The sequence below is a fragment of the Theobroma cacao genome, chromosome 8, assembly GCF_000208745.1.
Source record: "Theobroma cacao cultivar B97-61/B2 chromosome 8, Criollo_cocoa_genome_V2, whole genome shotgun sequence".
Taxonomy (NCBI): domain Eukaryota; kingdom Viridiplantae; phylum Streptophyta; class Magnoliopsida; order Malvales; family Malvaceae; genus Theobroma; species Theobroma cacao.
In genome coordinates this window covers 7843228-7973594 of record NC_030857.1, presented here as the reverse complement: position 1 = coordinate 7973594, position 130367 = coordinate 7843228, and the positions used below count along the sequence as shown (strand labels likewise).

Below are 130367 nucleotides of genomic sequence, written 5' to 3'. Positions count from 1 at the left end.
TATATATATATATATATATATATATATATATATATATATATATATATATATATATATATATATATATATATTGACCAGTTGTTGTTGGAAGAAAGGAGAGTTAAATGCTCATCTGCTCATGTTATTTCATTTTCGCAATTGTCTTCTGTCATTTCCGAAGACTTGACTTTGTCTAATGAAGAATAAGAAGAAATAAAAATTATTAAAAAAATAATAATTTAATTATGATTAATTTTTATGACTTTTTTCTATTTTATAATTTAAACATCCAACTTGTTTTTCCTTTTTTTTCATATTTCCTAATTAATTTGTTTTTTGTAAGAGAATAAGAGAATGGAAGGAATTAAAAAAAAAACAACAGCAATAATTGTATTTGGGAATTTGCTCCATTTCACGCTCAGCAAATTTAAATAAATGCAAAGGAAGCCAAAATAAACATTCATTCAATTAAAATTATGTTATGAATAAATATGTGAATGTCTATTATATTATGACTTAAGAAGTGCATACTAAGTCAAATAACCTAAAAGGCAAGATACAAGAAATGTAATATGATTTGAACTCTTAGATAGAATTAGATTAAGACTATGATTCAAGGGGTTGTTAGCCTATAAATAGACCCCTTCACTTCATTTGTAAATATACACTTCATTAAGATATCTTTTCTCTCCCTAAATATTTTTTTTCTTCTCTTTAATTATTCTTTCAAGTTATTTTTATTTGTTCTTTTAAGATTTATTTCATAACACGTTATCAACACGATCCTCTCTGATCTCTCAAGTTTTGAAATTATTTTGTTTTCATCATCTTCAAGCTTCAAAAGGATTTCAACGATTCGGTTTTGATTTATAGTTTTAGCAAATCAGGTAAGTGTTGCTATTATTTTGTTTTCATCATCTCCAAGCTTTAAAAGAATTTCAATGGTTGATCTTTAATTGTTTTGGTTGTAATAAATCAAGTAAGTGACTTGATATCTCCTTAATATTTTCATTATCTAAAAATCAACTTCAATATGAATTTTACTATCATATAGTATATATTATATTCTATCCCTTGATTGGAAAGTGAATTTATTATTATATAACTATTAATAAAAAATCATAATGTCCATTCCCTGAAGTGAATGTGACAAATGAGCTAGTAATAACAAAAATTATAAATTTGTCCATTCCCTGAAGTGAATGCGACATCATTTAATAATTATGGTCATGGTCATAAATCTATCTTCATGAATCTATCTATTCTCTGAAGTGAATGCCACATCATTTAATAATTATGATAATGGATATAGAAAAAGTTGTTATAATAATTTACACTATCACTATTTTAATTCTAATTATAATTTTACCACCAGAAGTGGATAATAATTTTACCATCAGAATCTAAGAATAATTTTACCATCAGAAGTGGATGGATAATTTTACTATTAGAATCTAAGGATAATTTTGTCACCAGAAGTGAATGGATAATTTTGCCACCAAAAGTAGATGGATAATTTTACCACTAAAAGTGGATGAATATCGTAACCCACTACTCACCAGAAATGAATAACTCATCAAAAAGTAGATGAATACTTTCAACCCACCAAAAGTGGATGAATAATGAAAACACAAAAATGAAAAGAAAAAAAAAAGGAGGAATATAGAAAACATATTGTCATTGATGTGGCATAAAAGACCATTGGTTACGTACCTATTGTACATCTTGAATTGTATCAAGCATCACCGAAAACTACAACATCTTGTGATGATTCTAATCATGGCCAAGTTGATATAGCACATCAAGATATTCATCCACCCTGAAAGAGGAATTGATTATATGATTGGTAACGAAAATATTCATGGTTGATTTTCTTGTCCTGTAGAAGGAATTGATCATTTAATTAGTAATGAGAATATCCGAGAATGAACTTAATAGTAATTGGTATGTTTTAGTATAACTATATTATGAAGATGCTTTAATATGTTCTTATTATATTTAAAGGATATGTTCTTATTATGTGTTTTAATTATATATTTAATGTTATTTCATTTTAACTTGTAAATTTCTTATTGTATATATTTTATTTGAAAAAAAAAATATGGATATTCATATTGTTAGATCGAAGATCTATGATGTAAATATATGTCTAGTAGACATTGCTATAACACACACTATATTGAAAGACAATAAATATTTTTCTTACTTGACAACAAAAAAAAGCCAATGTCAATTCAATATCTGGTAGTATAAGATTAATTGAAGGCTCCAGAAGAGCTAATATTTTACTACCTTAAGGATGTATTATTTTCTATTAAGTCTCAAAGACATTTATTAAGGTTTAAAGATATTCGTCTGAATAGATATCATATTGAGACAACAAATGAAAGAGACACTTAATACCTCTATATTGGAATTATTTCAAGTAGAAAGTGTGTGCTGAAAAAAAATTACTTGCTTTGCTCTTAGAATTAAACTATACAAATATTAGAATAATTGAAACTCATAGTAAACCAGAAGTTTACTAATGATTTTAATGTTTGGCATAACCAGTTAGACCATCCCGGATCAACAATGATGCAAAAATGATTGAAAATTTATATGATCATTCATTGAAAAACCAGAAGATTTTTCAATCTAATGAATTTTATATGCTGCTTGCTTTGAAGGTAAATAAATTATAAGGCTACCACCAACTAAAGTTGGGACTGAATTCCCTACATTTTTGAATAATATTTAAGGTTATATGTGGATTCATACATCCATCTTGTGAACCATTTAGATATTTTATGGTTTTAATCGATGCATCAACTAGATGGTCACACGTGTGCTTATTATAGCTTATAATTTGGCATTTGCAACCATTCATTTGCAAGCACATTTTCTTGGTTATGTAATCAAGATTATTTGTCTTGATAATGTTGGTGGATATACATCTCAAGCCTTTAATATTGCATATTAATTGAAATAACTATTGAACAACTTGCTGCTTATGTTTATACACAAATGGTTTAGCAGAATTATTTAAACACTTTCAACTGATTGCAAGCTTATGAAATTCAAACTTTCAATGTTGACTTGGGGGCATGCCATTTTGGATACAGTAGCATTTGTATGCATCAGACTAAATGAGTTATTATAAATTTTCCCTATACAATTGGTTTATGGTTAGGAACCAATTATTTCCCATCTAAGAATTTTCGGATGTGCGGTATATGTTTCATTTGCTCCACCACAACGCATAAAGATGGGTCTTCAAAGGAGGTTAGGAATATATGTTGATACAAATCTCCATTTGTAATTAAATATTTAGAATTATCAATAGGAGATTTATTCATGACAAAGTTTGTCAATTGTTATTTTGATGAAACAATTTTTCCAACATTAAGGGAGAAAAATAAGCAGCTGAAAGAGGAAATTTCTTAAAGTAAATTATCATTATCTAGTTTGATCCTTACACAAAGCAATATGAACTTGAAGTTCAAAAGATAATTATTTCGTAAAATATTATAAATCAGTTGCCAGACGTATTTATTAACCTAAAGGGAATAACTAAATCTTATATACCAGCTGCAAATGCTCCTATTAGCATTGATGTCCCTGTAGGATAAGGCACGCCAGAAGCGTGGAAACCAATCGGCTCCAAAGATAAAATCCTCGAAAAGAAAAGGTGCAAATATTTAAGATGGTCAGAAAGAGGAAGTAGAATGTAAAACCCGACCCTATAAATACATGTCATGACATACATACACTGAGTAGTATGTTATTATGTTAGGAAAAGCACCTAAGAATAGACGAAACTCGGTATTGTACCTAATGGTACACTTGAGTTGATTTAACCTCGAACTAGTTCAAATAGGAATTGTAGGATGAAATTTAATATTTTATAGTCCAGGAATGACTAAAAATGATTGTTCGGAGTTCGAGGGTTCATTTGGGGTAAAATTAGAAATTTTGATATTCAAGGGCAAAATCGTCATTTTGCCACCTAAGATAATAATTTGATCATGGAGTGAAATTTTTGACCAAGATTAACTATTTGGAGTATAATTTAATGATAGGAAGTGAAAAAGTTTAATTCTGGTGATTTTTGGAGTGTAGGGGCAAAATCGTAATTTTGCCACCCACGGACAAAATTTGAGATTTTGAGAGAATTTAGATCAAATTTGACAAATTGGAGAATGGTATGAGTATAAGGGATGAAAAATATGTCTATGGGCAATTTTTCAATTTTTGGGGCAAAAATGTAATTTTTGACTTTTACGGGGGCAAAAGTGTAAATTTCAAAAATTACTCCACCGAGACTTTGGATGAGTCTGAGAATTTTATCTAAGCTATGAATATATGAGACAAGTGTATGGTGAAAATTTGGAAACAAATGGATGAAATTTTAAAAATGGGCCAATGGGAAAGTGACATGTGGCATTTTTTTAATGATATAATATTATTTTAATGAAAAGTCAGCCCATTTAAACCCAAATTTTAAGTGCTGGCCGGCCATAAGGAAGAACAAGAGAGGAAATAGAGAGGAAAGGAAGAAAAAAAGAAAAACCAAAGAGAAACAAGAAAATTCAAAGGGAAATTCGCGGTTTTCGACCGTTTACGCGTCTAACGGTAAGATTTTTCGATTTTAGCTTGATTTCTACCTTTCCTATGCCTTTATTTCCATTTAGCATGCTTGAGGAGAGAGATCAAAAAGTGATATCAAGGGCTGGACGAAATTCTAGGGGAGAGAAATTGAAATTTTTAGGTTTTGATTTTTAGTTAAATTGATAGTTTTAGTTAGTTAAATGTGTTTAGAAATTAAATTGGGCAAGAAATCATTAAATTTTCACAATACCCACTCTTGGCTGGATGCTCAATGCTGTACAATGATGATGAATTGATTTTATTCTAAGGAAAATGAAGAGAAAATGATGAAAAACGATTAAACGTGATAGAAAAACAAAGTAGAAAATTAACCGAGTTAATGTCCCATTTTTGGCCGAATTTTCCAAGGAAGGGAGTGAGCTGATTTTGTTGTTTTTAGAAGGTTATTGGCTGATATTTAATGGTTAGAAATGTTGGAGAGAGAATGGGATGATTTAGAGCTAAAATGGAGCGCGTTAGCAATTTATCGGGCAAAGTGCCAAAAATAGGTTAATACCGCGTTTAAGCCGTTTTAGGCTATTGCATTTCATACCATGCATTAGTATAGGATTTAAGTTAATTATATAGTGATTTAGCATCAATGTGATGAATTGTGTAAATTTTTGTAATGTGTCTAGGAGGAGAGCCTTCCGGAAAAGGCAAAGAAGTCGTACCCGACGAGTAGTGATCGGGGCGCTTAGAAAGCTTTTAGTTTGTACAAACGGTGAGTAAACTTATTATTATTGTAAATTATCTAGAGTTTATTTTTAAATGCCCTTTATGTATTTTATGAAATGAAAACGAGATTAAAACGGGATTTTTGATGTTTTAGGAATAAATGTGACAAATAAAAATATATTGTATTGATTATGAAATTGAGTAATTGGAGGCTGCAAATTGACTTGAAAAATATATATTTTCCTAGGAATGGCTTATGAGAAATGAGTATATGTGGCTATATTTTGTGAGTGCATTGGGAAATTTATGTAAGTTGTTTTTACTATGCAGGCTGGATAAATAAATAAAAGCCACGTTATACTGTCGAAATTTTATTAAAATTGGTGGGTTAGTCACTGCAGTGACGGGTTTCCGTGGACTGCCTATTAGAGGGGCACGGTAAACCCAGTTATATAGTTACTCCGGTTGTAGAGGCGAGGAGGGTAACTCCTGGGGTAGTATTAGAGCTCACTTCACGTCGAACCCCCACGTGAATGTGTAACTCGGCCAACGCCAAGGAACGGCTGGTTTTAAAAATAAAAATGTGTTTCACGTGTGAATATTTTAACACCCTTGGCGGACTCGGTTAGATGCCTCGGCCAAGGTATCCCCGAGGATTAGTTTTGGCTTGAGCCTTGTTTTAATAAAAGACATAAGCCTTAACAACTGTTTTGGTAAATTACAAATATTTTATGGTTTAAGAAATAAATTGAAAACATTATGAAATGGGTTGAAATTTGTTGTTTAAACTTGCCTCCATTTTACTCGCCTTTAGATATTTATGATAATGTCTGTTTACTCATTGGGATTGCAAAATCTCACCCAACTCCTTTCCACCCATTTCAGGTTCAGTATAGACTGTAGATAGCTGATCTCATCGAGGACTACCATTGGATCTGCATTTTCCAAACCGTAGGTTCACAGTCCTCTTTACTTTTGTTTATTCGGGGGCCCTCTTGTTATTGTAAATTAAATTAAATATTTTGGCTTACTGTATTTCAGTATGTATAAATTTATTTAGCTTTTACGCTATAAAAATTATTCACGTATAACTCTATAAATATTGTTTTATAAGAAAATAGAATATTTTCCTTAATATTTCTTTTATTTTCTTATTATATTCAAATAACCGTAATTTCGTTTTAAATGAAGATTTTAGACTTTTAAACTCATTTTGAATATGAATTATGTGTTTTGTACTTGTATATTACGTTTTAGCCAGTTTCGAAATTTTTGAGAAAAAAATGACCAAAATACCCCTGTGTGGCGAAAATTTTATTTTGATTGTTTTTGATCTAAAATAGTATATATTCTCTAAAAACTCGATATTTAACAATGATTGCTCACAGGAAAGGAAAGAAACTGATATGTAAGCTTTGCGGGGTTCCGGTTGGCATTTCGGATAATGAGTGTCAATCGGGACGTCGCGGCGATTGTCATGGGCCTGAGGGAGGTTCCGGGTCGTGACATAGAAACTCTAGAAGAGACCCCTGACATAATTGAGAAAAATCTCAAAAGAAATTCAGGTACTTGAAATCATTGAAAATGAAGAGATCTCAATCAATTATGTCATGATGGGAAAAGATGAACCTGGTAAATAAACGTCGATGATATTTTGTATATAATATAGAGCGCACTATTATAAAAGAAAAACGAGGATCTTGAACTTATATAAATGATTGGCCAATGTGGAAAGACGCAATCAAAGTGGAATTGAATTCAATTGTAAAACATGAAGTTTTTGGACCTGTAGTCCGTACGCCAAATGGTGTAAAACCAGTAGGATATAAATGAGTGTTTATGCGGAAACAAAATGAGAAAGATGAGATTATGAGATATAAAGCACGGCTTGTCGTACAAGGTTTTCTTTAAAGATCTAGTATTGAAGATGAAGAGATATTCTCTGTGGTGGATACAATTACAATTCTATATTAACTAGTCTGGCAATATATGAGAAAATTAAAATGCGTCTAATGAGTGTAGCTACAGCCTATTCATATGACTTATTTGATATCAATATCTATTTGAAAATCCTTGAAGGATTTAAGTTGTCTAAAACATAAAATTTGAATTATCGAGAAATTTACTCGATTAAATTAAATAAATATTTGTATGGATTAAAGCAATCCAGACACATGTGATATAATCGTTTTAGTGCATATTTATTTAGAGAAGGCTGTAGAAATAATCCCAAATGAAAAACCATAAGAATCCTCAACAATCGAACCAAGCCGACTCAAAACAAAATGGCAAAGCTAAAACTAAAATCTTGAAGCCAGACACGAGATGAAAAAAAAAATCTAGAAGTGATCGGGAACCTGAAGAAACGCAAGAAGACAATAAGCATATAAGTCGTAAGAATAAAAGAACAAAATTCTAATACACCCTAAACCAATAGCAAATAAAACCCAATCAAAAAAAAAAAAAAGAAAAGAAAATAGCAAACAAAAACCCAAGACTAAGCCCAGACAAGAGAAAACAAAACCCAACACAATAAAAGCTAAAGTTCCAAAACCAAACAAGAGCTTGAAAGTCCAAACCCCATCGACTCTAAGCTAAACAGTACATGGGTGAAGCATATACACTACGAAAATGTCACACACACAAATGGCTCGATGTCAAGCTAAGAGCCCTTTGGGGCTTTTTTTTAAATATAAATACAAATGGTCAGGTTTCAAGCTAGGAACCCTTTGAACTTTCTTTAAATATAGTTATAGATGGGCTTTTGCTTACAATTTGGTTGGGTCTGTCTTTCCATTCGCTATCCTACTTCTAATTTTTGTGTTATTGCAGACAGATTATGTGATATTTCTTTGAAGATTTATCATTGCGAAAAAAAGCAAGAAAAAACCAACACAAAAGCGTGTTGAATGAGTTCGATTCAAACGAGGACTTTCCTGTGGAATATTTGGGCTCGGCATGGACGAAACGATGACATAGACAAATACTTTGTCTATATTTTTCTTCATGTCCCAAACGTCTCTATCTTAAAATAAAAAAAAAATTGGGAAGTCAATGTCTATGAATTTATTTATTATACATATATACCCATTTAAAAATAATTTTACTAGTATAATTCAGATTAACAACATGACAAATCTTTTATTTAATTGATGAAGTATGTGGCAATGAAATTTTAAAGAAAAATAAAACACAGGAAGCAAAAAAGTAGAATATAATTTTTGCTCAAAAATTGTATGAGAAGAAATAATTATGAAATTGTACATCCTTTTAAAGGAAAAGTGTGTATTTGGTTTAAATATTAATATATTGAGAATTTCCAAACCAAAATGGACGGATTCAAAATGTGTACATTGACTCAGTTTAAATTACGAGGAAAGCTGGGGAAAAGTCCAATCCAATTTCCTATATCCTTCTCATCACCGGCCAATCTCTTCCATCTCTCTGTTTTCTCTTCTCCCTTCTTCATCCTGATCTCCCTCCCTGCAGCTCAAAAAAATCCATAGAAAAAGTAGTGGAAAACTTAAACATCATGGATCGAGAGCAAGAAGAGATGCAATTTCTTGGGTTCGTTGGCATCTGCAAGGAATCCTACAACGTCATCTTTGCCTGGAGAAAAGTCTTCAGCAAGATCGCTTTAGCTTTAATCCTTCCTCTAACTTTCATCTACCTAGCTCGTATTGAAGTATCGAACCTCTTCTTCAGGAAAATCATCCACAACGAAATAGAACTCGACCATACCCGATCAGGCACTCCCAAATACAAGAAACTATCTGACGTTATCTCCGACGAATGGGCATACTTTTGGCTTTTCAAGGCGGCCTACTTCACTTTGTTTTTCATCTTTTCCCTTCTTTCAACCGCTGCAGTTGTTTACACCATCGCTTGCATATATACAGGTCGGGAACTCACGTTTAGGAAAGTCATGAGCGTTGTCCCAAAGGTTTGGAAGAGGCTGATGGTTACTTTCTTGTCTATTTTTGTTGCCATGTTTTTCTATCACGTTGTGTTTGTGTTCATCGTTGTTGTTTGGGCACTTTCAATCGGAGCAAGCAACGTGGGTTTTGCGGTGTTTGTTATTTTAATAATCTTGTACTTGGGGGGTCTTTTGTATTTGACCATTATCTGGCACTTGGCTAGCGTTGTCTCTGTTTTGGAAGAGGCCTACGGGTTCCAGGCCATGGTCAAGGGCAAAAACCTGATCGAGGGAAAGCTATGGGTGGCGGTAGTCATTTTTTTCAAGCTCAGTGTCTCCCTCTTCATCATCCAGATTGCCTTCCAGAATCTGGTTGTGCATGGAAGCACGTTTGGCGTGGTTAGCAGGGTTGCCTATACAATCATTTGTTTCTTGTTGCTTTGCAAGTTGATTCTCTTCGGATTAGTCATCCAGACGGTGATCTACTTCGTCTGCAAATCTTACCACCATGAAAACATCGACAAATCTGCCCTGTCAGATCACCTGGAAGTTTACCTAGGAGAGTATGTTCCTTTGAAGGCCAAGGATGTTCAGCTAGAGCAGTACCATGTTTGATCGACTTGACTTGGAAGTCAATCAATAAATTAGAAATAATGGATGCATGTACTAGTTGTCTTTCAAATCCAGAGTTGTAATTGATCAAATGGTGTTTTTGTACCTAATCAACATGTAGTATGAAAGTAATTAATCAATTTCATGGGTGCTCATTACCTCCCATTCTTGTCTTATTTTTAATTAATTTTCATTGGACTTGAACCCTGTTAAAAGATACGGCAGTTTATTTATTATTTAGGTCACTGGAAAAGACATGTCCTTTTCTGGAATTTCTGGTCCAGTGAGAGGACTTTAAGAAGGTTACAACAACAGTATTCTGTCAAATACATTAACAAACATATAATGGGAGTTTTATTAAAAGGTGCTCGACTGCTCTTACCCCTGCCAATCAATATCAGGCTTTGCGCAAGAGCAACAAATTAATAATAATAATCATAATAATAAATGAATTACAATTTAATAGCTTGACATCCACATTGGATATTTAATAAAAACATCAAGCATGATGCTATCTGGTATGGTTGAACAAAAGTAGGTCGGACCAATTATATAATTGAATTGAATATAATTTGAGTAAAATAAATTGATCCGATTGATCTATTAAATTTATTGGTTTAAAAAGGTTTAGTTCAATTGATTTATTTAGTCATTTTTCGATTTTAAAATTTTTGAACCAAATCGATTAAAAAAATCAAATTAATATATACAATATTTTATTCATTTATCTTGAATGTTAAAACTTAAAAGTTAAAACTTTAAAATGTTAATTTGATAGCTCATGTGAAAGTACATAATTATGTGAGTGAAAGCACAAATATTATATTTTTTTTATATTTGAATTATTTGTATATATTATAATTATAGATAAATTTTATAAATTTTACTTTTGTAACCAGTTAAATTAATTTGATGGTTATAATTATGAATGGAGTTTATAATTATACATTATTTGATCTAAAATTGAATCGATTGAACCAATTTGATGTTTAATTGGTTCAATATAATCAATTTTAATTAATTTTTTAAAATATTTGATTTATTTAGTCCTTAGTTATAGCATAGGGCACTAATCCAACCAATCAATTATTCACCCTTATTACCTAGAAAGAACACCGTATTGTTGTCTTGAACCAAAAGATGTCTGAAACCAAACAGGTCGATTAATGTCTGGACCTTGAGAGATCAATCGAGTTACACGTGGCTATAACTATTACCAACCGAGGCAGCTTAAAAGACGGGAGTAAACAAAAAGAGTACTCCACAGTGCACCGAATCAAATCCGAAACTGCTGGAGCAAGTAATCGGTTCGGTTGGAAGAAAAAAGAAACGGCTTATGATATACTAGTTTCTTATTGACCGAAGAGGGAAGAAGACTTTAGACCTTACCTTCTTACACTTTCTCCGCTTTGCTTCTCTCAAAACAATCTCCAGATCCAAATTCAATCTTACTATTATCGTTGAAGAGATTTGAATAGATGGAGTCATCGTCGACGAGTCAACCTGAGTTTGACTACTTGTTTAAGTTGTTATTGATAGGGGATTCGGGTGTGGGGAAGAGCACCTTGCTCTTGAGTTTCACTTCCGATACCTTCGAGGACCTCTCTCCTACCATCGGTAGCCTTATCCATTTCCCTATCTCGTTTTGCCTACAATTTCATTAGAGCTTTTTTTGGGTTAACTTGTTTTGTACACTGAAAATTTCTTGGCAGGGGTGGATTTTAAGGTGAAACACGTCACTCTTGGAGGTAAAAAGCTGAAGCTCGCGATTTGGGACACTGGTAAATACTGTCTTTTTCCAGAATATTTTAACTTAAATCAATTCTAAAATGATGTTTTGGTTTCCTGTTCCATTGTCTGTTTTGGGTTGGTTATGTTAATATCTGAAGAAATGTGTTACTCAAACGTAGTATTGACATTGGAATTGGGTTTCTAGACATATTGTTTGGGACCAAAAAATGCAATACCAATATGAGTTTAGAGCTGTTAGCCCGTAAGTTTTTGATTTAAAACGTTTTAGTTTTTTGAAATTTCATGTTCCCGAAGCCCATTACAATGCCAAACTAAGCTTTAGATAATTACAGTGCAGATAGTAGTGGAAATGGAGTCGAAAAGGTAAAAATTTTCCTTTTATATTGAGTTTATAGAGTAAATTCAATGTTGTTAGATAGTGATATTGCTGGAACTTGCTAAAGTGAATATGGTTTCTGCATATTTACAATAACTCTCTGGTCACTGTCGGTTGCAAAATTTGAATCAAATGTACATTTTATGATGAATTATTCATAAAAGAACTCTCTCTCTCTCTCTCTTCTTGGTTAACACCCGCATTCAAGTGTGAGGATAGGATGTTTGCAAAATTTGGCCTTTTCATGAATGCTAAAAGTTGTTTTGCATAAAATGAGTTGAAAAAATAAATTATTTTATCGTTTCTTCACTTTTTGCAGCTGGACAGGAAAGATTTAGAACACTAACTAGTTCATATTACAGAGGAGCACAAGGGATAATAATGGGTATGACTTCATTCATTTCTTGCTACTTTTATCAACTTCTATGGTTCAGTTATTGTTATATTTTTACCTGTGATGTGAAAACGATAGTTATGTATACATGTTGATCCATCAGATCTTGCCGTAAGAATTTATATTATCCATGAATTTATTTCCTTATTTCTCTTCTTGTGTTTTTTTTTTTAATTTTTAATTTGTAATCATGCTTTTGATGTTTGTAGTTCTATTTTGTTTATTAAATCTCATAATAATGAGGCATTCTAGGGTCATACTTTCTGTATCTTACTTGAGAGGACTGATGGAATGAACCTCACAAGCTGTGATAGATTGGGTTACATTTGATGTCAGCCCAAGAGACATTCATTTTAAACAGTGTTCTCAACCTAGAATATTCTGGTCCAGTTCCAAATTTTATTTGCAGGGTTCATTTTTTGTGACATTAGGCTAGGTTGGACTAGATAGGGTTGAAAAGAATATGTTTGACGTTGTTGAGGAAGACATGGTAGATAATGGATGCTGCTTTGAAAAGTCTCAGAATTTGGTGTACATTGATTTTCTCTCCATTTTATTTTTTGCATTTTTCCTACTTTTAGTTCTGCAAAAGACATGTCTTCTTTTATAAATTTTTTGGCCTTTGAAGGATAGAAATAAAATGAAATAGAATTGAATATATAGTGTTAAGAGGTGTGTAGCATTTGGAGTAACAGCTGATAGGTTGTGCTAAAGGATTCCTTGTAGGAATAATCATGACATGCATTTCAATCAATATTATGCTCAAAATATTAGGTTGGTTTAGTTTGGCTTCCCAAAGCTTCCACCAAGTGTTAACTCTTTGCTTTGAAAATTTAGAGCAAGTGTTGCAATGTGCTAGATGGCCTCAGGTTGGGTAAGTTAGGCCTCAAACTTGAGAGGTGCTGGGTGTTCTGATATATTTGAAAAGCTGTGTCAATTTAGCCCAACATTGGCTAAACATTTTGGTAGCAAAGTGAGGGTTATATTGCTTGGTGCAATCAGAAACAGCATCAGTCCATCATTGGTATTTCACAATCGATGTGTAAGTGTAACTGCTGTCTTACATAATCAGAACATAGATGAATTTAACTCCTGAAGAAAATTTACATAAAGTTGTCCTTCTGTTGATTGATTAAGGGAGGGACTCCTTGTTTGGATATACTTGAATACTCATCTGGTTTATTTATCTCTTTTTCTGGGGTCTTAGAGATTCCTTATATGATGCTAGTTATTATGTTCGTATTTGTACAGTGTACGATGTGACACGGCGAGACACATTCACAAATCTTTCTGACATATGGGCTAAAGAAATTGATCTGTACTCAACAAATCAGGACTGCATCAAGATGCTTGTTGGCAATAAAGTTGATAAGGTATAATATGAAAAGTTGTTATGTCCTTCAATTTTATTAAGGTTGTTTGTTTTTTTGTTCAGTATTGCTCTGTCCAATGGGCCTATTGATATAACTGGTGCTGTTCTTGATTGTTTTCTTAATATTTATGCCATATGATCACTTGTCAAAAAATAAGTTTGTCCCCATTTATTTTTTAAACCCATATCTACACCATCATTTACAGGAAAGTGAAAGAGTTGTCAGCAAAAAAGAGGGCATTGACTTTGCTAGGGAATATGGATGCCTTTACATTGAGTGTAGTGCAAAAACGCAAGTCAACGTGGAACAATGCTTTGAGGAGCTTGTCTTAAAGGTGATTGAAATTTTAGTGTCTTACATCTTATTTTGATTGTTGTATTGAGGAAATTACTATGCTATCCAACTAAAATATAACTTTGAGGAAAAAGGCAAGAAGTTAACGCTGTGAAGTGTAATCGTTTAAATATTATTCCTCTACAATGTTCTAGTTTTGGTTCCTCAATACTAGTCATTGGTCTTCAGTCACAACTCACAAGCACTATCTCATTAAAATATTAAATATACTGGTATTTTTGAGTAGTTACAGTATTACAGTCGAGCTTTGTGTATTATCCTAGTATTGCTACATATGTAAGTAGCAATATTACTAGAACCTTTTTATCCTAACATGGATGGGAGAATGGTTATGATTTTAAGTGCATGGACAAGCTGGTTATTTATTTGCTTAATTAATTGGTTGTTGGGATGCATTGTCCAGCAGTATTTACAGCCATGGAATTCCATTTTTGTTTGATTTGCTGCAAAATACTATTGCCAACTTGATATTAAACATCAGAAGGCTTCCTTCTGCTTCATTCAGTGAATATATTTGCATGCTTCTGGTCCGATTGACAATTCTGCAATCATGAAGAATCTGCAAAAGTTTTACCATAATTTTGGTATATTATCATGTCCAAACTTGAAAGGCATAATTTCAGGCCTCTAAGTGGATCTTCTCCTCCCAAATATTTAGTTGGTGGCAGGCATTTAAGCATGCTGTTTCCAAATTACTTCAACATCAACTGGGCATTTACAAGCATGCAAATGCATGCTCATACATGTAGACATGCTTGCTTAGTTTGGTTAACATGGTAATTAATGTTGGATTTGCAGATATTGGAAACACCAAGTCTCTTGGCTGAGGGTTCATCTGGAGTGAAAAAGAACATCTTTAAACAGAATCCTCCTCAAAATGGTGCTTCAGCCAGTAGTTGTTGCTCATAGTGATCTATCATTAACATGATGCAACTCTCTTCAGGTTGCAGTTTGTTTCCTTTATAGCTTTACCATGTTAATTTTGGCTTGTTCATGTGGGGTCAGTCTTTGACCATGAACTGTGCATTAATCTTGAATATCTAGTATTGAAAGTGATGATGTTCCTGCTAATATCTTTTTCTCCTGTTTCTGCTTTGCATTTGTTGTGGTTCATATTATACCACCCCGACCCATGGATCTGAAATTTGTGAAAGAGAAAGCAATAAATAAAAGCAAAGAAATCACAGGGATGATAGATTACAAAGTTTCCTCAAAACCATTATTCAGATGTGGGGAAGCATGTTGGACAGTATTCAGGGAAAAGGTGTGTGTTGGACAGCCCTAATTGATTCTAAAGCATACATCAAAATGGGAGGGCTTTAATGAGATGCCAGGGAGAGCACATGCGTGTTGCATATAAAACAAAAGAATGTATGATGCAAGGAACTATATTCTGTAGAGAGGCAAGCAAGGACCCCTGTTTAATCTCCCATTTTACCAGGAAAGGTGGGTTCAAACTACATATGCACGTGTTGTTAAAAGTGAGAGTAAGAAGGGACATTTATTTTCATTTTTCAAAGCATTAAGTCAACAGCTGATAAGACAATTAAGTATGAATGCGCAAGGGGAGGCAATACCAATAGTAAGCAAAACTGCCAATCTCGGTTGTCGCTGCACATTAACTAAGGATCTGATGAAACACTTTGACTTTGTTTCCTCCTCTATTCTAATACCATTTTACAACTCTCCTCTCTAAAGGCCCTCAATAACATATCCAATTAGATCCTCATTCTCAAAATAATAAAATAATCCGTCCTATAAGATTGCATTTAAAACTCGCTCACCCCAAACTAAATTTCATGAATATACACGTCAAAAGAAATTACGAACCTTTGCACAAAAATCTATTTTTCATTATTTTACCGATTTGTAAGGAAATTGGAAAAGAGAAGGGAGAAGGCAACATCTGATCCAATTCCAACCCAAGGATGGAAATGCTATTATTGTTGTTGTATGGAAAGTTGGGCCTTAATAGATTCGTTTGTTTTGAAATAAAATATTTTTAAGATTTATACTTATTTAAAAAATAAAAATTTGATTTTAAATGTAAAATTTTTTTAAGGGTAAGAAGGCGTAAGATATTCTTCAAAGAACAACAAAAATATTTTTATATTCAGTTTATGGGTATAAATTTGATGAGTATTAATAGTTAAGTTAAAATATTAAAAAAATATTAATATTTAATTTTAAAAATTTAATTTAAAATATTAATTTTTAAATTATACAACACTATTAAAATTAAAAAAAATATTTTTTCAATGAAATCATTCAATGCAATTGAATTTCTTATTTATAAATGTAATAAATCTCACTAATAATAATAATAATAAAAATATTTCAATGATCATTTGATTAATATATATTTATTATAGGTTTAAATCTTACTAATAATTATAATAAAAAATATTTGTTTTAACACTTAAATAACCCCATCATAATAAAAAATATTTTTATACGAACAATAAAAAAATATTTTTGGTAATTTATTTAAATAATAAAAAAATTATTAAATTTTTCTATAAAATATTTTACATAAAAAAAATTTTTATCCTAAGAATTATTTTTCGGTTAATGTGGACCCCAGTATTGCTCACAAAACCAAACTCTTTTCTGTGGGTAAAGTAAAGGCTTAAGGCCATCATCCCCCACCTCTCTCTCTTGCTTTCCTCCCAATACGCGGCACCCTGAGTTTGAAGCTGAAACAGAAATCATAATAATAATAATAATAATAATAATAATAATAAAAGATCGTTTTTGAAAAGGTTGTAAGGAAATTTTGTTACGTGTCTTTTTATCCTAATAGCAACCTGACGGACCCATTCGCCGCCTCTACCTCCTCCTTTTCTCCGCCAGGTGGGGATGCCGAGGCTGAGGCTCTTCCTCTTTCTCCACCAGCTGACGCACCGCAACTCCTACCTTCTACCTTTGAACCACCACCACAGCAACCGCCTCAGTCAGACCTTATGATATCCTCTAGGAACCCCGACGCCCTCTTTAGCGGTGGCGGCATCAGGTTCTCCCATTTCCCTTTTCTTTTTCTTTCTAGTTTCTACTAAGTAATCTTTTAATGTTAGCAGATAGAGGAGTATCACTTACTAAAATAATATATATATATATATATATATTATTTTTTTTTTTCTTTTGTATTGGATGATCAATTTAGAAGAAAGAAAAAATATTAGACATAATTTGTCTGCAAAAGTGGTGAATTATTCTAATTTTCTTTTTGTTAATTCCAAGATATATACTTATCATATAATTATAATTTTAAGTAACTCATGTTTGGTATAGTCTTTCGTGCTAAGGGTTATAATATTTTTCAATTTGCAGAAATGACTTTTTATCAATTTCAATGTACAAGTACAGTTCAGGGACCTTTATTATTTCAAATGGGGAATTTCTGTTCATATGGCTCTGCAAATGATGCACTTGCTGGCAATAATTTTATGCTAGATACTACTCTCACTAAGCATTTTATCCGAGTTAATTGTGTTATGCACTTTGCCCTTTTAATTGTTAAGTAAAATAGTTATAACCTTTTTAATACATCAACTGGTTTTAGTTCAGTCAATCTAGCTGTGGTGGGATGTTTCTTAGTGTGTGGGACTTAAGATCCGGGAGGAGTGCATAATGATTTTGTATTTAATCTTGTATCCTAAGAAATAGGATTTAGCTGATTGGCTTTTAATGTGTATGAATATTTTGCAATGTTATTGTATTACTCTTCCAAATTTGATGGATACACCTGTTTCATGTTGATCGAAAATGGGTTTGTATAAGATCTCAAATTCCAAGCATAAATTAAAATAAAAGGAAGATCCAATTGAATTTGACACTTGGTCTCTGTTGTGGCAAGGTTCTTAAATGGTGAATTGTGTGAATGATCAGATTTAAACTTCTGAAATTTTAAGTGCCTGTTAGTTCTGTGAAATCATATAAGTTACATTTTTTTCTTTGAAATTTTGTGGACAAAACTGTATATGAGAGGCTATTTGATCCTTCAAATGGAATGTTACATGGCAACTAAAATGTTATGGATCTTTTGCCAGCTTTCTCACTGGAAGTCAAAGTGCTAAATTCAGCTATGGATATTCCAGTTTCAAGGGCAAAAGGGCTTCAATGGAGGATTTCTACGAAACAAGGATATCTGAAGTTGATGGTCAGATGGTTGCCTTTTTTGGTGTTTTTGATGGTATGTCCCCACTTCTATGCCATTATTGCTAATGCGTTACATTGTTGTCTTCACATTATTCTTGACAAGCTACTATATTTTATGGTTTCAAATGCTGGTACATGTGGTGGTTTATTATTGATTTGCTTTCATATTTTTCCTCTCTGATATAGGTCATGGAGGTTCAAGAACTGCCGAGTATCTTAAAAACAACCTTTTCAAGAATTTGAGCACACATCCTGATTTTATGAAGGACACAAAGACAGCTATATGTATGAAGTTGAAGTTTTCACTTTATTATATGCTGGGGAATTCCTTGATCTTGTTTGTTTAGACATGTGGAAACATATATGTATATTTTTGTGTTATGCCAATGGATGTATATTTCTTTGTGGATATTCAGTAGAACAAGCTTTTGATTGCAGTTGAAGCATTTAAACAAACTGATGAGGATTACCTCAATGAAGAGAAAGACCAGCAAAAAGATGCTGGTTCAACCGCGTCAACTGCTGTATTATTGGGTGACCGGCTGCTTGTTGCAAATGTTGGCGATTCTAGAGTGGTTGCCTGTATGGCTGGATCAGGTTGCTGTCTTTTCTGCTAAGGCTGGGACTTGTTAGGATCATTTAGTCTAAGAATTGTTATGGTTAAATATTCAGACTTAAAAGGAATGTAACAAATGAAATGAGAATAAAAATTAATTAGTTCTGTGGCTCATATACCATCAAGTAATAGCTTGATGGTTGTCACATGTTAGAGATGCTATTATCCTGTTAGCTACTGAGACGCTTTGAAGGCTTTGGCTTGAACTATTTCTCCACCATTTGAAAGTACAAATATATGACGTCTGGATTTTACCTTACTGTATAAGCTTGAGAATATATGACAAAAACTTGAATTCTGTGGTTTTTAAACATTGGTTGAGTATATTTGTGCTTTCTGCAGCTGTCCCTCTGTCTACTGATCACAAGCCTGATAGATCTGATGAACGCCAAAGGATTGAAGAGGCTGGAGGTTTCATCATTTGGGCAGGTAAATACGCCTTTTTGCAGTCATTCATTCCCACATCTTTTCTATCAGATTGCATTCTCTGTATGCTTGTACTGTCATGCTGATGCATTTTCTTGGTTTCAATGTAGTCCTCTATGGACTAAAGGTTTTCATTGTGTAACTTAAGAATTTTCTTGTTCGGGTTATGAATTTGTTTTGCACTTCATTGCATTAAACTAGTATAGATTTCAGTGAACTGCTTTAGTATTTTCTGCATAATTGGACTGAAATTTGTGTTGAAGATTTTCCTGATGTGATTCAAAACTATTTTAGGGACCTGGCGTGTTGGTGGCGTTCTTGCTGTTTCTCGTGCATTTGGCGATAAACTGCTTAAACCTTATGTAGTTGCTGAGCCTGAAATTCAGGTGGTGTTCAGGTTTACATAATCTGAAAGTTTGTATTTTTCTTTCAGTCAATTAAGTTTGGTGTGAAAAAATGTGGCAACAGGTGCAACTCGAGGCAACTGAACCAATTATTAGTTTTCAACTGCTAAAGTTTCCTTTGTCTGCTGAGAAAGCATTCTCTCTCTCTCTCTCTCTTTTAATTGGAATCATAGCAAACTTTTCATCTAAAAGTACTTAGTATTGTTTACCTTACCAATGCTCAGGAAGAAGAAATTGGTGGTGTAGATTTCATAATCATTGCAAGTGATGGGCTTTGGAATGTCATATCTAATAAGGTGAGCATTTTTACAACATTTATTTCTTTTTCTAAACAAAAGAAACATAGAGAAACTTTGTATTGATTTTTTTGGTTGTATTTAGCATTCCGTAGTGCAACATCCATAGAGAGGCCTTATTTCTCAGTAGTTGTAAATTGGTAATTAACTTTTATGGAATCTAATCACCTTGATGTGTTCTCTTACTTGCAGGATGCTGTGGCCTTAGTGCAGGACGTAACAGATGCAGAAGCTGCAGCTAGAAAACTTATAAAAGAAGCTTATGCACGAGGGAGCTCGGACAACATTACCTGTGTTGTTGTCCGGTTTGACAGCTCGTGAACTTATTGAGGTTGTAATTTATCTGTAAATGATCACATCTCTATCTTGCTCTCCAGACGAAGCACTTTTATTATCAGTATTCTTTGTGTCTCAGGCGTTGAAGACTATTGCATGCAACAGAAGCAAGAAAATAGGAGTTTCTATGGATGCAAAATTGAGCTCCCTTCGGACATTGTGGTAGTTGACTAGTGCAAGAGATTCCGAATCATTGGTTATTGAGTGTTGTATGTGTTTGACACTTGGTTTGTTATAATTACCTAGCAATCAGCTCATGTAAAATTACTGATGTAGCTTTGAGACATTTGGAGGCTTCGATACAAGCCCTAGATAATCAAATTGTTTTCTCCATATTTCAATCTTTGTTTCTTTAGCCCCCCCCCCCCCCCCCCTTTTTTTTTTTCTTCAAAGTGCCATATAAGCAACCACATCAAATTTAGGTATAACCATTTTCGCACTTTGCTTTGGTGAAATTGTTAGTGAGAATTTCCAACAGCTTAGTTGAGTTGGATTGGATTTTGAGCATATATAGTGGAATGGATTGTTTGAACAGAGTGAAATTTCTGGTTGTGGATCAAGAAGAAGAGGAAGGTTAGGCAGAAAAGTCATTGTTGAGGGAGATTTCTATCAACCTCTCATGAAATGATTATTGTTTGGAATGACCATTAGTTGAGACAGTGTCATATCGATGGAATAAGGGAAACGGGATTAGTTGATTCATTCCTTCGACTAAATATATCATTAATAGTTTTGAAAAAGTAGAGAAAAAACAGTTTTTTTACACAATTCTTGACACTGAAATCGCCTGTCTTACTTTTACTTTTTGCCAATACTTTTGTTTGTTCTTCAATTTAATAAATGTTATCAATGTACCAAAAAGACAAAGAATTAAATAAATACGACACCAGTGTTAAAATAAAAAATTGTATTGTAATGCTTTTAATCCATTTCTAAGGCCCATGAACCTTTCTGGGCCGACTTTAGACCCAAAATCTGGAGACAGAAAACCCCTCAGGGTTTTAGGCCATTGTTTGAAGCAAGTTTTAGTCGGAACTGCCAGCAGAACCAAGAAGCCGACTCTGCCCGTCCGCCGCTTCCTTCTCTTCCTCTCTGTTTGTTTCTCCACAAAACATTTTCCTGGCAAAGAAAAACGATAGCAGCAGGCATAGATGGCTGCGCAAAAGGAGCTTCTGGTAAGCTCCAAAGCGGAGCTTAAACGGAAACAAAAAGAAAAGAAAAAGGCCAAATCAGGCGGATTCGAGTCGCTGAACCTAAGCCCCAATGTCTACAGAGGAATCAAGCGGAAGGGGTACAAAGTCCCTACTCCAATTCAGCGCAAGACCATGCCGCTTATTCTCGCTGGAAACGATGTCGTTGCCATGGCACGGACAGGCTCGGGGAAAACGGCGGCTTTTTTGGTGCCGATGCTGGAGAAGCTGAAGCAGCACGTGCCTCAGGGCGGTGTCCGAGCCCTTATTTTGTCTCCAACTAGAGATTTGGCCTTGCAGACATTGAAGTTCACCAAGGAATTAGGAAAATTTACAGGTTTTTTTTTTTTAATTTAAAATTTTTCATGAAGTGATTTTTTAACGTTAGTTTTGCATTACTCATAATTTATTTGTTAAATTATTGAATAATTAAAAGGTTGGAAAATTTTGTGAATATCTAAATGCATGGTTTTTTTAGCTTTACAGTAGTAAGAGTAATAACCAGACAGAACCTTAGCTTCTTCCCGTTAAAATTGATTAGGTTGCTTTGTGTTGAGTTTGAGAGACTACTAAGGGTTGTAAAACGTAAAGAAAATTCAATAAAATAGCATTAATGATAGAAAAAAAAATCCTAAGATGACACCCACATTATCTTAAACTGATTGCAATATTGCTAAGTTTTTATAACTGACTAAGAATTTGTTTTTGATTGGCCTGCCATCGTTAATGCCAACTTATCAAAAGCTGTTGTCTTTGTTGTAGATCTTTGTATTAGTTTGCTTGTTGGCGGTGATAGCATGGAAAACCAGTTTGAAGAGTTAGCACAGAACCCTGATATTATTATTGCTACTCCTGGTAGACTGATGCACCATCTAACAGAAGTTGACGATATGTCACTTCGTACAGTGGAATATGTGGTCTTTGATGAAGCAGATTCTCTCTTTGGCATGGGTTTTGCTGAACAATTGAATAAAATCCTTACCCAGCTTAGTGAAAACCGTCAGACCTTGCTCTTTAGTGCAACATTACCGAGTGCCCTTGCTGAGTTTGCTAAGGCTGGTCTGCGAGACCCTCAGCTTGTGCGGCTTGATTTGGAAACCAAGATTAGCCCTGACCTAAAGCTTATGTTTTTCACCTTACGCCAGGAAGAAAAACATGCAGCATTGTTGTATTTGGTAAGGGACCATATCAGTTCTGATCAGCAAACTTTGATATTTGTTTCTACAAAACATCATGTGGAGTTCCTTAATATTTTGTTTAGAGAAGAGGGTATCGAGCCTTCTGTATGTTATGGTGATATGGATCAAGATGCTCGGAAAATTAATATATCAAAATTCAGATCTAGAAAAACTATGTTGCTTGTTGTGACAGATGTTGCAGCTAGGGGTATCGATATACCATTACTTGATAATGTCATCAACTGGGACTTCCCTCCAAAACCCAAAATTTTTGTTCATCGAGTGGGACGAGCAGCAAGGGCAGGTCGGACTGGTACTGCATTTTCCTTCGTGACATCTGAGGATTTTCCATACCTTCTAGATCTGCATCTATTTCTCTCAAGACCAATCAGGGCTGCACCTACTGAGGAGGAGGTTTTGCAGGGTATGGATGGAGTAATGAATAAAATTGATCAAGCAATTGCAAATGGAGAAACTGTTTATGGGCGTTTCCCTCAAAAAATTATTGATCTTGTTTCAGATAGGGTTAGGGAAATGATTGATTCATCTGCAGAACTGAATAATTTGCAAAAAACCTGTACAAATGCTTTTCGCTTGTATTCAAAGACTAAACCTTTACCTGCACGGGAGTCCATTAAAAGAGCAAAGGATTTGCCTCGTGAAGGGTTGCATCCAATCTTCAAAAACATTCTGGAAGGAGGTGAATTGGTGGCACTTGCATTTTCTGAACGCTTGAAGGCTTTCAGGTAATTGATATAACAGCCTTTCATCTGCAATATATTTGTGCTTAATGTTTAAGTTCTCTGTCACTTTGGGCTTTTGTGTGTTTTCCCTTTTCACTTTTAATTTGTAAGATTCTGAAGCTGCAAAATTTTAACTCTACAATTACTGATTTACACCAGACCCAAGCAGACCATTTTGGAAGCTGAAGGTGAAGCTGCTAAATCAAAGCATTCGCAGGTAACTCTGCAATTTTTATTTGTGGCGTTTTCTTTCTATTGTCATTGAGTACTTTCTTAGTACATTAGTTGCCTTTTTTGCTTTTGGCTCCTACCTAGTCTGAGTCCTCTGCCTTTTCTTTCTTTCTTGCATTAGTTCAAGCTAGTGTCCTAGACAATTATGCCGCACTCCTTGTCAATTTTTCACTGACCTGAATGTGCAATCTGTAGTCTGAGATGGGCACTTACATGAATGCATCAAGGCATATAATCAGAGCTTAAAAGATCTTTCCAACCTAAATATTATGAATTTTTGTCCATTCTGTATCTTTTATGCTTTAGTCTCTAAAATGTTGTATTAGATTAATACGCTGAGAATATGGTGAAGCATTCCTGTCCTCTATTTTCTGCACACTATCATGTTGAAAAACCACAATGGTTTGCATTGTGTTTGGTTTAAATTGGTCAAAGTTGACCAATAGCAGATGAGATATGCCAAAACCAGTGAAAAAGACCTGAGGATCATAATGATGAAAATGAAGTAGAATTTGGTGCAAAGTTTATTTGGAAAACTTATACAGGATATTAAGGAGCCAAGTAGCGACAATTGCTTGTTCTTAGTGATTAAAAGAACTTTTGCATGCCAAAAGAGAGGGATCCCTTCAAACCTAAACTGGAAACTTTCTCATTATGTTTAATTGAATTGTTTGCATTCCTATTATTGAATTTCTAGACATCCCCATGAAGGAAAGTCGTAGAATGTTGAGGCAATCCTTTCCCTCATTTGGGGACATGATTTCTTTCTGCCAAGTCTTACAACCTAATTGCACAATGAATCTCATAAGATTTGGAGTTGGTCATGGCATTGCCATATTTGCAATGTGGTTTTCTACTTGTTCCTCTCCCCGGGGCAAATGTTCTTTCCTCGCTGTTATAAAGCAATGCAATAATTTCTTGACGGTCACATGAACTATTTGTTCGATATGATGTGAATTTTTTTCCTTTACCTTTGTGTATATCTTCCAAATATCTTTTTTATTTTTATATGTTTTCTTCATAATATTCAAAATGCTGCTTCTTCCCTCATTTAATATATTACATTGGAATTACGGCTTAATTGTAGGGTTCCTCAAGTCAGTGGGTCGATGTGATGAAGAAGAAGAGAGCTATACATGAGAAGATAATTAATTTGGTTCATAAGCAGCGCTCTAGCAATCATGTGGACAAGGTTAGTTTGGTGTTTGCAAAATGATGGTTGCATAACATTATACTTATTGAGTATTTGCTACCCACCCCACACACAAACTACACTTCTGATATCTTTATAGAATTCGTATCTGGTGTATAATTTTTCTGGCTCATTGCTAGACCTTTTAGTCATTTTTGGAATTATTTCAATAGTATGATCATTTTTGTGATCTATTTTCAAATTTCATGGTTGTTTTGAGAGGTCCTGAATCATGGTTTTGGAGAAAAAGGTTGACTTAGACCTATTGTAGTTACAGACATGGTTGATTATAAATGGTTTGAGCTTTTCTTTCAATGTTTTTATTGGAAATTAATTTTTTCAGTTTTTATTATGTCTCATTTTGTCTGTTCCTTGCTATTTAAGTTCATATTTAATAGTTGCAGGAAGGTCAATCTGAAGTTACTGCTTCGAAGATAAAGGAGATAAAAGGTTTTTTTCCTTTCCAGTTTTTAATTTATTCCTTCTAATTAGAGCTCTCTTTCTCTTTCCAACTGAATACCATGTGTTCATAGAGTGTTTATTTTATTTATTATCTATTTATATGGAGTGGAAGGGTGAAGAGGGTAACAGGAACTACATCTTATGATTGGAATGGTTGAGCTCATAAGAAATATTCTATGATCTTATGAGCCAGGTTTGTTGGCCAAATGTGAGATCCCTTTTCAAGTGGGGTAAAAGGAAACCAACACTTAACCAATGAGTAAAAGTCAGTAACAAATAGTTAAACAAAAATACATGTAACTAACTGTGTTTGTCCTAACAATTATATTTATAAATTAATAAATGATAGGTCTTCTCAGAGAATTTACTCTTTTCTGTTTCGTTCGAGATAAAAAGTTTTTATTCTCTTTTGTATATTTTAGAAGCTCGCGGTTCTAAAAGAAAGGCAACAAACTTCAAGGATGAGGAGTATTATATAAGTTCTGTGCCAACAAATCATGTACGTTACATTCATATCTTCCAACAGAAATTCTTTTCAATTGTGGTCTCAGATTGCGAATAATATACTATTGCTGGTTGTATTTTCTAATGTGAACTTTGAGTTTTGTTTTAACATGTGAAATCTGCTAACTAGTTTGTGTGCATATTGCTATCACTTTCAGCATATGGAGGCTGGTCTCTCAGTAAGAAGTAATGAAGGGTTTGGATCAAATAGGTAAAGTTCATATCCTGATATTTTCTTAGCTCATTTTGCATGTTGGTTCTTCCCCCTATCCTTGTGAGGAGTTGGTGATGTACAAATTTAAATTTCCTGGAAGAGATTGGATGGATGCAAGTATTTTGATGCTAGAGAATGCTTCATTATAAGTCATTAAGTTTATCATGCCATCTAAATTCCTTGTATAGTTGATGTCTTTTTGAGTCTTATCTGACCTCATTCTGTGTCTCACTTTATATCTGGTAATCACATTTACATTTGCATATGTTGCAGTGGAAGAAGATTCTGCTTTAATCAAGATGTGCATCTATGCTCTTACGCAGTATGAGAAAACAAAAATTAATAAAAAATTACTGTTTAAATTTGAAACATTATGCATGTACTTTGGGACTTAATTCTCCTGTCTGCAATGGTTGCACATATACTAAAATAATTTTTGTATTTGCAGGTTGGATTCTGCTGTCCTGGATCTTGTTGCTGATGATGGTGAAGGTTTGCAGAAACAAAAATCCAGATTTCATTGGGATAAGGTGCTTGGAGCTATTTGAATACTGATCTTTTTTAAGCTATATAAACTACTTTTTTTGGTTTTTAATTCAAGTCATACGAACCTTTTATGTGCAGAGGAGTAAAAAGTATGTCAAATTGAATAACAGTGAACGTGTTACAGCTAGTGGGAAGGTAATTTTTATTGTTGATTCTATTTGTGCCTGTCTTTCTGGATGATCACTTCCCTTTAGTTTCAACTTTCAAGCTTGTTGCTTTAAGATACGTTGGATGCCATCTCAACCATAGCCAGTGAACAATTCTGTTGCTATATTGAGCTATATGGCAATGCTCATTCTGTCATTCAAATACATCCCTGGCATTTTGGCTTCAGTCTCTGATGACTTTATTGACTGCTTTTATACCCATTGGTCATTTTGGTGCATGTGGCAGCAAATTTTTTTCTACCTTTCAATTATAAATAAGTTATTCTTGATGCTATTGATATTGTGTCATATATGTTAAGCAAGGTCTTCCAGGTAGTAAACAATGCTACTTTGATGGCTTAGACCTATAGTTGTAACTGATCTTATCAACTAGCTTTCCAATGAATCTATGCCAGGTCTTTCTCGTCCTTCACAAAAGAACATTGAGAGTTGTGAGATAACTTTATTGGGATTGTCTATAATTATTGTCAGGATGAAGGTGTAGTTTATTGATGAGGGTTTTTAATGATTCATGCAAAGATGGTGGACTAGCTCAGTAACTAACCTGGTGGTTTGGGACCTCTCACATTACTTTCTGTTGTTTGCAGGTTAAGACGGAGAGTGGTGCAAAAGTAAAAGCTCAGAAAACAGGAATATACAAGAAGTGGAAAGAACGATCTCACAGAAAAGTATCTCTCAAAGGAACAAGTAATGGAGAGAATGCTGAGACAGCAAACTCAGCAGGTAGGGCCCTGATTCCCCTTTTTTTCCCCTGTTCTTTTTCTTGGATACTGATGTGCTCCAATTTATTACTACTATATGTCCCAGATTAGTTCCTTGTAGCCATATGCAACATACACTTGATAGTGGATTTGATTTTTTCTCTGGTTCTACATCTCTTCGGTTTTTAGCCACGTGCTTAAATCTTTCTATCTGCTCTTTGCAAACTAATTCAGCTTCTGCTCATTTTTAAATTGTTTCTGCATTGGCCATAATGTTTGTGGCACCTTATCCAAGTTTTCTTTTTTTAGCTGCTTAACTGGACTATTACATCATTCTCCCAACATGATACTAGCTGTTAATATGGGACTTTCTCAGTTATCAAATTTGCACTGTAGGTAGAAAAATAAACATGCACAGTGCTTTTACAAACAGTTGGATGGTTGAACAAGTAACATTGTACTTTCTATGGAATGATAATAGTGCCAAATCTGTCATTACATTTATCCGTTTCCATTTCTCAAAATTGAATGTTGCCTGTAATGGCAGTTAGCCATCCCTCTTTGTGTTGTCTGCAACTGTGATACTTGTTTATGATGCTGCTAGTCTTGTGATGATAGAATGAATCTATTATTTATTCGGGCGAACAATATCATGCAGGAGACTATCGATTAGGAGGTAATGCTAGAAAGTTTAGAGGGAACAAGAAATCACAGCACTCTGTGCCTAATGCTCATGTGCGTTCAGAAATTAAAGATCTTGAACAGGTGCGAAAGGAAAGGCAGAAAAAGGCAAGTAAGATATCATTAATGAAGGGCAAAGGCAACAAGAACAAAGGTAAAAAATCTGGTAGGAGTGGTAAAAGAGGAAAGTCCAAGTAGCAGAAGCTTGTGAGATTCAATTGCCAAGAGATCATTGCAGAGTCACTGAGAGCAGATGACATATGATATTGGTGGTCACTAGCAAAAAGTTTTGAGCTTCCAACAATTGTTTTAATGGCACAACGGATGCTCATTCTCTTTTATTATATCCAGTTATATGGGCTGTGTTTATATATATGCCACACAAGGCTTTTTCCCCTCTTCAAGTAAGGGCATGTTCATCCTCTGTACCTTCTTCTCACATAAATGGCATTGTTTGGTTCATTTGTAAGTGCTGGAATGACTATTTTTGGAGAAACTGGGAAATGGTTATTACCGACTATTTCACCAGAGCTCGAATAGCCAAAAGAATTTAGTAGACAAAATTACTTTTAATCATTTTGTAAAATTATTACTTTCATATAATTATTCAACTCTAGCATGTAAAACTCTTTGTTTTCCGCGTCTTATTCTCTCTCTAAGTGGTGTAGCTGCACAACTGAATTAACAAGTACTCCTTGTTTTTCGCTCAGAGTTCGTTCCTTCCTAGTAATCTAAGTGGCCAAAACTTGTGGAAAAGCTTTAGCATGATCCAGCAATATGATCTATCTTCGTTCATAAACTGAATCGCTGGCCAACTTCCACATCCTGAAAGAAAGGATGAAGAGATTGAAGTTGGAATTTTAAAATTGATAAATACTTGTATTTGTTTGCGTCTTGAGTAGCCAATCTTTTGTCATCTTAAATTGCCCTCTTTTCTATTTTTTTTTCTTGCTTTTAAAAATATATTGTTGATGGCATGCACATTTGACACAATTTACATTTTTCCTGCTAATAGCAATAGTTTAAGGTCTCTCTATTAAAAAAAAAAATTCTCTAAACTATTCAGGGAAATTCAAGTAAACTTTTATATTTTTTTTTTTGCGTTTAAATTTGTGTATTTTCATTTTGAATTAAATAAGTCTTTATATTTTTATTTTGAAATAAATAATTTTTTATGATTAATTATTGATTTAATTAAAATATCATTTGTCATCGTATACCATGTGACGCTGACATAACATATTAACATATAATAATTGATAATAATATGACATGTGGACTGATCATAATTGATAATGACGTGACATGGTAATTTGGCATGATAATATGATCATGTGACATTTTTCACATTACACATTAATGTCATGTTAGTGTTATGTGGATATAAANTGAAAGAAAGGATGAAGAGATTGAAGTTGGAATTTTAAAATTGATAAATACTTGTATTTGTTTGCGTCTTGAGTAGCCAATCTTTTGTCATCTTAAATTGCCCTCTTTTCTATTTTTTTTTCTTGCTTTTAAAAATATATTGTTGATGGCATGCACATTTGACACAATTTACATTTTTCCTGCTAATAGCAATAGTTTAAGGTCTCTCTATTAAAAAAAAAAATTCTCTAAACTATTCAGGGAAATTCAAGTAAACTTTTATATTTTTTTTTTTGCGTTTAAATTTGTGTATTTTCATTTTGAATTAAATAAGTCTTTATATTTTTATTTTGAGTTAAATAAGTCTTTATGATTAATTATTGATTTAATTAAAATATCATTTGTCATCGTATACCATGTGACGCTGACATAACATATTAACATATAATAATTGATAATAATATGACATGTGGACTGATCATAATTGATAATGACGTGACATGGTAATTTGGCATGATAATATGATCATGTGACATTTTTCACATTACACATTAATGTCATGTTAGTGTCATTTGAATATAAAATGTCATATAAATATAAAATGATAAGTGGTATTTTTACTAATAACAATTAGTCAATCATTAATTATAAAAACTTATATAATCTTAAATAAAAGTATAGGAGTTTGTTTGAACGCAATGAAAGAATAAAGATTTATTTGAATTTTCTTAAATAGTTTATGAGTTTTTTGAACATCATGCCTAAATTGGAAATGTTTAATATTTGAAATGCAAATTAGTAAAATTTAGTTTTCGCATAAGAATATTCTTAAAAGGATAAAAAAATCCCTATCATAGCCATTTGAATGCTTTTTTGATTCAAATTTCAATTGCTTGCGTGCAAAGTTGGCATGAAATGCTAGATGTAGGAATGCTAGGACAATGCCGAAAACACTTGATTCATCTAATGAACATGGTTTATATATGTAACAACCCAAACTCAACTATTGGCCCAACAACTTTTTGGACCTAAACCACGTGGTCCTCAAAAACCTTAACTTCAAGTTGCTAGTAGTGATGAATTTGGATTGTTATATAGATCTTAACAATTACATTTACATCAGATGTGGGATGTTGGGCATCACAATTTTAAAATACTTTTTTTTTATAATTGGGGGAGAGGGGATTTGAACGTTACTCTTTAAGTAAGGGGATCATGCACTAACCAATGAGCCAAATGCTCGGATTTGAATGGGTGAGATTGTGATACCCAAAATCTCACATCTGATGTGAATAAGATTGTTAAGACCTATATAACAATCCAAACCCACCATTACTAGTAACTTAAGCTTAAGCTTTGGAGGGCCACGTGGTTGGGTTTGGGTCGTTACAATATATATTCTTTTTGGATTCCAAATCCTCTGTCCACATTTTTTGTCCCAACCCTCACAAATTGTCCAATGTTTATATTTTAGGTTAAATTATGTAATTAGTCTCTATATTGCGCAAAAAGTATAAATTTAGTCTCTGTATAATAATTTGTATGAATTGGGACGTGACATTTTGATCAAGCTGACATGGCACTAATAGAGATGATGTGCCATAACGTTGACATGGCAAAATGTTTACCTGGTAAAAAAAATGCTAACTCTCCACATGAGTTTAACAAAGAAATTATAAAAAACACCCTACCCCTAAATTAAAAATTAAATGAGATTAACAAAAATACGATTAAGAACTTAAAAAATCGATTAAGAGAGAGAAAAAAAACTTCAATCGAAAAGGGAGAATCAACTAGTTTTGAATTTGGAATTGAAAGTAGGAAAATAATGGGTTTTCTTTCTTTGTTCTTCTTTGCACAACAGGCTTCATCTCTCCTTTCTTTCCATACCAACAGAATGAAAGATAAATAAGGTAGAAGTATGGAATGGAGAACTTATTCCACAAGGTAAACTGAAGGACAATGCCAGCAACAAATCTCCAAGGTAATTAAAGTGTCATGCAATTCCCTAATAACCACAAGCAAGTAGTTTTCCCCCAGTAACCTTTGGAGGCTTACACTATATAAGTGTAAAGTGTCGTGCAATTCCCTAATAACCACAAGCGAGTAGCTTTCCCCCAGTAACCTTTGGAGGCTTACACTATATAAGTGCTTCAAGATTCATTTTGAATATATCCTTTTGCTTATTGGCTCCTTTAAATACAAGATAATTGATCAGAAAAACAAAGTAATTTGCTATTACAGTAGCTATTGTTAGCTACACTTTGTTATTCAAAAGCTACCAACCTTGGATGCTAAATGTGAAAGGAATCCACACTAGATCTCTAAAGAGCAACATGAAGCCCACTCTTTCAGCAATTATGTCCCAAGTGGAGGTCATGTACTCCTTATGAACAAAATAGTCTAGGATGTATAACAAACAAAATTAAATTAAGCATGCCTAAAATTCTGCACCAAAAGAAAAAGAAAGAAAAAAAAGTAATCAAGAACACAAATCTGGATAAAAGAATCAATTAATACATTAAAAATTACGTTTTTGGATACTATAAGAGAGAAGCTTTTGAGGCATGGAGTTTTCCTTTGAATTGTTCTTTGCATAGCTTGAGCAAAAATGGCACCTATATACATGAAGCCCCAAGAACACAAATCCCATACACAAACGTAAACCTAGAGATAATCAGCCAATAGAATACCTTCCAAATTTGCTATAAATGCCAAGAACACATTTATAACCGCAATGCAAGTCTTTTGGGTTTCCTTTCTATCAGTATGGATTACTTAGGGAAGGAGTTTGAGATTTATGTTTGAATTACTCATAGAAAGGGGAAACCTGTATGAGATTTGTCCCCAAAAGATGAGCCACGTCAATATTGTGCCATCTCAATATTATGCCACGTCATCTCTATTAGTGTCATGTCAACTTGGTTAAAATGTCACGTTATACTTAATGGTCAAATTTAATGGTGTTAGAGTTAAGGATTGAAATTAACAAATTGATAAAGTATAAGGACTAAATTCACATAAATTATTATACAGGGACTAAATTTATACTTTTTGTATAATAGAGGGGCTAGTTGCATAATTTAATCCTATATTTTATTATTGAGTTTTATTTGAGTTTAATTTTTCCCATCCTTTTCTCTTTTACTCTAAATAATCACATAAGCTAATTGTCAAATATTGTTCTTGAAAACTTTCAAATGTTTAATAAGAAAATTTTTTTAACATGACTTAAACTCAAACTCTCAAAATTCCCAAAATTAATAGTCAATTCCAACATTGTTATGATATATAATTAGATTATCACCTACAATAAGTCAAACTACGTCAAATTAAATTTCATTCAACTTCATTTCTTACCCATAAAGGCAACTTTCAAACTCCATTCACAACCCAAAACATAAGTTTTAACAAACCATTTGATTAAAAAACTGAACCAAAGAACTTATACAATCTCAAAGTTAAAAGCTTAAATCATTCATAATTGTAATATCTCCTTTCTTTTCCCTTTTTTAGAAAACTTATCTAAGATTGATTATTCAAGGAATCCAAAATCATATAGAATAACATCTTTTATGGCGACTACGATGGTCCAAACACAACAAGAGCAGCAAAAGCAGTGCTAGCAATAGTGGTTGGGTTGTGGGCGTTAGAGAAAGTGGAAAGTTTAGTGGTTGGGAAGGAAGGGTTAGTAGTGGTGCTTGGGGTGGCACTGCCATTTGTGGCTACTATGGATGGTGGGTATTGGGTAAATCCTATTTGTCTTTGTGGGGAGAAAGAAAAGAATGGAGAGACTAGAGAGAAATAGGAAAAAAAATGATAAAAGAGAAAAAAATAGAAACCAATATTAACTTAATAATTGGAAAATAGACGTGGAAATTTGTGAGAATTGGGACTTGAAATGGAGTAGAAAATAGGGACAGAGGATTTGTGGAGAGGTGGAATGGAAATTTCCTGTCCCGTTTTTGTGCTCTTTATTTATGCCCTGTCGTTTTTGTCACATAGAAAAATACAAAAAAACCAAAAGAATCACATTTCCTTGATATCTTTATGGTTTGCCTTTTCTCATTTTACTATGTATTTAACAAAAAAAAAAAACACACAAGTAAAGTGCTTGGATTAAGTATAAAAAAATGAACCATTGAATTTTTTGAAAAGAAAAATAACAAAAAAGTAACATCAATTGATTAAATGTCAAATTCTCTCTTTCAAGCGACAACTTCCTCTCTCGTACATCTTCAACCCAAGTTTCGACCAATGGACAGTAGCTGGATCCTCCTGAAAAATCATCGGCAATGATGCCTCCACCTGTTTCCCTTAAGGTGATCAAAAAAATTCTTCTTAGCCACCATTACTAATGAAAAACTGCCAATCATCCCTATCAATTGGGAGCCTGAACGTTATAAAAATAAACCAATAGTTGTTTTCTTTTCTGGAGAAATCGAAGAGCTATCACAACCTTTCAAGTTTTCTATCATTGGGAAGTTTATAAGCATGCCAAAATGGGAGGTTATTCAACAAGTTTTCAGGGGCATTGGTCTTTTTGGTGCCTATAACATTCAGTGGTTTAACTACAAACATATACTCATTAACTTATTGAATGAGTATGAACATAATTTCAAGAGGATCTGGGGCTGCCAAGCATGGTTCATAGCCAATCAAAAGATGGAGGTTTTTAAATGGAGCCTTGATTTGAATCTAGAAAAAACGCCATCTATTGTGCCTGTGTGGATCTCTTTCCCAAACCTAAAACTGCATCTGTTTGAGAAGTCGATGCTTTTAGCAATTGCCAAATCAATTCAAAATCTCTTATATGTCAATGAATCTCCAGCCAATGGAACCAAACCGAGCATGGCAAGGGTTTATGTAGAGTATAATTGTTTTAATCCGCTTGTGGACTCCATTTGAATCGAGATTCGTGACAGACAATCGAGCCTTAATACTGGTGGTTATACGCAGAAGGTTGAGTTCTCCAAAATCCCAAAATACTGCACTCATTGCTCTTACATTGGTCATGATATTTCCACTTGTTTGGTTCTCGGCAAAAAGCCTAATAAATCTAGAAAATTGAAGGTTTCAGGACCTTCCACTGTGCCGCAACAGAATCTGGAATCAAGAGTAGTTTATTGAAAATCCTAGTGAGAAAAAAAGAAACTGCAACTCGACATGATGAGAAAAAAAAAAGAAACACAGGTGATTGTTGATCGAAAGATTGCCATGCAGTGGAAAAAAAATAGAAAAAAGCAGTAAAAGTGGGGGCAAAAAATTCTAAAGGTGTAGAAATTATTTATGATGATGCACCTAAAACTCCTTTGCTGAAAACAACTAATAAATTTCATGCTATTGCCATTGATGAAGGAGATGAGAAAATGAAGAATAAGTAAGTTAACATATAGAAATCACTGAAAGCCAAGAAAGAAAAAATTTAGGATTTTTTCGATGCATCGAGTGATACTAGAATGCATGAAGATGCTGTTAATACCTTCTCTAATATTGTTCATGATTTATCAGTTGAAGAAAAATTACAATGTGTAGAAAATAATGCACAAAACATGACTGTGGGGAAAATAAAGAAAGGGAAAAGAAAATATGTCGATTCCCAAGAGAAAGACAATATATTAAAATCTAGGATTATGGATTCATTCAACACTTCATCTGATACCAACTTGTCTAGTTATTTATTTTTCTTGGGTGGTTTTACTAACCTAGAATACAAAGCTATTAACAAATCTCCATCGAGTTGCTTGTATAAATACCTAACTTAATCAGTTCACTATATGTCTATAGCAATTAATTAAATTAAGTTCATTAAGTAAGTGTCATAATGTGGCTATGTATGAGAATTGGCGTACGTGTACTCAAATCACAAATAAGATCACCTAAGTAACGTGAACATACACTATTCAAACCTTAGTCCAATCTAAAATCTCTCTGTCGGTCTCAATTAGATTCATAAATCAGTTAATTGTTGGCCAAGCAATCAAAAGCATTAAGAACATATTTGAATAAGCAAAACTACACCCATTTATGATAAATAAATGAGAAACTAATACTCAAACTACATATTAAAATCCACCACAATCCTAAAAAGATAATTTAGCTCATAATAACTAATAAAAACAACATCTAAAGAAATTTAGCCATAAATCCAAGTCAAAGAAAATAAAAGAAACACAAAAGTAGAAAAAGAAACTAAGTGTTGAAGCTTTGCAATCTCAATTCTCTCTCAATTTCTCTTTGTTTTCTTGCTTTGTTCTTGGCTCCAAATCTCCATAATAGTTGATTGTTGCCTCTCCTTAAAACCTTTGAAAAAAGATCTTTTAAATAGGCTCCAAATAATCTAATTTCCAAAATCTCATCAACTTTTTTTTTGAGAAAATTGCCTAGCACTGTGGCACCACTTCTCCAGTGCTACAACTTTGAGCTCTCAGAAAAATTGTAGGGTGAGCTTCCTTCCACCAACGCTACAGCCTTGTTCTCCCAACACTATGGCAGTCTATCAATTTCAATCGTGATTTTCACCCTGATCTGCTCTGAACTAGGCAAAGTGATAAACATGAAAGTTTTATCGCTATCTTTAAGCTTTCCAATGGATCAAAATCACATCAATTGAACTTTGAAATTGAAAGATAAGCTCCAAATACTACATCATGTTCAGTCCATGCATACTACTGCAATGCTTCTAATTAGACAAATATTTTGACCATGATCCAATTTGAATTGGGAAAAGTGGTCAACATAAAACTTATAGTTCTTTCTCTTACAAGACTAGTGGTCTAAGAATCACTTCATTGGAGTTCTTTATACAAAGATATGGTCAAAATATCACAACATATACGAATAAAGTGATCACAATACTTGCATGGATTTTCATCAAATGAGCCTTTTTCATCAAATTTCCTACAAAAGCAATAATAGAAATTAACAATACTAGTCTTAAAGTAATTTAAAACAAAATAACATAAAATTTAACTAAAATAATTGAAATTAACTACTCAACATGTAATCAAACTTAAACTAGAAAAACACCTAAAATGTTACGATTCAAACCTAAAATCTCAAAGATCTAACTATTTAAGCCCCCAAAATGTGTCAAAATAACTCTATATAATAGAGTTATCACAATGTCCTCGACCAACGCCAACAGCCACAGTGTCACCCATCTTCTGTAGTCTTGTTCGAATAAATATTATTCGCGAGCAAGACAAGAGCCACCTTTGTTGTGTCTCTTGCTTGTTAAAGGTTGTTATCTTGAAACCTATTAAGCATTTGCTGCAGATTCAAATTATCTTCCCCTTTTCGATTTTTATCGTGAATTCCTTTTGGGATAGCCTCATAGGGACGTGAGAAAACATCAGTCATAAGGCCAAACTTCAATCTCGTCACAAGGCAGAACTCACGCTTGGAAAAGCACGCCTTGGATTTGCCTATGAAAAACCATAACTCATGCTCCATTGTGCCATGTTTAGTGATTCTATGCACCATGATGTTATGTAGAAGATCGATGTAGAAGAAGCCTTGTGGATATATGTTCAGCAGCATACCGAAGCATGTATCCTTCACTACATTGTACTCTATTGCTTGGTGGGTCGTGTCGATTTTGAACTATAGGTGTGACCACTATAAATGGGTGTTAACGGCATCGTTGAAGGCCCACTTGTCCCTCGAAACAACAAACGACGCTTTAAGGTTCTCGTACTCCATCTGCAACAAAAAACATTTATGCACATGTAAGCTACATGCCATGAACAATAAACCCAGAGAAGCAACATGCCATTTACAAAAAAAAATATGTTGTTACACATTATGTAGAACAACTTAAATGTTATTACATGCCATGCGTAATAATTAAGTAAGTTATTACATGCCAAGCCCAAAAAATCCTTGGTTGCTACAAGCCATGCTTAAAAATTATTAGTTGTTACATGTTATGCCTAGTAACTAAGTTCTTACATGCCATGACTAAAACCTTAACAGCACGTTTGGTTCGCGGAATAGGCAGGAATAAAATAGAATTGCTATTATGTGGGAATAGAATAAAGTGAGAATAGAATAGAATTGTGAATGGAATAGAGCAGGAATTGCTATTATGACTTATCACAGTGTTTGGTTGGTAGAAATAAGATTGGAATAAGAAAGGAATAGGTGATAAAAAAATACTCTTTGACCATATTAACAATTATTTTCATAAAAAAATAAAATTATCCTTATTATCATTTAAATACACATTTATCCCAAAAGATAATTATCCATCATAATTATATTTTATCCCAATTGTTAAAAATAATTATAATTTAATCACATATTTTTATAAATAATAATTATTTAAAAATATAATTTAATTATATTATATTTTATCTATCATAATCAATTAAATTTGTGTATAGATTTTTTTTTTAGCCAATTCTTCATATATTATGAATCATTTACACTTGTGTTTAAAAAAAATATTGGAGAAGAAATATTTGGAAAAAAATGAAAAAACTAGTAGAAATAGAAAATCATGTTTTTTTATATCAATAATTTATTATTAAATTAGTTTTATGATTTTTAATTTTAACAATTTGACCCATTTTTCTCTATTTGTATTTTTCATGTCTTAACCTTTTAATTTACATTTTCATTAAACATCAAAATTTATTATAAATTATAATAATACTTATATATAAATAGTTATATAATTTTTACTTTCATTATTTGAGTATTTTTCTCTATTTGTATTTTTTTATTTTTTAATCTTTTAATTTTTATTTTCATTAAAAATTAATAATTTATTAATTGATATAATTTTTTATTTTATTTTATTTTCACTTTTTATTTTTTTTCTCATCTTTCCTTTTTCTCTTCAAACGTTGGAGAGCTAATTTGGCGTTGGCCTTGGCTATATCTAGCCGTTTAAGCATCGATCTGGCCAATGGAGCCACCACAGCGGAGGACGACAGCGGCTGTGGAGGAGGACGGTTGCAAACTTGCTGAGAGAGAGGAGAAGACGGGTAAGAGAGAAGGGAAGACCCACAGTTGAGATAGTGGCTGAGAGAGAGGAAGAAGATCGATTGAGAGAGGACGAAAGATAGGGGAAGATCGGTTGAGAGAGTAGATGAAGACAGGGGAAGGTCGGCTGAGAGAGGAGATGTTTTTCGGGGGAAGGGCGGCTGAAAGTGCTAAGGAAGACGGAGGAAAGAGAAAGAGAGAGAAAACAAAGTAGGTTTTATATGGGACATAATCGTGATATTGTGAATCAATTGAAGGTATTTTAGTCAAATGATATTTCAAACTTATTCCCCATTCACGAAATAGATAATACCAAGGGAGGGACTGGTATTAGCCATTCCCACCCCAAAGACAAATCTGAGGAATTTCTATTCCTTAGAAATTCCTATTCCTCACCTTGTTTGATAACCAAACAAGGGATGAGGAATGGCAAGGGAATAGAGGGAGAATAGCATAGCTATTCCCCCTACTAAACGTGCTGTAAGTTGCTATACGACAAACAATTTAAACAAATAACGAGACGTAAAAAAAGGAATTCAAACAATGACCCCCTATTTAGCCAAGCAATCAGAAATGTTGTTTCCAGATCCATGATGAAGCAACAACATCAACAACAACCCATTAAAAAACACACAAAAAAAAAAAATTCACCATTGACTAACTTACCTTTTTACGTAGGTACAAACTTGTTACTGTGATTGATTACTTTGCTTTAAACTTGTTTGAACACTTTGCTAGCTTTGAGAATAAGGAATAAATCAAATGATCTTTGCTTGCGCTCTCAGTGTACCTGCGGTTTGGGAATGAGAAATGAATCAAATGACGAATAAAATTGATGCCTCCTCCTTAGCCAATTAATAAAAAATGATGTTTCCAGACCCATGATGAAGAAGCAAAATCAACAACAACCCACTAAAAAACATAAAAAAAAAATTCACCATTGACTGACTTACCTCTTTATGTAGGTACGAACTTGCTATTGTGATTGATTACTTTGCTTTGAACTTGTTTGAACACTCTGTTAGCTTTTGGAATGAGGAATGAATCAAACGATCTCAGCTTTCTACTCTCAGTTTACCTGGCATTTGGGAATGGGGAATAAATCAAATGACAAATAAAATCAACACTATTTAAAATACCTGGCATTGATATATTTGGCATGGAGTATGAAACGATTTCATTAAGGGCATTTTTGTCTCAAAATACATGGCGTGTCACATTTTCTTAACATGGCATGTAACAATATTTTTTTTTAACATAACGTGTAACAACAATTTATTCAAAATGGCATGTAGTAAAATTTTTTGAACATGGCGTGTAACAACAATATTTTTCTAGTATGGTATGTAACAACCTTTTTTAACATGACGTGTAATAATATTTTTTTTCCAAAATAGCATATAATAACATTTTTTGAGCATGACGTGTAATAACAACATTTTTCAACATGGCGTATAACAATATTTTTTCCAAAATGACGTGTAATAATATTTTTTTTAACATGGTATGTAAAAATAATATTTTTTTAACATGACGTGAAACAAATTGTTTTCAACATGGCATGTAGCAAAATATAAGTAGTATTAATTAATAGGATGTAGCTAACATAAGGATTTATTCACATTTACGATCAAACCAAGCTTTAAAATGTGAAAGATAAAGGATATCAGACCATTTCAATTTGGCATATCTTTAATTCCCTTGGCACCGTCAGTAATTTATTGTGAATCTCATATTTCTTTCCCACATTCATGGTTATATATATTCTAAGCTTTTACAAAACTCTTGCATTCTTTAGGCAATACTTATCCGTTTTCATTTGACTACCAAATGAATAAATTTCAATCACCTTGAGGTGAGACAAGAGACAAGAAAGTACCTTTTCAGGTTGATGCCAAAATAGATCTCCAAAATATTCTTGAATCCAAAAAGATAAAGGAAATCGTAAAAGCTTGGAACTTTACAAATGTGTAGAATAACTGTTAGATATATTTTAATTCATTCATTATGAATGATAAGAGTCTCCAAATTAATTGAACATTCAAACAACTCAATTAGTCCAATGTTATGCCACTAATTCCTCCTTTTAATATCTATATAAACCAAGTTGCGAAACACATGTACTTGCTTCTTGCATAAACCTAAAGCCTAAAAATACGATAATAATAATAAAAAGGCAATGCCAGATTATAAATTGCAACAAAATTACAAATTCAAGATATTATACTACTTAAAAACACAAATCCATCAAGCAAAAATTTACAAGCATCCTTTTCAGGTCTATTTTGAAACAATCAATTATGGGATATTTGTACCAACTATATTTTAAAATGTAGTATTAACAAGAAAAACTCAGTGAACTTACCCCCAGTAAACTATCATTGAAATGAAGTGATCAAACATTACCAATTCCATTAAATAAATTACTTGCAACATCAACATTGACCACATTTGGAAATCCATACCTTAGATCACTCATATTATCTTTGACAATAGAATGTAGGTTTACTAATGAATACTTGTTTAATAGGATACCATCATATTTGAAGTAGAGAAAACTTGGGGCATCAGTGACAACATGAAAAGGTTGATGTGAGATATCACCACAATGATGTAAATTCAATCATTTGAGAGAAGGTTTACAAATATTTAACTATATTAGACTTTTGTATTGACCATAAGAGCGCATCAATAACTCTTCAAGCACAAAGAAACTAAACAAAAGCCTTCGAATTGAATTATCATCAACAAAGTCTACATCACTAAGATGGAAAGTCTTCAGACTTAGAATGCAAACGTGAGTAAGAATGGTCATAACAATAGTAGTATAAACATGTAGTTTCAATTTCACAAGTGTCTTATTTATAATGAGACTTGGAGGCAGCATACCACTAAAATCATCTCCGATAGACATCAGTAAATAAAGTTCTTGAACATTTCACCGTAAGAAAAAATATATCCACCCAAAAAGTCTATAAGCATCAATATCTTCATATTATGTATGAAAATTGATATGAAATCTCTTAATACATTCCACATTATGGAACAACAACACTCTATCCACAAATTTTATGAACCTATTTAGAGGGTGTGCCTTCTTAGAAAAATCAAGAATAGAAACTGAGGAAGAAAGAAACCTCCACTTACTTGATAAAATGGAGGTGCATACTACATCTTTTGTGAAAAGCATGGACAAGATGTCAGATAGATTTGAATTCGGCAAACCATTGAGTTTGTCAATGTTGTTGTTGCCTTTAGGATGTTGAACAGTGGTTTGGGTGCACTTGAGGCTAGTGGCCATTTGAGGACTTCAATTTTTAGGTGTTTTAGATGAAACTCAAGTAGTAGAAATAATCACAGAGGTTTGAAATAGCTTTTAATCAAATCAATTCAGGCCCCCAACCCAAATAAACTCAAGAATTTGAAATTTCTAAACCTAAGGTTTCATAAGAGATTTTCTTCAATTTTTAAACGAAACAGGTGTTATGGATAGGGAAAATTGCATTTAGATTTATGTTGGATGACTTCTACACTTGCATGCCTACATTCATCATAGTTTGGTTTAATTTTTATTTTCAATATAGCTGTATGATTGGTCACTTGTTAATATAGCTATTTTTGAAATGGGCTTATGAGATTGACCATTTCTCACAATTTCCTCTTAATGTAGCTATAGGTTGAAAAAATAAATGTTATTGCTACACACAACGCCTACATTACTAAATGTAGCTACCACACATCATGCCAACAAATATAGTTTTTACACGCCATACTAAGTTATTGACACTATTATTACATACCGTGTGTAAATATAGATTGTTAACATGACGTGCCTACAAATTGAGTTGTTACGTGCTACGGCTACATTACCAAATGTTGCTACATGTCATGCCAACAAATAAAGTTGTTACACTCTATGCGTAACAACTAACAGATACGTCTGCATGTACATGAGGTTGATTGAAAGCATCATAGCAAGCAGCATTTGCGTTCATTCTTGTATAAATAGCTATGTAATTTAGCATGTAAATGAAGTAATTTGTAAGTCATTTTAAAAGTACAACACAATTATATGAATTCCGAAACACTCATATTTTAGTGAATTCTAGTTCTCCCGTATCATTTTTGACATAAAACCTAAACTCTGTTCTCACTTAGCCAATTCCATTAAGATAAAACTAGCAATAGGAGACATGAAGATAAATCATTAGACATGTGTCCATTTTTTGCTACATTGTACTAGTTACTATGTTAATGGCGATGTTGAAGGCTCACTTATCCCTCAGAACAACAAGTGAAGCTTTAAGGTTCTCGTACTATTTGAAATCCATCTACAACAGAAAATAGTAATGCAGAAGTAAGTTACACACAATGAACAGTTAACCAAGAAAAGCTACACGCCATTTATAAAAAATAAATATTGTTACATGTCAAGTCTATAAATTCTTAATTGCTACACGTAATGCCTAATGACTAAGTTGTTCCACGCCATGCTTATAATTCCTAAAATGATACATGAAAAGCCTAAAATTCATTGATTGCTACACGCCTTATTCATGAACTTAGGGACATCCCCTGAGTTGTTACATGCACCATGCCCATTTTCTCTCAATATGTTACAGGTCATGTTAACGACATTCGACCCAAATAGGCATGGCGTGTAACATTTATGGGGATTTTAACAACTTCAAATAGCACCATGCAACAACATAATCAACAAATATGACTACTATTATAAAAAAAACCCACTCCAAAAACACATAACACTATGGACAAGTTTGAATTAAAAGCAAGCATTGTAACCCCATTGACACAAAAATAGCATTCAAAAATCAAAACCCACTAAAACACAGAACAAAAAATTCAAGATTCACTGACTAATTACCTCTTTACGCAGTTATGAACTTGTTTGCTGTGAGTAATTACTTTGCTCGGAATTTATTTGAACACTTTGCTAGCTTTGAGAATGAGGAATAAATAAGATGATCATTAATATACTTGGCGTTTAGGGTTTAGAAAATAAAAGGGGAGAGGAAAAATCTTCTTGTGTAATATGATGAGGCTTTTTTCAAAATGTCGTGTAGCAAATTGTGGGAGAATTATTTTCAAAAGCAGGCACGTGAATGAGGAGTGATTTTGTCTCAAACTATTTTCTTTTAACTAAAAACAGTTAAAATTATGGGGATGGTTATTTTAAAAAATTTATTCTCTCTTTCCCACTTTCTCTTCTAGAATCTCCATAAGTTTGGCCAAGTTTACCTGCTTTTCCCAAATAATTTTAAGCCGTTATATGTTGAAAAAGAAAGAAGGGCATAAAGGTTGAGGCATGCGGGTAGAATTTGCTACAAAGAATCTTCGGATGTCAAAAGAGTTGAACACATACATGGATATACTTTTCCCCATCACCCCACATAAGGGCAAATGACACTGCAGCACTGCCCCATGAGTTCGTAATCAACAATGCCTACAAGTTGTTACCTAAAGGTTATTCAGGTTAATCTTGTTTCAAATGTCAAAAGAATTTTAATTCTCGTACTGTACCTATTTATGCTGGTGTATGACAACAGCATGAAAATTCAGAATCTGCAACAATGATGAATCACCATGTTGTGGAAATCAATCAACATAGACCTTTTAATCCTAATATTTCCTGCTCATGGTAGTATTCTAATACAGTTGTCATACTCAAGGTCCATCCCGTATACAGTTTCTGAGTCCAATAGCAGATCATCAGAACTCTGATATGTGAGGGGAGATTCACTCATTGGTGGTCCAAGAGAAGCGCAGCACCCTGGGCAGACAAACAATGGCGGCACAGCCTCGGAATCCTCTATACCACAGCAGCGAGTGTGCTGCCACACCTCACAAATGTCACATGATACCATCCTCTCCCCATCATCATCCTGAGCCCCGCATTCACATCTCACTATCCAATTATCGGCACCACCTTCATGCCTAAGATTACTGTCTAAATCTATTCCACTCCCACTGACCAGAATTTTTGCACCTGACTCAAGTGCTCCAAACAGCACATCTTTATCGTCCATTTCGCCCAGGTCCACAATATCTGTCACCACAAGTTTATCCATAATACAATAAGTATCCCTCAGTGCCTTCTCAACTGCTTGTTTTAGGTCTAAGACCGTGGCATGGAGTGGAACCGTGACAAGTTCACCAGCTGGTGATTTCTTTGTTAATATATTCTCTGCACCAAACAAATTGGGCATGACTTGGCAAAAGAATCTCAACAACTGGTCATCTTCATCCCTAAATGGCCGTTCCTTCACAAAATGTTTGCTATCTAGAACTGCCTGAGTTGCTAGTTCCAGAAATTCTGATTCTGGATAATCCAACAGTACATTATTATACAAATACACCACATCATCATAAACATCAGTTCCCGGCACTAGAGCAGGCAACGCATCCGGTAGAGGTTTATGATGTATTTCCAATTCTGCTTCTGGTGCCTTAAACCCATTGTCTATATCGTCAATCGTGTATTCTAATATCCGAGATGTGTTAATTGCACGGCGGACAATGTGACATCCAACAATTACATTGTTCATTGATTTCAAAACATAATCCAGCAAACCTGTGTCACCAATATGCATCCGAGCTGCATCTCTAAGATCTTGCCTTGTCATCCCACCATGACAGAACTCAGATTTATGTTCCTTCAAAGCATCTACAATGACCTCTGCTGCATATTCTAGCCTTTTTGCAGGCCATCTGCTATCCATATGAGCTATGACACTAGTAAATCTTTTGCACTTCGAGGATTTTTCCTTCGAGGTGGCCTTCTTGGGGAGGGATATTCTGATGAAATTTCTCTGTGAAGAAGCTGAAGGAGCAGTTATAGCTGTAACGGATTTCTTCTGCACAGCACTACGGGATTTGATAGTAAGCATAAACTTGAAAAGATCCCTTATTGTAACCAACTGGCTCTCACTTAGAACTCTATAATGCTGAATTATGCACTTGATTTGTCTGCACTGCTCTCTGTCACTGAAATCTTGATTGATTTTGTCTAGTTCTGAGGAGCTGAGAATTTCAATTGCTCTACCATAGTTTTTCTCTGAAACGCCATAGCTTCCCCGGCAAAACTTGTAACCCCATCTACCAAACCATGTATGTCCATAGGCAACCCCATGGAGCAAACGTAGATCCATACCATGCTTCTTTGACACATCCTCCACTGAGATTTTCCTGAAAAATGAAAGAACGGTGAAGAATTAAAATTTACTAAATGTTTACTGGCTAACTTGAATTAATGAGTTAGGGAGGTTTACCGTGCTCTGAGAATTTCACAAATACGATCCCAAAGATCCATGATTTCTCTGCCACAGAGATACTTAGAACCACCTTCGATTCCATTGATGCACAGCAGATGACCAAATCCATTACAGTGAATCAACCCATGCAAGAGATGGGAATGGATGTTTAATACACCATCCTCTAGAGGCTTATTCCAGTCTCGATCATTTGGTATTACTACGTGATACTTCCTTTTTGAAACAAAATGATTGCTCCAACCTAAAAGAACACGATATCATGAAAAAAATCAGTTTTATTAATAGGAGGATTAATAATTGGGCAGACAAAAAATTATCATATGCAGGAAGACTGCAACTGATTGAATCAGTAATATTTAGCATCCAAAATTTCTGCTGCAACAACTTCAGCTTCAAGCAAAGCTTGCACTTTGAGCAGTTCTGGCCTATTTACTGTTAAGCAGAGTCTTTTGGTTGGAGGAAAATTTAAGAGGCTTATAGATATTGCCAGAACTCTTATTTAGCATTCCACCGGAGATGGTAAGGATACTTTCTTATGGCATGACAACTGGCGTCCACATGGTCCCTTGAATTTATAACACTCTAAAGTTGCAGAAGCAATACAAAATGGAGATTGGCATTGGCCCCAAACAAGATACAATGAATTAGTTGAATTCAAAGTTAAAAATTATAACATTATTGATTACTACCTATGCCAGAGGAAAAATATTCAGAAATTTGGCTGCCATCAAATTTTTGGAAATACAAAAATGCAGACAATAGGAAGTAGGAACTTCCCAAGGAAAAACTCCAAAGCAGGTGTAGGTTGATTGGCATAAGTTGGAGTGGGTTCAATTGTATATTCTCAGACATGCCCTTGTAGCCTGCATGTCAATTTTATATAGACTAACTACATTCAATGATCAGAAAACTGAGGGATTTCATGTTACTAGCACTTGTTTGCTCTCCAATAATTCTGAGGAAACAAGAGATTATCTTTTCTTCCATTGTTCTTATGCAAAGCTAGTGTAGAATTTCCAGTAAAAAAGGCAGTTGATGGTTTGGATTCTGAAAGTTTTTCGAATGATGGAAGTTTTGCTTCTATGGAAGGAAAGAAATTACAAGACACATGGGAAAACTCCTCAAATTATTGATGCTAAATTGGCATACTCATAAGTCTAAGAAGTTATCATTAGCAGTCTGCAAAAAATGTTACCAACAAGCCCCTGTACGGGTAATGCTCCTCTGACAGCAATGAGAACAGGAATCATCTTAGCAAAGCTAGTCTTTGTTATTTTTCATAATTAATTAATTTCTTTTATATAGTTGCTCTATTCTTGGTAAACGGTTCTTGTTTACTACAAAATTCCAGCTTTCTTGGAATAAATCGAAATTGCAACTATCCTAAAGAAAGATAAACAAGAAAGAAAGTCCGGGAAAACCCCAACTACCAGAATCCCATGACAGACACAAGGAAAGCCCCACTTGGGAAAAGAAAACTTGAAAAAGAAAAACAAATGAGAGAGGCAAACCTGTACATCTGCAGTGATCACAAAAAGGGTTTGAAGAGAGCTTAACGTCCTCTTTAATGGTGTAAAGAGGGACAACACTGCTCTTATTCTCGTGAACCAGAAGGGTACACCAAATGGGCATTCCATTGACGCAGTAATCTTCAGGCTCAGCACATTGTTTAAGGAAAAAGCGAATGTTATCTCGGAATGGACCGGTGGGGTTTATGGGGCAACCAGGTTCAGCAAATGAGCGTAATCCGAATAGCTTTGGCCTCCTCTTTCTTTTCCTGCAGGTTTCTATGATTGGGATCGACATTGTTGAAGCAAAGGCTTTGGGGTTTTCTGTCTCTTCTTCTTCTTTTGACTAAGATTTTGATTATAAGAAGCAGGGAGAAAACAGAGAGTTTTCCAGTTCTTGGGGGGTTTTTGCTAGTAACTGACCGAAGTTTACAGTTAGTTCGTTAAGACGGGGCTTTTCCGCGCTCAAATTTTGAGTTGAGTTCGATTTTAGCTTGAGAAAGGAGGATTGGGATGGGGAAGCAAATTTACTTGGATATTTTAGGCCCAATTGGCCTGTGAGTTGGACTACACTTCAAGCTCACTCCAAGTACCCAAACCCCACCTTCTGTTTTGTTTATTTTTTCCAATGAAAAGAAGTGTCATTTATTTTATTAAAATATAAAAAATTTTAAATAATAATAATATTAATTAAAGAGTGTGAAAAATAAAGGTTGTCTTATTTGTACATATCATTATTTTTGTCTCTCTTTCTTTTTCGGATTTTCAACAATTTAACCAAGTTTAATCTCCATTTTGTCTACAAATTATCGTGAATAAGTCCATAAAAATAACGTTTCAATTGTTTATTATTTCTTATCTCTTCATCCCAAAAGAAAATTACCAAAAAAAAAAAAAGAAAAGATTGTTACGCAAAAGAAAAAATTTGAAAATTAACAGATTAATTTTCATAAAGAAAAAGAACCGAAAGTATTATTTTTTACTGTGAAAAGAAAATAGAATTATTTAAATAAATAAATAAAAGAACCAAAAGATATAAAAAATTGTATTCACCAATTTTGCCTTAGAGTTGAGCAGCGTGTGCAAAGCTCTGTTCTTGTGTTTTTTTTTCTTCTCTGAGACAAGTCCGAATCTTTAAAATGGGAAGACCTTTTTACGCCAAAACTCCATTTCAAAACTGGTCGGTTCCAGCCCTCTTAGCTCAAATTTTCGCCGCAGCCAAACAGAAAATTAGCACAGCCAGAGTTTCCACTCTTCGGGTTAATATATTGAATATGCCTTAATCTTCCATTTTGCGCCTTCGTGATTTCTTAAATTTAATGTTGGATGCGTTTTTTTTTTCTGTTGTTGTTTGTTGATTGATTCCAATCTTTACTTTGTGTAAACTTCTTGTTCACTACTATTTTGGAACTTTGTTGAATGTAGAGAAGGATTTCTTTGAGCAATTATTCACTATTATGTTTTCACCGCATTTGATCATAATACTTTTACGAAAGAAGTAAGTTTCAAGTTTGTTATTATATATTCCCTTGATTTCAAATTGGACCATCACCAGGAGACAAAAATATGAATTGATTATACGTTGTAATGTGTGAATATAGGAATTCTACTTGATTATGTTGGAGAAATCTGTTTAAATTTAGTAATAATATATTTGGTTATTTCCTTTATTTTTCTCTTACTAACTGTAGATTTTGTTAAATGTCAAAACAAGTTATTCGTGTATATTCTGGAATATTTCTTGTTTCTGTCAATTTAAACCTTCAGCACATTGGGTTTAATATTGTGCAACTGGCAGTCATAACATCCTGCTGCTAACTGACCCTTCTGTACTGTACAGTGAGGAAATGCACAGGCCGATACGTAAAACTAATATTCTACATTATGATAGTAATTCCAATGGTTCTGGTATACGGAACTTTCATTATGCAAATTGTGAAAATTTTTCTGCCCGTGCTTTATTCCTTACTAGGAGCAACTTGTCCATATGATTTTTCCAATTTTTTTTTCATCTTGCCATATGGTATAGGGCCATGGGCCAAACTCAATGACAGGATATATCGTTTTATGTTTTTATGCCATGACAAATTGATGAGCTGGTGAAACAATTTAGTGGCTGAAAAATAATGCGTGGTCATGATTTTTTGCCAGCTAACATTCTACTTTACATTACATGCGAAAGATGTTTTGCACTTGGTTCTATTGTTAGTTTTAATCGTATTAATTTTCTCTTTCAGTCTCTTTGAAGACAGATAAATTTCAGCCTGCATAAAACTCTATTCACTGTATTTGCTTAGCTATCTAATTATTTTACACCATGTTAGCACCCTCTTAGTATACAAATGAGAGCCACCTTAAGAAGCAAATTAAACTGGCGTCAGGCTATTATTATCAGTTTGTCTTAAAGCATATCATTGGTATTCATTCTTTATCTATGAAGCTATTGGTTATGCATTGTATGTGCATTTGTGGTGTGACTAAGTGCTAATGTATCTAGTATGAAGCTCAAACATAGTATTCCTTGCATTAGAATATAATTAATATAATTATTCTTCTTTTGGTAAATATGAATATAATTATTCATATAAAGAAAGAGATACACTTAGATTATTTGAGCAATGGGTAAGAGTGAATGCACTGCTAGATTTCCCTTGGTTTTGTAAGAGCCAATGCATTGTTAGCACTTTACTTTTCTGTTATTTAACCTCGAATATGTCACCAACATTCAGTATAAAATGTCCATTGAGTAGCACATTACCTTTCAGTCTCGATGTGCAGCTCTCATTTAGTAGTAGTATTTAAATGTGCTTCATATTCTCAAGCCATTATCAAGCGTCAAGGTTTCTTCAATTCTGATATTGTTCTCTGCTGATGTATGTTCACTTAGCGTTCATATTTGAATCTCTTTGTTTCTCCTGTTAGTTTTTTAGTAGTTTTATACATGTTCTATTTTGTTTGAAAAAATTTTAGTTCTGAACAGTAGTTTCTTAGTTTTAGGTCAGGCTCATCTTGATATAAACACAGAGAGAAAGTATAAGTTAGATGAGGTAATGGGTGATTTAAATTTCAAATCATTTCTTCTGGTTACATATGATACAGTCTGATGCTTTTGATATTTCTAATTTAATTTTTTTTCTATCTTCTTTATTGTTTTATTAATATTCTTTTTCTTAGACATTGATATAAACACTGAAGTGCCTACCTTAGAATTTTTATGTTCTCTTTCTTTCAGAATCACCCTATGAACCGTGACCCATTTCATATAAGGCTGCTGAATTTGGATAAACACCTTACATCTCCCACCCCAGCAATTGTGCTTATGTACCCAGGAAATGTCAATTATGATTATCTGGCGGGACAAAGGAGAAGATGAGGAGGAAGAGGAAGATGACACGGACAAAGATGCTAATGAGTATTGATCAAATCAGTTATCTACCAACATAGTTTTGCTTGGTATGCAATGACCCTTGACTACCCCACCAACATAGCTTGAATTATATGCATTTTCTTGTTAAAGTTTTATGACAAATTTCCTTCTGTGACAGCTATCTGGAAGTTCAGTGTTGATATACCATCCATTTCTTTTGCTCTGTTTTTTCTTGATCATTTAACACACATACTCAAATAAATATGTATGCATAAGTTCACATGAGTCATCGGGATTATATTTGCCAAATACTGCTGTGCATGCTTTAAATGTTGAAAGCCCACGAATCAGTCCCCTTCATGCTCTTGTTCCACCCATTAGCCCATCTCTGATAAGAAAACAGGGGATACCTGATTGACTAGTGTATCAAAATCACCCATCTGAGCCATTACTGGTCTGTACAATCCGTTGTCATTCCTATTCAATCAAAGATTTTAAACCATACCCAAGAGCGAAGGCCTGGCATTAAAATGCAAGCCCTGCTAGTGACTTAGCAATGTAATATACTCATAAGACTGAAAGAAAGCATGCAATTTTGCAGTTTTCCCCCTCTTTTAAAGTTTAATTTTCATGGTACTGGCTTTGGCATTTCATTCTTCCAGTATTGCCCCTGAGAATGAACTCTTATGTTAGGATAATTTGTTAAAGTAAAAGTTAGTTGATCTAGTAGTTTAAGAGTGGTGTGGAAAGTTTTGCTTTTACTCATTTATTTTGGAATAAATAAAGATTTTGAAAGAGAATAGCATTTTTGGGGTGGAGTGCGCATAATGTTTTTGAAAAACTACTTTCATAGTTAACTTTCCTGGCCAAGCTGTATAACCTGGCACTGTTTTTAAAAGCTTTGATAGCTGAAACCTATTTTAAAAGTTGCTAGTTGGTAATCCAGTGAATAAAGTCGAAGTTTCAGTCTGAAGATCATCTTTCCATCTTTCAAGTAGAAAGAACAAAAATATGTAGAGTAGAGTTAAGACCCAGGAATATGATACAAAGTTATGAATACTACTTGATTTTTCTAGCAGTCCTAACTCCATGTAAAAATTTTGTTTTCACCTGAAATATCTTGATTACCCTCTGGCTAATCAGCTAACAAACTGGATGGAATCTTGAACATCATGCTGTGATGGTAGCACATATGATATTGCTGAAGTCAAAATCAATTTAGTGGTTATTAAAGAAGCTATGTATAGTACTAAAGAACAGGCTGGTTATGGCAGCCCTGTGTACTTGGTAATTTGTCAGCATTCAACTTTTTGCAGATAAAATAGTTCTTTCAAATCCTTAGGTTTAATGCTACTCTTTCTTCTTTCTTTCTTTTTTCTGCCCCTACTTCTGTATGGAAATTTATTAGTGTTCTCTTTGCAGTTGTTTTTGTCTTTGATTAGTTGTGGAAGTCACAAATCGACATATCTTTTCTGAATTTCAACAGAGTAAAGGCTTGGCACAGCCATAAATTTGGCTTAGGTGAGAAGGAAAATCAACAGGGCTTCAGAGATTGTGGTGGGGGTACAAAGTATGAAATGATGCCGGAATGGGGTTAAGCTTTGCTGCCCATTGATTTATCAAACCAATTCTACAACAACATCAATAAGCATGGGATTGAAATGACTATCTTCTACCTGCATGCTACATGAGAAACTCAACAATATTAACACCGTAATCCCTGATGTTCCTGGAAGGTTGCCCCATAATTCACAACTTTGACAATTGGTTGATTCCTTCAATTTCTTCTTATGGATATGAACCTTGTGCTGATATTGACATCACATCCATTGGCAGAGTTTATGCTGGTTGGTGATGAAAGTAGATTCTGTCTTGATGCGACTGGGGTTGGAAATTTCAATTTATTTTAGCAGAACAAAGAAGGAATGAATGGATCATATGGAGTTTCAAGATTTCATATCAATTTGAGTCAATATGTCCTGGATACACATGTACGAGCTAGAAGTTTAGAATCATGACATTAGTGTAGTTTTAACTCTTGGTTAACATCTAGTGCAACATGCTTCTTGCAGAATTTAATTCATATACCTCTTATTCTTATCCCTCTTAAACTTTGATCAAGTTGACCTATCTGTTCTTAAAGTATTCATTTTGGTGCTTGCAATTAAGTTATGATGCCTTGTCATCACACAAATCCTTTTATTTTATTTTGAAGAACTTGGGATCCACATTGTTTGGATTATTCTTAAAAGTGGAAGCAGCAAAGATATACTAAATCTTGTCATTTCCTTTTGATTTTTTCAGGTATAGGCTTGGAAAACTACAAAGTAAATGCAGCGGTACATAGCAACTGTAAGAAGGCTTGCAATAATCATCATTACATTTGGTGAAAGAACATAGCTCAGTGTCATAGTTTCTAATGGGATATAATCAGGAGAATTGTTGAATTTGATGAGGATCGTTACTTGATCCTGTTTACATTTCTCCAAAGCCAGTGACTATTGAAATTTATATGGAGGTTCAAGGACAGATAATACTGCTATAACTTGTAGGTTGTCCTTACAATACTATCAAGAACTTTTCTTTGTAATTAGCATGCAAGAGACAATGGAGGACAAGCACCATCCTCAATGATTATAGGAGAAACCTGTGGTGCCGAAATACGGTGTGAATTTGAGTTCAAGAGCAGCAATGCTACCTGTGGTACCAAAAAGAAAGCAATGCCTGACTAAAGAAATGAAACCAATAAAGAGAATCTGGGAAAAAGTTTGATCAAATTAAATGTCACAAGATTCAACATGGGCAACTAAATTGAAGTCAGAGAGGATGATGACAAAGTTGAGGATGACAAACAGGAAAAGAAGAAAAGGATTCTGAAGAGGTTGAAAAGGAGAAAATGCAAGGATATTTAAAAAACAAAAAAAAACTGAAATGAGAAAATTCCTCAGTTATATGTAGAATCAACAAAATAATGTTCTAATGGTTACGTCAGATGGGGCAAGGGGTAAAGAATTAGTTTATAAAACGTCTTGGGGCAGCTTTTAACGGATTTTGAAGATCCAGTTTGTGTGGGTGGTTTTGCTGATCAAAATAGTGGACTGGAATAGGTTTTGATGAGAATATGCATGAACTTTGAGATGCGAGAAAATGTTCTGAATGGACTGATGCTGTGAGGTTTTTCAGGCTGTTTTAGGCATCACTTCGTGTGAAAGGGAGGATTCTTTTATTGAAAGACGCCTGGTGTTTTGTGCATGATGTTGAAGACATTGTGGTTGCTGAAATCTGATTGTGGGTATATCACCATGGACAGCTAATTCTCTCAAGGATAAGATCAACAGGGAAAGAGCAGTTGAGAGAAAACCTAAAGGATTATTGTAAAAGCTTGCAGAGATTACAGACTGTGAAGCAGAGATACTATAATGAAAACAGGTATGATACAATATGAATATTAATTATCAAATGATGTTCTAATTTTATTTATTATCTATGTTCTATTTGGTTCTGGCCAGGTCAAGCCTAATACTGAGTCCTGAATGACTTAAAAAAAATTAAATGCAACTCAAAAGCAGCATGATGATTAGCACAACTCTGTCAAAATCCCAACATGTGGAACCATGTCTAAATCCCAACATGCCATTAAGACTAAACCGATATGTAGGTAATACATTGTCACATAAAAATGTAAGTAATACACTTATAAATTTGTAGGTACATATATACATTTTTTTTTTTTGAAAAGCACATATATGCATATGTGCAACCAAATATATTTTTTCTTATATTGTTTTTAACTCAGTTTGCTCGCAAATATAGCAAACTCTTGTGAGGGAAGTGTGCTGCATGTATTTTCTATAGATCCAAGACATTTTAGGCAATATCTGGCTGCAACTGCTTTGAGAAGCACACTTCATCATCTAACTTGTTGCAGGAAGACCATTATTAAGGCTGATATCCTGATTTGCAGGCATTACATTACTCAATGGGTGTGGATGTAGCACCAAACTGCTGATGTTAAGAGTAGTCATTATGTGCCACACCAACAGAAACCTATCGAATGCAATTGGTGCAGAAAGCAAAGCTGATCAAGTTTATCATTCAATTCTCAACTGCCTGAAGGGTTTCAAGCTTGATGCAATAAGCAGGTTCTCATGATGTTTTCTATTCAGATCAACATGATGGAGCAAGTTTCTTTGACTTTTATGTTAGAAAGTATCATTACCATGTTCTTTTGTGGTCTCCCACAATCAAAAGCGAATGAGTATGGATGATGGGGGAATCTGTACTATTTTGGTTTCTCCAATTATTTCTGAATGGTAGACAATTAAGAAGGATCCTATTAACTTTCAACATTGACAGAAGTAAACTGATGTAAGCATTAGTTTCATTTAGGGTCAATTACAGGCAAGTATATGTGATGATACTAGGGAAGGCGATTGAGAAATTATACTCAATTTGATGCAGAAATTCAAAACAGTACACCCAACTATGCCAGGTCCTTTAAGAACAGAACAACCTAGAAAACAAGTAGCCATGGCAGCCCTGAAGGGTATCAAGTAAAGGGGCTGTTTGGCACGCATCCTCAACGGGACGGTCCATCCATTTCTTGGACATAGCTTCAGCAACAGAAGCAATCTGATGCTGCAACACAGAAGCACCCAAAGGTCCGACTAAATTCAACCTTGTTGCAGCTGAAATAACATCTCGCATAGTCACATACATGTAAGCTCTTTGACTGGTTCCACTGTCCATCCCCACAAGTCCACAAATAAGCCCAAACACGGGAGCATGGTGGAAAGGAACAACCCCAGAACCAACAGAAACATCTCTCATCGATTTAAGTGATGGAACGTCAGTAAAGGCAGCAGCGGCCACTCTCATGAGGGCGGATCCTTGTGAAACTGATGCCTTTCGACCAACTTCATTTGTTAAAGTTGCATCTAAGATTCTGTTAAGATTCTGCCAGTTATCTAAAGTTGGATTCAGAGTTGTGGAGTAAACAAAGGGGAGGAGTAAACTCCCAGTGTTGTCTAACAATTGAATAATGAAAGTTTTGAGATCATCAGGGCCTGAGACCAAACGTGCCTGAATGGCTGCCTCAAGACCAAAAGAATGAGCAAACCCACCTGTTGGGAGAATAGAATCCAGGAGCTGCCATTGGCTCCACTGCAGAGTAGAGCCTATAGAAACATTTCTCTTTCTTTTTTTGTCCGTTTCAACCAAATCCGGCTCCATAGCGAATCAATCTTGATTGCTTTCTCTTTCTGGACTTGTGGGAATCTTTATTCTGAAGGAAAGAGAGGATGAATTGAGGGGCACGCTTGGTCACTCATTTCGTAATTTATTTATTTTCTCTGCAATGTTCCCTTCACCCAAGTGATTAAACACGTAAAAAAAACAAAAACAAAAAAAAAGGGCCATCCATGCCTTTGATGGGGAAAAGCCGTTGCCCTTTATTCGTTGAACATGTCGACAACACAATCGTAGCAGCCTCTCTTTTTCCTGCTCCGTCCAGCAAAGCAAAGACTGTTTTTTTAATGGGCTAAAAACGTGGGTTCCAAATCAAGCCCAACCAGAACCCCACATGGGCCCACCAAGAAGAGAGGCCCACTGAAAGCTCAGACTCAGCCCACCGACAGCTCTGATAACTTCAAAGCAATCCAAAAATATATTTAAAAAGCCTTTTCATATGATAAGCGCCACTACATTGGCAGTTAAAATACTGCTTTGCTCCCGGGAAAAAGCAGTTCCCATGTATTAGTTTAATACTGTGAAAGAACTGGAAAGGCAAGAGAAGCTCGTGGCCCTTAGAAACTTGGCCACCCTCTTTCACACGCACTTTTTTTTTTTTTGCCATCTTCTCTCTTTTTCTCTTCTCTTAACAGTTAATTTCCCAAGCTTTTGCAGCTCTGTCCTCCAAGTAGCTGGGGCTCCCTACTCTCCATTGAGACAAAGATCAACAAAAATGGTGAAGGAAACTGAGTATTATGATGTTCTTGGTGTTAGTCCATCAGCTTCCGAGGAGGAGATTCGGAAAGCTTATTATCTTAAGGTTTGGAACTTTTGGATACTTTGTTTTTGGTTGGTTGGTTTATGTTTTCAATGGTTCTAAGGTTGTTATTTAGTAGATAGTTACAGTTTCAACAAGGATATTCTCATGTTCTTAATCATTATGTTATTCCATAATTTATATTCTATAGTATTTCTCACTAGAACAAGCATTAGCGTCTTTAGGATGATCAGATAGAAGAATCAAGGAATAAATTGCTTTCTAATGTATTTATTGAATCTTGATCCTTGATGATCATATGCACTCTCTTCTCTCTTTTTCTCCTTTCTTCCTTTTTCTTTTTCCTTTTTTTTTAAACATATTTTGAAGCTAGATCGTGATGGGCTAGTAGAATAAGTTGCTTGTTAATCTAAGGGCCTATGTGGGAGACGAAGAGGGGTAGTTAATGGAGGATTCAATATTGAAGGTCATTGAAATTCTGGTTGTTAGATGTCGATAGGACCTCATAGGTTTTAAGGGTGCAGCTGCTCTTTCACGTCCTTTTAATTTCTTTTTCCTCCCTAAACACAGAATTGACATTACTATTTAGTAGCCAAGAATATTAAAGCAAGATGCCATTATTGGTACAGGCAAGGCAAGTTCATCCAGACAAAAATCCAAATGATCCTCACGCTGCTGAGAGATTTCAGGTAAGGTTGCTTATCTTAGTTTCTTTTCCACAAAAGGAGTTTTACACTATACATCCACTTGACGAAAGGGTGGGTTAATGCATTGATAATCTTCATTTCTCTAGGTATTAGGTGAAGCTTATCAGGTTCTGAGTGATCCCGTCCAAAGAGACACATATGATCGAAATGGGAAATACAGCATATCTAGGTATGCAATCACATTTGCGGTTGATCATGCATGTTTTTAGGCTTTGTTACCTTCTGGTTCATTGTGTGACAGTTAGGATCATCTGAAAATTAATAATAAGTTTTCAGTTTCTGATTCTTAACGACGAAGCTATCATGCCAACTGGCTCAATATGCAACCTGGAATTTGCACAGTTGCTCACTATGGGCATTTAGAAATTCGTTACTTTTACTTAAGTCTAGGCATACAGTTTCAGCCCATGGTTATGGTTGCATGCACTTGAAGAAATTGAATGCTACCCTATCTTAAAATTTTATTTGTTCACTTATTTGAGCTTTATTAGGCAGGTGTATGCATTCTTCAAATTAATATGTTAGCAAGTAAGAGCAGTCATGACCAGCTTCTTACATCATTTTGTCTGATGGTAACTTTACTTTTAGTTGACAGTTGTGATAAGAGATTGGTTACCAAATTATATTAGAGCAGTGCTAGAAGTAAAAATTAGTTTAACTTGATATAAATTGTTTTTTTTTCTTTTCTCTTTTTTTGGCTACAGAAAGCACTGAAAAGATAATCAAAATGGAACACTCTGCAATGTTATAAACCAAAATTTCTTTTCTCAGAAGGCCTGCGTTCTATCTTGATGGCTGACTAATAGTAACAGTCAACAGATTGAGTTCTGGACAGCAAAAATAATGCTTACTCTATGACTAAGTTTACTATTTTTAGCTTTACTTTCAATGGTTGCATAATCATATTTAGAACTTCATTTTTCTTGTCTTTAACTTTATCTACTCCTTGGTTCTTAATAGCAAGAAGTTAGCCTTGTGACTATTTTAACTTGAGCATCGAAGTAACTTCTATTATTTCTGAAGGATGTTCAAGCCTCCTAATAATTTAAGCCTTTTGATTGTCAGGGAAACCATGCTTGACCCAACAGCGGTCTTTGCTCTTCTCTTTGGAAGTGAATTATTTGAGGACTACATAGGACATCTTGCTGTTGCATCAATGGCTTCTTCGGAACTAGCCAGTGAAACAGACAATTCTGAAAAACTGCATGATAAGTTGACGGCAAGTACACTCCCAAGTTAATTAATTCCTGAACTGTTGTTCGGGGGAAATGGATGGTCAGTTCCTATCATACATCGAATCAGATGAATGTGTGGCAACTGGCAACATCAATTTTAATTCTTCCTTGACATGTTTATATCTTTATATTGATAAGTTGCTTGCATAGTAGCAGTTCTAGTCTATAATAAGAGTAGTACTCAGCTCTTAAACAATGGACTTATTCTGTCCTTCGGAAAGGAAAGGGCTTACCTGATTTTCGAACCAGGAAATGGTTAGAACTCCTTTGAGATAAGTTTTGATTTATTGAAGCAACATATTTGCAAATGATGTCCTGTTTTTGATCAAGGTCTTGCCCCAACTTCTGAATCTTTAACTCAAGGAACAGAAATGTTTACACTGATATGGTCACTTGTAGATTCTGAAACATAAATTTAATGTCACAAACAGAAACATTTTTATGATAACGAGGCTAACTGTTTCCTGTAGTACATCTGAACAGAGATTTTGTGAATCCTGCCTGATGGTTGACATGATCAAAACTGATTCCACTTCTTAGTCTTTTGGAATAATCAGGTCTTGGTTAGTTTCTTATAACACATTTTGTCCTATCTATAACAGCACTTTTGTGTGCAACATTTCATGCAGGCTGTCCAGAAAGAGAGAGAAGAAAAGCTAGCAAGATCACTGAAAGATTTTCTTAACCAATATGTCCGAGGTGACAAAGATGGATTCTTACAGCGTGCAGAATCTGAAGCCAGACGGCTGTCTGACACTGGTAAAATACTGAGTTAATTATGGCAAATTTAGGTTCCTTTATATATAATATTTGGCATGTACCGTTGATGAAAGGCATATGTCGTACCAAGTAAGTGTTAAAATGCTGATTTGTGTGTCTACTATTCTTTTCCACAGCAAAATTTGATGTTTGTTGAATTTACAGCTATTGGAGTTGATATCTTACACACTATTGGCTACATATACTCAAGACAAGCTGCCCAAGAGCTTGGAAAGAAAGCAATTTATCTAGGTGTGCCTTTCTTGGCCGAGTGGGTTCGCCACAAGGGACATTTCTGGAAGTCACAGATTACTGCGGCAAAAGGCAAGTTTAAATCTATAAATTAACACCCACTCCAATTTTCCTACAACTATTCAAACTCAGTGACACTGATATGTGTAGAAATGAACTCCAGGTGCTTTTCAGCTACTGCAACTTCAAGAAGATATGCGCCAGCAATTTAAAAAGGATGGTAGTGGACCTGAAAATGATGTCGAATCACACGTACGGTTAAACAAAGAAACTTTGGTGAGCTCATTATGGAAATTGAATGTGGTGGATATTGAAGTAACCCTCGTTCATGTGTGCCAAATGGTGAGTTTCTCAAGTGATTCCTGTTTCGTAGGATAGTCATTCATATCATAGAGCAGGTGTCTTTTCTATCTCTAGTTCGTTTAGAGGCTGGGAATTTGGTTAAGGCTTTTGTTGAAGTTGCCTGTCTTATTATTATAAATTATGGGTTCTCTTATATTTCTAAAAATCGGTTTACAGGTGTTGCGGGAAAATAATGTCAAGAAGGAGGAACTCAAAGCTAGAGCTCTGGCTCTGAAAGTTCTTGGGAAGATATTCCAGGTGCAAAATTCATTAAATTGGCTAAAGAGACCAAGTCTGAATTTTTATCTAACATGACTCTAATTTGATATTCCATTATTTTATTTGTATGCTTATCGAAGCTAAATGTCTAGATATTAAACATTTACTGTACTGACTAATTTGGTTGAGCTCAAACTGAAGAAGAAGAAGAAGAAGAAAGTGGAAAGGGAGGCAAAGCCTAGATGTTTATGGGGTTTCAATTGTCATATGCCTGTTTTCTTTCCTTTTTTTGGGTTCTCTTCCTGGCAGGAGAAACGTTTCATTTGTTTATATAACAGATTAGTAGCTTGGGACGATGGTTGGAAGCCTAACATATGTGCCAAGAATGCACAACATGAAAGTAGTCAGTCATGATCTATCATTTGGAACAAGTCAAAGGAGATTTATGCATTGGAATGTTATTTCATCAGGAACAACGAGCTCAAAATGGTGGAACATCAAGGAGGAAAAATGTGGCTGAAATAGATGCTTATGATGATGATGATGATGGAAGCAGTTCCGACAGCAGCAGTGAAGAGGAGTCGCCCAGAGCGCTTTCATACCGAACTCCTTTTCTCACCCAGGCATGTTCCAAACTCTTCACAAGAAAATATTATATAAAATGAATATGAAAGCTTATTCTTTTTTTAAGTTTGACACATGCATGCTGAATTATATTTATGGATGATTATCATTGGTGTAAAATTTTAGGTAATAATCTTTCTTAATAGGAATTTTACAGATCCATTTAATTGACACTTTTGATACCCATTTTGATATTTATGGGTGATCACTTATCTGGCAGGGTATTGGGAGACTCTTCAGATGCCTCTGTAACCCAGCATTTGATGTGGATGATGATGAAATTGTATTCAAAAGCAAATGATTGGACGAATGTAAATTTGCAGACACTTTGTTGCAATACTATAACCCTTGCTGATGCCTCTCAACTTTGTTCTTCATTTCCCCCGGAAATTTATCCTCAAAAAAACAAAAAAAGAAGACGACGAAGAAGAAACTAAGAAAAAGAATACACTCTGGCTCTGCCAGCACCTTTCAATAGTTTGGGATTTCTTTTTTATAGACTACAAAAGGTATGTATGTATGCTTGTGTTGTTATGCATGTCAGAGGCTTTGGACTCAAAGAGATGATGGGGAAAAAGAATTGTAGGGCCCTCGGGTTTTGTCCTCCCTTGAATATTCGATAAGGCTAGGCTAATGGTAGGAGGAATCAAGATCTAACATTCACCCAAAAATAAAAAGCATACCTTACCAAGTATGTTAGTGCTGGGAATCAAAGTCCACAAAAAGTTGCTCTCCACAACCTGTCACAAACCTAATCATGCTTACTTTGTTGCACTGCCGTCTGCCGTGCAGCTGAAGCTGAACCCACCTTGGACGATGCTATGAAACAGTGCTTCCAATTGAATTCAATTTTCTCAGCTGTCTAAATTAAAACCCACTCTTGCTGTAGGAAATCCATCCAATCATTTTCTGTGGCACAAGCCGCACTGCTCTTGCTGATTCATGGCCCACGCGTTAAGACCCAGAAAGAAAGAAAAAAAAATTGTTGGCATGGAGCTGCCAAGGTAGTCCTGACTTGATGCCTCTGCATCCGAGATTCTGATGATGCCTCTTTGACTGTGTTATGGGCAGTGGCGCCTTTTCCTGCTCTGCTTTCTGCACAGATTCCAACGTCAACCAAGCAAATCCTAGTAGATGGGGAGGTTACACTGTATTTCGTTCCTAGTTACAGCAAAAATGCGATATGCAAATTAAATGAATGGTTCTGAAATAATTAGTAGTACTGGTACTAAAACTAATATTCATAATATATATTCCCTGTATTGGATACAGAAGGGAGGCATCCCATTGCATCATATCTCTAGGTTCAAAAAGATAGATCCAGGACAGAAATGGACACTGTCAGGTTTGATGGTTTATGAATCATATTATGATTAAGGCTTAGGGAACACAAAACCAACCTAAATAGTTCACCCAGTAGCAAAATGAAAATTTGTTTATCTTCTGCAGTGTTGAACTTGGGAGGCAGCTAAGTCCATGGGTTTTAATGTCCATCCAGCATGTTATAACACCCATTAATAATACGCTGTACTTATGACAATACATGCATAGAAAACGCTTTAGGGTTTCTTTTTTCTTTTATAGAGAGTACACATGCATGAGTTGGAACAAGATTCTAACAGAATTTATTGTTGTTCTCAATTTCAATTAAAGTTCAACTTCCCTCGTTAAACCAGAAGCAATGTAAACAGAAACTTTAACCAGCAAAGTTCGGCTTCCAAAAGCCAAATGCCGCATAATTCACAATTCATAAGTGCAGATATTACAAGTCCAAAGTGTACTCAGTCCATGATGTCCGACGAGATAACAAACATATACTTCTCAACACAATCCTATACACAGAGAAATCTCGTGTCTCTAAGCCCTTACATAAGTACATTTACTTACAATATCAACATTAACATCCCCTTCAATGAGCTGTATGGGGAATACTGTTCATGTGCAATGTGCTTGGACAGCACAAACACAATGCACAGACGTTAAATTCCAGCAGCCACTCATAACAAGGGAATGCCTTCCAGAGCAGGTGTGAAGAGCAGGGAATGTATCGCATAATGCCTGAACAGCTGAAGGAGTAAGTGCAGTACACTGGCTTATATTGAGACTTCTAAGACCTTCTTCATCATATCTACCCTTCATGGATTGCCACATTGAAGGCTTGTTCTTCACTCGGCTGTGAGCCAGTGAGTACATTGCCCTGTCTGTGATGTTACGACAGTAGTAGAGACCGAGTGACCTCAAATGGAGACACTCATTTGCCAAAGCAATCACACTATCATCTGCAATAAAATTGTAAAAGGCATCAGTCTGCATCTTCAAAACGTGCCATAGTTTCCTTCCATTCTGAATTTTGAAAATAGTAAACACGCTTAGTTATTGAATCAACAAATAATGCATCTGATACTGTCATAAGCCATGAATAATTATTCACAAGTAAGGTCCTCTCTTTCAGATGTCCGTAAAACTTAGTCAAGCGATTAGTTTCTAATTTTACAAATTTTAGAAAAATAATTGTTCCATATCTACCAAGATATCAAATTTTTTAAAAACATATAAGTGAAGTGTTCTTGGAAGACAGAACATCAACCTGCTTCATACGCTAGAAGTAATGATAAAAGTTTCTTAATAGGTAGCCCACTCTGCTAACAACTTTTGCCTATTTTCCAAATTGGACCATCTTAAGAAAAAGTATAGAGAAGGCGACTTAAAGTCAATAAATTGATGGTACGCATACTTAAATTTGATTGCATAATTTTATAGATGGGTTATAGGCTACTGTTGGTACTAGATGCTGCCCATTCACTAGATTGCATCATTGCAGCTATATCCCCTCTCAAGGCATAGAAGGCTATACACAGAAGCAAACTTGGGATATCAAGAAATATATTTTCAAAAGGGAGATGAATTTGGCTAGAGTGTTAGAACTTAGAACCAAAAATAATATCTTGAATTTCAAGGTTATAGCAATAACTTACACTACCTTATGAAATACCAAATAATCACTCAATGCAAGGAATACCTGTTATGAGGACACATCCACACAAATCCAAGCATCTGAGATCAGGGCATCCATATGCAAGACTCATCACTCCTAGATCACCAACATTCTCACACCATCCCAGATTTAAAGATTGCAACATGTTGCAGTTTCGTCCAATAGCCTGCACATATAATTTACACAAATAGATTCAAGCACTTCATTTTTAATCAGCAAGTAAACAATAACTGGTCATAATACTGTTCATACCTGCAATGCACGGTCAGTTGCAGCCTTAACACATCCACAAAGATTTAATATTTTCAGTTTTCGACAAAAATTAGTCAAATATTCAACAGCTTCATCACTGAAAGACAGGCAGCCGCTAATGTTAAGTTTTGTAAGGTTAGGACAACCATGGGCCAATGCATACAATGAGCGATCACTAAGCTTGAAACTTTTGCTGAGGTCCAAGTCCTGCAGATCGTGACAAAAATTTGCAATAGTCTCAACAGCATTGTCTTCAAGCTGTGGGTTCTCTTGGCGCAGTATCAGAGTTTGCAATTTGGTGAATTTAGGAGCAAGAGATAGAACCAAATTGTTCATGTTCTTTCTGCACCTGAAGCAATATTTAATACAACCAAGTTATTAGCAAGTACGATATTGAGGAACAAAGACACAAAGAACAAGTTTACTACCAAAGATAAAGGCCAAAATCAAGGAATTAATGGATAAGATATGAAAGCAAATGGGGCATATGCCATTAGCTAAAAGACTTCAAATTGGAAAATAGTTGACCAAAAAAGATGGAAAAGAAGTTTATTAAGATGCATCCAGTAGAGGGAAAAAAGTAAAACTACTTCAATCACAACAACAAACCTGAGCGCAGTTAAGCATAATATAAAGTTTTTTCTGCGCAATAAGTTAGATTTCAGATTTGCAAGATCTCTCCATCTGAAACAAGTTTTACCTATCAATATTAAGATTACATGTTTTTAATGTACCGTAATATATAAGTATCAGACGGGGCAAAAATCAAAAGAACAAAAATACTACTATAAGCATGAATATACACAAATGGATATAACAAGGGAACTGATCAACCCAAGTGGAGACATGCTTCTGCTTCAATGTATCATTTATTTATCCTACCTACTCAGAAACAAAAATACTAGGCATAGGTATTACAACATCAGAGAAAGCTGCAAGTATCTTTCAAAATCAACCATACACGATACTCAACATTCATAAAATATATGGAATGGCCAATACGTTGCTTGTAAACTTGTACCCTTTATGAAGGTTCCACAAAATCAAAAGCATAAGCAAATTAAATAACCAAGGGTATGTGACTTCATGCTATGAAGGTTAAATTTGACCAGGATAGACCACTCTGGAGGTCCACTTTTACAGTGTTTCAAATTATGCAAGTTTGATAGTCAATCACAATTCCCACAAAGTGATGAGTGCAAGAATCACAGGCTAACTGAACATGGAACTGTACCAGATTAACCAACCAAACTTGTGACAAAGAATGGAAACCTTAAGAGTACTTAAAAATAGAGACTGAAGCAACAGTTGATTCAATTTGAATGACTCTAGCAGTGTGGATCAATTCAGTATCTTGAGCACTTAAAAGGAGAATGGTTTAGGCCCTATCAGTTGGAGAGACTAGCAATTAAAAAAATTCACACTTCCTTAAGTTTGGACTGATGTATATGAACTGTATCTAGAATTGATATTATGGATAGAGAGCACCAATGCAGTCATCAAAGATATAGCTTCACGAAGAAGGTGTGGATTAAAGCCACAGTACTAAGAAGAGTCTACCCCCTTAAAGCTATAATCGAACTGCAAATGACAAATCAATTATCTCAGAAGGTCAGACAAACGAATCCATAGGCCGGCTGAAACATATCCAAAACTAGGAAAAGGATTTACCTTAGAGCAAGAGATAAACACAGAACCAGAAATGACTTGCTTTATGTGATCTTAACTTAGCTCCCTGTTATATTCAAAACTCTTGTTCACACAAACAAGAAAAAGCATATTCATTATCCTAAGTCTTAGCAGTAAAAAGGTTTTAAGAGAAACATAATATTGTTTGCTTCTGCCAGTATTAATTAGATATATCAGAAAGAAAGGACTTTACAGACAGTAAAATTAGTCAGTCGTTCTAATCTTATAACTATTGGAGAGGTGATAACAATTAACCTGCACATCAAACAAAACATACACATGAAAAAATTATTGGCAAGAACAAAGAAAAGCACAAGTATTGATACTTTTACAAGAGTAAATGGTGGAGAGGGTATATACCATGAGAGACAGAGTTGGGTGAGGCCCAAGCAAATGGCATCCCTCCACCCACTACAAACACCAGATGCAACAATCGCAGTCCGATCATCGACTAGAGAAACAATTCTCAACAGCAGCTCCATGGGAATATCTTTCCACTCTGTGATCACCATACCCTCCATCTTAACTCCCTCACCACTATTTCCAGCAGCAACCATCATCAGCTTCTCAAAACACAAGTTCAAGTCTTCACTACCCACCTTCGCTTCAGCTATCATCTCACTCTCTCTTTTTTCCCACCACCGCCTTTACACAAATGTATATGTATTTGTTTTGGGATAGATAATATTTCCCTTGGTCCTATAATCCAAAATAAAGAAGAAAAAAGTTAGAATGGATTAAAAACCAACAAAAAAAGAAGACCTTGAATTTAGTGAACAGAGCCTAGTAAAAGGGCAAGTGTCTAAAAGCAACAAAACCCATGCGTCAAAACCTGAAGAAACTTGCAGACATGAAACAGGGGACCCCAAAAAACAAAACACAAAGTCCTGAAATTTTTGGACATTTTAAATACCCCAAATTAAAGTTTTACCTTCCTTTCGAGCAGAGAAACAAAAAGATACCCTTTTTTGGGGTTTAATTGATATCCTTTTTTTATTTAAAAAAAATGGGATATCAGCTTGCAATCCATAAAAAGAAATTGCAGAAGAAATGATCAGTAACAAGGAAACTATAACAATCCCATTTATTCGATTGTAAACTTAACATTCCTATCTAAAAATAACAACTTCATGACTTCAAAAAACACGATTTTTATTGTTAAAGATTAAAGTTTAACCCACCTCAAAATTAGCAGCTCAATTCATCCAACAAAAAAGAAAAGGATAAAACAACATTAACCAAGAGATAATTCCCAATAAAATAATTTTAATAAAAAAAAAGAAAGAAATAAATGAAGACTAAGATTATCATCATACCTCTACGGGGGTTTCCTTGCTCTTCTGCTATGGTTTGCTCCAAATTTATCTGGTGCTTGTCTCTGAAAGACCAAGAGGCAAAGACGAGTTTATTAAGACAGGGAAAAGAGAGGGAGAAACGTACGGGGAAGAGATTTGGAGACGTTTAACGTGCCACGTGTCAGAAATCGACAAGTGATGTGACATAAAAAGGAGTGGGACCTATGCATGACCCAATAGATTTCCGATGATCGAACACTGATCATCTCTATTCATAACGAAAGGAATCAAGTCAAAAAGAGGGTTTTTTTTTTTTTTTCAAGAAAACAAATTAGTAGAACTTTGATTAATGAAATTAAAAAAAGAATTTTGATAAATAAAAAAAGGTTGGGAGAGTTTGAGGTTAATGTAGAAAGTTCGTTTTTTTGTTTAAAACCAAAGCCGCACCGAACAGCAATCAACAATAACAAGTGTACTACTTTGCTTTTTTTATCCCTAATTTCAAGGTTCAATTTCACGTAATTCTATAAGAATTAAAAATAATTTTTTAAAAAAAATATAAAAAAATTAAATATTTTTTCCTTTTATTAATTTTAAAATTATTATTATATAATTTTTTAAAAAATAAAAAAAATTAAGAGGAGGTACCACCAGAGCTGGTGCTATGTCCCTCTATTGATACGGTGCTCCCTTAATTTCTTTTATAAAAAATATATAATAATAATTTTTAAAATTATTAAAAGATAAAATTATCTTTTTAATATTATTATATCATTAAATTAATAAAAACATTAATAATTGATTAACTACTAGACTTATATATTTAGTGAAAAATATTTTTTTAAGATAAAGTGTCAATTTTAAAAATTAATGAATTTATCTGAAATTTCGATTAAAATTTAGGAGATCTTTTCTTTATTTATGGAGTGTGGCATTAGCAAAATTAAATAAAGGCATATTATAGTGGGACATATTTATACAACATTTTGAAATTTTCTAATGAATATTGAAAATTTCTAAAGTTGAACTTAGATGCATGGGTGATGGTGGGGTCCCATTAATTGGTGCAAGTCCACATGTGTGGAATTTATGGGCATGTGAATGTGAAATATATTAATGATTAAATAAATTGTTGTTGTGATGTTTTTTGTTTTTAAAATGAGTTTCTATCGAAATTATTGTGTTGGAAATGATCAAATTTGAAACCAAACAAGTGTTAGTTAGAAAAAAAATTTTATTTATGTTGTAATATATCAATTTTATATATAAGTGCTTTTTTCGTTTAATATTGTTTAAGATCCTTAAGTTAAAAATATTCTTCAAAGTCATTATGTCTCTTTATTTTTTTTTCAATTTTCTAAACAAGAAATAAAAATATATGGAATTATTTTATTGGTATAATAAAATGTATTTCATTAAAAAAAAGTAACAATCCCATTGTAATCTCGCTAATATAACTTTTTTTTTTAGCATTTTAGCCCTTTGTTTTTAATTTTTTAACAATTAAGGAGTAAAAAATTTAATACTGTTGTGAAATATAACCTAAAATAATATATATGATTTTTCATTAATAGTACGTTATTTTTTACTTATTATAAAAATAGATATCATACAAAATCAATATCATATGTTCAATTCAAAATATCTTATACAAAATATCATAGAATCAAAGATAGATTTACATATGTTGAGCAAAATCATAGTTGAAATTCAACAAAAAAAATTATATATTGAGAAAATCATATTCCAAATTAGAACAAAGATATAATATATAATTATATATGTTTTCACGCTCAACCTGATTTAATAAATTAAGGGATAAAATATGATAAATATTATATGATAGCAAAATTCTTATTAAGGTTGATTTTTACGAAATGAAAACATAAAAAAAAAAAAAATCAAGCCAGTTCCTTAATTTGCTAAAACAAAAAAACAAAGACTAACTATTTAAATCCTTTTAAAACTTGAAGAAATTGAACTTCGACTTTAAGATAATGATGAAAACTAAATGATACTAAAATTTGAAAGATAAAGAATTGTGCTGATAACATATTGTGGGAGAATTGTATTGATAACGTGTTTTGAAATATAACCTAAAAAAACATCTATGAGAGAAAAGTATTAATAAACTAAGAATATCTCATTTAAGATTATATATTTACAAATGAAGTAAGCGGTCTATTTATAAGTTAATAACTTTTATCTAGATAGAATTTACAAGATAAGGATAATGTTAAGAGATTTGATTTGGATGTATTAAATTCAAATTTTAATTCAATCTAATTTACAACCAAATTTAAATATATATAATTAAATATAAGAGTTCAAATCAAATTAAACTCTTATGTCTGACCTATTGGGCTAATTGGGTCTGTTTCGACTGTTTGACCTAGTTTGAACTCTTGAATTGTGACATAATAAACATTCACACATATATTATTAATTATATTAATTTAAAAGAAATAACAAAAAAATAAAAAAACTCTCCATTACAAAGAAATAACAAAATTTATGATAAGTGAATAATAATTTAAAAGAAACACTTTTCCATTATTTGATTCTATTATAATAAAATTATAAATAACAAAAAAACTCGAGAAAAAAAAATAAAATAATTAATGAAAAAATTTATTAACATTTTATTAATAGTCGGTCATTGACAATAAATTCGAATTGCAATTATCCTTATTCTTATTGTGATTAAGTAATTTATCTAAAAATAATAAGACAAAGATTAGTTTAGCAAAATATTAATGTGGGTAATTTGTTAAAAGGCAAGAATGATTGAGTCAAAGTATATGCCTGACTATTGAGTTTGGACAATGAATTTTACTTTAGCAATATATGGTGGGGCCCTAATCTAAATCATGCTCTCTTGCTGGATATGCATTTCGGATCTTTGTTAAAACTTGACTCACTCTTTTTTATTTGTTTTTCTTTGCTTATATTTTCTTTTATATATATTTATATATCAAATAATCATGCAATCTTCCACCACAACCTGTGCCTTTTCAATCCAACATTGAACCATATCCATATCCAAACACCCCACGAGAGCTGCTTATGAATTTGACACTCAATTTTGTCTAGGTGCATTATCTCCATGCATGGGGTTTGATGTGGAACATCAAATGGGAGGGAGCATGATTGATTCTACACTATCGCATTACTCACTCTCCGTCCTAGTGTTTCAATTTGCTAAAATTGTGGACAGAATTGCAACTTTTCAAAACTAGTGTGGACTAATTTATGCTTGAATTTAATTCAATTAATTTTTATATTTTTTGGTTTTATCAAAGTTAAATAACTTTATGTCGATGAACCGATCATTGCTTAATTGTGTGTTATTGGTTTCATTGAATATGATTATAAATTTCTTTAAACACCAATCCCGAGATAAAACGAGAGAGACATGATTGACATTTGACACCATTGCATTGCATTGCATTGCGTTGCATTGCTTTTCGATCTGAGGTTGTATTAAGAAATGACAAAACGGCAAACATCCAAAACGAATTGATCCTTTCATACCGACCAAATTTCTTTTTCTCTTTTCTCATTATAGATTCATTACTGCTCCAATTAGTTTCCTTCTTGATTTCATATAAATGGTTCAGTTTTATTCTACGGGGGTTTCTTGAACATTTTAAAAAGATTATTGAAGAAAGGGCAAGTTGATCAAATAACCAATCAAGTCTTAATTGTTTCATAAATTTGATTATAAATGTGGACAAAATCCAGAAACTTTTTCTATTTTACAACCCAAGGATCGGTCTACATATATATATATATATATTATAATCGTGATTAAATNCATAAATTTGATTATAAATGTGGACAAAATCCAGAAACTTTTTCTATTTTACAACCCAAGGATCGGTCTACATATATATATATATATATTATAATCAGTGATCAAATTAGGATTTCATGTTTAGAAGGTAAAGAAAATGTCTATAAAATAATCATACTAGAAATTCAATATTTGATAAAAACATGTAGTAATTTAGATGGAAAAAATTCATATGAGAATTACACAAATAACTCTAACTACGTAATAAGTACAAAATAAAAATATTTTTTAACAAATATTACATACTGAGATTGGGCATCTTTAATTAAGCTTGGTTGTCATTCATAGAGTTGAAGGCATCTATCATTAAATCAATGTCAAAGACTCGAATGATTTCCTTTTCAATGAAAATGATCAACAGATTTTTAAAAAAGTCATCTCAAAATTCCATCATAAGTTTCATTCTTAACGAGTTTCATAGCAGAAAATGCACGCTCTGATGTTACAATGGAAACTAGAAGAGTCAAAACAAGCTAGATTAATTTGTCAATAAGGATGTAAACTTTTGATATTCTTTTTTTTTTTAATACTTGATATAGCTTAAAAAGTGTAAATACAATTTTCAAAGCCTAATTTTGAAGAATGTCAACCTTGAATAGATCCAATTGATAGCTATATGCATTTTATGATGCTCAGTAAAGTCATTAGGATAATATTTATTTGCAAGGTTGCAAATACTTTCAACATCAAACAATTTGAAATTATTCTGAGCGCCAAAAGTGAGTAACTCCACAACATTCTTATTAAATCTAGAATCCAATTCTTGCAATAGTGAGTCAATAGTAGCCAAAAACAAGTTAACTCGACAATGGTGCTAAATTGTGGCATGATCTTTTTGAAGACGGTTTTTACCTAATTTATATATAGCTCTCATGTCAGGAATCTCAATTTCATATTTCTCACAAAACTTCTTCACTAGCATGAGCAAAGGTTCCCATCCATTTTCTCTCAATTGTTGGAGACGCTTTTTAGTGATAAAAATTGAATTACATTTAGTATGTCTTGAAACTTAAGCTGTAAAGGTTTTGAAAGGTCATTTATATCTCTAATAACTCCCATGCAAGATAAACACAAATTCAAATTACATGTTGGCATGTTATAAAAATTGTAAAATAAGAGACAAAATTATAAAATTATTGTAAGGATAAAATTATAAATTTTGAAAAAATAAGGATATGTTTTTAAATTAATATAAGGGAAAAATTATAAAATTTCAAAAAATTAAAGTATGTTATAAATTTTTTTGGGAGCGAGGGCCCCTTATCACTATCCACGATCCTATAACTAGTCTAGCTCGATAGAGGGCTCAGACTAACAACACACACTTGTGTCACATAGTGCCTAGGAGCACAAATTGAGACTAAGGTGACATCACTTGGGGGCCATCGACAACTAGTATCGGACCACCATTGATTGGGGGTTTCCTAACGCCTTACACACCTGCAGACCTGAAGGCCATGAGCCATTAGATCGCACTTCATTAGGCCATAGATACAATGTGCCACCCAATCTCGCAGGATTTTATGGGTTGAACACAAGGAAGATTTACACAGAGAGCTCGCATAAAAAGAGTTTGATTAAGGTTAAAAGTGTATAGATATCTCTATATTATTTTATATTACTTGCATTATGACTTTAGGCTAATGGTGTTTTGCTTAGGGTAGAGCATTTATTTTATTTAAATCTCTTATTAACTATTTTAATTCTACTAAACAACTAAGAGTAGAGTTGTTTTAGGATTGAGAAAAGTTTTATTGTAAATAGCACCTTTAGGCATTAGGGAAAGGTAATAGAGTAAAATTGTCAAGTAGTCATATTCAAGTATTCTAGCAATTTAGGTTATTTGCTTAGAATTTTAGATATTTGTTTTTCTTTTAGGTATAACATAATTATTTTCCCTCAAACTCTTTTCTTCAAGTTTAGTTATTTTTGCTTCCGCATTATTCACAAATATATAAGGTTAGTCTTGCTTAGTCTTTTTATACACAAATCTAAGCATTACATAGATCTTGGCTAAAAATTCCAAACTTGTAACAAGTAGTATCAGATTTAAGAAAAATGTGATATTAGAGCTAGGTTAGGCAAGACGAGTCCCACATTTTCAAGAAAAAGATGGTATCAAAGCTAGGAAAAAATTCAGGTAGAGTGATACGTTTGACAAACCTAACTGTGTTTGGGAAAGCTATGGTTGACAAAGCTAAGAATATTTGAAAAAGTCCTAAGTTTTAGAGAAAATCGATTTAAGGTAAAATTCTAAACCCTAAGCGCGAATAGGGAAATAGAAATTTATTTTGAATCGAAGTCATTGAAAAATTAGTAAAAGAGGGAAGAGTTTTGAAAAGGAGATGACATCAATTAGTGACCAAACCACATCACGCTTGAGTGCCTTGGTTCAAGATAGTATGAGCATTGCAAACATGGAAACTGTGCACACACATGCTACACAATGTTACGAGTCTGAAGACATTTTGCAAGCACTGGATAATCATGTATCTCGCCATGAGACGATTATCAACTAGGAGTTGTGGAGCAACTTCAAATATTTCGAAGATAGCATTGCTTAGCTAAAGTCCAATAACGATAAGCTTCACAAGGAATGGCATAACACGATGAACAACTTAAATCACCACGATGTGAGGCTAGATGAATTGCTAGTAGCTATGTCACAGTAACAATGACAATTAACAGAAATTGTTAGAGGTCTTGATTAAAGAGTTGCACATGTAGTTGACAAATACTAAAACGTTGTACAACGTGACTTCCAAACTAAGTAATTTGAATAAAGAAGCTTTAACACTAGATTAACAGTCCAAGTCTCAAGTTCAAACCCCTTATGTCCTATGTGTGCCACAATTAGAGGCACTATACAAATAGGAGCTGTGTACTTGGACATTACAAGCTAGTCGCGACCTAGATATCCACATAGTAGAACACATCTCGACTTGGAAGTTTTTTCAAGACAACCAATTAAGGGTTGCCTCAAATGAACCCATGACACTTGTAGAGAACTCGTTGAAAACTTGTGGTGGAGAAAGACAACAAGGCAATGAAGGCGTTGGTTAGACCGAGTGTGAGAGAATGTCACTGTTTGCAATCTTATAACTAGTCTAGCTCGATGAAGGGCTTGGATCAGCAACACACATTTGTGCCATACAATGCCTCGGGGCATAAATTAGGCTTGAGGCGACATCACTTGGGAGCTTATCAATAATCGACATCGAGCCACCATCGATTGAGGGTCTCCAAACACCCCCCACACGTGCAGACCCGAGGAACATAAGCCATTGGACCGTACTTCATTAGGCCATAAATACGCCATGCCACTTAATCTCGTAGGATTGTGGATCAAGCACAAGAAGGTCGCACGCAAAGAAAATTTACACAGAAAGCCCAACTACAAGAGGACTCCCCGGATAACAAAAGTTTGATTAAGGATAAAATTCTTATGTATAGATATCTACATATTATTTTAGGTCATAATACCTGAAAGGTCCCTAAACTCATACATTTGTTCAATTTAGTCTATGTACTCCAATTTGAAGCAATGTAGTCCTTCGATTTTGAGAATTACTCTAATTTAATCTTTTTTTTAACGACATCTAATTTAATCGTTAAATAAGATGATGTTAGTACTGACGTGGCACATTTTCGCTGACGTGGTAGCGTGGGTAGATGGCATGCTAATGTGGTACTGCCATGTCACCTTAACATGGCAGTGCCATGTCACTTTTTGAGTTCGAGTTATTGATGTTGCATTACCACGTCAGCATGTCAAAGTGACATGGTAGTGTCACGTCATTTTTTTATCCAAAATATTATGGGCTTTTGTTGAGATTTGAACTTTAGAATTGCCACGTCAGCATATTAAAGTGACATGGTAGTGTCATGTCATTATCTTCTTTTCCAAAATAATGTGTTTTTATTAAGGTTTGAACCTTGGACCTCTAACAAATACATCAAAGTACTTATCATGATGTATAAGCCCTTGCTTCTAATAATTTATTACTTTTGTTTTTTTTTCTTATTTTTTTATTTTTTCCTAAAACTACATCATTTTGGAACCTTCTTATATTATCAAAAACCCTAGTTATAAAAGCATTTTTTTTTCATTTTTTCGTTTTTTTCTCTCTCTATCTTTTTTTTTCTCTCTCTCTTATAGCTAGGGTTTTTGAGGGTGTAAGATGGCTCTAAAACAACATAAGTATAAGAAAGAAATAAAAAAAAAAGTAATAAATTATTAGAAGTAATGGTTTAGGTATAATAGTAAGCACTTTGGTGTATTTGCTAGATGTCTTGGGTTCGAATCCCAACAAAAACACATAATTTTTTGAAGAAAAAGAAAGTGACGTGACAACATTCTAACATGCCACATGGTAGTCTATCGGTATGCCATATGGCAACTTCTTAACATGCCACATCACTCTGACATGCTGATGTGGTAGTGCCACGTTAACAATCCAAACTTGAAAAGTGATGTGGCACTATCACGTCAACACGTTAGGGTGACGTGACACTAATACTTCAGCATGTTATGGTGACATGGCAGTATGTCATTTACCCACATTACCACGTTAGTGAAAATATGTTATGTCAACATTGACTCATCTTATTTAACAACTAAATTGGATGTCATTAGGGAGATGCACAAAATTGGAGCAATTCCAAAATCGAGAGATTAAATTGTTTCAAATTAGAGTATGGGACTAAATTGAACAAAATGCATGAGTACAAGGACCTCTTAGGTATTTTGACTTATTTTATTTTACTTGCAATAAGACTTTAAGCTAGTGGTGTTATACTTAGAATAGAACATTTATTTTATTTAAATCTCTTGTTAACTAATCTAGTTCTACTAGACAACCAGAAGTAGAATTGTTTTAGGATTAAGAAAAACTATATTATAAATAACACTCTTAAGCATTAGGTAAAGGTAATAGATTCAAATTGCTAAGTAGTCATATTTAAGTATTTTAGCAATTTAGGTTATTTGCTTAGAATATTAAGTATTTGTTTTTCTCTTAAGAATAATATAATTATTTTTTCTAAAGTATTTTCTTCAAGTTTAATTATTTTCACTTCCACATTATTCGTAAATATTTAAGATTAGGCTTGCTTAGTTTTTCTATACACAAATCTAAGCGCTGCATGGATCTTGGCTAAAGATTTTAAGCTTGTGACAAGTCATATTAGAGCTAGGTTAAGTAAGAAGAGCCTCGTCTTTCCAAGAAAAAAGTGATATCAGAGCTAGGTTTGACAAGATGAGCGTCATCTTTTCAAGGGAAAGGTGGTTTTAAAGCTGTGAAAGATTCAAGTGGAGTGATAGATTAGTCAAACCCAAGTGTGTTTAGGAAAGTTAGGGTTGGCAAAACCAAGAATATTTAGGGAAACCTTAGGTTTCAAAGAAAGTCGATTTAAGGTAAAATTCCAAACCTTAAAGTGCCAATAAGGAAATGGAAATTTATTTTGAATCAAAGTCATCAGGAAAGTTAGTACAAGAAAGAAGAGTTTTGAAAAAGAGACGACATCAATTGGTAACCAGACCATGTCACGCTTGAACACCTTAGTTCAAGATAGTATGAGCATTGGAATCATGGAAACTAGACACATACATATCGCCTAGAGTTACGAATCTAAAGACATTTTGCAAGCACTGGATAATTGTGTATCTCGCCTTGAGATGATTATCAACCACAAGGTGTGGAGCAACTTCGAATATGTTGAAGACAACATCGATAAGCTGGAGTCCAATAATGATTAGCTTCGCAAGGAATGGCACAACACAGTGAATAACTTAATTCGCCGTAATATGAGGCTAGATGAACTGATGGTAGCAATGTAGTAGCAGCAATGGCAATTAACAAAGGTTGTTAAAAGTCTCAAACAGAAAGTTGCACATGTAGCTGACAAATACCAAGAAACCACACAACGTGACTTCCAGACTAGACAATTTGAACAACAGAGCCTTGACACTGGATTAATGGCTCAAGTCTCAAGTTCAAACCCCTTGTGTCTTATGTGTGCTATAAATGGAGGCATTGTGCACATGAGAGCTGTGTATTTGGACGTCACAGGCCAACCGCATAAGGCAATAAGGACACATAATAGAACACATCCCAACTTGGAAGTGTTCTCGAGACAACCAATGGGAAGTTGCCTCAAACAAACCCATGACACTTGTGGGGAGCCCATTGAAGACTTGTGGTAGAGAAAGTCGACAAGGCAATAAGGGCGTTGCCTAGATCGAGTGTGGGAGAATGTCATGGTTTGTAATCTCGTGATAGTCCAGCTCAATGGAAGGCTTTAACCAGTAGCACACATTTGTGCTGCACAATGCCCATGGGCACATATTGGGCGTAGGGTGACATCACTTAGGGACCCATTGACAACAAGAATTGGGCCACCATCGATTAAAGGTTTCCAAATGCCCTACCAACGTGTAGACCTGAGGATTACACTTCATTAGGCCATAGATACGTTGTGTCACCTAATCTCACAGGATTGTGAGCTGAACATAAGAAGGTCGTACGCAAGGAAGATTTACATAAAGAGCCTAACTATAAGAAGACTAGTCACATAGAAGGAGTGTGATTAAGGCTAGAATTATTGTGTATAGATATCTACATATTGTTTTATTCTACTTGCACTAAGACTTTAGATTAGAGGTGTTTTTTCTAGGGATATAACATTTATTTTATTTAATTATAAAATAGGAATGTGTATATTCTTTTATTAATAAATGTAATTATAGGAATTAGAAATCACTATGATTATAAGGATTGAGAATCATCATGATTATAGGATTTTATTTTCTTTATTTTCTTTATTCTTTTCCTATTTTAGAGATGTTTAGGCTGTATATATAAATGATGTATTATGAATGAAAAGTGTGGAGTTTTTTCTTCCTAAATAACATGGTATCAAAGTTGTTTTGGCATATCTGTTTCCTTTGAAACAGAGTTCTTAGTTTCTCTTTTACACACCGCTTTTAGTTTTTGGTTCTGTTCCACACACCGGCCATCTGTCAAAGATTCAATCCAGTCTTTTCTTTTGGTCTTCACGTCGGAAGGTTTCAACAAGATAGTTTGGTATTTTTGTTGGGTTTTGTTATTGGGTTTTCAAAATGATAGAGTCTATGCCAGAGGAAAAATCAATGATAGTGGCTGATGTGATTCTTGTGATGACAAAGATCATAGAGCATAAACTTAATGGTTTCAATTATTTATATTGGAGCAAGACAGTTTAGGTCTATTTAAGAAGTATTGATAAAGATGATCATATTACTAATAATCCTCCCATTGACAATACAAGGCAAACCTGGATGAGGGAAGACGCACGATTGTTTCTACAGATTCAGAATTCTATTAATGGTGAAATTATTAACCTGACTAATCATTGTGAGTTTGTTAAAGAGTTGATGGATTATTTAGATTTTTTATATTTTGGTAAAGGGAATATCTCTCGTATTTGTGAGGTATGTAAAGCATTTTATCATGCAGAGAAATAAGATAGATATCTCATAGCCTATTTTATGATTTTTAAAAGAATTTATGAAGAGCTTAATGTTCTATTGCCTTTTAGTCCTGATGTGAAAGTTTAGTAGGCTCAACGGGAGCAAATGGCGGTTATGAGTTTTATTGTAGGTTTCCCTTTAGAGCTCGAGACTGTCAAATCTCATATTTTTTCTGGTTTCGAGATTTTCTCTTTGCATGACACCTTTACGAGAGTACTTCATACAAAAAACTCTAGCTTCACATTGGCTCAGGCTAATAACAGTGCTTTTATAAGTCATCAGAATAATAGAAGTGGCAACCGAGGAAGGGGAACGGGCAATCGTAACTGAGATATTGATAGTCATAGTCAAGAGTCAAGAGAAATTGTGTGCTATTATTATCATGAGTCAAGCCATACAAAGTGTTTTTGTAAGAAACTCCAAAATAAGTCTCAGCGAGCTCAATCAGCAAATGTTGCAGCTTTTAATACTTCATTTTCTGATAAGACTATTTTAGTTTCTGCAGATGAGTTTGCTCAATTCTTTCAGTACCAGGAATCATTAAATTCCACAACTTCTCATATCACAGCTGTCGTTGAGTCAGGTAACTCCACTACATGTCTTATTTCCTCATCATCCAAATGGGTCATTGATTCGGTGCCTCAGATTATATGACAGGTAATTCGAATCTATTTTCCACTTTCCAATCACATACAACCTCCTCTAATGTTACTTTAGCAGATGGATCAACCTATTGTATTATTGGTTCTTGAACTATTAATCCGACCTCATCAATTTCATTGTCCAATGTCTTAAATTGACCTAAGTTTTCTTTTAATCTAATCTTTGTTGGTAAACTCACTCGTGCCTTGAATTGTTGTATCTCATTCTTTCTCGATTTTTGTCTATTTCAAGATCTTACGACGAAACGGATTATTGGTAGAGGTCATGAGTCTGGAGGTCTCTACTACCTTGACACATAGGTGTCGAGATCCATTGCTTGTTCAAGTGTATTGACCCCTTTTGAGGTGCGTTGTCAGTTGGGACATCATTTTCTATCTTCCTTAAAAAAATTATGTCCTTAATTTCAAAATGTATCTTCGTTGGATTATGAGTCATGTCAGTTTGCCAAACATCATCGTCTCCCTTCAGTGTCTAGAGTCAATAAATGGGTTATGTCCCCTTTTAAGTTAGTCCATTATGATGTTTGGGGTCCTTGTCCTATTGTGTCTAAATCTGGTTTCAAATATTTTGTTACTTTTATTGATGACTATTCTCATGTCACTTGGCTATACTTAATGAAAAATCATTCTGAGTTATTCTCTATTTTTTGTGCATTTTGTGCTAAAATAAAAACACAATTTAATGTTTCTATGTGCACATTGCGAAGTGATAATGCCAAAGAATATTTTTTGATAAATTTTAGTCCTATATGATTCAAAATGGCATTCTCCATCAATCTTCTTGTATTGATACACCCTCTCAAAATGGAGTTGCCAAGAGAAAAAATAGACATCTCCTTGAGGTAGCCTGAGCACTTCTTTTTCAAATGAAAGTTCCTAAATAGTTTTGGGCTGATGTTGTCTCCACAACTTGTTTTTTGATTAATCGGATGCCTTCCTCTATCCTTCATGGTGATATTCCCTATGCTGTCCTCTTTCCTTCCAAGTCTTTATTTCCTATTGAACTTTGGATATTTGGTAATACATGTTTTGTTCATGATGTTTGTCCCTAGGTCACCAAATTAGATCTAAAATCTTTCAAGTATGTTTTCCTTAGGTATTCTTGTCTTTAGAAAGGTTACAGATGTTATTCTCTTACTCTGAACTGATATCTTATCTCCGCAGATGTCACTTTCCTTGAAAATACTCCGTTCTTTTCTTCATTTTCTAGTTATGATAGTCAGGGGGAAGAAGATGATCTACTAGTTTATATTGTAACCCATCCTGTCAGTACCATAGATATTTTTACACCTGATCCTGCACTTGCTTGGCCACTTATTATCCATGTCTATTCTAGATTACTAGAGGCTCAGACCACATGCCCTTTACCAGTACCTTTTTCGTCAGATCCAGTCTCCAATGATCATGATCTTAGTCTCCATCTCCCCAATACTTTTCGCAAAGGTAAACATCAATGTACTTACCTTATTTCATCTTTTGTTTCTTGATCACTTGTCTTCTTCTTCTAGTTCGTTTGTTGCATCCTTGGATTCTGTTTCAATTCTTAAAACTGTTCATGAAGCCTTGTCCCATCCTGGCTGGCGTGCTGCTATGGTAGAGGAGATGGTGGCTTTAGATGGTAATGGTACTTGGGATTTGGTAGATTTGCCAGTTGGGAAGAAAGCTATTGGGTGCAAATGGGTGTTTGCTGTAAAGGTAAATCTTGATGGATCAATGGCTTGCCTTAAAGCCCGTCTTGTTGCTAAAGGATATGCCCAGACTTGTGGTGTTGATTATTCTAATACTTTCTCTCCAATAGCTAAACTTACCTATATTCGTTTATTCATCTCTATGGTGGCTACTTATGATTGACCTTTACATCAATTAGATATCAAGAATGCTTTTTTACATGGTGACCTCCAAGAGGAAGTGTATATGGAGCAACCACCTGGGTTTGTTGCTCAGGGGGAGTATAGGAAAGTCTGTCATCTTCGAAAATCCTTGTATGGCCTGAAACAAAGCCTTCATGCTTGGTTTGGCAAATTCAGTGAGGCAGTTCAGGAGTTTGGGATGAAGAAGAGTAAGTGTGATCACTCAGTGTTTTATAAACAGTGTGAGGTAGGCATAATCTTACTAGTAGTGTATGTTGATGATATTGTCATTATTAGGAGTGACATTGCAAATATTTCATCTCTCAAATCCTTTCTTCATGCCCAGTTTCAGATAAAAGATTTGGGGTTGTTGAAGTATTTTTTGGGTGTTGAGGTGACAAGGAGTAAGAAAAAAATATTCTTGTCTCAAAGAAAATGTGTTCTTGACTTGTTGACTGAGATAGGAAAATTGGGTGCTAAGCCATGTAATGCGCCAATGACTTTTAATTTGTAACTCACAAAAGAAGATGGTGAATTGTTTGAAGACCCTGAAAAGTATAGAAAGCTGGTTGGAAAATTGAATTATCTTATAGTGACCCTTCTTGATATTGCATACTCTGTTAGTGTTGTAAGTCAATTTATGTCTGCTCCAACAATCAACCATTGGGCAGCTTTGGAACAAATCTTATGTTATTTGAAGGAGGCTTCAAGATGTGGTCTATTTTATGAAAATCATGGACACACTAATATTGAATGTTTTTCAGATGCACATTGGGCAAGTTCCAAGAGTGATAAGAGATCCACTACGGGATATTGTGTTTTTGTTAGAGGAAATCTGCTCTCATGGAAAAGTAAGAAGCAAAATGTAGTATCTCGATCTAGTGCAGAATCGAAATACAGAGCTATGGCGCAAACTGTGTGTGAGGTAGTATGGATGTATCAACTATTAAGTGAAGCTGGTCTTAAGTCTTTTTTGCTGGCAAAGCTGTGGTGTGATAATCAAGTTGCTCTCCATATTGCCTTAAATCTTGTGTTTCATGAACGAACTAAGCGTATTAAAATTGATTGCCATTTTGTTCGTGAAAAGATTCAACAGAAGTTCATCTCTACAAGATATGTTAAAACTGAAGACCAACTAGGAGATATCTTCACAAAAGCGTTGAATGGACCTCGAGTTGTTTATATTCGTAGCAAGCTGGGCATTATTAACATCTATGCTCTAGCTTGAGGGGAGTGTTATAGAATAGGAATGTGTATATATTTTTATTAATAAACATAATTATAGGAATTAGAAATCACCACGATTATAGGGATTGAGAATCATCATAATTATAGGGATTTTATGTTCTTTATTTTCTTTATTCTTTTCCTATTTTAGAGATGTTTAGGTTGTATATATAGATGATGTATTATGAATGAAATGTGTGGAGTTTTCTCTTCCTAAATAACATATTTAAAAGACAATAAAAAATATGATTTTTTTTATGATTGGGAAAAGTGATATTATAAATAGCACCCTTATGCATTAGGAAAAGCCAATAGAGTCAAATTGCCAAATAGTCATATTCAACTATTCTAACAATTTTGGTCATTTACTTAGAATCTTAGGTATTTATTTTTCTCTTGAAAATAATATAATTATTTTTCTACTAAAATCTTTTCTTCAAAATTAGTTATTTTCACTTCTACATTATTGGTAAATATTTAAGGTTAAACTTGCTTGGTTTTTCTATACACAAGTCTAAACGCCGCGTAGATCTTAATTAAAGATTTCAAATCTGCTTCCCTTTCGCCTCTGATTATAATGAATCTCCACAAATTCTGAATGTGAACTTCGAACATATTACAATAAATTCCCTTAAAAATAAAATAAGATTATAGACCTGAGCTTGCAGGCCTTAACTTCAAGCATTGATGAATTTTTGGTATTTTGAGCAGACTTGGTCCATTATTGAGTAAGTTTAATAATGCCAATAGGTGTGCATATAATAGATGCCTATGCTATGATAATGTAGGTTCTACTCCTCCCTATCTTGTCGCCTATAGCTATCTTTTTTATTATTATCTGTCACACCAACGTTGCTTTCAAATGTTGATAATTAGTCTAATGAGAGGAACCTTGCTTTTCCGGTTGTATATGATTATGCGTGCTTTTAATGATAATTGAATTAATCGTTAGGAAATTGTTTCAATCTTTAAATTAAAATATAAGAGATTACTAGCTTTTGTTTGTTTGTTTGTATTTATTTATTTATTGATACAAGGAATGAATTCTTTCATTTGTATGCTTAGTTTATTCAACAGACTGAATCTTTGCTCAAAAGAAAGCCAGAATTATGACAGCTAATACATTTATCATGTGGATTATTCTATGTTGTCTTTTAACTGAAAATAATTAATTGTGGGAACAGTTTGGAAAGTTTGATGATATTATTGACAAGACCAGACCACTTCCGATAAACCGGACAACAGGAAAACGATGCTGTGAACATTCCTTTAGATGTTGTAATTACCAAGGTCTCCCCAATTTCTAATAAGAATATTAATATAGTAGTTAACTTCTTTAATGGGACGTTATTTCCATTCATGGCCACATAGACTGGGATTTTCTTCAATTCGATTAAATTCAACAGCTGTTCCTCACCCGATTTTAACACAAAATAATATATGGAATAAATTCAATTGCAAGTAAACTTTTCTCTTATTATTTGTTTCTTGTGCCTTGCAAATTCCATTCCAAGTCAAATGTATGATAAAGCCATCAAACCAAGCAAGGAAGCATTCAAAGTCAATTTCTTGGTGTGTCCATGGTAAATAAACTATGCGTATAGGAAAATTAAGCTGCCAAAAGACGCAAAATAAGATAAAAAGAAAAGCAAAGAGGCACTTAATTTCCAAAGTCCAATCTTCACAATTTGCAAGCTTTTATTTTTAAACAAAGCAGGGATAACAAGTCCTTCCCATAGTTGGTATGCAACAGCTTGCATTATCCTATACGGTACAGAGTTTGTGTTACAGCCATACATGAACATAAATAACTACTTCCTTTGTTTTTTTCTCAAGCCAAGAACTTTTCCAGCAAGTTCCCAAAAAAGAAGCTTGTTTTGGCCCATCCACTGGTCTCAGCCTCAGGTGCTTTGGCACTGGCTGGATCCTTCTTTACATTAAGCATCATTGTGTGTCCGATTTCTTTGCGAAGCGCTTCAATCGTCTTTGTATCTACTGGATTCCCATAAGCATCCCTCACATAGAAAACGTTCACTGCTTGCTCCCCAACTGTTGACACCCCTGCTCTTCTAACCGACAATCCATTCTCTCGGAGAATCCTCGTTACTTCAGACAACAAACCAACTCTATCCTTTGCACAGAGCTCCAGACTCAAACCCTGCATTTATTATACGCATCTTAGATGACAAGAAAGTGGATGTTTCTCATCAGAAACAGAATAGTTTTTGTTTGTTGTCCTAAGGACTTGTCAATGCAAAAAGCAGACATTGTTATTCATCAATCTCATGACTTCTTCTCGTTTCATCAATATGAAGAAATACAACCAACAGTAAATAAAAAGAAAATAGCTTGTTATTTAAAATTAAAAAAGGAGAGTTATTTTCCTCGTATCATTGATCAACTTGTTATGTTTGTTGAATTTTCAAGGCAAACAAAAGAAAATTGAAGTTCATATAAGCTGACTTCTTCAATTAGAGACTTGCATATTCCATGTAAAATTTGGGCACCGCTAAATTTGTAAGCAAAGTGTCAAGGCACACAAATTGCCAGATATGCATTAAAGGGAGAGTAGGAACTAAGGATTACAGTTTATTAAATGGAAGGTTTTATTGGTTAAGCATGAACTAAGGATTATAGTTTATTAAATGGAAGATTTTATTGGTTATGCACCTTTGCCACATCAATTTGCCATCTTCTTTTTCTGATTAATTTTAAAGTTTCTAAAAAGTTTGGTTTTACCCTTCTTGCATCGAACATGCATCTTGCTTGTCCTGACAATCAGTTCCTTTGCAGCAGTTTAATGCTTTAGTTTGCTTCCTGTTCAAACAAACTTTTTTGGTGTTCTATGTATTTCAGTCATTTTTCATTGGTGTAACATCCAAGCAGAAAATAAACTCATGAATTCATAGTTAAAGTTTGACTATCCTTAAAGAATAAGCAGATCATGTTTTTCTCCTTATTATGTATGAAGGAAAAGAACATTCAGCATAACATCTTATGGAAAAAGTTGTGCCTCATACTCTTTATAATGGGAAACAGTTTCAGATAAGCACATACGCAATCATCAATAGCAAAGAAGAGAGTAGTTCCAGGAATTCATCTTGAATACTGACTGTAAAATCTTAAGATGTCACGACCCTAGTTTTTTCATGTTCTAGTAGCAATTCTTGTGATATGCAGCAGCTCCACAGCGGATATGGATGAAACTTAAACTAACCATACGCTAGCAAAATTTTTTTGTAAGCAATGAAAAACCTTTGTTTTCATGAATCATCTCATTTAGCATGGAATTTCTGACTACTAAAAAACATTCTACACACTTGCATTAGAGGAACATCAACAGCTATTTAACAGTTCACATTGAGAATTCAGTGCAGCAGAACCATTTAGAAACAAAAATTTTTAGCTAGAAACCAGAACATGGTCTCTATTTATGCAATAATACTGGATAAACATTAACAGAACATTTCAGCTAGTCACACTACTTACCTCACTTACTCTTCTGTGAATTGCAGCTTCTAGACATTTAATAACCCTTTCTTTCTCACCTTCAGTATCAAGTGTGCAGCCATCCATGTGGCGAATAAAATATTCCTACAATTTGAAAGGCACTATGATCATTTATGCATATTTTAGTCCGTCTTATACAATTTTGAGTTAACAGAGTGATAAAAGGATGGATGTGACTACAGAAAGTTTATAGTGAATGGCTGAGTGCTATGGAAGCATAAGTGGTAACCATTTTAAATGCCATGTCAAGATGGCTGTTTACTTTGATACTCTTTCGATAACCCCAACTTTTCAAAATTTTACTGTCCCAAAACAAATGAATAGCGGATTACAGTTAGGCATTTAACAGACTCCTTATTGCACCCTGCTTTTATAAAGGTCATTAATCTTTTAAATCAGACTGGTGCCTTATCAAATGCATATAACTGATTGATAAGTTGTATAAAAATGGAATAAAGGATTTTTTACTCATAAATGTGATGCATATTACAATTTGGCCTTATACACCATCTTTGTTTCCTTCTTTCTTTCTTTTCTTTTTTATGGCAACTTAGAAACAGTGCAAAATGATTTTTCTGAAGGCAGTGCTTGGTTCTTTCCTTTTGAAAGGCTATGACAAATGACTTGCATACCTGTAAAGCATAGGGACCATTCGATGAGATGTTGGCATGAAAAACTACATATTGCATGTCTGTAAGTGTGCAGACAATGTCAAACATCAGCTTAGCTCGATCTTTGCACTGGACACTAACGACTGAGTACCCTTTCTCCTCACAACGCTCAACTGTGATCTTTGGTTTGAAGGAAGGAGGATAGTCAACCTCAGTTGTCACTCCACCACCTTCATAATCCCTATCAGCAAACAGCATTTGGTGAAGCCGCCGATCAATATGTGTGAATCCCATGGAGAAGCTGGTACAAGCCACTTTGTCATCATCCTCACAACCACGCAGGATGTGCTTAAGCTGCTCCTCCATGATAGACAGTCTGTTTGGATCATCCACAGCACGGCTGGTGGGATCGTCATTGACGTACAGCACACATGCTATTCGTCTATTATGTGTCCATACTTCTGCAGCAGCCACATTAAAGTGAAGATTGGCAAGGACAGCAGAGATCTCTGATAAGAGACCAGGCCTGTCCCTCCCAATGAGTTCAATTGCTGTGTGATTACCAACAGAATGCACCCCAACACGTTTGCCAGGGCAATTTTTCATCCCATCTGTGGTGTGGCCCTTAGGTCCTAGAGCCTATTGAAAGAAAAAGTATACATAAGATGTAATACAAGTACAAAAAAAGTGCACTCAACATGACACATGGAGAATAATGACAGGAAACAGTTGCTGAGGTCGTTATTCTTCTTTTTTTTTTTAAAAGTTAGATGAATTATTATAATCCCTTTTCTGTTTTTATTCGTCTCTAGTAGGAATGATAACAGGTAAGAGACAACTATTTATGAGGAAAGGAGGTGTTATCTAAACACTTCCTTTGTCTTTGAATAAAATGGCGAATGCTGCTCTTCATACTTCAATCCATAATGTTATGAGGGGAAATAAGAGGAAACGCCCACATAGAGCATTTTGGGCAATCCTTACCACTTATTCGTGTACCTGCGAGTTCTGCATTAATCATTACCAAATTCCCAGTACATATAAGTTGGACAAATAAATATATAGAACATGAGAGTGGCAACACGAAGGGGCTATGGATGACTAACGCAGCAGTGGGCCTCATGAAGAGGGGAAAGAGAGGGAGAATTCATCATCCAGAAATAGAATGGGTAAGCAAAAGCTTCTGTCACTTGGTTTCCTTATGTATCTGTATGATTGCTGCCCAAATGGAAATTTCAAACTCGACTAGCTAAGCCTTTTTGGGGCAATTTTGGTACAGAAAAGGAGACGTGTTCGAGAAGAAAAGATAGGGCATACCCGCTCTATGTAATCGATGGTTTTTCCATCAGTAATCTGTTTCCCTTGTTGATCAGTGACGTGAAACACTGTTTGCAAAGAACAAAAATGTCAAAACTCACTTAGTATTAGTGAGGGAGAAGGGGAGTGGGGTGGCAGATTATTAGGAGAGGGACATAATTATATTGTCCTGCTATAACCGTATAAATTAATGCTTATCCATAACTGATGTGTTTAGAAGTAAAAACAAGAGTGGAACTGCACTCTGTTCTACTGTTGAGTAAGGATCTTTTGTGGGAAACTTTATTGCAAGCATAATATAGGCACTGAGCTATAAAGCCTAACATAAAAAATCGATAAATAGTAGTATATCGATACCATCCATGAACCATCCGCCATCAGAGGAGACGTAAGCTTTGGTAATAATGAAGTCGAGGTCTGTTAGTATTTGCACAACTTCCAGAAGTATTCCAGGTTTATTCACGCTGTCAACCTAAATGTACATAATGAATTAGCTGTTGGCACTAAGAATGTTAGATAGCTCCCATGTGAATTCAACAGCCAGCGAGGCATAAACTTTATTTGCATTGAATTTTACCTTTACAACAGTACAGTCTCTGCAACTAGTGTTGTCCACAGACACCCTGCTGGAAAAAGTATGAGAATCAAAGAGTTATAAACTATAGAAAGATGTGACCTGCAAAAATGTGCCTCAGTCTCCGATACAATGGCCTGCCCTCTTGTTAAAGAAAAAAGAGAAAAAACAACTTATACAACCAAAATACATTTCGGTTGCATAAAATTGTCAATGTACATATTTTAACAAACTGTAAATCCCAGGAACTACAATGACTCAACCATCAAGGTAGTTGAATGTAGTTGCTTGTTTTGGAACAAAAATTGATAACTAATATTTAACAAAAGCATATAGAGAAAAAAACGGAACCTTGGAGGATTGATTCTGACACTCAGGTTCTCATACTCAGGATCAAAGTATGGCCAACAAACTTTAGCCATTTAAACCACAGCTTCACAAAAAACCAGATGCGTTTCTTTTTCTGTGTCACAGCAGACAAGCTCAGTACCAGGTGATATACATTAATTATTTAAGGAAAATTCTATCATGCCACCTCCTCCAAAACTAGTATTCAATGTTAAACATGTTGATACAAGATATTATGATTAGTCTATCAGCTAGCAACCTGTGAAAATATTCCATATCCCAGTCAAAGAACATTTAGTATATGTTGAAATTTAAGAACAAAGGTGCATTTATTGCCAGCCATTCAACAATGATGGAGGTGAACATCCTGCATGAATTAGCTGATTTTTGGCCAGAAGGATGGATAAGTGACCCTCAAAATCGCAGTTATCTGTCGGCACTTGATATCAAACTAAAAGTTAAGAACAAATTGTAATGTCTCAAAACTCTTTTTGAATATGAGAAAAGAAATTGAGAAAGCTTAAGAAGTTCTACATATATCAAACAGAGTGTGTTGTAGGTGCAACTAAAGGAGGTGTAGGCTACAATCATAGACAATATTTTTGATCTTTATCTAAGAGAGGGAGAGAACTACCGTTTCTGAGGAAGACAAGAAAGGCTTCTTGATGATTTAGCTTGCAGTTAAGGTTGCCCAACGTGGAATTCCTTATTGATTGATATCAGGTTCACATTATGGCAGCAAATATCTGTAAGTAAAGGGCGGGAAAAATAAATAAATAAAGCCAATACATTGTTATGCCAAACCTAGCGATACAAACGAATTAAAATCTTTATATATTATCATTATAAGGGCCTCTATCTATGTATAGATCATGAAAGATGGCTTAGGACAATGCCTTTTTTCGCCAATTTTTTGCGATATGTTACAAAGACTGAAGCTTTACAAACCTTTATGACTGATAAGAAGTTCAAAATAACAAAGGTGCTTTTTCCATGATTATCCTCCATTGTTTTTTATGTGTCAAAACTTGGCATTCCTAATAATTTTTCATTCCAAGCAAAGGAGATATGTAAAAAATTTAATCCAAGCTATGTAACAAAGTAGCTAATACAGAGGAAAGCTCACTATATGTTTAACTTGAATTGTTACATCAACTCCTACATACAGTAAGGAAATTCTCAAGCTCTGGCTTAGTACGTTCAACTTGATCGATGGTAACACAGGTTGTAACAGTTATCTGAACGTTTATAACTAAGGGTACCTGTAAGATTCAAAACTTGGAATAAGTAACAAGCAAGGGGAATACCGCACTGAATTGGCCTTTATGGTAAGGAATGGAAAAGACAAAGGGATTCAAAGCATCCAACTGCTCTACAAACTACATAACATGATGTAAACCAAAATATCTTTTTCCTTGAAAGAAGCCAAGCCCACAAAGAGTGCATTTTGAATCCCTGTGAAAAAGTAGAATAGTAGGGCCTTTCAATTTTCATTTTTCCCAAAATAATGCACAGCTTTAACATGGTTGCTTTGGTGACACATTTTACGGGGCCCCACAACCACGAGACACTCTATGATCAGAATTAATACTAGCAAGGAAAGGCTAGGAACAAAAGTAGACCAAAACGACTTTGAATTGACACAGGGATTTGATTCTTAATATTTACTTTTTCCCTATCACCCATATCACGACAGTCCATTCTACTGAAACATGACCTCACAATCAGCATCTCGGCCTCCTGATCTAATTCTGTTGTTCCGTTATTGTCATTTACACGTAAGAAATCTTTAGAAACCTCAACTTTAATGGTAAATATTTATCACTCGTCAGTCACCAGTCACCGCCATTGACCAAAAGAGAGAAAAAGAGAAATCAACAATTAATCAGTCAAAGCTTGAAAACTGAAACTGCTGCAAAACCCAACCTACAACATACCAACGAGAGCTGATTTCTATCCAAGTTCTATCAAAAGAAGAAGAAGAAGCCATTAAGTCTCGAAAGAATTCTGCGAATTCTCGGGCGTAATACCACGGGGAAACAAATAATCCAACTTCCAAGTTCCAACAAAGAGAATTGTGTAGAATTTCTTAATTTCAAAAGAAACATGAAAGAATAAATGGAAACCCCAACTAAAAAACCCAACTGTTAAGTAAGATGACTTAACTGGAAAACAGGCAAATATACAATTTTATATATATATATATATGGTAATTAAAATAAGAAGTTCATCATGCAGAAAAACCAAAAGAAAATACATATTACACGTAGAGAAGAGCTGTCAGGAGACATGTTTATAAGCAAAGATGTAAATTACCTCTGAAAGTCCCTTCAAACGTTTATACAGCTTCTCTGCTTCTTCTTCTTCACATTCTCTCTTGGAAACAGGAGCAAAGAAAGAGGAAGGCTTTGTTCTTTTCTGTGAATGAATGAATGAATCGTTTAAAAGGAGATTTAGTTTTGTATACTATGCTTTTCTACGTCGGAATACCACTTTCACAACACCATGCTTTGATTTGCTTTCTCTTTCTCTGTCTCCGAAAGTTCGATCTTTATTTTCCTGAGGAATGAGAGCAGCTGAGGGGAAAATGGGAGATGGAGTGGCGTTGAGATTTAAATATGGGTTATTGCAACCAATGATTAACATTTAATTGTTTCATTAATTACTTAGAAATGACGCGGCGACCAAACTTCCTTCTTCTTCTATTTTGTGTCAGGATAGTTTTAAACCCATTCTCAGTTTGTGCGCGTAACCCCTGACTGCTGCTTGTTTTTTTTTTTTTTTGCCCTGTAGTAAGAAAAAACAAAAAAAATGTTACAGTCTAATCATTGTTGAAAGCCTTGCTGCTTGCTCATATGTGTATATTACTTCTTTTTATTTTTTTAAAATTTTTTTAATATATTGAATTAGTTTTTTAACAATTATTTTTTAAAATCAACAATAAAGAGAAACTTTCAAATTAGCTATAGGAATAAATGTGTTTTCTTCAAAATTTAAGCAGTACACAATAATTTTCTTTTATCTTATTTATATAGTTAAATTTAAAATTAAATAGATTGATATCAAGTTCAAATTTTTTTAAGTATAAGAGTTGGTTTTGGACACTCAAATATATTATTCTATTCAAATTTATGAGTTATAATCGTATATTTATCACTTAGTTTAAATTTAAGTAATCTACTTATATCAAACATCGTACATCTTAATATATCTAATTATTTATATTTATTTGTGTTTAAGTAAAATTGATTATTAAAAGATTCTAAAATTTGTAATAGTTCTAATTTTTATTTTAAATTTTTTAAATGATACTAACCAACAAAAAACAAATTTCAAAATGAAATCCAAAACCTAATTGAATAGAATTTATTTTTGTAATCATTTAATTAAAAAATCACTTCTCATACAAATATAGATTTAACCTAAATCAAATCCATCATCTCTCTTCAATTTAAATTTCTTAAATTATCTTGCACAACTATAGAAAAAGTGAGATGTGAAGGAAAAAAAATAACTTGTCAAAATTGTGTAGGATTGCTTATTCTAAAATTCTCTAAGCACCACTAATAATTGATGATGAATATTTGAAGAGTGATAAAAATTTATATTCTTAAGAATTTGATTTAATGATAAGTAAATGTATTTTGAATTTAAAAGAATTTATCTAGAATGTTTTATTTTTTCAAAAAATATAAATGTTTAAAAAGAAGAAGAAATGATAAAAAAAAACCAAAAATAGGCGCGTTGTAAAAAAGGAGCGTGAAGTGCATCTTGGGGCAATGGGTTGTAGTGCTGCTCTGGGGCTGGCTATTGTCTCTTTGCGTCGGGAAATTACAAAAAAGGACCCTATGCATAAAGAAACTGCCTAAAAGTTTCTTTTCGGCTTTGGACATAAACCGTAAAGTTAGGTAGGATAAATTGGGGACCGTTGATTCGCCATTTGGTGCTGCAAAAGAAGGTGATGATGGGATGGTTAGGGTGAATTTAGTTATCGATGAGAATGTCTGTACAAACGGGGCATAAAAACTTGGCGACAATTTTCATTGTTGATTAAAGAATGGTTTACACACAGATGGGATGTAGGGCCCTTCTCCGACTTTAAAGATGACACTATCAAAATGTGGCAAAATGCTCATCCTAAATTAAATCTTTAAACCAAACATATTTACTCTCTCTTATTTTGTTTTAACCTTAGCTACTGTCACATGTTATTTTTTCCTTTTTAAATTTTAAAAAAAATTTAAATCTTACTTTTTTTTAAATAAAAAAGCATACATTTACTGATAAATCAAATGTTTAAATACATTTTACTTATACAATATATGCTTCACTTTTACTGTATATCTTAAACCCATTGTTAAATCCTTGGATGGCCTTGATTACACACTATTTTCGACAGGATCAAAGTCATTCAAACAAGTTAGCAGAAAGGGGTTTTGGGTAGTTGAATTACAGTTATGGTGCAAAGAAATGGATAAGCAATGAGAGGTGCAGGCGTGCGCTAATGAATCGTGCTTTTCCATTTAATTGGAACCAAGAGAAACCGAATCCAATTCCGACTTTTTAAATTCATTGAGAACCTAAACGTCACTGCATTTTCACAATTTCATAGGTTTCTAAAACTACACCTTTTGTCTTTGTGAAGGAATCGGGATCACATGCTCCCCCCCCCCCACCCCCCCCCCCTTTTTCATTTTGTGTTTTTTAATCAGAACTTGATGCTTTTATTTTCTCAGTTCAAATTGAAAACCCACACTTGTTGTGTTTTGGTTGAAATTAATTAGCTTTTGGGCATCATTCCCCACTCTCAAATTTGCTAACCCCTTTTCTTAATTAGTGATTAATGATTTCCGGAGAATCATCCCCAAGGAGGTAGTAGGGAATAGTTTGGAATCATTTGGTAATAGCAATCAAATATTGAAACCTAATCAAGCATTTGTGTGCAGTAGCAGCGGGAAGGGGTCTAGTACTTCTTGACACATGGGTGCAATCTCTGTGTCATGCTCCTACATTTTAATACAACCAAGTTGATGCAATAAAATAGGAGAAATATGTTTCTACAAGGATGCATATGCAAATGCAAATGCATGATGCCCACATTTCTTGCAACTTGGAACTATTTTGGAAGGAATATTTTTCCACAAGTTTGACCCTTGTAATTAACCATCAAATCATAATGGAATTCAATTAACCTCACTTTTTTTTTATTTTCTTGGGGGGTAAAGTGTAAAACCAAAAAAGAGGCAGTAACAAAAGACAAGTCGTTATCAAGAGAAAGAAAAACAAAGAAAAAGTTGCAATTGTTGATGAGGATTCTAGCTAGGATCCTGCTTTTGCCGGCGAATCTGAGCCATCCACCACATATTTTAAGGACCCCAAGCAACCAATAGATGCGTTGACGCATCTCAGCCCAGCTCTGTTGTCTGTTGCATGCCCAGTCGCTCTCTTCTTAATTTCTCCCTAAAAAGGACAGAAACATATGATATATGCCATTGACATATCGTTGTCAATGAAATTTCATCGAGATTCAATCCATCTCAGAATATAAAACAACGTGCAAAGATCGAATGCAGACGAATTTAACTAGATGCCTACTCTAAAGAGGATCATGTTCATTTAATCTAATGTATTTTTTATCTTAGGTTAAACTTGATTTCGATTAAACTTGAACTATAATCAAACAACATATAGAAGGTTTCATAGCACGTAGAGTCATTCCCACAACCTTATGCATCGGTTTCAATTTTGGACAGGTGGCATGCCCTTTAATCTCACAATCTTCCTTAATTTATTTACTCTCCTCCAAAGCTTTTCCAATGTCTAGGATACATTTTTTTTTCTGCGAGCTAGTGCATATATAATCATGACGGGTCACTGTCCACCATTGTTGGGGCACTTTGCTTTACTTTATAGTCCACTAGGAAGGGCCCTGCCTGTTTCGAAAGCTATTACTAAAATGCAAACAAATTAAGAGTAGGGAAATGAATAATCCGTGACAAAAGAAAACAAAGATGCATAAAGCCTAGACAGTTCAATTGACCTAATGAAAAGAAATCGTACTTCATATTGATGTGACCATCGGTGATGGTGAATGTTGACTTGTGCTTGATTGATTATTAGCAAGAGACTTTGATTAAAACCAACATTCTTGGTTTTTTTTTTCAAAATTTTGTTTTTATTTCTTGGTTGAATGACCGCACTTCCTTTGTCAAATGGGTCAAGAAAACACCCTTTTAGGGAAAGAAAATTTGTGTAGTCATCAAATATAACGATAAAGAATAATTACTTGATCAAGTATTTACAGAAGTAAGAAAATCATATTTGAGAGTATATTTATAATAAAGTCAAAAGCTTATTTATTGGTCAATAATTTTTTAAATTTAATGTCAATTTAATTTATATCTCAATCTAAATATACATACTCAAATATAAAAGTTCAAATCAAATTATACTTATATTTGACTTTTTGTGCTGTTAAACTTGATCTAAATTTTTTGAATTATAACATAATACACATTCACATATATATTTGTAACATGTATTTAAATTTTAAAAGAAATATTTTTTATACATTATTTGAAGAATTGTCAAATGTACAACACGTGTCACTCAAAAATTCTATTAATTGAATTTGAAACTTCTGCTTGAACTCTCATATTTGTTCCTTTACTAAATGAATTAAGCGCTGGTAGGACATTGTTCATTTGTTCTTATTCTTTTTCTTGCTCCCTTCTCTTCTAGTTTGAAACGATGCAGTTTGCAATTCCTCCACTTGAAAGGCTAGTGACTAGCAAATTTGTTGTTAAATATAATTTTAATTTATATTGTAAAAGAAAAATGTAATAATATTTCCTGCCTCCTCTCTTCCTATCAATGATGCGCCAGCATTATCAACATCTATCACAGTAGGCAGCATCAATCAAACAAGGTACTAATTACTTGAAATTTGATATGAAGGACTGATTGGAGACCATAGCATATCATATCTACAAGCAGAGAGGGACCAAAGCAAGTGCTTAGCAGACACTTCCAATGGCTACCGCCTGGGGTCCTTGCACTACTGAAGTCTAGTCTAGTACCAGAGTCACGGGCTTAGTATATATGGAGCAAGCCAAAATGCTAATGATTCCCAGCAAGGCCCACCTTGTGGGAAGCACTGTAGTTTGGTCTAACTTGATGGAGCTACATAGAACACATGTTCGTATCAGCCCTTCAGCCTTATCTTATTATTTCATGTTGGAAATCGCCACAGAGATCATGATAGCCGGCCATGCCATGGTATTAGCCACACAACAAGTTTATTATGCATGAAATGACCCAAGACTTTAAAACCTAGTTGCATGGCAACATGTGATAATCCATTGCCCGGAGTGTCAGATCTGTCACTGTTGATTGTTGCGTTTTTAAACATATCCAGAGGGAAACTTTTCAGAAGAAGAAAGAGAGAATTAGAACTAGAAATTTCAAATTTAAGAAAAAATCTCACACTTTCTGTCGTAACGTGCGGGTCTGAAAATTTTACCGTTAGACGAGAGTAAAAACTCTAAAAATTAGAAATCATCATCAATCTTTTTTACTAGATGCGGTTGACTACCTATTGACTCGATTCTAATCGATGAAGCCTTAAATTAATTTTAAACTCACCGAAAAGAACCTTAAACTGGTCTATATTTTTCTATATCTAAGTTCGAAAGTACGGTTATGCCCGAGAAAAGATTAGCACCCTCGGAACCCCCGTTCCATGAACGGTATCATTTTTAAATTATTCTATTAGGCTTTAATTTTTTAAGTTCACTATATTTTCTTAGTTATTATTCCCTTATTTTATCTCCTATTCAACCTAAAATGGAATGCAAATGTGAGGCAAGATGAAATGCATGGTATGAGATGAAAAATGTAAGACGAATAACTTTTTATTGATGACGTTCTCTCGGATCCGTCCATCATACTGGTGGGATCCGGGGCATTCTCTCACCTAAAGAATTATCCGAGAAATTCGCCTTCGCAAATTTCACGAATAAATCCCATCATCGGGGCTTAAACTCGAAAACAAAAATATTTATATGTAATGATATGCATGATGCAATATATATATATATGCTATGCTAATGTAATTGTCTATTTTTTTGTTTTATTATTATTTAATTATTATTTTCATTTTATTTTATTTTTATTATTATCATATTTTCTATTTTATTTCTAATTANTTTATTATTATTTAATTATTATTTTCATTTTATTTTATTTTTTATTATCATATTTTCTATTTTATTTCTAATTATTATTTTTTCGTACTTTACATTTTTTATTCTAAGTTACTCTTATATTTTCCTTTTATAATTAGATAAATTGTTTATGATCCCATGTTATTTTAGTGAACAAAAATTTTATTATTATTTTTTATTTTATCTATTTTTATATTTTTATTATTATTATATTATTTTTTGTAAGCAATCTTTTATTCAAACCTAATGCCTAAAATCTTATTTTATATATCTATATTTAATTCCTTTTTTTCTCTTTCTTATCTTTGTCTTCACATTTTTTTTATAATATTTATTAATTCACAGTTTGTGCCACTTGATATTTAATGCTTAATTTTAAATTAGTTGTTATTTTAGATTTATTTATTTATTTATTGTTTATTTAATATCATGTATATTGCATTTTTACAAATTTATTATTTATTATATATTTGAATTATCTTTATTTATTATTTTTATCCCTCTCTTTTTTTTATCTATTGTTATTTATTTATTATTTTTATTGAATAACTTTTGTATAGTCGAATTCTTTATTTATTAAAAATTTCGAGATCTTGAAATCGAGACCCTCCCATCGTATTGGTGGAGTCTTGATTCCGATTCCGAACCTAGGGAATATGGGCTCGGGATTGCGACTTCTCGCGTCCCGACCGATCATCTCGTCATCAGTATTAAATTCATTTTTTAGTATTCTTTTCTTAATTAAATATATCCTCACCATAATATCTTATTTATAGATTCTCTTTTTATTTATGTGCATACTTTATTTAGCCTAAAACTTTTACTTATAAACTAATAATCACCCAAGCTTATATTTATTTTATGTATCCATATATATTTTTCTTTACTTGGATCTAATTTTACTATAAAACATTTAATAGATTTATATGAATAACTTAAACATATTCCTATCATTTTCTAACCATTTACTACATTTATTATTTATTTCATATACGTATATTTAAACTCCCTAAGATCTATTATTTATTATGCTAAAGACTTTCACATTTTTTTTCATATATTACATTTTTTCATATATTTCATTTTTCCTATGTATATAATTCAGAAAATAATAACACTATCATGACTAATAAATAAAAAAAACATCATATCTCAACATCAACAGTCCAAGCCCAAATCACTACTTAGTAAGCAGACCCATTACCTATTGGTTTGAGATTAGCCCACTGCTCCAAGTGGATTTAAGATCTGTTGGGCTTTGGTCACCTCCGGTCCAACCTAAGCCCGAATGGCCTGCACCAACCGGCTTCTTTACTTTCTTCCCCTCATTCTCTCTTTAATTTCTCTCTCTAATGGCACCGGTACTCTCCTATCTCTTTAGAACCATCAGCTTTTAGACACCTCCCAAACCGGACCCTTATTGTCACCGAAACTAGTGTCGCGGTGCCACCCTTCCCTTTCTTTCTATCACCGACAGTGACCCAACCCTCTCTCTCTCATTCTCCTTTGTCGGCCACCACTCCAAACCGGCGATGTCGGCTACCTCCACCCTCTCACTCTCACCGAAATTAGCTTCCTCCTTTCTTTCCTGTCACCGTTGATCAGTGACCCAATGCCACTCCAACCCAACCGACGATACCCCCCAACGGTCTGCTCTCCCTCGATCGGCTGCGGCTCCCATGCTTCATCTAAAGCAGTCGCACACCAAACCTTAAAATCCCTCTAAAAATTATCTAAAAAAATCCCCCCAAAAACCTTTACTCTCCCCTTTCCAATATGTATTTGCGATTGATTTTTGATATATTTTTTTGTATTTTACTTGGGTATATTTTTTGATTTCTCGATTGTGGTTTCTGGCTGCTAAAGATTAAGGGTTTTTGGAGTTTTAGGTGGCTAGGATTTTCTAAGGTTTTTTGTTTGCCCTCTTTTTTCTTGTTTAAGTGCTACAGTGGGGTTTTATACCCAATTGTCCAGCTTAGTCCTGGCTTCTGCAGGGACCTTGCTCCACTACCTTACTAGACACGAGTTTTTCGCATCTGGCATTGTTGTGGTGCTTGGCTGATACTGGCAGGGTGCGTCTGCGCCCTACCAGTACTCTCTTCTCTTTTTTTTTTTAACTCATTTTATCATTTTTTAATTAATTAATAATAATAATAATTTTTGTTTATGATTTTTTCATAGTGTCTACAACTGCCCCTCTTTGTGCATTTTGGGAATCCGAAATAGTGCAAAGATGTAGACACTGTATTTGACTTAATTCTTAACTCTCTTACCAAAGTGTTTTTTTTTAATCTTTTTTTAAATGAGGCTCTTCAAAGTTGAGGCAACGTAACTTAAAAAAATGAATTCCTCAAAGCTGAGGCAACGAAACTTTTAAAAATGAACTCCTCAAAGCTGAGGCAACGAGACTTTTAAAAATGAACTTCTCAAAATTGAGGCAACGAAACTTTTTAAAAAATGAACTCCTCAAAGCTGAGGTAACGAAACTTTTAAAAATGAACTCCTCAAAATTGAGGCAACGTAACATAAAAAAATGAACTCCTCAAAGTTGAGGCAACGTAACATAAAAAAATGAACTCCTCAAAGCTGAGGCAACGAGACTTTTTTTTTTTAAAAATGAACTCCTCAAAGTTGAGGCGATGAAACTTTTAAAATGAACTCCTCAAAGTTGAGGAACGAAACTTTTAAAATGAACTCCTCAAAGCTGAAGCAACGAAACTTTTAAAAATGAACTCCTCAAAACTGAGGACACAAAAATTTTAAAAATGAACTCCTCAAAACTGAGGTAATGAAACCTTTTTTCTTTTGTGGTGAAAAATAAATGAATTCCTCATTGAGGCTCTACGACTTTAAAGATGAATTTTCCTCTTTTTCAGTTATTTTAAAACTTTGAACATGACAATTTTAAATATCATAATCATCTTCATCAGTTTTTTTTTGGGTGTTTTTAGAGCTTTCTCTTTGATTAATGGGGGATGAACCGATCATGCTTTCGATCTCTTGTCTTCCCCAATTCATTGCTCACAACTGTTTTCTTCCTCTGTCATATGCATGGTCCAATCATTCTTCACATTTTTACTGTTCTCCATTCTGTTGCTATTTCCATTTCTTTCTCTCTTTTCTTAGTCTTTTTCTTTTTCTTTTTTATATTACCAGACTCCATTTCATTCCCAGTCAATTATAATCTTTTTTCAAAATAATGCAAACATTTCTTTATTTTATCATGCTCTTGATTAAATATCATTTCAATTTTATGACAAATGCAATGCAATGTACTTATATATCCTCTTTTGGCAGAATGGAAATGATGACAATATTGGGAGCAGAAAGACTATTTTTCATTAGAAAAAAGGAAGTGTCTACAATCAAGCATAATGACAAGGAACAAGGGAAAACCAATTAATACAAAAGGGATACAGTTCTTTTTTAATGACTGTTCCGATAGATATTGACAGTAGTCTCGAAATTTTATCCCGAAACAAGCACAATTATTAGCTCCCTTGTCTTTTGTCTGAACATCTCAGATCATGATTTTAACCTTTTATGTGTTAAGCCCTTGTAGTACTTGGACCTCTTTCGTGTCTAGATCGCCCTTTCAGATTTTCACCCTAAACACATCTCCTATACTCAAGTCGCCTTTTCAGGTTTTCAACTTGAATTTTTTTTTACGCAAAATATTTCTTGACAGCATCGGCATTCATCGAGTTGAAAAACTCCCTCCCATCCATCTTTGCCAAAATTAGTGCTCTTCCTGAAAAAGCTTTCTTCACCACAAATGGTCCTTCCCAATTCGATGTCCATTTCCCGTGAGGATCTTGCTGGTTCGGAAGAGTTCTTTTCAATACTAACTCTCCCTCTTGGAATTGACGAGGATGTCCCTTCTTGCCATATGCCCTCATCATTCTCTTTTGATATAACTGCCCATGGCAAAGTGCCGTCAACCTTTTTTTTTCTATGAGATTCAATTGCTCATAACGAGTGTTAACCCATTCGACTTTTTCCAATTGTACTTCTTTAAGGACCCTTAAGGAAGGGATTTCTACTTCAATTGGCAAAACTACTTCCATCCCGTATACTAAAGAGAATGGCGTAGCTCCTGTGGAAGTTCGGACTGTTGTGCGATAAGCATGCAAAGCAAAGGGTAATTTCTCATGCCAATCTTTGTATACATCTGTCATCTTATCAATTATCTTTTTGATATTCTTGTTGGCTGCTTCTACCGCTCCATTCATCTTTGGGTGATAAGGCGTTGAATTGTGATGTTTGATCTTGAACTTGGCACAAACCTCTTTCATCATTGCACCATTGAGGTTACTAGCGTTATTTGTGATGATCTTTTTCGGGAGACCATAGCGGCATATTATTTCTTTTTGGATGAACTTACATACCACTTTCTAGGTCACATTGGCATAAGATGCTGCTTCTACCCACTTAGTGAAGTAGTCAATCGCCACCAGAATAAACCGATGCCCATTTGATGCCTTCGGGGTTATTAACCCAATCACATCCATGCCTCACATTGAGATTGGCCACGGTGATGTCAATACATTCAATGAATTTGCAGGAGTGTGGATTCTGTCTGCGTATATCTGACACTTGTGACACTTTCGAGCAAAATCTATACAATCCGTTTCCAACGTGAGCTAGTAATACCCTGCTCTCATGACCTGTCTTGCCAACATATGCCCACTTGCATGTGCCCCACAAATTCCTTCGTGGACTTCCTCAACTATTCTCCGAGCTTCGGCTGAATCCACACATCTCAAAAGCACTTGATCCCTACTTCTCTTGTATAAGATGTCCCCATCCAAGAAGAAATTCATTGCCAACCTTCTAATGGTTTTCTTATCATTTTTTGAGCTTTGTTCCGGATACTGTTAAAACTTGAGATAATGCACAATATCCTGGTACCATGGTTTCCCGTCTACTTCTTCCTCTACATTGGAGCAGTGTGCAGGGCACTCTCGAAGATTAATCATAATGGGTTGAATCTTGACATCGGTACCAACTTTGAACATTGCTACTAGTGTGGCTAATACATAAGCCATTTGGTTCTCTTCTCAAGGCAAATGGGTGAAGCAAATCTTATCAAAATTTTCAACCAGCTTTGAAATAAACTTAGGATACCGGACTAACTTCGAGTCGCGTGACTCCTATTCTCCTCGTAACTGATAAATAACCAAAGCAAAATCCCCATACACTTTCAAAACATGAATTTTCCTCTCGATTGTTGCTTGAAGACCCATGACACAAGTTTCATATTCAGCCACATTATTGGTGCAATAGAAATTGAGCTTGGCTATGATGGGATAATGACCTCCTTCTGGTGATACTAACACAACCCCTATGCCATGCCTCAAGGCATTCGAAGCTCCATCAAAAAACATCTTCCAATTTTCTTTCTCCGATTTCTTTTTACTTGTTTGGCATATTGACAACAAGTCCTCATTCGAAAACTCAAACTCCATGGGTTCATAATCCTCTTCCACCCTTTTCGCCAGAAAATCTGCAATTGCACTTCCTTTGATAGCTTTTTGGGACACATATACGATATCATATTCAGACAACAACACTTGCCATCTTGCCACTCTACTTGATATGGATGGTTTCTCGAAGATGTATTTAATAGGATCCAACTTTGCAATGAGCCAAGTGGTTGATATAGCATGTACTGCCTGAGTCGATGCGTCGTCCATGCTAAAGCACAACACATTTTTTCCAACAAGGAATACTTGGACTCGTACTTAGTGAACTTTTTACTCAAGTAGTAAACTGCCCTTTCTTTTTTACCAGTTTCATCATGCTATCCCAACACACATCCCATGGATCCATCATTTACTGTCAAGTACAAGAGGAGGGGTCTCCCGACCATAGGTGGTACCAATATTGGCAGACTCAACAGATATTCTTTAACCTTGTCAAAAGCAACTTGGCACTCCTCGTTCCATGCCCCAGGATTGTGTTTGCGCAAGGGGTTGAAGATTGGGTCACATTTGAGTGTGAGTTGTGATATGAACCGGGCTATATAATTCAATCTTCCCAAGAATCCTCTAACTTTTTTCTACGTTTTGAGAGGAGGCAAATCACGGATTGCTTGAATCTTATCCGGGTCAACTTCTATTCCTCTTTCACTGACGACGAAACCGAGTAACTTTTCTAAAGTGACTCCAAAAGTGCACTTTACCGGATTTAACTTGAGTTGAAACTTCCGTAACCTCTTAAATAACCTTTCAAGATTGGTTGCATGATCCTCTGTTTTGCGGGCTTTTACAATCATATCATCCACATACACCTCAAACCAAATATCCTCTTAAAGAGTCACCATGGCTCGTTGATATGTTACCCCAGCATTCTTCAAACCAAATGGCATTACCTTATAACAAAAGGTCCGCCACATAGTTATGAAGGTAGTTTTTTCTCTGTCCTTTGGTGTCATCTTAATTTGGTTATACCCTGAAAAATCATCCATAAAAGAAAACATGGAATGGCGAGCAGTATTGTCAACGAGGGTGTCGATGTGGGGTAGAGGGAAATTATCTTTTGAGCTTGCTTTATTCAAATCTCGATAGTCCACACACATTCTTACTTTCCCATCTTTCTTAGGCACTGGGACAATATTTGTAACCCATTCGGGGTACTTAGCTACTTTCAAGAATCCTGCATCGAACTGCTTTTTCACCTCTTCCTTAATTTTCAATAGCATTTTAGGTTTCATTCTTCTCAACATTTGCTTAATTGGTTTACATTCGGGTTTCAAAGGCAGTTTATGGGTTACAATGTTTGTATTGAGTCCTGACATATCTTGATAGGACCATGCAAACACATTTACATATTCATGGAGTAGCTTTATTAGTTTTTCTTTTTCAATTGGCACCAACGTCGTACCAATTCTAACTTTTTTCTTATTTTCTTCATTTCCCAAATTAATCGTTTCAAGTGTATCTTGATGTGGGACAATTTGTCTCCCCTCATGTTCTACTAGTCTTAACAAGTCCAGAGTTAAATCATAATCCTCCACGTTTTTTGTATCATCAAGTTCGCTGACACTTATACCTTTTTCAAAATTAACCTCAAAACCACTGTCATTATCATCTTCGCATTCGTTATTTGGAATCTTGGAAGGTAAAGGGAATTGAAAGATGTAGAGCTATTGTATAGATAAATAGTTAAAATAAAAGGATGAGATGACAAGAATGGAAATGGTGAATCATGAGGGGAGATATGAAAAATGCACTACGCATGTCAATTTATTAGAATGATAAATGATAAAAAGCCCGATACATAAAATATCCAATGTTCTTGGGCATAAGCACGGATGTTTAGTTTGCGTTACTTTGAAATTGAATCACAAGTGATTGGTAAACTCATGGTGGTCCAGCTGCTCAGCTTCAACTTCGATGGCCCGAGGTATGTAGTAGGAATCCCATCCACATTTCCTGGCTGCTCTTCACTTTCCTCCGTTGCGCATATTGATAAATCAGAAAAGGCTTCCCCTAATGCTGACACTGATTCTCGGCTTTCAACGGTGAGTGATTCAGGAAAGATGTAGCCTCCAAATCAAAATGTCTCGTAGAGATGAGGATATGTCATTCTATGGTTTTCCAACTCAGACCCCTTAAAGCGAGACAACCTTTCCCTTATTTTTTCGACTATTATTTCTTCTTTTTCCTTCTTAGTCGGCTTATACCCTAAGCTAAACCTTTTTTCATTTTTGGTAGCGCGTATGGGCCTTTTAATGCCTTGCAGTTCTCTTCCCAGTCTTGCCTCTGCTCGGTATCCTTTCCCTACTATCTGACTGACAGCCATCTTAGTGGTTTTGGAAAGCCTCAGAATGGGCGGTGTGGTTCCTTCTCTAACATATGTGGTGTTAACAAACTTGAAGGATCGAAAGGAACATTCAGGCACTTCTTCAGTCGCTTTCACACAATGAGTATCTGCTGGCTTGCTTATGAGTAAGTCCTCTTCCCCTTTAACACATACAATCTTCCCATCCATGATGAACTTGACTTTTTGGTGAAGCGATGAAGGTATGGCCCCAGTTAAGTGAATCCAAGGTCTTCTCAACAAATAATTGTATGAAGAAGCGATATCCATAACTTGGAATTCAGTGGTAAAGGTACATGGGCCGATTTCTATTGGTATCTTAATGTCCTCTACTACTTTTCTCCTCGTCCCATCAAAGGCTCTCACAATCATCTGGCTCTTTCTCATGTAAGACATGTCGATGGGTAAGCGGGCCAAAGTCCTCATAGGTATCACATTCAAAGGCGATCCGTTATCAAGCAACACTTTTACGACAGTGCAGCCTTTATACTTGGTAGTGATATGCAAGGCTTTGTAGTTTTCCCTACCTCCAGAAGGGATTTCTTCATCTCTAAAGGATATTATGTCACCCACTAAAATGTTCCCAATGATGTAGTCCAAATTTTCAACTGAAATGTCGTGATTCACATATACTTGGTTTAGAATCCTCATCAAAGAATTCCTATATAGTTCTAAGCTGAGGAGCAATGATAACAGTGAGATACGAGCAGGCAACCTGTTCAATTGCTTGACTACATTGTACTCACTATGTTTGATGAACTTGAGGAACCTTGCAGCTTTTTTTTCGTCCCCGGTCCCTTTGAGCCATCTGTCGATTCTTGAGATTGCACTTTTTTTTGTCTCGAATTTTGCTCTTTTTCTTTTCCCTTCTCCTTCCTGAGATTCTCCAATGCCTCCGGTGTATAGCAACATCCGCTACGGGTAATCCCCCCAACACTAGTTATATTTGCAACATTATCTTGAGATTCGACCATCCATTTCCCCGCATTTGAAACTTATACATTGCAATTGTAGTTCCACGGGACAACTTTATCATCTTTGTAGGGGAAAAGTTTAGGGACTTCGATGGTCATTTTGGCATGGGTTTTGTCTTCCATAAACTCTCCTATTGATTCATAGAAAATGGTTAAAGGTTTTATCTTTGTTGGGTGAGTGGAATCTTTGGCCATCATGTTTACTACTGGCCTTGAGGCTTCCACGTAAAATTCAATCCTTGATTCGTCCATCATCCTTTGCACTTCCTTCTAGAAAGAACTACAATCTTGAATTAGATGCCCCACACGTCTTTTATGATATAAGCAGTATAGTCCTTGGATATTTCTCGAGTCATTCATATTAGGATATTTTGACCAAACCTCGAGCATATCGGTCTTTACCAAGGCTTCAAACACTTTCTCCATGGGGGTTTCCACTTCCCGACTGTTCCTTTTAACATATACCTCCCCTTCGATTGCATTTACCCCTGTCCCAGCATGATTTGGCAGTGGATTGTTGTTAACATTTTGTTTCGGGTTCTTTTCAAAATTCAGGATTCCTACCTTGATCAACCCTTGCACTTTATGTTTGAATGCTGTACAATTCTTGATCGAGTGACCTTTGATTCCATAATGATAATCTCAATGGGCGGAAGCGTCATGCCATCTCGGGAATGGAGGTTTTAATGGCTCTATGTATAAAAGTGCCACCAAATGGTTTGTAACTAACTGAGTAAAGAGTGCAGCAAATGAGATTGGGATTGGGATTGGGTCAAACTGCACTTTCTCTTATTTATTTCGCCATCCTCTTGATTCACCGGCAGTATGGTTGTTTGAAGGTGTTGTTTGTTGTGTGGTTAAAGCTGTAACAGGTGTGGAAGTAGGTGGGTGGATATTTGTGGGGTAAGGTGTGTGTTGGATTGGAGCATATGGGTACAGGTTGGAAAAGGCATTTGGCATGGGAGGATATGGGTATGGGCTTTGTGAAGCGCTATTCACAATTGGGTAATAGGAGTATGATGGATATGGCTGGTAAGGGTTGTAGCTTCCTCATTGGGGTTGTCTCGAAGTGATGGCTTGGGCTTCTCTTTCCTTCTTCTTAAAAGTTTCCCCTTTTTTCGTGTTTGTTATATCACCTCCTTCTATCTTTCCTTTCTTAATGGCAGTCTCTATCATCTCTCATGAAATTACCATATCAACGAAGTTTTTTGTGGCATTACCGACCAACCGTTCATAGTAGGGGGCTCGTAGGGTGTTAACGAATATTACGGTGGTATCTTTCTCAATCAATGGTGGTTGAACTTGAAAAGCCACATTCCTCCATCTTTGAGCATATTCTTTGAAGCTTTTAGTGGGTTTCTTCTCCATGTTTTGTAAAGAAAGGTGATCCAGAGCCATATCTGTAACATGCTTATACTGAGCTACAAACGCTCGAGCAAGGTCCTTCCATGTATGGATTCGATTACGGTCTAGTTGGACATACCACTTTGCTGTAGCACCAGTGAGGCTATCTTGGAAGCAATGTATCAAGAGTTTGTCATCATGAGCATATGCGGCCATCCTTCTGCAATACATGGTGATGTGTGTGATCGGGCACTTGGTTCCATCAGACTTTTCAAAGTCTAAAACTTTGAATTTTGGGGGTATAACCACATCTGAAATGAGACAAAGTTCGATTGTATCCATAGAGTAATACATTCCCATTCTTTCTATCATGCGTAGTCTCTCCTCAAAAAGGTTAAATTTCTAGTGGGTATCGGGATTGTCCTTTGATTCAACGAATTCACACTTAAGCTTCTCTTATTCCTTCGGATCATCCAGATCAGGTACAGAGATGGGATTTGAAGGACTTGCCCCTCAAATTGGCCTCTGTTGGGCATAAGTCGGTGGTGGTCCTATAGGCATTGGCATCCCAGAGAACGGATATTGTCCCATCGATGGCATGAGAATAGACGCATTCTTTGCTGATGGTGGTGTGAATCCTGGTGGATATATGGGGTCTGTATTGGCTTCTGTCTGTTTAACATCTTTTGACACACCAGAACTCCCTGCCACTCTCTTTCCTTTATCTATCGACATCAACTCCAAAATCTTTGACAACTGACCCATGATATCTTTTTGCTTCTTTTTGATCTTGTCCATTCTCTCCGAGTGTTCTCCCCCATGATCTTAGAGCGAGCTCTTGTGTTGTATCTGTGTAGGGTTCGTTTCTCGAGAATTTTGTTCTTTATGGGTAAAATGGATAAGTTAGAATTTTATGTTGATGAATGCATTGTCATTTGTTATTATTTATATGAATCATGCAGCTATGATGCAAGTGAAATGTGTTTGAAAAGAAGAGAAAAACAGGAAAAATATTGGCCATCCAACATTTACCATAAGAAAATCCACATCCATAGAACTGAAATATCCGATTACATCATTGTCTAAAATCATTACATAACTACCAAAAGGAAAAACCAACTTTTTCATGTTGGTCCCTAACCATTCTGAGGTGATCGATCAACCGCTCACTCAATTCATCCCTTGGAAGAATCTCTCGCCTAAATTCTTCGGTCTTGTCTACCATTACTCGTGCTCTAAATGCCATTTCTCTCATCTATCTCAGTATCCATCGCATTTCAGCTTCTTTCTTTTGAAAGCTTCATGTGCACGAATCATTTCTTTCCCTCATTTGGAAATATTTTTACCTTACTGCTTCATACTGTGCCTTGTAGCCCTTCATGGCGGTTTCCAACAAGCCGCAGTCATTTCTCAACTCTTGGATAGTTTGTTCTTGTCTTCATACCTCGTGCTGCAAGGCATTGTTGGCACTTTGGAGTTCTTGCATTCTGGCTATCAGAGAAGAATTTGCCATGTTCACTTCCTCAAACTTGCTTTGCCATTCATCTCGCTCTTTCAAAGTCATCCATACCTTTTTTGTCGTCTCTTTTTTCACTTCTTCTAGGTCATCTTCATGTCTCCGCTTCATATTCATCATCTCTTTTTCAAGTCTCTTTCTTGTCAACTCGCTTTATAGGAGGACATTTTGAGGTTCTGCATTTATCGGATGTTTTGATGGATTTTTCGGAGGGCATATGACATCTTTCACCCTTTGGTCTTGCCAAGTATGATATCCTGTGGTGACTTCATTGGTAACCCTCCATTGATTCACTCGGCACGTTTTCTTTCAGTCTTGTGCAATTTCCTTAATTTTCTTTAGCGTTTTCGGCTCTCCATATGTAAACTTTAACTGATTGAGCTGGTGAGTCATGGGCACGAATTGTTCAGATCCGAACTGTCTCCGTACCATTATCGGTGCATAGCTAATGACTCCCCATGGTCCTATCAGCGACACCCACGGCTTGTCTCTGCATTTATGCATCATTTGCATTCGTGGCATCCATGGAGCTCTCCAAGTTACTTCAACGCTCATTAACCTCTGGAGATTCGCGATTTTTTCCTCTTGCAGTCGGGCCATACACTTTCGCAAAACTCAAAGATAGGGCAACTTACAAACAGATAAGGCTTCTGAAATTTGCTTTCTTTGCATTCGAAATGGCTTTTGACCTATATGGTTAAGAGCTAGGCATATCCGATGAATCGTCCCTCGCCTTTGCTTCGACAGAAATTGAAGGATCTGAAGGTTTCAGCTAAGATGGATGGGGCCGAGTTGATGCTCCTTGTCATCTGATCAAAGAAGTCTATGACTGATACCTCTACATGACCTAAAACCTTCGGGAAGACCAATAAGCCATAGATTACCATCGCGAAAGCTAGGAGACCTTGTTCATCATCCATGTGTTTTTTAATAAATTCGTTCAAGAAACTCCACGAAAGGCATTCTGTGTCTCATTTCTTCTTTAGGTGCTGATTCACTTCTACCGTAGTCATTCCTAGCAACTTAGCCAACTTCCGCCAGTGTCCAGTCTTTTGGGCCCTTCAATAGATCTTGTCAGGCTGCATGTGATCTATTCGAAGTAGAGAGGAGTACTCTTCTATGGTAGGAGTCATGTCCACCTTGTTAAAGATAAAGTAACGGTATAAAGGATCCCAAAACTGGACGATGGCTCGGAGCATCTGGTCATCAACAGGTACATATAGGAGCCATGCAATGTGTCCATACTTGCTCTGAAAATTGTCTCGATGAGCACGTCTCTATTGTTCCCAAATTCCTATAACCTCTGTGAAGTCATTCTGTTGAAGGTCTAAGTGAACTTTCTCGGTTAAAGTTGGGATATGTCCTTGGGTCAAATAGTCTCATTTTCTTGTTGAATCTGCCCCATCTGTAACTCTATCTCATAGTCATTTCTGTATATGTTGAGCGGACCTGCTGATGACGACGTCATGATTATAACCGGGATCTCTTAAGTTGGATGTTGTGTAGCCAATATTTCTCCTATATGCAATTACGATGCATGCAAATGAACATGTAACATGCACATGACAAGCGAAATAAACTTAAGTTAGTATAGTAAAAAGAAAGAGTGGAGTGTTAAAATAATGAGAGAATAATAAACAATATCATGGGTATTATTGTCTACTCCACGATACTTTATTATCTCGTGGCATAATTTAAAATAAAAGGAGTGGAAGAAATTCCTTCATGTGTACCTATTTATAGGGTATACTTTCACGGGTATGGCCCTACCTAGGATAAGTTGCTCTTGGTATTCTATATGCTGGGTTGGGATTATAGACAGAGCTAAGGTTCTCAAATTGTTCCTCACTGTCGTCCACGCGGACTAGTAAGACACCCCGGTCTTCACCCATTACAGGCTTCAAACGGACTAGGTTCGATTTGAGTGGGAGTTTTCACTAGCCCGTGCGGAGGTTATTACCTCACGAGAGCGTAGCTACTAAACTCCCTCCTAAAAAGGACATAACCCGAGTGGAGGGTTTATGCATGAATGCAAAATGTGCTGTGCGTGTGAAGGAAAACATCGAGTTTGGAATAACATTCTCACATCCCTCTATCCTAAATTCCCACAATTATTAAAAGCAATAAAATAACAAATGCGAAATAAACAAATGCACTAAACAAAATATGCAAAATAAATCATCAACACTAAGGAAACATCGAATTATTTAAAGCCTTGGATAACCTATTATTATCTAATGGTTCGACTATCGGAGGTCCTCAGCGGAGTCGTCAGCTGTCGTAACGTGCGGGTCCGGGAACCCTACCGCTAGACGAGAGTGAAAACTCTAAAAACTAGGAGTTGCCACCAATCTTTTTTATTCGGTGCGGTTGGCCACCTATTGACTCGATTCTAATCGATGAAGCCTTAAATTAATTTTAAGCCCACCGAAAAGAACCTTAAACTGGTCTATGTTTTTCTAGATTTAAGTTTGGGAGTACAGTTATACTCAAGGAAGGATTAGCACCCCCGGAACCCCCGTTCCATGAACGGTACCATTTTTAGATTATTCTATTAGGCTTTAATTTTTTAAGTTCACTATATTTCCTTAGTTATTATTCCTTATTTTATCTCATATTCAACCTAAAATGGAATGCAAATGTGAGGCAAGATGAAATGCATGGTATGAGATGAAAAATGTCGGACGAATAACCTTTTATCGATGACGTTCTCTCGGATCCGTCCATCATACTGGTGGGATCCGGGGCGTTCTCTCACCTAAGGAATTATCCGAGAAATTCGCCTTTGCAAATTCCACGAATAAATCCCATCATCGAGGCTTAAACTTGAAAACATAAATATTTATATGCAATGATATGCATGATGCAATATATATATATGCTATGCTAATGTAATTGTCTATTTTTTTGTTTTATTATTATTTAATTATTATTTTCATTTTATTTTATTTTTTATTATCATATTTTCTATTTTATTTCTAATTATTATTTTTTCGTACTTTACATTTTTTATTCTAAGTTACTCTTATATTTTCCTTTTATAATTAGATAAATTGTTTATGATCCCATGTTATTTTGGTGAACAAAAATTTTATTATTATTTTTTATTATACTATTTTTTATTTTATATATTTTTATATTTTTATTATTATTATATTATTTTTTGTAAGCAATCTTTTATTCAAACCTAATGCCTAAAATCTTATTTTATATATCTATATTTAATTCTCTTTTTTTCTTTCTTATCTTTGTCTTCACATTTTTTTATAATATTTATTAATTCACAGTTTGTGCCACTTGATATTTAATACTTAATTTTAAATTAGTTGTTATTTTAGATTTTTTAATTATTATTTATTTATTTTTTGCTTGTTTAATATCTTGTATATTGCATTTTTACAAATTTATTCTTTATTATATATTTGAATTATCATTATTTATTATTTTTATCCCTCTTTTTTTTTTATCTACTGTTATTTTTTTATTATTTTTATTGAATAACTTTTGTATAGTTGAATTCTTTATTTATTAAAAATTTCAGGATCTTGAAATCGAGGCCTTCCCATCGTACTGGTGGGGCCTTGATTCGGATTCCGAACCTAGGGAATATGGGCTCAGGATTACGACTTCTCGAGTCTTGACCGATCATCCCGTCATCGGTATTAAATTCATTTTTTAGTATTCTTTTCTTAATTAAATATATCATCACCATAATATCTTATTTATAGACTCTCTTTTATTTATGTGCATACTCTATTTAGCCTAAAACTTTTACTTATAAACTAAATAATCACCCAAGCTTATATTTATTTTATGTATCCATATATATTTTTCTTTACTTGGACCTAAGTTTACTATAAAACATTTAGTAGATTTATATGAATAACTTAAACATATTCCTATCATTTCCTAACCATTTACTACATTTATTATTTATTTCATATACATATATTTAAACTCCCTAAGATCTATAATCTATTATGCTAAAGACTTTCACATTTTTTTTCATATATTTCATTTTTTTCATATATTTCATTTTTCCTATGTATATATATTCAGAAAATAATAACACTATCATGACTAATAAAAAAAAAAAAATCATATCCCAACATTAAAGCAGTCCAAGCCCAAATCACTACTTAGTAAGCAGACCCATTACCTATTGGTTTGAGATTGGCCCACTGCTCCAAGTGGATTTAAGGTTTGTTGGGCTTTGGTCACCTCCGGTCTAACCTAAGCCCGAATGGCCTGCACCAACCGACTTTTTTACTTCCTTCCTCTCATTCTCTCTTTAATTTCTCTCTCTAATGGCATCGGTACTCTCCCATCTCTCTAGAACCATCAACTTTTAGACACCTCCGAAATCGGACCCTTACTGTCACCGGAATTGGTGTCGCGGCGCCACCTTTCCCTTTCTTTCTATCGCCGGCAGTGACCTAACCCTCTCTCTCTCACTCTCTTTTGCCGGCCACCACTCCAAACTGGCGACGTTGGCTACCTCCACCCTCTCACTCTCACCGAGATCAGCTTCCTCCTTTCTTTCCCGTCACCACCGATCAGTGACCCAATGCCACTCCAACCCAACCGGTGATACCCCCCAACGGTCGGCTCTCCCCCAATCGATTGGCGGCTCCCATGCTCCATCCAAAGTAGCCTCACACCAAACCCCAAAATCCCTCTAAAAATTACCTAAAAAAATCCCCCCAAAAACCTTTACTCTCCCCTTTCCAATATGTATTTGCGATTGATTTTTGATATATTTTTTTGTATTTTACTTGGGTATATTTTTGATTTCTCGATTGTGGTTTCTGGTTGCTAAAGATTAGGGGTTTTTGGAGTTGTAGGTGGCTAAGATTTTCTAGGGTTTTTTGTTTGCCTTTTTTTTTTATTGTTTAGGTGCTACAGTGGGGTTTTATACCCAGTTGTCCAGCTTAGTCCTGGCTTCTGCAGGGGCCTTGCTCCACTACCCTGCTAGACGCGAGTTTTTCGCATCTGGCATTGTTGTGGTGCCTGGCTGGTACTGGCAGGGTGCGTTCGCGCTTTGTCAGTACTCTCTTCTCTCTTTTTTTTTTTAACTTATTTCATCATTTTTTTAATTAATTAATAATAATAGTAATTTTTGTTTATGATTTTTTCATAGTGTCTACACGTTCATTCATTTGAATTTGGTATTTATACCATACACAACTTAGATGTAGCCTCGAATAAGACAAAAAAACTCCTCAATCGGTAGGGAGGTTGTGCATTGAACACAGAGCTCTCCAACAGCTAACTGAACAGTAAAAAATGATGACTAAAAATGACAATCAAACACTACGGTTTAACAAATACAAGCAACAGATGAAACGACACAACAGAAGACGTTTTGACTACAACCAACACTAGTACAAAATAGACTTCGGCGACATGAAACAAACATGTTTTGACACCAGCGTTTAGTAAAGACAACACGCCATCGTTTTTGGCATAACAGACTCTTCAACAACTCTTTCCAATTATTGTTGCATCCCGCCAGAAGATTAATTGCTCTCTTTCAACAGATTTTGACCATTCTTCAACACACCCCCATGGTCAAATGTATGATGAAATCCCAAGCAAGATCTCAACATCTCAAACCTTTCTCTGTTCAACACCTTAGTAACAATGTCTACCAGTTGATTCTCTGTGTGACAATACCTTAGCTCATTCTCTCGATGTTTGACAACATCCCTCAAAGCTTGATATTTCACTTTAATATGTTTAGTACACCCACGATGAACAGGATTTCGAGCTATAGCAATGGCAGACTAATCATCCATATGAAGAATAATACCTTTGCTTTGCATAAAACCCAGATCAGATAGGATCTTTCTCAACCATTGAACAAGATTTGCTGCTGCAGCTGTTGTAATGTATTCAGCTTCAACTGAGGACTGAGCAACAATTTCTTGTTTTTTTGAATTCCATGAGAAAACAACACTTTCCAATGAAAAACAAAAACCGCTAATACTCTTTGAATCATTAACAGATCCTGCCTAGTCACTATCACTTAATCCTCGAAGTTCATTACTGTCCTCCTTCAGATATTAGAGTCCAAAATTAGTTGTACCTCTAATGTACTTGAGAACCCTTTTTGCAACCTTGAAATGATGCACTGAAGGACTCTGCATGAACTTGGACAAAAGACATGTAACAAACATAATATCTACCTTTGTTGTAGATAAATACAATAAAGAGCCAATCGTACTTCTGAAAGTAAGCCCATTTGCATCTCTTGAGCCATCATTCTTACTGAATTTGCAACCAACTTGATGGGATTGGCTATGGATGGCATGCTCAAAATACGCAGCAGAAAAAAAATTAAAAACTTTATAACTAAACAACAAAACATGCCTCCACCCATAGATCACCTTGGTGATATTTAACACATAAAAGTACAAAATAAATTATTGTTTAGAAAGTTACCTTGCCATGTAATTTCATAATCACGATGGCACTTTCCGAAGCAATCCTGCGAGCACCACGAGGAGCAAAAATTCCTAGCCAATCAAGTGCTTGGCCTCCAATGGTAGTACACACGATTGCACTTAAACCTTCAACAAAGGAAGGAGTTTTTAACTATACTTTGTGCTAGCAAAGAGGACAACAATTGACTTTTTCTTTTTTTTTACAATCTTAGCTGAACCTCTCTTGAAAATTGCTTCATAAGTAATTTTCTCTTTCACACAAAGGGAGTGGTGGCAAAGAAAGAAAACGTTTTTCTTTTTCTGACAAAAACTACGTTTTCTTCAATTGTGAAAAACTCTCATATGGAAAATAGTTAAAATGTGACTTATATAGTTAGGTTAAAATAACTTCAATTTTGCAATTAAGCCCTCAATATTATAACACATTATAATATTGGGCCCATTACTTAATTAAACTCTTTTAATTAAGTCCTTGGAAATTGAAATCAAAATTAATTTCCTTTATATTTTGCAATCAAGGCCTTATAATTATAACTATTTATAATTATGCCAAAAACTTAATTAAACTCTTTTAATTAAGTTTATAGAAGTTAATTACCTAGCATGTGATTTAAGTCTAACTTAAATCGTCACTCTCCAAATTTAATTCAAATGCAATCATTGTGTGTGACCCATTAGGTTCTCAACATGTTGGCAATGGAATTGATTAATGACTTAATTGATTAGTATAAATTTCAATCAATTAGTTTATAATCAATTCCATATACCAAGATTGGCATCTAGCAATGCATCATGGCCACCCAATTGTTGGGAGAGTCAAATGGTTCTTTGACAACCTTTCAGTGTACAGTCTATTAGTGTAATTCTTTCCCTCATCATATATCCTGGAGATAATAAGAGTTTGGTACAGTGTCTACTCTTATTGACCTCCATATTTACTCTTGCAATTATAGCATTAGCTTTATAGAGAGTTATGAAACATTTTTCATAATCTCCATGTCGCCTTGACCAAGGACTTCAATAAGCTAATGTTAACCAAGAATTGATAGGATATGTCCTCTAAAACACTTGAGGTGATGATTCTTATCTTGACCAATCATTTGCCTTCACATGCTTCATACTATACCCAAAAGCATCCTGTTTTGGCATCCTTGGTTAGGCACCCGTAGGGATGAAATCAAAGCATAACACTCCACACATAAGACAACCTGGTGTCTCAATTATAGGGAGTATTTACACAACTGACACATGAGAAGTGTTGCATAGACACTAGAGTGTATTACCAAATGCACTTCTCATGGCGGGTCATGTTCAGTGACCTTGCTTTCCTAAGCAAGCACTTATATTCTAGTTTCAAGTATCTCTATACTTCAATCTATGAGATCGATTGCTTACTTCCAAAGTAAGGAACATAGAATATACCAGTCTCTAAGCATCATTGATGTCTAGTCTCAATGATACATTGACCAGAAACATTTTTAGATTATGCTTTGATGCGTAGGAATCTCATCACTACAACCAATTACAGTTTCCTTGCAAGGCATATTAATCTTATGGACTTCATCCAATTAGACTTATAACTCATTATAATTAATGTCTTATTGATGAAGGAAAACCTATAATCATTCAACATAAATCATACTGTTGCATGATTGGAATCAAGCCTCAACCAATCCCAATTGGCTGTAGGGCTAATCCCAACATCTCCCACTAGCACAAAGCCAATTGCTACCTCATCGTATGTGGATTCAATCCATCTAGCAATCGTGTCTGCATGTAGACTCGCTTGTGCCCTTCAATGTGGTTAATTACTTTTATCTATCTTCGTGATGTCCATGCATCACATCATGTCATATTACTATATCTAGATCCAATGAGACCCAGGTTTTGCTTGTATGGTTCCATTGTTACATTAACAATGTTCAAAACCTTTTATTAGTTCCATGGACTAACGATCTAAGTATCTTCCTATTAGAGCCCTTTTAATAGGATGTATATGACTTTAATTATATACATGTACATAGTTCTCTTTCTTTCTTTGGAACCATTCCAACTAAACTATGTTGTATGCATCATATGCATTTGTCACTTTTCATTGTACCATCTGCCCCTTTTAAATTTTGGCACTTTCTTTTTATACACATTGCATCCCATGTAATTGTATCACCAAAGAATTGTATTCACTCCCACTAACCTCCTTTTGTCTATGAGATAAATACACTTGTTCATATTATTAAATCCAACCTTTTGGATCCCATATAATAGAACAAAGTGTATAACTCTAACGAAAAACATATTTAGTAGTTCATCTTCTATGAATAATACATCTTCAATGTATCTTACTAAATCTATGGAGTTCTCATACATATGATTATGCATTTCTATGCAAAATCTTAAGAGTTAGATTCCAATGTAACCATTTAATAACTAAAAAACTCTGTTTTTTTAGTGTCGTCATACTCCCACTAAATCCAAGATCCTTTATGATAGTAATAATCAAACTCTTTTGAATTTTTTGTGATGTTACATATATACATATCAATGTATGCTTGGAATCATATTGGTTTGGAATAATATAATTGGCTACATTTAACTTGGAGATATATGGACCGAATCATATCACAATATGATTTTGCTTTCTTCTTTTGAATAAACATCTCTATGTTCTATTCATAAGAAAGTTCCATTTCACATGAATCTACATTCATCTTTTGAATAATTAATTAATAAGTAAGAGTAATATTCACTAAGATCATATCTTAATAAAAGTACTTCATACTATATAGCTCGTATGATCTTATATTTGATTTCTCTGAACATTTCAAGGTTTCAAATTTTATTTCTTTAAGAATACAAGACAAAATCTCAATTTGGTCTTGTGTAAACTTAATGAATTAGGAACATTTTTCATAACAATTTATGTTCAATGGTTTGTATACATCTATATGCATAAAACCTTTTGAACATACCAAGTCCTTCACTTTTGCATGAAAATTGATTTGGTCATATAAGAATTACTAGCTCCTTTATGATTCCTAATCAAAAGGATGTAAGTATCTTCATACTCTAATTCTTACTTCAATGACCAAGACAAAAGTGCCATAATTGAGATCATATGCAATAAGTTTTCTTGACGTTTATATTGGGCATTGACTTACTACTATTGTTTTGCGCTTTATGTCATTACTTAAATGCATTCAACATCTAGTATCGAATACTTGTGATGTTAATACAACAGTAGTAACTTCTAACTCAATCTTAAACTTTGGCAAAGTATAGGCTTCTATAAGCTTCCTTTTCTTTAACTCTGTCAAGGAAACATTTTTTTTAGTCCTTCTTTTGTCTATCTTTACCATAAAGATATTTGAGAACATTTCCCAATTAGTGCCATTATCGTGGTTGTCTTCCCAATTCATAATTAAAGTAGTATAAATTCCATCTCATGGACGCACACTCCTAATTATGAATTGTATTTGGTAGAGATTGTGGAACGAACAACCTTTCGCTTGAGAACATTTCTCAAGTCCTGGTACCTTTAAAAAGGGTTTGGTCTAGTGAGTTTGATTTGCATCCAAGATGCACCATAGTGACATATTATTAGCCATGTATATAAATTATGTCTAAATAGATAAAATAAAAGCAATACGTAAATATCATGCATAAACTATTTAAAACAAGGTCTTAAAATTTTAAATAGTTCTCCCACTATTTTTTTCAAGATGATAACCTTCCATATCACATTGAGAGATCTCTACTAGGATTTTTTTAGTGGGCTAGGATCCCATCCATCAAGTCATGGCTTTGAGTGTGCTCAACAAACCATGATCAGTGGATTAGGTAGGTAACTGAGCTTACCAATTATATCTCTATACAACTCCTAGATCAGCTAGGTGACAACACATTGCCTAAACATATCATATATATTTCGCCTAGCCTTTGCCTCTAGTTTCATAATAATCAAGTTTCCAAGCATCCGGATTTTATGAAACTAGTTGAGTAAGACCCACCAATACCTCAAACATACTCGTGTAAAAGTGTGACCTTGAGTGTGCTCAACAAGTCTCCAATTAAAAGAGCAGCCAGGTTATCTTGCTATATGGTGGAAGGCAACTTGCTCATGCGTGGCATGTGACTCAATTTATAATGAAGGATTTTGTTTCGCCTTTATTAGGGTCTCATCTTTGCATGCATAGCATTTATTAAATCGTATAAAATAAATCTATCACATGCATACTACTTTGCATTGCATAACATTTATTAAATTGCATAAAATAAATCTATCACATGCAAACTACTTTGGATGATTATGGACTTTAACTATACTAATTTCCTTGAGCCATCAAAGGAAACTAGCTTGGTCAAACTTAAGGGATTACATATAAGAATCTTCAAAATTTTCTTGTAATCTCCTTGTCCTTCTTGGCGCCTTGGATCTCCATTGTCAATTCTTCTAAAATTCAATTCCTAATCTATCCTAATTCTAATTACATTTGAATGTAGAAACCTCGAGTTACATTCGAGGGGACTGAGATAAGGAAAGAATTTTACAAACTGAGATAAAGAGATAAGGCAGGACACGCAGGTCCTATTTCAAAAATACCAAGAATATACATTCAACCATAGTATAATCATATTAGGCCTAAGTTCATAATCATCCACATATATTCATCAATATGAATAAAATTTAAAGACATGTCTCATTCAAATTGTTAATCATATGAGGTATTTGAGATCGGCAATTTTCAACATTTGAATTTTGTCAATTTCAAATTTTTGGGTAACCATTTAATTCTTTATATATGGAAACTTCTTTCATATATGGTAAGTATTACTAATCAAAATTAGTAATTTATCCATTCTTAATCTTCTTAGGATTAGAATTAAATTTTTATTACAAATTACAAATTAAAACATTTTTAATTTGTGCTCCTAAACACTTTACACAACCTATTATTAATCTCATTTAATTAAAGATTGAATGTCTATTATTACCTAATCTTATTAGGAAATAACTTAGACAATTTAATCTTTAAATTTAATGTCAAATTAGAATTATCTTCTTGTAAGAAGTTAATTCAAAATAAAATTTGTCTATAAATATTAAGACTCTCATTACTCCTATGAATCTAATTCCTAAATTAATGTAGTCTTAAATTATTTAAATTTTGACACCCTTAAATTAAGGAATCACATTCCATAATTTATGAAATAAATTATCAATCTTTACAGAACATATTCCATAAATATTTAATTGGCTAATGGAGATATGTTAACTTCCATAATTTTAGAAATCACATTTCTTTATTTGTGGATGTTAATGTATCATCTTTGACATGCTTAATTTTAGAAATCATATTCCTTAAATTAAATGTTTCAAAAAATTAGCATAATTATGGAACCAATTCCATAACTTATCCTCAGCCAATTAACTAATTTAATTGATCATTTATTGGTGTAAAATTTTGACAAATTCTATGTCTTAACCAAGACAGTGTCCTGCTGCAGACAGCAGCAGACATGTCCCAATTACGTGGCATTATGGTGCTGTATCTTTAAGAATTTAATTCCAAAAAAATTTATCCTGATAGATAACTCATGTAACTATTTCAGAATAAATTTTCAGGATTTTAGGAGGTGATTTGGCCATTGAAAAAATTCAAAAACCGTGACCTTTATCTGCAGGAGGCAGAATTGGTTTTTTAGTCCTTTTGAAATTCTTTGTGACTAAAACTTAGGAATTTAATTTCTAATAAAATTTATCCTGATATATAACTCATGAAACTATTTCAGAATAAATTTTCAGGATTTTAGGAGGTGTTTTTGGCTGTGAAAAAAAATTCAAAACCGTGACCTTTATCTGCAGAGGCAGTTTCGGTTTTGTCTTCCTTTTGAGGCTATTTGGTGGCATAAAATCAGGAATTTAATTCCCAATTAAATTTTCCTTAATAGAAAACTTATGGAAAAATTCCATAGTAATTTTCCAGGATTTTAGGAAATGTTTTTGGCTGTCAAAAAAAATTCAAAACCATGGCTTGCTGCTGCAGAGGCAGTAACAGTTTTGACTCCACCAACTCAGTTTTATGAAGGCTTAATTCTAGGGATTTAAATCTTTAAAATTCTTGGCAATAATCTGGATAATTTATGGAACCTTTTCATAAAAAAAAAATCCTCAGCCAATTGCTGCAACTAATTGCACAAATTTAGGCCTTTATTAGTTGCCAAGCCAAACAAAACTATGATTGTCTTTGTTGCAAACAGCAACTGTTTTAGCCACGTTTTGGTAACTTTACCTCCACCATTAGCCACACATAATCACCCATCTTGGAACATTTCCAATGTGTATTGATCTCTTAATTTTTCTGCATTTTATGAAGCACTTAAGCCTCACTTTTATGGCTGAAAATGGATTACTACCATGGCTGGACATAATCGAATTCTACCATTTAAATCACACCATAATGTCATGAGATCGAATGTTTATTTGTTAAATTAATTTGTGCATCTCATGCACTTGTTAATCTGCAATATTTTGACATTAAAATGAGATTAATATTATGACAAATAAATTTAAAATTTACAATTAAAATCTATCTAGAAATCAAAATAACTAGAACAAATTGTAAAATTTTAAAACTTACTAATTTATGTAGAACAAAACCCGAACACCTCATATTCCTTTTCAACAAGGCATTAAAAACAATAGATATAAACATGTGTTAAAATCAAACCAAGGAAGGCTCTGATACCACTGATGGGATTGACTATGGATGGCATGCTCAAAATACGCAATGGAAAGAAAATTAAAAACTTTATAACTAAACAACAAAACATGCATCCACCCATGGATCACCTTGGTGATATTTAACACATTAAAGCACAAAATAAATTATTATTTAGAAAGTTACATTGCCATGTAATTTCGTAATCATGATGACACTTTCCGAAGCAATCCCGCGAGTACCACAAGAAGCAAAATCCTAGATAATCAAGTGCTTGGCCTCCAATGGTAGTACACACGATTGCACTTGAACCTTCAACAAAGAAAGGAGTTTTTAACAATACTTTATGCTAGCAAAGAGGACAACAATTGCCCTTTTCTTCTTTTTTTCAATCTTAGCCGAACCTCTCTTGAAAATTGCTTCATAAGTAATTTTCTCTTTCACACAAAGGGAGTGGTGGCAAAGAAAGAAAACGTTTTTTTTTTCTGACAAAAACTACATTTTCTTCAATTGTAAAAACACTCTCATATGGAAAATAGTTAAAAGGTGACTTATATAGTTAGGTTAAAATAACTTCAATTTGGCAATTAAGCCCTCAATATTATAACATATTATAATATTGGGCCCATTACTTAATTAAACTCTTTTAATTAAGTCCTTAGAAATTAAAATCAAAATTAATTTCCTTTATATTTTGCAATCAAGGCCTTATAATTATAACTATTTATAATTATGCCAAAAACTTAATTAAATCTTTTAATTAAGTTTATAGAAGTTAATTACCTAGCATGTGATTTAAGTCTAACTTAAATCGTCACTCTCCCAATTTAATTCAAATGCAATCATTGTGTGTGACCCATTAGGTTCCCTACATGTTGACAATGGAATTGATTAATGACTTAATTGATTAATATAAATTTCAATCAATTAGTTTATAATCAATTTCATAGACCAAAATTGGCATCTAGTAATGCATCATGGCCACTCAATTGTTGGGAGAGTCAAAGGGTTCTTTGACAACCTTTCAGTGTACAGTCTATCAGTGTAATTCATTCCCTCATCATATATCTCGGAGATAATAAGAGCTTGGTATAGTGTTTACTCTTATTGACCTCCATATTTGTTCTTACAATTATAGCATTAGCTTTATAGAGAGTTATGAAACCTTTTTCATAATCTCCATGTCGCCTTGGCCAATGACTTCAATAAGCTAATGTTAACCAAGAATTGATAGGATATGTCCTCTAAAATACTTGAGGTGATGATTCCTATCTTGACCACTCATTTGCCTTCACATGCTTCATACTATACCCAAAAGCATCCTATTTTGGCATCCTTGGTTTGGCACCCGTAGGGATGAAATCAAAGCATAACACTCCACACATAAGCCAACCTGGTGTCTCAAGTCTAGGGAGTATTGACACAACTGACACATGAGAAGTGTTACATAGACACTAGAGTGTATTACCAAATGCACTTCTCATGGCGGGTCATGTTCAGTGAACTTGCTCTCTTAGACAAGCACCTATATTTTAGTTTCAAGTATCTCTATATTTCAATCTATGAGATCGATTGCTTGCTTCCAAAGTAAGGAACATAAAATATACCAATCTCTAAGCATCATTGATGTCCAGTCTCAATGATACATTGACCAGGAACATTTTGAGATTATGCTTTGATGCATAGGAATCTCATCACTGCAACCCATTATAGTTTCCTTGCAAGGCATATTAATCTTATGGACTTCATCCAATTAGACTTATAACTCATTATAATTAATGTCTTATTGATGAAGGAAAACCTCTAATCATTCAACATGAATGATACTGTTGCATGATTAGAATCAAGCCTTAACCAATCTCAATTGGCTGCAGGGCTCATCCCAACACAACTATCATAGGAAGTTCAACCTCCATACCAAGGAGCACCTGAGCATTTGTCTTATTGGTTGGTGCATAATCCCCCTGCCTAAAGAGTATGGTTCAAATCCCCCCTCCCCCAATTATAAAAAAAAAACCTCCATACCAATGAAATAAGATATTAATCCTAATCTGTCATTTCAAACATAGTAAGCATCTGACCTTTGAATTGTTGGATACACTCAGTATCTGGTCCTGTCACCAGTAAGTCATCCACATAGATAGCTACCACCAAGTTAATTGAGTTATCTAAGCCCTTAACATATAGGTTGGGTTTGTATATTGCAAGGAATGTGATTGTTGGGAATGTGATTGCTAGGAATGTGACTGTTGGGAATATAACTTTACAGCGTTTGGTATAATAAGGGAAAGTGATGATTACAGGAAATGTGATTGCTAAGAGGATTACATTATAGTGTTTGGTTTGTAAGCATTTTGTAAGGAATATAATGTAAATTGACAAAGTTACCTTTATGTATAAAAAACATATAAGTTGAATAAACTTATAATTTTTAATATAAAATTTGACTTTTTAATTTTAAGCAATTTAAATAATAAATAATAACATTAAAAGAAAAACATAATATTTTTAAATATTTATTAAAATATTAAAATTTTAAAATTTTATAAATATTTATTTTTGCTTAAACTTATTAAATTAAAAATAATAATGGTATTTTGGAATTATGCCATGACTAAAATAAAAATATTATGCAATAATCATGTTGTTGGACCTTCTTTTCATCAAAAGCTCAATTTTGTCCTTTTTGCATGAGTTGGATGTGAAACATTGTTCTTTAACGTCCACATGATAGCCTCTATCGATATATCAATATAATCTATTGATGCCTACAATCCGGTACAAAATCTATCGATAGATGTGTACACTAAGTAGAAGATGAACCAGCATGTATCAATAGATTTAAAATCTATCGATAGATTGTTCGCTGACAAGCGTACATGATGCTTCCTTGCTCTCACAACCGAGGCCTCCAAAACCTTCTCTCTCTCAAAACCTCTCAAGTTCATAGTAAATTTCTCTGATTCTAAATTGTTTAAAGGTTTCCCTCTCTACTTTTGTCCTCATATTCACAAATTAACCAAGTGGTGCTTTCAAATTTCACCAAAAATTTAGTTTAGGGTTTCACAAAACCCTAGGTCTTAATCCCCCCCAATTATTGGATTTCTTTGCGTTTTAAGGGAAATTCTCTCGATTAAATCATTTCCTTCATCCTCTTCGACATTTCTACCAAATTGTTTTATAACCAAACACCCTAAGCCTCCAAATTTCATAATTTCTGAAATGAGTCATAGACCTAAACGCACAAAGGTGATTCATAACAGGGGTTCAGGCGGCTCTACTAGTGCGAAGATATCCTCAGCCTCGATCGTGAGTTCATTTTTGTAAAATTTCACTCATCCATCGCATGCTGAAAAATTCAATGTCAATTTTGCCAAATGCAAGGTAATGCCCAGACGTATAATTAACTTTGATCACTTAAAGTCCATTGATTTCCCATACCTTGCAAACTTTGAAAATTTAGGGTGGACACATTATTTACAATTGAATAGGAAATACTATGAGAATTTGGTTCGGATCTTTTACTTCAATGCAACACAAAAATATGCTAAGTCAGAAATAGGTCAGCTAGTGAACCATGACAATATGTTTGTCACCCACATCATGGGACAACAGATCCTTGTTTCTTATCAGTTGATAGAACGAGTCCTTCACTTTATTTTCGTCTTAGACGATCTCTGTTATGTCTTTGATATTGGTGACCTTCGTTTGGCGTTTATTTACCCTCCACCAAATGACAGAGGCAGTTCTAGTTGCATAAGGCTATGTTTCTTTGATTGAGTCTTGCATCTCATCATCACTCATATTATCCGTCCTCACGGCTCAAACTACTCGATTGTCACCACAGAGGACCTTTGGTTCTTATTTAACATTAAATTAAACTTCCATATTGACGTTGCTAAATTCATCATGGATGACGTGCTCCGCACCATTCAAAGGGGCATCAAAAGCCTGATTTATGGCATGTTGATCAGTGAGATCATAGACTACTTCAAAGTTGACACCAGTTGTGATTTGCCCAAAAACCATGCTTTGTTCAATCCTATCGATGAGCATAGTATTAAAAAGCTAGGTCTTGAGTTCAGAAACAATAGTTGGGTTAGGAAAGGGGCAGTCGATAATCCAGTATTTGATGAGGAAGGGAATGAGGGTGAGCCGAGTGCGTATTGTAGTGGCCCATCTATTGCTCAACTTAGTGCACCTATTTCCATCACATTCGATGTTGAGCAACCTTTAACTAGATTCCTCTCATTTATGGAAACAATGGACTCTAGGTTGATTGCTCGTATGGATTTGTTGGAGGTGCAGAATCATGAGATGTTGTAGCGCCAAAAAGACTTGGAGGATCAATTTCGTTATCAATTTCCACCACCATCATGAGTTATCACTAGAGACATCTGTCCTACTCCATTCTTGGACTGTTCGATTTGATGGCTAAATGTCTATTAGATTTTGGTTGTATTTACATATTTTTAAGTTGTATCTTTGACTACATGCTTGTTTTTTCTATGTTTTTTGATGTATTTAGGGTATTTTGAACTATTGCTGCTTGGGATGCTTTAAATTGAGTTTGTTTCACTTGATTGAGTGTCTTTTGTTTTTCTTAAGACCTTTCTATGATGGTTTAGCTGGATGTTGGTTTATGATCTTATCAGCTGATTTTTGTTTACAGGTTATGAGGCATATTTTTGTTTAGACCCTTGAAATGAATTGTACAGCTTTAGGGGGTGGTTCACTTGTTTTGGTGTTATCTTGAGCTTTAAAGTTGTAGATTTTTTTTTTGGTTTTTTGGATAACTGAGCAGAGGTCTCTAGGAGGAAATATTGGGGAGGTATGCCATAGTCCAAGAAATATCAACTAATATTTCTTCTTAGTGTTATGCTTTCTTCACTGTTTGTAATCTTAGGGAATGTTCTATTCCCACTATTGGAGTGAAATTCTATGAATTCATTAAAAAAAAAACTACTTTAAATGAATGAGTTTCTTGCTTTCTTGAGTTGCACTGTTGCTGCGCTTTTTTTCTAGAACTTATCTAGGTATGCTTGAGTGCCGGCTGTTTTCGAATGTATTGCAAGGGGGAAGAATTTTTCCCTTAGTTCTTAATAAATATTTTTTGATTGCTTTTGAAAAACAAGCAACAATGTGCACCCAAACCTTTTGCAATATGAATCTATCTATAGATGTTCCTCATCTATCAATATATTTAGTTCTCTATCGATAGATTAAGAACATCTATCGATAGATTCATATTGTAGAGGCGTAATACCTAAAAAACCATGATCATCTATTGATCGATCCCTGAATATATCAATACAATGTTGGAGTATTTTATAACACCTCATTCATCTATCAATAGATGACAACATCCATCGATAATTTATCACCCCAGAGCAAGACAGACCCGATAACTATCGATAGATGACAACATTTATCGATAGCTTTTCACTTGAGAGCAAGACAGCCTCGGTAGCTATCGATAGATGACATCTATCGATATTTTTGAAAAGCTTTTGTCAAACTATCGATAGATGTAGGTATCTATCGATAGTTCTTCACCCAAAAGCAAATAGGCCTGGTAGCTATTGATAGATGTCAACATCTATCGGTAGGTAAGTAGAGGGTAGCATAACACATCATTTATCTATCAGTAGACATCATTTATCTATCGATAGATGATCAACCGAGAACAAGGGTGGCACAGTAGCTATCGAGAGTATTTAGGACTATCGATAGATAAAGGACTCTTATGAAAATATATTGATATATTTATTAATATATTAATAGAGCTACTCATATTTTATAGATGTTTAAAGGACATCTATCAATATATTATGTATCTATAGATAGATGGTAAATAACCTAGTATAAATAACTTCGTCCATGTTTATTTGTTGTTAATTCTTCTCCCTGTACAATATTATACTGTTTACTTTTTCAAATATTAGGATCTAACCCAAGAAAATACCATAAACTTAAGGATCTAAACTTTAAATAAGAAGATTGAAACAAAAGTTCAACAGTTCCTAATATATCAACATCCATTCAAACACCAAGTATTCTTTACAACAAACAACCTTGAAACTGCAAACATTAATAAACGTCAGTTCCGACTTAATGACAATCGAAAAAAGGTTAACATTAATAAACTAATAACTACTTGTCCATTCTAATTAGTCTATATTGATGAGCCACTAAGCCTAAGCACTCTTTCCATATAAAAGATCTTGTATTCCTCTGACATGCTGTAGAATTAATTAACCTTATTCTGGTCAATGCAGATAATTTCTCCAGCCGTAATAACATCATCACGAGTAAACCCTTGAAGACCTTCAAATCCCTTATAGATCTCAAAAACCTCCATCGTCTTATCATTTTCAAGAGCCATGTGTTTAAAACACTTGGCCAAGTTACCAATTTCAGTAGTTGCAGCTTGACAAACATCTTTCAAATCACTTATATTATTTAAAAATGCCAACTCCTCATGACTACTACTACCAGATTTGGTTTTAGCTTTTTTCTGAATCAAATTTACCTCAAGCAACACTGAATTCCTTCTTTTGTAGTAGTGGATATCTCAGTGTTGGCATTGTCAAGTTGAGTACTTGACAAAGTCTCTGGAATGTTGACAAAGTTCATATCATCGTCTTCATGTTCACAACCGAATCCATTGAATGCATTTAAAGTTGCCCTTGTTGCTGTTTCCTCAGATTCTATATTCTTCATGGCATCTGCCGGTGCCTCTGCTCCTTCTCCAGTTGCCCTATCTCTGCCAAATATAATTGCTAACTTATTCAAATGCAGAAAAGGCTTATTTTTAAGTCTTACAGTAATTGGATGACTTTGCAATTCAGTATCAAACTAAACATTAATGAAAATAAATAAACAATCGTGTGGATTGAAATCAATATTAAGCACATGAGAGTGACATAAATAACAAGGAAATATACCTTCACCCATCCATTCCAAATGTTCGTTTTACAAGTGACACATTTGTTCACATCAGTCCACCTAAAGCCAGAAGCAGAATGGCCTAGCATTTCAGCAACTTCCCTATATTGTGACTTTAGTAACCGCATTCTGAATTGTATATGTGGGATGCTTCTAATTTGACAATTTGTGATCTTTTCAGCCATCCATTTCTCAAGTTGTTGCAAGTAACCAAGCTTAAAAGTCCCATTATCTTTAGACTAACCACCAACATTCACAAGATCCAAGCAAAAATCAATTAGAATTGCATCTTTAAGAGGAGTCCACTAATGGGTGGATCTCTTACTTGCCTTTTGTGATCCTTGAGTTGATGTTCCTTCCATCTACAATAACAAAATATTAGCAACTGCTCTTTGTACATGAGAGGTAGAAGTGTATAGAAAAAGAACTTCACTTCCCTTCACACCAAAAATGTAAAAACCCTAAACCCGTCAACACACAAACTATGCACAATATGCCCACCTCTGTACAATCATTGTCCCATAACATAGTCAAAGCTAGCAACACGAAACCCTAAACCCTAAACATAACATCTAATAATTACAATGAAAAAAATATACTGTTACGTTACGAGTCATTTCTAAAAGTTAACCAATCATCCCACATTTCTTTTGCCAAGTTATTTCTCCAATTATTCCATTTGTCACGACCCGGAACCTCCCTCGGGCCCATGACAATGGCCGCGACGTCCTAAATGACACTCATTATCCAGAATGCCAATCGGAACCCCGCAAGGCTAACGAATCAGTTTCTTACCTTTCTTGTGAGCAATCGTTGTTAAATATCGAGTTTTAAGAAAATATAAATTATTTTAGATCGAAAACAATTAAAATAAATTTTTCGCCACATAGGGGTAATTTGGTCATTTTTACCAAAAAATTTCGAAACCTGATAAAGATACAACGTATTGTAGAAAAATATCCACTGTCGATTAAAAAATTTTTTTTGTAATCTAAATCATTCATTTAGAGTGAAAAGTTGGCTAATTAAACTAAATAAAAATATTTGATAATATATTTCATTTTCTTATAAAACAATTTTTATAGAACTATACATAAATAATTTTTGTAGCGTGGAAATAAAATAAATTCATACATACAATAATTTATAAAGTTATAATGTACAATAATAATTACAATGACAAGTAGCCCATAAATACACCCAGTATTGGTGATAGTAACCTACTGCTTGTGGGATAAAGGGGTCAATTGGAATCCTCGACAAAATCGGATATCTACAAGCTACCACAGGTCTGAAATGTTTGGAAATGAGGTGGGTGAGATTTTGCAATCCCAATGAGTAAACAGACATTATCATAAATATCTAAAGGCGAGTAAAATGGAGGCAAGTTTAAACAACAAATCACAAACCATTTCATAAGGTTTTCAATTTCTTTCTTAAACCATAAAACATTTGTAATTTACCAAAACAGTTGTCAAGGCTTATAATGTTTATTAAAAACATGGCTCAAGCCAAAATCTAGTCCTCGGGGATACCTTGGCTGAGGCATCTAACCGAGTCCGCCAAGGTTGTTAAGATATTTACATGTTAAACACATTCTAGTTTTGAAAACAAGCCGTTCCTTGGCGTTGGCCGAGTTACACATTCACGTGGTGGTTCGATGTGAAGTGAACTTTAACACTACCCCGGGAGTTACCCTCCTCGCCTCTACAACCAGAGTAACTATGAAACCAGATTTACCGTGCCCCTCTAATAGGTAGTCCACGGAAACCTGTTACTGCAGTGACTAAACCCACCAATTTTAATAAAATTTCGACAGTATAACGTGACTTTTATTTATTTATCCAGCCTGTATAGTAAAAGATAGCTTACATTCTATTCCCAATGCAATTATAA

General features: G+C 34.3%; 10 protein-coding genes and 2 long non-coding RNA genes across 27 annotated transcripts; 6 read left to right on the top strand and 6 right to left on the bottom strand.

The window, feature by feature from the left end:
- Nucleotides 8819–9817, top strand: LOC18592480. The gene has a single exon (XM_007019243.2). The coding sequence runs from the start codon at nucleotides 8819–8821 to the stop codon at nucleotides 9815–9817; it is 999 nt and encodes a 332-aa protein (XP_007019305.2).
- LOC18592479 (ras-related protein RABC1) lies at nucleotides 11070–15151 on the top strand. Its single transcript, XM_007019242.2, has 6 exons — nucleotides 11070–11431; nucleotides 11527–11595; nucleotides 12262–12327; nucleotides 13588–13709; nucleotides 13915–14043; nucleotides 14862–15151. Exons 1-6 carry the CDS (start codon nucleotides 11293–11295, stop codon nucleotides 14970–14972), a joined length of 636 nt encoding a protein of 211 aa, XP_007019304.2. The 5' UTR covers nucleotides 11070–11292; the 3' UTR covers nucleotides 14973–15151.
- LOC18592478 (probable protein phosphatase 2C 11) lies at nucleotides 16703–20640 on the top strand. Its single transcript, XM_018126045.1, has 9 exons — nucleotides 16703–17076; nucleotides 18113–18255; nucleotides 18408–18506; nucleotides 18660–18818; nucleotides 19180–19266; nucleotides 19558–19649; nucleotides 19892–19963; nucleotides 20156–20294; nucleotides 20379–20640. The coding sequence occupies exons 1-8, from the start codon at nucleotides 17027–17029 to the stop codon at nucleotides 20282–20284; spliced, it is 831 nt and encodes a 276-aa protein (XP_017981534.1). The 5' UTR covers nucleotides 16703–17026; the 3' UTR covers nucleotides 20285–20294; nucleotides 20379–20640.
- On the top strand, nucleotides 21296–28746 carry LOC18592477 (putative DEAD-box ATP-dependent RNA helicase 29). 2 transcript variants are annotated; one of them, XM_007019234.2, is made up of 11 exons: nucleotides 21296–21826; nucleotides 22252–23413; nucleotides 23570–23627; nucleotides 24729–24833; nucleotides 25238–25283; nucleotides 25718–25794; nucleotides 25958–26010; nucleotides 26462–26543; nucleotides 26638–26694; nucleotides 27314–27449; nucleotides 28086–28746. In XM_007019234.2, exons 1-11 carry the CDS (start codon nucleotides 21451–21453, stop codon nucleotides 28304–28306), a joined length of 2373 nt encoding a protein of 790 aa, XP_007019296.2. In that variant the 5' UTR covers nucleotides 21296–21450; the 3' UTR covers nucleotides 28307–28746. The 2 variants fall into 2 exon arrangements, with proteins under 2 accessions (XP_007019296.2, XP_007019297.2); XM_007019235.2 differs by having other exon boundaries at nucleotides 25232–25283.
- On the bottom strand, nucleotides 44122–47565 carry LOC18592474 (PHD finger protein MALE MEIOCYTE DEATH 1). The gene is made up of 3 exons (XM_018125683.1): nucleotides 47271–47565; nucleotides 45757–46000; nucleotides 44122–45673 (listed from the first exon to the last, which is right to left on the bottom strand). Exons 1-3 carry the CDS (start codon nucleotides 47563–47565, stop codon nucleotides 44122–44124), a joined length of 2091 nt encoding a protein of 696 aa, XP_017981172.1.
- On the top strand, nucleotides 48355–54882 carry LOC108663132. 3 transcript variants are annotated; one of them, XR_001929131.1, is made up of 5 exons: nucleotides 48355–48526; nucleotides 50500–50720; nucleotides 52121–52625; nucleotides 52939–54063; nucleotides 54599–54882. It is a non-coding gene; the product is annotated as an uncharacterized LOC108663132 (long non-coding RNA). The 3 variants fall into 3 exon arrangements; XR_001929130.1 differs by having other exon boundaries at nucleotides 48355–50720; nucleotides 52121–52370; nucleotides 52471–52625; XR_001929129.1 differs by having other exon boundaries at nucleotides 48355–50720.
- On the bottom strand, nucleotides 54908–56058 carry LOC18592473 (urease accessory protein F). Its single transcript, XM_018126283.1, has one exon. It carries the CDS (start codon nucleotides 55864–55866, stop codon nucleotides 55132–55134), a length of 735 nt encoding a protein of 244 aa, XP_017981772.1. The 5' UTR covers nucleotides 55867–56058; the 3' UTR covers nucleotides 54908–55131.
- LOC18592472 (chaperone protein dnaJ 10) lies at nucleotides 56399–61468 on the top strand. The gene is made up of 10 exons (XM_007019229.2): nucleotides 56399–56683; nucleotides 57271–57330; nucleotides 57435–57517; nucleotides 58414–58567; nucleotides 59213–59342; nucleotides 59508–59666; nucleotides 59758–59936; nucleotides 60114–60194; nucleotides 60626–60778; nucleotides 61000–61468. The coding sequence occupies exons 1-10, from the start codon at nucleotides 56597–56599 to the stop codon at nucleotides 61078–61080; spliced, it is 1167 nt and encodes a 388-aa protein (XP_007019291.2). The 5' UTR covers nucleotides 56399–56596; the 3' UTR covers nucleotides 61081–61468.
- Nucleotides 62447–67158, bottom strand: LOC18592471 (F-box protein SKP2A). 2 transcript variants are annotated; one of them, XM_007019227.2, is made up of 5 exons: nucleotides 67032–67158; nucleotides 66076–66414; nucleotides 64027–64375; nucleotides 63799–63940; nucleotides 62447–63058 (listed from the first exon to the last, which is right to left on the bottom strand). In XM_007019227.2, the coding sequence occupies exons 2-5, from the start codon at nucleotides 66330–66332 to the stop codon at nucleotides 62715–62717; spliced, it is 1092 nt and encodes a 363-aa protein (XP_007019289.2). In that variant the 5' UTR covers nucleotides 66333–66414; nucleotides 67032–67158; the 3' UTR covers nucleotides 62447–62714. The 2 variants fall into 2 exon arrangements, with proteins under 2 accessions (XP_007019289.2, XP_007019290.2); XM_007019228.2 differs by having other exon boundaries at nucleotides 66897–67145.
- Nucleotides 83750–91119, bottom strand: LOC18592469 (ACT domain-containing protein ACR3). Of its 12 annotated transcripts, none has more exons than XM_018126033.1 (10): nucleotides 90792–91087; nucleotides 89783–89930; nucleotides 89110–89221; nucleotides 88479–88590; nucleotides 88131–88179; nucleotides 87911–88025; nucleotides 87554–87621; nucleotides 86258–86875; nucleotides 85605–85709; nucleotides 83750–84273 (listed from the first exon to the last, which is right to left on the bottom strand). In XM_018126033.1, the coding sequence occupies exons 4-10, from the start codon at nucleotides 88547–88549 to the stop codon at nucleotides 83947–83949; spliced, it is 1353 nt and encodes a 450-aa protein (XP_017981522.1). In that variant the 5' UTR covers nucleotides 88550–88590; nucleotides 89110–89221; nucleotides 89783–89930; nucleotides 90792–91087; the 3' UTR covers nucleotides 83750–83946. The 12 variants fall into 12 exon arrangements, with proteins under 12 accessions (XP_017981522.1, XP_017981518.1, XP_017981523.1 ...); XM_018126029.1 differs by lacking the exon at nucleotides 89783–89930 and adding an exon at nucleotides 89602–89737; XM_018126034.1 differs by lacking the exon at nucleotides 89783–89930 and adding an exon at nucleotides 89602–89737 and having other exon boundaries at nucleotides 88131–88176; nucleotides 90792–91086.
- On the bottom strand, nucleotides 86999–87547 carry LOC108663124. The gene is made up of 2 exons (XR_001929091.1): nucleotides 87343–87547; nucleotides 86999–87244 (listed from the first exon to the last, which is right to left on the bottom strand). It is a non-coding gene; the product is annotated as an uncharacterized LOC108663124 (long non-coding RNA).
- Nucleotides 101854–102396, bottom strand: LOC108663012. The gene has a single exon (XM_018125493.1). The coding sequence runs from the start codon at nucleotides 102394–102396 to the stop codon at nucleotides 101854–101856; it is 543 nt and encodes a 180-aa protein (XP_017980982.1).

What these genes read in the sequence shown, in the direction of transcription:
- LOC18592480 (XM_007019243.2), top strand. Translation starts at nt 8,819, where the DNA reads ATGGATCGAGAGCAAGAAGAGATGCAATTTCTTGGGTTCGTTGGCATC.
- LOC18592479 (XM_007019242.2), top strand. Translation starts at nt 11,293, where the DNA reads ATGGAGTCATCGTCGACGAGTCAACCTGAGTTTGACTACTTGTTTAAG. An exon ending in GGACCTCTCTCCTACCATCG is followed by an intron (nt 11,432 to 11,526) that starts GTAGCCTTATCC and finishes ATTTCTTGGCAG; the next exon opens with GGGTGGATTTTAAGGTGAAA. An exon ending in AGCACAAGGGATAATAATGG is followed by an intron (nt 12,328 to 13,587) that starts GTATGACTTCAT and finishes GTATTTGTACAG; the next exon opens with TGTACGATGTGACACGGCGA.
- LOC18592478 (XM_018126045.1), top strand. Translation starts at nt 17,027, where the DNA reads ATGATATCCTCTAGGAACCCCGACGCCCTCTTTAGCGGTGGCGGCATC. An exon ending in AGGTTTCATCATTTGGGCAG is followed by an intron (nt 19,267 to 19,557) that starts GTAAATACGCCT and finishes AAACTATTTTAG; the next exon opens with GGACCTGGCGTGTTGGTGGC. An exon ending in TTGCTGAGCCTGAAATTCAG is followed by an intron (nt 19,650 to 19,891) that starts GTGGTGTTCAGG and finishes ACCAATGCTCAG; the next exon opens with GAAGAAGAAATTGGTGGTGT.
- LOC18592477 (XM_007019235.2), top strand. Translation starts at nt 21,451, where the DNA reads ATGGCTGCGCAAAAGGAGCTTCTGGTAAGCTCCAAAGCGGAGCTTAAA. An exon ending in GTTCTGTGCCAACAAATCAT is followed by an intron (nt 25,795 to 25,957) that starts GTACGTTACATT and finishes TATCACTTTCAG; the next exon opens with CATATGGAGGCTGGTCTCTC. An exon ending in GAAGGGTTTGGATCAAATAG is followed by an intron (nt 26,011 to 26,461) that starts GTAAAGTTCATA and finishes TTGTATTTGCAG; the next exon opens with GTTGGATTCTGCTGTCCTGG.
- LOC18592474 (XM_018125683.1), bottom strand. Translation starts at nt 47,565, where the DNA reads ATGTCGATCCCAATCATAGAAACCTGCAGGAAAAGAAAGAGGAGGCCA. An exon ending in TGATCACTGCAGATGTACAG is followed by an intron (nt 46,001 to 47,270) that starts GTTTGCCTCTCT and finishes GTGTTCTTTTAG; the next exon opens with GTTGGAGCAATCATTTTGTT. An exon ending in TGTGAAATTCTCAGAGCACG is followed by an intron (nt 45,674 to 45,756) that starts GTAAACCTCCCT and finishes TTCATTTTTCAG; the next exon opens with GAAAATCTCAGTGGAGGATG.
- LOC18592473 (XM_018126283.1), bottom strand. Translation starts at nt 55,866, where the DNA reads ATGGAGCCGGATTTGGTTGAAACGGACAAAAAAAGAAAGAGAAATGTT.
- LOC18592472 (XM_007019229.2), top strand. Translation starts at nt 56,597, where the DNA reads ATGGTGAAGGAAACTGAGTATTATGATGTTCTTGGTGTTAGTCCATCA. An exon ending in GGGAAATACAGCATATCTAG is followed by an intron (nt 57,518 to 58,413) that starts GTATGCAATCAC and finishes TTTGATTGTCAG; the next exon opens with GGAAACCATGCTTGACCCAA. An exon ending in AACTGCATGATAAGTTGACG is followed by an intron (nt 58,568 to 59,212) that starts GCAAGTACACTC and finishes CATTTCATGCAG; the next exon opens with GCTGTCCAGAAAGAGAGAGA.
- LOC18592471 (XM_007019227.2), bottom strand. Translation starts at nt 66,332, where the DNA reads ATGATAGCTGAAGCGAAGGTGGGTAGTGAAGACTTGAACTTGTGTTTT. An exon ending in CAACTGACCGTGCATTGCAG is followed by an intron (nt 63,941 to 64,026) that starts GTATGAACAGTA and finishes TTATATGTGCAG; the next exon opens with GCTATTGGACGAAACTGCAA. An exon ending in TGGATGTGTCCTCATAACAG is followed by an intron (nt 63,059 to 63,798) that starts GTATTCCTTGCA and finishes ATTTTATTGCAG; the next exon opens with ATGATAGTGTGATTGCTTTG.
- LOC18592469 (XM_007019225.2), bottom strand. Translation starts at nt 88,549, where the DNA reads ATGGCTAAAGTTTGTTGGCCATACTTTGATCCTGAGTATGAGAACCTG. An exon ending in GAGACTGTACTGTTGTAAAG is followed by an intron (nt 88,026 to 88,130) that starts GTAAAATTCAAT and finishes ATGTACATTTAG; the next exon opens with GTTGACAGCGTGAATAAACC. An exon ending in ATGGTCCCTATGCTTTACAG is followed by an intron (nt 85,710 to 86,257) that starts GTATGCAAGTCA and finishes TTCAAATTGTAG; the next exon opens with GAATATTTTATTCGCCACAT.
- LOC108663012 (XM_018125493.1), bottom strand. Translation starts at nt 102,396, where the DNA reads ATGGACGACGCATCGACTCAGGCAGTACATGCTATATCAACCACTTGG.